This window comes from Nelumbo lutea, chromosome 4 (assembly GCF_056320005.1).
Source record: "Nelumbo lutea isolate HS-2025 chromosome 4, American lotus-T2T, whole genome shotgun sequence".
In the NCBI taxonomy this organism is placed as follows: domain Eukaryota; kingdom Viridiplantae; phylum Streptophyta; class Magnoliopsida; order Proteales; family Nelumbonaceae; genus Nelumbo; species Nelumbo lutea.
Genome location: NC_142687.1, coordinates 1,493,493 through 1,614,351, shown reverse-complemented (window position 1 = coordinate 1,614,351; position 120,859 = coordinate 1,493,493). Strand labels below are relative to the sequence as shown.

The following is a 120,859-nucleotide window of genomic DNA, read 5'->3' as shown; positions in this document are numbered from 1 at the left end:
CAAGTCTTACTTAAGCCTGAGGCCTCTGGTCAGTTGACGAAGTGGGCCGTTGAGCTCAGCGAGTACGACCTCCAATACAAACCACAAACTGCCAATAAGGCCCAAGCCTTAGCAGATTTCATCGCCGAGTGCACATTCAGCTCCGAAGCTCCTAGGTTGGTTGAGCACGAGGTCCCCAGTTCGGGTGAGCTCGAAGCTCCCAGGCCGGTTCAGTTCGAGCCCCGTGAGGTAGCAGCCAGTGTGGCATCTCTCCTAGCTAGGCCAAGCGCGAACTGGGATGAGGAGCCATGGATCCTTCATGTAGATGGCTCCTTGAACCAACAGGGCAGCGGTGCTGGAATAGTTTTGCACGGCCCAAGCGGTACAAATTTGGAATACGCGCTACGCTTCGAGTTCGCGATGTCTAACAATGAAGCAAAGTACGAGGCATTGATAGTTGGACTAGCCTTAGCCAGAGAAGTAAAAGCCAAGCACATCGTTATCTACAGCGACTCTCAGCTCGTGATCAACCAGGTCATTGGCGAGTACGAAGCTCGCGAGTCGACCATGGTCGCCTACTTAGCAAAGTCAGAGAGGCCCTGCTCAACTTCCAGTCACACTTCATCAGACAAATCCCTAGGTCGGAGAATACTGAGGCCGACGCCCTGTCCAGGTTAGCCAGCACCAGCGACATCACCATGAGAATCGTGTACATAGATGACCTATCTCGGCCTAGCATTATCAGGAAGGTAGAGGAGGTCGCTCCTGTCGTTCAAGCAGAGTCGAGCTGGATTGACCCGCTCGCGAGCTTCTTACTACACGGGGCCCTCCCTGCAGATCGCAATGCAGCTAGAAGGGTGCAGTGCCAGGCAACCAAATATGTCATGATAGACGAACGGCTATACCGGAGATCTTACACGCTACCCTACCTACGATGCTTGTGACCTACTAAAGCCGAGCTCATACTCTGCGACATTCATGAGGGTCTGTGAGACGGGCACTTGGGGGGCAGGGCCCTCACTCAAAGGGCACTTCGACAAGGGTATTATTGGCCAACAATGAAGGCAGATGCTATTGAGCTCATCAAAAAATGTGACAAATGCCAGAGACATGCCAATATTCACCACCAACCCGCTGCCGAACTCAAGTATCTCACCAGCCCGTGGCCCTTTGCACAGTGGGGCATCGACCTACTCGGGCCATTCCCACTAGCAACGGGTGGAAGGAAGTTCTTAGTAGTAGCAGTGGATTATTTTACCAAGTGGGTAGAAGTTGAACCCCTCGTGACAATCACAACCCGAAATGTTCAAAACTTCTTTTGGAAGAACATCGTGTGCCGCTTCAGATTACCTCGGGTGTTGATTTCCGACAATGGCAAGTAGTTCGAGAACATCAAATTTCAATACTGGTGCCGAGACATGGGAATCCAATAGAACTTTACTTCAGTCGCACACCCTCAAGCAAACGGTCAGGCAGAAGTCACAAATAAAGTCATCCTCCGCGGATTAAAGGCACGGTTGGACCTGGCTAAATGATTGTGGGCAGATGAACTACCTAGTGTTCTATGGGCACACCAGACCACGGAGAAGACCGCCACGAGATAAACACCCTTCAATCTCACCTACGACACCGAAGTAGTGATTCCCGTAGAGATCGAAGTGCCTACGCTATGATTAGAGGCATACAGTGATCAAACAAACAAAGATGAGTTATGTACCAACCTCGATCTACTCGACGAAGTAAGGGACCTCACGTACATTAGGACAACAGCCTACTAGGAGAGAGTAGCTCGGTACTATAACGCTAGGGTCAAGAAGCGGAAACTCCGCGTTGGCGACTTGGTCCTTCGTAAAGTTATGGTGCCTGAGCCTGGCACTGGCAAGCTCGGGTCCAACTGGGAAGGCCCTTACCGAGTGAAACGAGTGCTCGGGGAAGGAACATATGAGCTCGAGACCCTCGAAGGGAAACAAGTACTTCGGGCATGGAATATTGTCAACCTAAGACAATACTATCTGTAAGAATCGAGTAGGCCACGAGCCACACCCAAATCCTAAGGGCCAGGATACCGAGCTAATATGACCTCAGCACAATAGGACCCAGTCGCCTCTATGGCATGGGCAGACTCCGAGAGTGAGCCACGAGCCACTCCTCCAGCCTAAGAGCTGAAATGCCGAGCTAATGAAGAAACCCCAACAGCATACAAAATTAAGTTACCCCATCATCATGAACTAAGTACTTGCAACGCCTGAGGTGCAGGCGGCTCGGGCACGAACCTTACAACAAATAGCCTGCCCTGGCATGCAAAGAGTTGGACCCATTAAGGATAATAGATGGCAACCTACCTCGGGTGTAGACAGGTTGGGCATGTGCCCTACTATGTCCCTCACCCCGACGTACACGAGGCTACCCCTACTAAACAGTTTGGGGCCACAATGGCCGTTAAGGAACACCCACTTCGAAAGTCCAGCTCGACAGGTTAACAACTTGGGGTGAGATAACCGTTTTCGACAAAAATGAATTGCGCAAACTTTTGACAAAAGAAAAAAATTTCTTCATTACATAAATTCCATTAAGAATGTCTTGATTACAAGAAAGAAAAAGGGAGAAGATTAAGTTACAAATATAAAGAGCAAACTACTTTGGGAGCTCGTCGCCTCTATCAGGGACAGCATCTGGACCAACATCCTCTGCTTCATCTTCGGCGCCCTCATTTTCGGAATCGGGGTTATCTTTTGATTGACGCACGGTGTCGTCAGTGATCCACGAAGTAGTGATGGCGCTCGTGTCCAGCTCGGGGTAGAGGTGCCTGATCAGCCACTGACTAAGCTTGATGCCCTTACAGTAAGCCTCCGTCATCACGTCGTCATACCTTGAAGAGTTGACGTAGTCAATGACGGCCTGAGTCTTGGCATCCTCAAGAGCACCCTCGAAGATTGCAGTCTTCTCTCTTATGTCTTCCTGGAGGTACCCCACTTCATGTTCCAGCTTCCCCTTCGCCTCCTTGAAGCCTTGCACTTCAAGCTTCAAGGCATCCCGCTCAGCCTTGAGGCTGTTCACCTCGAGCCCTAAGGCCTCTTGACCGACCCTGAGGCCGTTCACCTCGGCCCTCAGCTTGTCTTTGTCTCGGGCCAGCTCCCCCTTCTCTGCCATTAACACCTCGATGAAGCTCTTTTGAGCCGAGGCATCACTCTCCAGGTGGTGGACCTGACAGCGAGCTGCCCTCAACTCAGTATGGGCTGCGCGAGATGACTTCTCAGCCTCCGGAGACCCCCTCAGGTGCCGATCTGATTGAAGGGTCAAGGCGCGAATGGCGGTGTTCACCTGCAAAAGAGGAACCGGTCAAGAGGGAAGTCAAGAAAAAAAAAGAAACAGAAGAGGCGGGGGCGAAAAGAGAAGAAATACTCACCACCATAGTATGAGTGGCAGCTTGGGCGCCGAGCTGACCAGGAGTGAGTTCGGCCCACTCGCTGACCTCCCCCAGGTATGCAGTCAGCTTGCTCTTCTTCAGGCTACACTGGGGGTTCATGACGGTTTGGCTCCCTTGACCCTCTGAGCTAGAAGCCATCATCTCCACATCATGAGTGGAACTCTCAGAGGACTCGGCGGAAGCTTCGGCAGGATGAGCCCCGGCAGCAGCAACATTAGCCTCGGCAATGCTTTCACCAGCAGGTCTGGTGGGCTTGGTAGCAGGCTCGGTGGGCCTAACAGTAGGTTCCTCCATCACCTCGGGCCCCTTAGGCATGGCCCCTTCTTCCATGTCGACGACAGGCGCGGCTACCACCTCGGGCCCTGAGGTAGAAGTCTGCGGAGGTTGGGGTTCGACTGAAGCTCACGGGGACTCAACGCGCGCCTTCTTGGCTACGTGTTTCTTTCTCTTCATATGGCGGAAGAGTTTTTGGTTGTCTATTCTCTCCGCCACCATGGGACCTGCAGCGAAACATGACATCAGCAACCCGAAGTAAACATATGAACAAAAAGTTGAAGTGGAGGAAAACCTACCTGGGCTCAAGCTCGCCTGGATGAGCTTCTCCTCAGAAGTGAAGTCTTTGTAATTTAACCCCAAGCTGAGCCAGTGACTGGATCACCTTCTTGGTTTTCCCATCTAAGACGACACCGGGGTCTTGAACGGCTATCCTCCAATCGATCGGGAAGGGCCACCCCGTACTGCTCTGGACTACGAAGTAGTCCCACTTCCAAGCTGGAACTTTGCTCGGGAGTTTATGCATGAGTTTGAAACCCGAGCAAGGGGACAGGTAGTAGGATCGCCTGTGCCCGGGGAGAGTGCTCGAAGCACTCTTCTTTATAGCCAAAATTGTACTAAGAACATCTAAATCTATGGAGAGGGAACGATCAAAGCAAAGAGAGATGGACCCCACCACATTCTGTATGGAGTTTGGGTGGAGTTGGTCCAGGGTGATGTTAAAGTGTACCAACACCTCAACGATCAAAGGGTGAAGAGGAAGTCGGAGCCCGACTATCAGTTGCTCCCTGAAGATCACGATCTCGTCAGGACCGTGCTCCCATGGGAAGTTGCCGGTGGGAAGGCTATATGAGTATTCCTTAGGGAGGCGGGGTATGAGATCCTGAAGCCTTTCCGAAGTCATTATGGAAGGCCCGAACTGATCTGGCTCCCGACCTCGGTGGGAGGTGGACGCCAGATGACCCGAAGCCACCTGTACTTCGGATGGCTGGGCAGCAGAGGAGTCACCCCGAGCCGAGGTACCCACCTCGGGCTCGTCAATAAGACTGTCTACACTAGACGACATAGCGAACTAAAGGGAAGAAACAAATTGAAAAGGGGAAGGAAGCTCGGGGGGACTCACCAAAAGAAACGCAACCAGACTGGGAGAACAGGACGAACTGGAAGACCCGAGCTAAGAGACCTCTGACGCGAGCTCAAACGCTAATGACGAGAGCTTTGTGGTGAAGAAAATGGCCAAGGGTCCCCCTATTTATAGCCACAGCTATGGGTTCCTCGAGGCGAAAACAGTTTAGCGCGTTTTTGACGTCCGCGAAGTCCAAATTGCGTGAGATCCGCGAGTAATCCAGACACGACTCGAGTCTTTTTTTATTAAACCGGGCGCTAGACCGGTCCAGCTGGACGGAGCGCGCGACAAAACGGCATGAATACCAATGCCAAATCCACCCGGTGTGTCATGACCTCCCTGCGCTGGGTCATCGCCGCCAGCGCAGGGAGTGGGGGGCAATTGATGGAGGGTGATTTGGCCCAACCTCGCAGCACGGGTACACATGGGCGTGACCTTGCTCAAACAGTGACTCAGCATGACAGCGCAACGGACGTGACCACAACTCGGAGGGAAAGTCCCACCGAGCTCAGCTCGGCAACTGGGTGGGTAAGCCGCTCGCCGGAAGCCGTCTTACTTGCACCTCCTCCCCGGGGTTAAGGCACTTTGGGAGGTCCCGAGTTCAGGGCACCCTGACCTCTCTTAAGGCCTGAGCTCCCCCCAGTGGACCTCGGGCCACTCCCAGGCAGGAACACATCGATCCATCCCTAGACACCCCGAGGCATGGACACCTCGGGTCAGCCAGCTCGGCATAACTTGCTACGGGTAGCTTGTCACTCGAGACAGCCCGACTCAGGGTAATTCGTGGAAGGGTAGCTCGGCATACCGTAGGAAGGCTTCCTGCTCGACCGTCATATCCGACAAATCTGTGGACAGCATACATGTCCCTCGTCAGAAAGCGCTGCGCCTGTCACCTTCAGAAAGGCGTCTCGCACCTGACAGCCTGCAACGACGGCCCCGCATGTGCCATCTCAGCCTTGCCAGTAACGGTTGTGGCAGACTGGCAGTGGCGGTTATACCTGCCCTGTCAGAAGCGGAGGGCCTGAAGCAACGAAATTCAGTTATAAGGGGCTCTCAAGGAACAAGGTATCTTCGAATCACTTGCGCAATCCTCACTCTTAGCCTTCGTTTTCCCTTCGCTTCTTGCACAAAATACTGAATTAATCGTCGGAGTGTTCCTGCCGGGCAAACCCCCGGGAGTTCTTCTTCTTCTCTCTCGTCCCAGGTACTTCTCAGGAGCCACGCGAATGCCAGTTAGGAGTGACCGGATCGCGCTACATCAACATCCATTACAACTAAAAATTAATTTGATAAAAAGATAAATTTGTCAATGCAAAACTAACTAGTAATGTAAATCATCTTAATGATCACTTGAGGACGTTAATGAGGGTGATGGTTTCACCCTCATTGCACGCCTCCCCCTGTCAATTTCGTCAGGCTTCTAACTCTGTACGACAGCTTCGCTGTGATAGGAAGCATAGCGTTGCTAGTCTTCTGAAACGAGACATAATAAGAGATGGTGAAAACGATAATGATCAGATAAACTACAAGCTAAAGAAGTCCAAGAAGAGCAACAATTAAGTTTTTAAAGAAGATGAAAAATCCTGTTCTTGTTCTTGCAGTAGGGTTTTATTTTGAAAATTTGAAAAATAATAAAGAATAAATTTGATATTTTATTTTTTTATTAGGATTTAACAATAACGACAATTGCCAGAAACAGTATGGGTATTTTAAAACAATATTGAAACAATAGGATATAGCTAATCAATTTCCTAAATCTTAAACAATATTGAAACCCCAAACCCTATGCGATGGGCTTTCTTTGGTCCCACTCCCACCAGGCACCAGTTCTACTTCTACGTCTTCTACCCGCCTGCGCTGCCACCTTTCTTCTTCATTTCGGGTTCGACTATGATTCCAGGAAAACTTGTAAGTTGTAACCAAATAAACCAGTCAGCCCCAAGTGAAGCAACTAAACGGATCTGTACGATGTGGGTTTTATTCCATGGTTTTCAAAATCGGATCAGACAAACTGGATTTTTGTCAAGAAAACATTGATTTGGTTAGTAAACTGTTGATCCAAGCGGTTCAACCGTTTAAACCATTCAACGGTTTTAACTGTTTTTATTTTTCTAAATTTTTTATCTTTTTGTCAGAAGGGGATGTCTGTTCGGTTCGAACGGTCGAACCGTTTGACCTGGGAACTGGATCCCTAACCGGTTCATTGTTCGAATCGGTTTTAAAAACCTTGCTTTATTTTGTGAGAGTGAAGCAAACGGAACCTCGTCTTAATGAGCCACATTTAATCAATGATTTTTATTACGTTTATTATTTTAAATGGATCTTTAATGATTAATGGGTATAATTTTTCATTAAATTTTAAATAAATGACTTTTTTAATATTTATTAATTTTATTACTTTCAAATTGATTGAAAATCTTAATTAGAAATTAAAATTAGACTAAATCACATTTTAAAATTGAATTATTATTATTATTATTATTATTTCAAGTGGAATAATTATGATTGAATTTAAAATATTGTAATTAATTAATGAATACAATATTAAATAATTTTTCTTATTATTTATTATTGGTACTTTTCTTGAGTTTTGTGTGGTTTAAATTAAATCCATTTTATATTATGTTATTGTTTTGTTTGTTAGTGGAGTATCTTGAGTCCCACATGAATTAAGGTCCCGTTTGGTTCATAGGAATAGGTGGTTTAGAATCAGAATCAAAATGGGCTAGTTCAATTCCAACTGTTTGGTTGGACAGAATTGGAATTCCATTCCCATTTCTGTTGGAATAGAATTCTTTCATTTGAAAGAATGGCCATTCACTGCCCCTCCCTTGGGAATAAAATTTCATTAATGCCGATTCCAATTTTTACCCCCATTCTTACCAAACATACTATGAAAATAGACCATTCTGATTCCAATTCCGATTACGGACCAAACCAACCATAAGAATAAAACTCCTCTTATGTTTATCTATTGTTTTGTATACTTAATTTACGTCTTGTATGGCTTGTAGAGAGTGCATTTGGACTCCAGCACGTATGCATTGTACCAAGCTAGGTCTAGCAGACATGCCTTTTCGCCTATCATGCCATGCGTGTGGGTCCAAGGTTCTTATTTATTTATATTTTTAAGGTATTTAATGTTTTAATTCCTTGGAGTCCACTTTCTAACATTCTTTTTTGTAAATCCACACTCTCTTAATTGTGGAAGAACCCCCAAAATTAGTGGGAGATGTTTTGTCTTTATAGTAAAAACAATTGCAAATTTCCATCTTTACAACTAGCTTCTAGTCTTCGAGTTATGCTCTGGGCTGTGGGCATATATATAGCACATTGGTTCGTTGGTTTGGGCTGTGGGTGTACATACGCCAAAGCTAAAAAACTGTTATATTATGGAGGCGGACTGTCAGAAACCTTCTATATGTACAAAAATACTTCGAAAGGTTGCTAAATTGGTTTCAAAGAGAGTATACTAGTTGAGATGTTATTGATGAATTATCCACCCACTCATTATTATTTTGTTATATATAATTCCTTGCAGTTTGAATCTATTCTTGATTGAAAACCTGATTTAACTGTTATAGCCATATTTCTTAAGATTTTTTCAACATTTATAAATTAAAAATGGAACCTATATGAATATCAAATCAATAGATAATATAAAAATGAACCCCATTTTAAAGGTTTTGTTTGTAAGATGTAAGAAACATGGTATTGCAAATCAGCAAAAAAGAAGGGTAAGACCCACTCTATGTGAAACAGCCCAAATAATTAAATAAATAACATAGGTGAAGGTAATAGTGTAACAATGGATGATTTGGGCGGTATTTGGCATCGATGCCGTTGCTTCAGAAAATGAAAATGGTAATACATTTGGAATCGTTTTTTTTTTTTTATAAAAAATGGTGTTCTAAATCATACATTGGAAATTGAAAAGGCATGGTCTAGGGAGACTCCGGATCTTTGCCCATGCCTACCCACAATACACCACCCCCCGTGAATTGGGAACATCTCCCCTGCATAATACTATGCAGAGGATGAGATGTTCTCCATGTGTGGTTGCGATAAACGTGGGCAGGAGATCCATACTCATCTAGGGAAATGTCAAATTTGACGTTTTCTCAATTTGGAGCTCATTCCTGCCAACGAAGACATGATGTGACAGTGGCATAGACTTCCTATAATGGTACCAATACTAAAAACAAATATGAAGCACTGGTACCAAACAGAAAGTGTTGTTGTTGCCTCAAAAACTGTCTTACTAGGCAGCAACATTTCCAAACAAAAAAAATAGACACCATTTTCTCAGAAAACAATACTTCCAACCCACACATATACAATACTGTTTTATGAAAAAATAGTGTTGTATATGTAGCATCGATGCCAAACATATGTTTAGAGATTCAAGTGCTAAACCACGCATAAGGATGCAAGTATCGTCGAGTTCAAACCTTGGCTGCAAGTATCCTCAAGGTTCAAACCTTCCAAATCCAATTTTGCCCAAGCCACCTTAATATGAACGTTCTAGAACCTTACTGTTTATAATAAACCAGAGTTTGTATCTATTTTCTTATAGAGAGCAATTTCAAATAGATTAGTAGTTTTATTCATGGTTCTCAAAACCGGACCGGAAAAGCCAGATGGTTCCGTTTTCCCCCAAAACCATTGATTTTGGTCAGCAATCCGCTGAACCTTCCGGTTAACCGTTCGAACCATTCAAATGGTTTTAACCATTTTCCTTTTTTTTTTGTTGTCAAAATGGGCCAGCCGTTTGGGTCAAACGGTCGAACCATTCGAACCAATAATGGACCCCTCACCGGTTCGGTCACCGATTTGTTTTTAAGAACCATGATTTTATTCACTCATTTTAACAAACATTTTCCGTTAATTACATGCACCAATTGTCCAATTATCCCAAGTAAATTAATGTCGTATTTGATACTAGGGGTGGATTCGAGTCAAGCCGAATAGTATTAGGCTCGAGCTCGGCTCGAGACTATTCTATAAGGCTTGAGCTCAAGCTCGGTTCGAGCCAAAACCTTGAGCTCGAGCTCGGCTCGAGTCAAGAGTTCATAAGCTCAAGCTCGACTCGGCTCGACTCGTTTTATATTTTATAAAAATAAAAATTATATATATTTTTTATATTTAAAAAATTAAGAACTATGATAATTAATATTTATAATATTTTATTATATATATATTGTATATATTAAATATCAATTATATATATATATATATTCGAGTCAGCTCGCGAGCCTCACGAGCCGAGCTCTAGTAGGCTTGAGCTCAGCTCGTTTAATAATCGAGCCATTGAATTGGGCTCGAACTCGGCAGAAAGCGAGCTGAGCCGAGCTTTTCACGAGCCAAGCTCGAGCAGCTCGTGGAAAGATCGGCTCATTGCCACTCCTGTTTGAAACGTTTTGGAGTTGATCAATAGAAACTGAGGAAAAAGATGAATTGCCACATCACACAAGGGAATCACTTCAACTGGAAAATGCATGTGGGAAGGATCATTGTTGTTTAGTGTTGAAACACAAATTGATGTTTCAACTTTCAAGTAACAACTTATATTTTTAGCACCAATTTCTATAGATAAACCCCAAATGTTTCGTGAAGAAGCAGCACCAATACCAAACGCAACCTAAACACTGTTATCACAACAGCCCATGGATTCAACCAATGTTTTTAAAACCAGATCGGACCAGATAGTCAAATCGAAACAACTGGGAACCAGTCATCTAATCGGTTCCATTCTAGCTCGTTGATCTGGTCAGTGAAACACTGATCTGGGTGGGTCAAACCATCAAATAATTTGACCTAGGAATGCTTTTTGACCGTAATTTGTTTTTTTCTAAGATTTAAATTTTTTTTTTCAGAATGGGCCATCCATTTGAACCGAATGATTGGACCATTCGACCTAGGAACCGGATCCATAATGCAAGGTTCAAAGTATCGACACGTATCAGCCTGTATTGGCCAATACGTATCGTTCTGAGACCCCTCCGATATGCCTCTATAGTGGGTATATCGGGGGTCTAACCGGTTCAGGGGGTGGAGGAGCCCTAAACCGGCCCCTGAACTGGTTTCAAAAATAAAAAATAAAAAATAAAAAAAGTAAAAAATAGAACCGATTCGCCTGATACGCCTCTATCGGCATATCGGGCGTATCGATATTTTGAACCTTGCCAGAATGGTTCCCTGTCTGGTTTGGTTTTAAAAACCTTTTGTTCAACACAAAATGCTTTAACTAAAAACTCTATATGAATAATGTGAGAAAACAGAGACCAAATCAGCCCCTCACAAGATTGCCCCCCACAACATTCCCGTCGTGTGTTGGGAACATCTCCCGATGATAATCTCAAAAATGATGATGTTATCATCGGGAGGTTCTCAATACAGGGCGGAGATGTGCTGTGGGACGTTGTAGGGGGCAATCTCGTGGGGGGCTGATTTGTACTCGAGAAAACATTACTTGCAACCAGGGTTGCAGAACAACTCAATGACCTCAAATTGGTTAATCCTTGAAATGTTTTGGGATCCTAATTGGCTAATCGCATGCAGGAAAGGAGTCCTCACCAGCCACAGTTGAACCTGAAACTGCTATGAGCCACCATCAACATTTTAGTTTGGGGAAGACAATTGTAACAACTAACCAGACAACCACACACCCACGCACACAAACAATAGGATGACCGAGATTTCAATTCACATCAACAAAATAAAACAAATTAAGGAAAATGACCGTTCAACCTAGGGTTAGAATTCTTAGGCACAAAGCACAGTTGGGGTAGGTGTCAGCTCGGAATTGATACTAATTCATGGATGGGTATAGGTGCATAGAGTGTGATTTTTTGACATTTTAAATATTTATAAATTTGCGGTCAAAATCAGAATTCTGCATTAGGCCTGTCTATACTTTTCTGAACAAAATTAAAAGTCTCACATTTCCTTTGCCTAAAACGATTTGCCTTCCCTTTACATTGGTATTTGGTAAACTCCCTTGTTACATGGGGTTTGCTTTTACAAGTTTACCGATTGCAAGTGCAGAGAGAGAGAGAGAGAGTCCTATAACTATCAAGTAAAAATGCATCCATCAATCGCCTTGACTACTAAAACAAACATCTTTTAACACATCTTTTGCTGTGACTACAAGTAAAGTTGCTACGCAATACTGCTTAAGTTACAGCATGTTTGGCTTGATAATAAATAAGAGAGAAGCAGAGTCGAGAGGAAGTTCTTAAGAATTTTTAGAAGTCTTAACTTTTTCTCTCTCTTATTTTCCATCAAGCCGAACATAATCTAAATAGCTGTTTGATGAATTTGGAATAGAAATGTGACACAAATTGAATAGAAGTGCTGCGAAACAAATCCCACGTCTCCAGCTGAAATGGAAGACCGAAAACTGGGTTGATAAATGACACTGTAGGGGTACTCAAGTAATTGTCATATAGTTCAGAGGCATTTTTAGTAATTTATTTACAATTTTTTTAACTTAATAAATAGGGAAAATTTCAGATTAGTACCCTGTACTTTGGGTCTAATGCCACTTTAGTTTTTGAATTTTAAAGCGCAATAATTTAATACTCAAACTTTTAAAACGTGCTAATCTAATACTTGCCATTGACCTATCTGTAAATCAGCTGTTAAGTGCCATTTGAAAAGATAAAAATACCTTTCAAGTGTCATCTAATTCTTTTTATCATCCATCCAAACGTTGACAAAAAATGAACAGTCCCAAATCCTTGCCTCTTCTATTCAAGAAAGTTGGGATTATGCCTCAGTGGACATTCTGGTGACCCCAACTTTCTTGAATATGAGAGGTAAGGATTTGGGATTGTTCATTTTTTGTCAACATTTAGATGGTTGTTAAAGAGAATTAGATGATAGTTGAAGGGTATTTATGTCTTTTCAAATAGCACTTAATGATTGATTAACGGACTGATTAATGGTAAGTACTAGATTAACACTTTTTGAAAGTTTGAATACTAAATTGTTGCATTTTCAAGTTAAGTGACCAAAGTGGCATTAAACCCAAAGCACATAATACTAATATGGAATTTTCTAATAAATATTCAATTCAACTACCATACTCCATTTGTTATCAAATTATATTTTAACGATGCGGTCCTTTATACCTGACTCCCGTCGTTGATAATTTCTGAGGTGTAATTTGTTGACGTTAAATGAAATCTAGTTTTTTGGCTTCCAAAAAAAGAAATTACAAAAGAAAAAGGAAAAAGGATGTATCATTAATTATTAGTTATTCAAATATTATTAAACTCATAATTTTAGCATCTGGTGGACGTGCCGGAGTGGTTATCGGGCATGACTAGAAATCATGTGGGCTCTGCCCGCGCAGGTTCGAATCCTGCCGTCCACGCTATTTTAAGGATTTCATTTTAATAGAATCTTTTGGTGCACTGCGAAAATTGCCTGTCCTACTATGGCAGTGCTATGACCGTTCTTTTAAGCCTAATTTTAATTAGGGTGGATGACTGTTCAATCCACCTCAGAATTCTTAGCTGGTGGGATGAATCTTGATGTAGCAGGATGCGATTTGAGGGGGCGCGGGATAGACTATGGAAGACTGTAATTTCAGAATGGGTTGCAGTGTATTCATTTTATTTAAGGCTTTTAAAACAATGAAGATATTCTCCAAGGGCGGAGCTATGTATATTGGTGGGGTCCTGGACAGTTGGCCCCCCAAACTTTTTGTTAGTTAAAAGTATAGTAAAGTGAGTCTTTAGTGCCCCAAGATTTGATTATTTGAACTAAAATGTTAAGGATTACTCTCTAAAACTCCAATTCTCAAAATTTAAAATTTTTTGTTTATTTATTCTTTAAAAAATATTTATAAATCCAAACCTTCTCACCCCATTTCTCTCCAAACCCTACATCTTCTATTCCCTATTTCATTTTCTTGATTAACTAACCCCCTAAAACAAAATTCCTGACTCCGCCACTAGTATTTTCAAAAGAAAAAAAAAAAGAAAAGAAAACACTAAAGTAATACTACAAGCGGTTGAATTGATAGGATTATTACTGTCTTTTAATGAATAAATTTTTGATGAGATTACGCACTCTTTAATGTGTGAATTTGAAATTGAGTTGGATCATTATACTTTGAATATTTTGTTATTTAATTATTCTATTTTAAGTCTCTTAATTCAGCCATTTCAGCTGTTACAAACAGCTCCTAACATACATTTTGGTTTTCTTGAATTGGGAAGCAAGTCAAACAGAGTTGGGATCTACCGACAACAGGACGCTGGCTACATGCAGGACCTAGCTGCACATTGGGAACATTTTTTGTGCATATTATTGTCATTCATGGAGAGCTGTTCCTGATGTACGGTTTGTGGCATCTTCTGCACAGGATGTGGCACAGCATTTTGTATGGTAAACAGATTTGAACTCAGTCAAACAACTCACTTTGAGAGCTAGAGTAGGATCACCTCCACGCACCACGCAACATATTTTTCTGAATTAAATTTTGCAAATTTTTGAAAAATACTGAAGAGCAATATATCCATCTCCATACTATAATATATAGTATAAAGGGTGATCCAAGTTCAATCTATTTATAATCGGATCTCCTTCCAGCAAAATAACTGTTATGGATCCCAGTCTTATGGTAAATCTCATTAAAACTTAATTGATTTTTCTCTCTCTCTTTCTTTTTATTTTTGATCATTTTTTGGATAGGCAAGAAATTGAGTATCAAGCCACTATCCATGATACTTATCAATATATACAATACATTACTGATGTTGTAGCACTGTTTCTATGTGCTACCATGTGAGGACTTAATGCGAATTATGTGCTTTATTTCGAATTTAATGTGACTTAAGTTGCTTGTTTTAAAAAAAGGAATAAACCGTGTCCCAATCATATGAAGTCGTTTATTTAAGGTTATGTTTGGGAATACTTAAAAATAATTACTTATTTGGGCTGGGATCACACCATTAAACACTTGTTGGTGTTTGGGAAATAAGTCCAAAATAAGTGTTTATTTTAAAAATAAGCGCTTATTTTTAAGTCCAAATTTCTACACTTTTCTTAAGTGCTTATACAATATTCAATTTTTTCTTCCAAAACTATTCCTAGTTGAATTTTAAAATACCACTTATAAAATTATCCATAGTTGAATTTTATAAAAGTACTTCCATAACTTTTACAAAAGTACTTCCATAAAAGTGCTTTTATAAAAGTACTTTTGAAAAATAATTTTATAGAAGTGCTTTTATTAAATTGCTTTCATAAAAGTACTTTCCTAAAAGTGCTTTTACAAAAGTACTTTTATAGAAGTGCTTTCATAAAAGTGCTTTCACAAAAATACTTTTGTAAAAGTGCTTTCATAAAAGTGTTTTTATAAAAATAATTTAATAAAGGTACTTTCATAAGGGTATATTTTAAAATTTTGAAAGAAAATGAAGGACAAAATAGTCACAAATGCTTATATAAGTGTTTATTGGAGAAAAAATCTACCAAACACCCAATATGAAACAAGTGCTTATTTTTTAAAACAAGTACTTGAAGACATTGGATACCAAATAAAAATAAGTGCTTATTCAAATAAGCACTTGTTTTAAGCACTTATTTAATAAGCACTCCCAAAGCATGGCCTAAATCCTATTGTGCCTTTCCGTGTTCAATACCGTATCCATCTTTAAATTATGGATGCTTATATCCTTTTCACCCAGGGCCTTTTTTGTTGGTTTCTATCTCTTCTAGCTCCTTTAACTTGTAAAAAATGCATTTTTTTTTCGAACAAAAACTGATCTTCTATAAACATTAGCAAGCCATTTTTTTCTTTTTTCTTTTTTTTTTTTTCATTAGCAAGCCACCTTAATAATCATTTTATCACCTATTGGAGATACTCTCGGGTTCCTTTGTTCAAACCTTTTGATATTCTGTCAAGGCTCTTTTAGCCAAAGTGATATTTTTCCTTATTACATGATGCCCCACTCTCTATTTTGTTATGAATTATTAACACGAAGATGATGGAAGAATTCACATTGAATTATCTCTTAGTCTCCAATCCTATATACCCTAGTTTGTACTCCTATTATTATTATTATTATTATTATTATTAAAATTTTCAGTCCATTCTGTTTTAGTCCTACTTATTGCCTTGCTCTCAATTCCTATAGACAAAAAAAGTTGGGGACTTCTGAATAAGGCTTTCATGCAAAACTTCTGGCTTTGTAAGGTGGGCCCCACATGGAAAGCCTAGAAACTATGTTTGGTGAAAACCCCATAAAGCCTAAATATGCTTTCATTCAACCAAGAAACTTTAGTGAAGCTAGTTTTAGATACTCTAGCCATCTAGCGAGGAGAGGCATTTCCATTAGAACTGGCATGTCTTGGTCTTGTAAGGCCTTGTTCAGCATGTCATGGTCATCAAAGAGAGAGAGAGAGAGAGGTAAGATCTTGAGAAGGGATCCTTTTTGCATCTAGGGCTGTGTCCCACTAACTGCACTTGAATTTTTCATGAAGTCATTTGTTACTACTGATCAGTATTACCTAATCGTCGTTGACACAACCAGTTGGACTATTTGGCCTAGAAACCATCCAGGCAACTGATCGGATCCCATTTCATCCAAGGTTTAAAGTATTAAAAACGTAAAATGTATCGGAAAGATAACTTTGAGAGACATATCGGGATACACTTTGGATACATATAGAAACGGACGAAAATCAAGATATGCATAAATATGCTAAAAAATGCAAATAAATCCTAAAAAATATATTAGTAACGATAAATAAGTTATTTAAAAGTAAAAACTGTAATTTAATGGTCTATATAAATTTCGAGATATCAAGACACACTTAGTAACTATTGACAAATGATGGAATAACTAAAATGTTTATTGATATGCATTAGTTTTAAAATAATCAATATAATTTATCTTAATATTTATTAATACAAAAATTTTAATAATTAATTCTAACATTTATTCATAAGCATATACTAAGAAGAAGAGAAAATTTACTTAAAAATAAGAATGCATAAACTTATACTAAGCAAATGGGCATGGCTTAGTGGTGATTGGTTTACCTCTAGTTCTTAAAGTCTAAAGGTTAGGGTTCGAACCTTGCTATTGCTAATTTGTAGTTTTATACTAACAAAACAAATTTAATGAGAAAGAGGGTTATTAATTAACGAAATTAATGAGAAGAGAATTTCAATTAGGCGCTAAAATTGAAATTCAAATTTAAAATTATGCTTTAATTATAAAAGTAATTAATTAATTAATGAGAGAGAAATTCATTTAAATATAGGAGTAAATGTAAAATTAATGAGATAATTCGGCCTTAAATATAATTTAATGAAATTAATGAGAGAGAAAGGAACTTGTATGAGGCTGTATTGGACTGTTTCGGAACCGTATTGGCCAATACAGACCCGAAACAGTTCAATACAGGGCCTGAAACGGTCCAATTCAGACTGAGACATACGAAAAGAAACACTACAGATAATTTCTATGCATTCCATGTATCGGACTTGTACTGGAACAATACGTATCGGCTGATACAGTCCGATACTTTGCGAAACTTTGAACCTTGATTTCACCCTTTACCCATTTCTAGGCCAAAAACCCTTGATTTGGTCAGCGACCCATTGACTCAGGCAATTGAATTGCCGCCCTGAACAACAGTTTTAGGCTGTTTTTATTTTAATTATTTTTTATTTTTAATTGGAACAGGCCATCGGTTCAACTTGCTGCCCCAAAAACTGGTGGCCAAAGCGATTCTGATTCCGGATCGGTTTTTAAAACATTAATATTGAGTATTGACTTCACGTGATGTAAAAAAAGCAGAAAAAAGGAACGAGGGTTGATCGATGCGATCACTATGGCTTTGGCCGTTTAGACTTGGAATGTGGAAGATCGAAGACCATAGAGTAAGTCACCCGAACTGGGACTATCCAATGGCATCTGGAACTTCATCAAGCTAAGTGAGAATTACATTTATCACATTTGTTTTTGGATGCTGTTATATTTGTTTTCTAGTGGTTGACTTCGCTGTACGGTGGTTCGATCCCTCAACATCCCGTTTGGGAATGCTTCAGCTTTGCTTGAGCTACTTTCACTGGGCTGCTTCGCTAGATGGCTAGGGTTGCACAGGAGATGCTAATTACAAGATGGGTAGACTTCCTAAAAGATAATAGGCTCAAAACCAGAGCAACTCTAAAATGTGTATACTACCCCTTTAAATATCATGAAGACAAGGTAACGTGAACCCATGCATTACCAACCAAAACCCCATTACTTCAATTAATCTAAACCTATGATACCATTTGGGACCAAGTTGCAGGAAAGCCGGCTGCTTAGTGAAGCAGTTCTACAGAGGCGAGCGGAACCAGATGCCCATGCAATTTTACCAGACACTTGCAAAATGCAAAAGGCTGTATTCCTTCTAGTATCTCTGCTCATAATAATTACTCCAACATCATGCAGAAAGCCCAAAATGTGCCGCAAAGTCTCTCCTCAATATCAACTTTGTGGTCAAGTTGGCGGAAGCTGGAAATCCCAACCATTTTCTGTTCAAACAAGGTGGAAAAGGTAATACGTCTTGTTGACTTTTTTCAATTCTTCCTAGTTTTACACTTCTACACACTGAAGCTTGTTCCAATGGTTTCTTCTCCTGCAGAGCCTTCAGATACCAGAACTTCAATGGCAGGAATGCTGGTAAAGATGCTATTTGATGAAAACATGGAAAAACTACATAATAAACAATTAATATCTACTCGAGCTGCTCTTATCTATCCCTCCAGCATACTTATCTGCTTGGTTGTCTTTTTTTTTTTTTTTTTTTTTTTTTTCTGGCAGAGGTAGTCCTCCGGCATGCTTACCTCATTTATAAGGTCTGCCACAGTGGAAACAGGAAGCAATGAAAATCTTCACTTAGCTGATCAAAGCAGAATAATGGCTGTAACCCGTTAAAGATGCTATTTGATGAAAACAGCATGAAAAAAAACTCAATAATAAACAATTTGCATCTACTCAAGACGCTTTTATCCAACCCCGCAAGATGCTTATCTGCTTGGTGGTGTATCAATAATCTATTGACCTTTCTGAAGATGGTAAACACAGTAGAGTGACACAGAAAGCAATGGAAATCTTCACTTTGCTGATCAAAGCAAGTCAGCTCTCCAATTTCTAGAAAGATCCAGGCCTGAAGAAGCTTCAATCCCATTATAGCGCCAGTCTCTTCTTGCAACTGGCAACCACTTCCAATTCTCAAACCACGGTTCAGTTCTTACAACTGCTGGTTGTCTTCGGATAAACATCCAAGATGGCTCAAAACCTGATACAATTGGATAATGGTGAAGTGCCACACTCTTTTCTTTCCTCAATTGCAGCCAGTCTGACGTAACACAAGACCCACAAAGCTTATATACTGGCATTTCAAAAGACCATCCTACTGGAATTCCACAATTCCTGGTAAAGGAGTATGCAATCAACACCCTAGTAGCCATTCTCACCAGTTCACCGCAGGTTATAAAGATCGACTGCTAATCATTAACCTCCTTCCTACTAAGGATATCATCATTGATGAGATGCTCTGCAAACCTTATGCTCTAAAAGCCACTCAAGAAATGACCATCACTGCCAACAATGAGGATGGCACAATTAAGGCATCAGTTGACCAGGTCCCTACACAGAACCTACCAAGCCTGAGTTTCAGATGCAAGTAAGCCAGCTTGAACTATAACCAGTATTGGTACCTCTCACCTCTAAGCCTAAGGGCAACTCAATCACAAACAGACTTCAATTATACTTGCTCATCTATGGCAACCAACCAACCTGTCAATCAATGATGCTCCCGTCATGGCTAAACAGGAAATGACATTCATGCTAATGCTATGAGTAACTGATGTTTTTAGTGGTGCTTAGTCTTAGCACTACAAAATAGCCTATGCTACATCCATGGTTTTACCTGTTTTGGCTGCTAAAGACGTGATGCAGTAACAATTGGTGTAAAAACTGACACAGTGGTGCAGTAGAGGCAGCTCTAATGACAATCACGATCTTTCTACAGTACAAACACATGCAGATGCTGCCTTAGTGGATGGCCAAAAGCTGGTGACAATTCTAGATGTGCTTGAGAGGGTTTTCTTTATCTGCATAAGAAAAAGCATTCGACCTGTTCGAGTATATTTTAGAGCATAATGAGATCACATATCCAATACCCCAGAGGTCCACAAGCATCCTTGTCCACCTTCTATCTGACAACAAACTCAAGAAGAAAGCTGCTTTGGTGCTCAGACAGATGAATCTCATCTCAGAACAATCCTCCTACTTCTTAACTGGTTGTACTTGGTAAAGGAAAAAAGATCATGACAATTATGGATTTAAGAGACTAGAACATGACAAGGGTTCTTAGAAAGCATCCAATTGACACTGCCCAAAATTTGAAGGCTGTTATAATTATCTGAATTCTTCCTACCTCTAAAATATTAGGTCTGTATCCAGTCCACCCCTCCCAAGACCCCAGATAGCTGGGACCAACATTGGGTAATGGCCTTTTTATATATAACAACATTTACTTGATTGGTTATTCTACTAAAAGATTTGTTATTTTTCAAATCAAAGAAGCTGAAAAAACTTGAACATCATGGGAAAGAATTTACAAGAGAGCTTTAGTTCAGTAGAAAATTAAATACATCTCTCAATGAGATAATGCCTTGCACGCGCTTGCTACCAGCTTCAATGACAATGAGCCGCCGCACCGCTGAAAGAGAGCACAAAGATGTTAGTTCCAAGACAACAAAAAAGACCACTCTAAAAGCATATGTCAAATACCTGCATGGACATCACATACAGATATTACAAACTTAAAGGTGCACCTGGATCCGAGAGATGTTCCATAACATCATGAAGAGAATCAGAACGTAAACATGTTTGGCATCGTTTGTGGGCATAAGTGGCATCAGTTGCTTTGTATACCAGTTCCAGAGCCTGAAATCAAATTAAATTGCTAATTCAAAACCTTCCATAGGATTTAGATGGATAGAAAATTTTGGTTCTTTAGATTTTAGGCAGCAACCTAAAAATTTTAGCTTTTTTTCCTGATCAGTAACTTGAACTTTATATTGCTTGTAACAATATGTTACAAAAGAAGTGTACAATGATTTATCATATGATATTATACAATGGAATGGCTCACATAGTTTTCAAGGTGCCAAGGCAAGGATAGACAACAGGGGAGGCGCCTTGTTGCCTAGTTGTCTAGCCACCCGCCTAGGCGATGGGTTTTCTTTTTAAGTAAAAACAACATATCCTAGGGTAGTTCCCTAGGTTCCATATCCATCTTTCATTAATAACTATCCATGATTTTCATAGGAAAATTATAAACTTCATGTTTAAGTCTAGAAAATCATCATATTTATGAGAAGAAAAAGAAAGAAAAGAAAATTCAAAAAATATAGGGGCTGAACCACTATTTTTGTTATAGGAAAAGAAGAAAAGAAAAGGTGGAAGAAGAAGTCCTCAAGGGTTCAGTTTTTGAAGTCTTTGAGGGCTCAGTACAGAACTTAGCAACATTTGTATTGATTAAACCCTAACAAATAAGAAAATAATAAGAAGAAATTAGTTTATAAACCCAAAAAATGAATATTTTTGTTTAATAATGTCTACTTTATAATTATAATCTCAAAATAATAATAATAATAATAATAATAATATACAAGTATTTTATAAGATAGTATACAAAACTGTTTTGCGACTGGGCAAGGTGAGCCTCCAAGGGCACGTTTATTACGGTCTGACACAGGCTTAGCCTTGCCTACGCTTGGCAGGCTTACGTTAAGGGACATCACCGTCATTTTCGCCTGTAAGATTTTTGGGAGAATTGATGTTATCTTCAGGCAGACCACCAAAAGCTTAACGTACTCTTTGAGGAGGGGTGATCGACCTCCTTGGGTGCCTAACCTTGGCACTCCTAGACCAACTTCCCTTGTGGGGCGGCCCTGGTTAATGGCTAGCATGGCTACCAGGGTTCCTCATGGGCGCACACTTGCTCATGGGGATAGTGCATGGACCGGCACTGCGCTACTGACACTCAAGGGAGGCTCGGCATGCGGGCTTGGCTCAAGCATGACCCTTCACCACGCCAGCCCCTTGCCCAAGCTGATCGAGCTATCCGTTGCCCCTACCACACGGGTGTGTTCTGGCCCAAGCGGTTGCCTCTCATCATGGCACATAGGTGCCCGCATCATCAGCGTACAGGAGACCCTTCACATCGGTGCCAAGTCATCTCTCTTCGGCGCACAAACGCCTCACATCATGGCCGTCCCCCCTTAGCACGTAAGTGGCGCCTCCCATGGACTGGCTAGAGCCAACTGAGTGCCCCGGCCATGCGACTTGAGGTCATGATCCAGTGCTACTGACCTTGGTGGAGCCATCTTATCGGGCAACTCCTAGCCTCCAAGCACACAAAGGCTTGTCTTGGCCTGTCTTGGCTTGCCTTGGCCTAGACGCCGCACGGGTTTCTTCCGTTGAAGAACTACCCCCGTGACACCTTGCTGCCTAGGAGTCGCCTTGACAATTATGTGCCTCAGCACCCCAAACTTGATAGATCAAACTATCTACCATGCCCACAAAACCACACACACACACACACACAATCCCCTAAAAGACAGAATCCCAAAATAGTTGCCTTATGTGAGCACCTTGCCTAGCTAGAGCATCTGCAGGGCTCTATGCAGATTGCTTCACCCACTTAAAGTTTACTTCCAAATGCCTTATCAATTGCTGCAACTCTCTCAAAGTATTCTTGTATCTCCAAGGGACCATCTTTTTCTTTCTTTTAATCATCTCACTATCACCTTGGGAATGGCTTCAGTAACCATGTTATCCAAATTGAGTATTTTAGCCAATTCCATTCCCAGAGAGATGCTATCAGTTCTGTCCAAATATATGTATAATATATGCCCTTCACAGTCTCTAAGAACTTCCCCAATTCTAGACTACCTTGGGATAACCAAGCTGCAACCATCAGAGTTCATCTTTACAAAGCCTTGTAGGGGTGTGGTTCATTCCATGCAAATATTGTTCCTTAACAAAGATGCATTAGCCACTGCATATCCACTTCTGATAACATCAATAGCTGCAAAATGTGTGAATATATCCATAGTCTTCCCCAATGAGAGAAATGAACAGATCGTTTCATCTCCAAGCCTTGTAGCAAGCTTTGTACCATCTTTCCAGCTGCATATTTTTGAGTGTGCTGGTTCTTTAATGAATTTATTGGAACCTGATGGAGCGCAATCCGGCCGGTCCTAGCTGCCAACGACCTTGCCTCTGACTGGTGCAATAGGTGCCTGAAACGGAGAAGGTGAGGAATCTCCGGGGAGGAACTCGGTGAGATTGCTCCGAAGCTCAAGTTAGTATTCTCTCAAAGCCAAGATCAAAACCAGATAGCGCAAAGTTATCACGTACCTCATTCTTGGGGGGAAGAGAGCCTTTTATAACCACTTCGCGCACTCACTCCCAAGCTCCTGTCAGGTCGGGTATCATTACCTCTGCACTTCTGCCAGTTGTCATCACCTCTACTGGGGCAGGCAACCACCACTGCTCTCTTTGTCGGAGCCGTCTCTGTGACTGGAGGTGGCGGTGGCAGGTGGCCGTTAAAGTGCAGCTGTCATGCGTCAGATCCTAAGTCAGTCAGGTGCGCCGCCTCAGGGTATGGACTCCTTTAGTGTCAGGTATGGTTGTTCAATTCGGCGGCCTGGAGACAGTGCTGGAGTGGTGTGCGAGGTGAAGTCTTGAGTTCGGATAGGGTGTGGCCCGAACTGCCTTGGAGCGGGCCAGTTCGGGTTGTTGCCCTTTGTGCTCGTAAGGCCCGGGGTCAAAGGGAGAGTGGCTCCTTGTGGGGAGTTCAGACCGTTGGTTCCTCCTTTCGGAGCTCGCGCCTTGGGCGTACTGTCGTGCTGAGTTGTTGCCTTTGCCACGTGTTGAGTGGTTACAAGGTCGGGCCAAATCTTCCTTCATCAGAACCTCACCCTTTGAATTCCATAGAATCCAAAGACAGCTCTTATCCTTATGATACAACAGTTTAGGACATCTAAATCCCTCGACCATGACGCCTGAAGGGCTTCACTCCCTTATTACCCAGTTCAACTTGCCTAGGGAGCACACTTTATAACCTCGGGCAATTTCCCTTGGGAACACAGTCCCGATGAGATCGTGATATTCTGGGAGCAGCTCGTCGCTAGGTTGCGCCTGCCTTTCCACCCCCTCATTGTCGAGGTTATAAACCACTTCAGCGTTACTGTCGGCCAGCTTCACCCGAATTCTATTCGTAACTTGGTGGGGACTATCTCCCTATTTTGCGAACAAATCTTGCTTTTAGACCTGGAGATCTTTTCTTCCATTCTAATGCTTACGAAGCAAGCGGGTCCCCTTCCCGGGCGTAGGCGGGTGTATTACCTGTCTCCTCGCCCGGGGTTTAAGCTTTTATACTATCTTCCCAACAAGGTCCCGGCGTGGAAACGGGACTACTTCGAGGTGCGAAGTGCATTGGGGTGGCCGTTCCAAACCGGGTGGGGGATGGCTGCCCCTGATGCCGGTGTTACGCTTGATAAGGAGACGGCAAAGGGCCTCCGGTAATGGGCACGGCTTGGGCTAAAATGCCACCATTATCTGACGGAGGCCAAGCTCATCGAGGCCGGTCTGAGTTCGGGTAGGTTCCTTAGAGGCTTGCCTTTTGTTTTGCTATGTTCTTTCGTTTTCCTGATGCTGAACTCTATTTGCAGGTGCAATGGACGCAGAGAAGACTCGTGGCGGGAACCTGTTTCACGTCATGAAGAGGAAGCGACTCGCCAAACGAACTCGTGTTGAGCTGCCCTGAGATGCGGAGCCCGAGGTACCGGGCTACCCGCCGGTGGATCCTCCTAGGGAGCCTGAGATGGCCCCTCCAGTACAAGAAGCGGCAGGGGCCCCTTATGCCGAGTCTGCTTATACGGGGGCTCCTTACACTGAGTCTGCTTATATGCGAGTTGGGCCTTCAGGCTCGGGAGGCCAAGGCGAGTTCAGGAGACCAAGGAGCTCTTCAAAAATGTAGGGAGGCCGTTTACCCTGAGGAGGTCGCGGCATGGACCGAGCTTCCTTTGAACCAGGTAGCTTGTCGTGTTGCCACTCATGCCATGGTGGTAAGTCAACGATTTCTTGTCAGGCTCTTTGCCATCATCTTTCTTGCTATTGCTCTTTTGAACATTTGTTGTTTTTCCTTTTGGTAGGTGAATTCTTCTATCCATGCCTTGGCGGCCCAAGCGGAAAGGAGCTCGAGGCAGGCACGGGCTGCCGAAGAGGCTTCCTGCACTGCCGAGGCGGCTTCTCGAGCTACTGAGGTGGCTTCTCGCGCTGCATAGGCCAGGCTGGCGAGGTCTCAGAGAGATACCGAGGCCATGGGTGTGGTGGTGAAGCATATGGCAGACCTGAGGCTGGACTTGCAGCATCAGGTTGAATACCTTCAACAGGATATTAGGGAGAGGACAAAGATCTTTTCTTAGGGCATCAAGGATGCCAAGAAGGCCGTCGATGAATATATCGCCTCGTCGCGCTTTGACGACCTGATGGTGGGCTCGTACAGAAGGGGCTTTAAACTGAGCTCGATATTAGCGCCATAACCACTTCGCGCATTACTCAGGAGATGGCCAACGCTGCTGACGGTGAGCCGGATTCTGAGGACGAGGCAGGACCTTCGGGTATCGTTGAAGTGCCTTCCGATGGTGAAGAAGTACCTCCCGGCCTGTGAGCTCGCTTCTGGTTTTTTTTTTTTAGAAATGTACAAAAAGTATTTTTCAATGGAATGATTTTCTTTTGGTTAAGTGTTGGTCACTCTTTCTTCCGAACTGGAAGTATTGCCGAACTGACCATATACCGATGGCCCGATTAGTTCATTGTTAGCACTTTGCTTGAGCTTTTGGTTGGCATTTTTTGCCTTTGCTTGCCCTTGCCAAGGTCCTTGTCAGCTTGGCATCCTAGCCCTTAGGCTCTGGTAGCGACTTAGTCCACTTCGCTTGGTGATCTATAGGTAGTATCGTCTCAAGTTAACTACGTTCCACGCTCGGGGTACTTGTTTGCCCTCTAAAGTTTCGAGCTCGTATGCTCCCCCGAGTGCTCTCTTTACTCGGTAGGGCCCTTCCCAATTTGGTCCAAGTTTGCCCACGCCGGGCTCAGGTGCCATGATCTTACGGAGGACCAGGTCGCCGACACAGAAGTTCCGCTTTTTTACTCTGGCGTTGTAGTACCGAGCTACTCTTTGCTGGTAAGCTGCGATCCAGATGTACGCGGGGTCTCTTACCTTGTCCAGTAGGTTGAGGTTGGTACGTAACTCATCTCCGTTTGTCTGATCGTCGTATACTTCTAGTTGCAGTGTAGGTATTTCGATCTCCGTCGGGATTACCGCTTCAGTGCTGTAGGTGAGGTTAAAGGGGGTCTCTCCCGTGGTGGTTTTTTCCGTAGTTCGGTGAGCCCATAGAACACTTGGTAGCTCGTCCGCCCACAACCCTTTAGCTCGGTCTAGTCGCGCTTTCAGTCCGCGGAGGATAGCTTTGTTCATTACTTCTGTTTGACCATTTGCCTGCGGGTGCGCGACCGATGTGAAGTTCTGCCGAATCCCCATATCTTGGCACCATTCCTGAAACTTGATATCCTCGAACTGCTTGCCATTGTCGGAGATCAGTACCCGAGGTAACCCGAAGCGACATACTATGTTCTTCCAAAAGAAGTTCTATACATTTCGAGCTATAACTGTTGCAAGAGGTTCAGCTTCTATCCACTTTGTGAAGTAATCTACCGCCACCACTAGGAACTTCCTCCCACCTGTTGCTGGCGGGAATGGCCCCAGGAGGTCGATGCCCCATTGCGCAAAGGGCCATGAGCTGGTGAGATACTTGAGGTCGGCGGCAGACTGATGGTGGATATTGGCATGCTTCTGACATTTGTCGCATTTTCTGACGAGCTTAACGGACTCTGACTTCATCGTTGGCCAGTAGTACCCTTGTCGAAGTGCTTTTTGGGCGAGGGCTCTGCCCCCCAAGTGTCCGCCGCACAGCCCTTCATGAGTGTCGTAGAGTACGAGCTCGGATTTGGCATGTCGCAAGCAACGCAGGTAGGGGAGCGTGTAGGACCGTCGGTACAACCATTCGTCTATTATGACATATTTGGCTGCCTGGCGCTGCACCCTCCTGGCTGCAATTGCGGTCCGCAAGGAGGGTTCCATCTAGCAAGAAGCTCGTGAGTGGGTCGATCCAACTCGGCTCTGCTTCAAGGACGGGAGCGACCTCCTCTGCCCCACCGAGAATGCTAGGCCGAGGTAAGTCCTCTTATGTACACGGTTCTCATGGCGGTGTGACTGATGCTGGCTAACTGGGACAGAGCGTCGGCCTCAGTGTTCTCTGACCTCGGAATTTGCTTGATGAAGTGTGACTGGAAGTTGAGCAGAGCCTCCTTTACTTTTGCCAAGTAGGCGGTCATAGTTAGCTCGCGTGCTTCGTATTCGCCCGTAACTTGGTTGACCACAAGCTGGGAATCGATGCAGATAACTATGTTTTGCTCTTACCATTTGCGCTAGGTTCAGCTTGGCTATCAATGCCTCATACTCTGCCTCGTTGTTGGAAGTTGCGAATTCGAAGCGTAGTGCGTATTCCAATTTCGTGCCACCCGAGCCGCGCAGGACTATTCCAACCCCGCTGCCCTGTTGGTTCGAGGAGCCATCTACGTGAAGGATCCAAGGCTCCTCATCCCAGTTCGCGTTTGGCCTAACTAGGAGAGATGCCACCCTGGCTACTACTTCACAGGGTTCAGACTCTATTGGCTTGGAAGCTCCGAGCTCACCCGAACTGGGGATCTCGGGCTCAATCAAACTAGGGACTTCAAGGCTGAACGTGCACTCAGCGATGAAATCTGCTAGGGCTTGGGCCTTAATAGCAGTTCATGGCTTATACTGGAGGTCGTACTCGCTGAGCTCGATGGCCCACTTTGTCAGCCGACTGGAAACCTCGGGCTTGAGAAAGACTTGCCTCAGAGGTTTGTCAGTCAAGACGATGACAGTGTGAGCCTGAAAATATGGGCGGAGTTTCCGAGCTGCAATTATTAGTGCGTATGCCAGCTTTTCTATCTGCGGGTATCTCGTCTCTGCTCCCTGCAGAATTTTACTAACATAATAGATGGGTCGTTGGACCCGATCTACTTTTATTAGTACCGAACTGACCACCTCGTTGCTTGCCGAGAGGTACAGTTCTAAGACCTCGCCCTCCTCGGGCCTGGTTAAGATTGGCACACTAGCGAGGTAGTTTTTTAGCTCGTCGAACGCGAGCTGACAGTCTCGGGTCCATTCGAACCCTTTGCCTTTGATTGCTTTAAAGAAAGGCAGACAACGGTCTGCCGACTTGGACAGGAAGCGGCTCAGAGTGGCTATGCAGCCGTTTAGCCTCTAAACCTCTTTTACTTTTCAGGGCGGTCTCATATCTAGGATGGCCTTTGTCTTGTCCGGGTTGGCCTCAATACCGCGCCGGTTGACGATGTACCCTAGGAACTTACCCGAGGTGACACCGAAGACACACTTGTTTGGGTTCAGTTTCATGCTAAATTGACGCAGAATTTGAAAGACACAATCTAAGTCTTGTATTAATTCCTGTGAAAACTGTGTCTTGACGACCATGTCGTCTACATGACATTCTATTTTCGTGCCAATTAAGGGCTGAAACAGCTTATTCACAAGTCTTTGGAAGGTCGCCCCAGCATTCTTCAATCCGAAGGGCATAACCTTGTAGCAGTACAGGCAGAACTCGGTTATGAAGGTGGTTTTTTCCTCATCGGACTGGTCCATCCTGATTTGGTTGTAGCCTCAGAAGCTTAGCAACTCATGTCCCGAGGTCGCATCCACTAGGCGGTCAATTCTAGGGAGGGGGAAGCAATCTTTTAGGCAAGCTCGGTTCATGTCGGTGTAGTCGACGCACATGCGCCACTTGCCGTTTGCCTTTTTTACCAGTACTGGGTTGGCTACCCAGCTCGGGTAATGAACTTCCCTTATGAAGTCTGCTGCGATGAGCTTTTTGACCTCGTTGACCGCCCTCCAGCGCTCTGGGGCTAAGTTGCATTTCTTCTGTCTAATGGGTCTGACTATAGGGTCAGTATTAAGTTTGTGAGTTATAAGGTTGGGGTCAATGCTGGGCATATCGGCCGCAGACCATGCAAAAATATCTAAATTTTGAAGTAAGAAACTTACCAGTTCGGTCGTAGAGGTTCCTGGACGGAAGCATTGATTTGTAGCGTCCGTGCTGGGTCCGCAGTTGAAGTTGGGATCGCGACCGTTTCTTCTGTGGGCACAGCTCGTTCTTCGCCTTGCTCTGTAGGCCGCTCTAGTTCAAGGTCGTCGGCCACCTTGGTTTTTCCCTTCAGGGCGGCAACATAACACTTGCGGGACTCAAGTTGGTCGCCTCGCGCTACCCCCACACCGAAGTCTGTAGGGAACTTCATTGCCAAGTAGTAGGTGGAGACCACTGCCCGCAGGACATGCGTGATTGGCCGCCCTATTATGGCATTGTATGGGGAGGGGTTCGCGACCAACAGGAAATCGTGGTTGAGTCTGACCGCACAAGGCCATGTGTTGACTTCCACAGGTACTGTTATTTTCCCGAGGGGCTTAACTTCTCCGCTGAAGCCCACCAGAGGAGTGTTCGCGGGCTTCAACTCGTTTCTCTGCAACTGAAGCTGGTCAAACGCCGACTTGAAGAGAATGTCCGCCGAGCTGCTCGAATCGACAAGTATGTGCCTGACTTTGAAGTCGTTGATTCCTTAGTTTTATGACAAGTGCATCATCGTGAGGATAGTGGACCCCTCGCGCATCGTCTTCTGTGAAGAAAATCAGCTCCTCCGTCTTCAGCCTCTTCGGAGGGTTTTGTTCTTCTCGGGCAGCTTCGCGAACTAACGCCCGGGCCGCCGTCGAAGTACAACCTGCTACCATCGAACCTCCCACTATCATGTGGATGGTTCCCCGAACTGGCCTCTCTACCAGAGGCTGTCTTTGCGACGGTTTGGCCGGCCTGCTGCTGGATTCAGGGGCGTCCCTACCATGCTCCCTTTGCCGACCTGTCTTATTATTATTATTATTATGCTGTACAAAATTTCTCAAGTACCTGCGACAGATGAGTCCCTCTATCTTGTCCCGGAGATTATTACACTGTTCGGTACTATGACCGTGATCTCTATGGAAACTGCAATACAAGTTTGTCTTTCGTTTGGGTTCCCTTTTAGACGAGGTGGCCATTTTACGTATGGGGCGTCTTTGATCGTCATCAAGATCTCGACCCGCCTCGTGTTTAAGGGTGTGTAGTCCGTCCGAGCTGCTAAGGGAGCTCGCCTTCCCTCTTCCTTTTCTCGATCCCGCTTTCGGTCCTTTGGTTGATCTCTTCCTCTGTTCTCATGAACTTATCCGCGAGCTTGAGGAATTCAGCTACGGTCGCGAGCTGGCTAGCTACCATGTGCCATTTGAACTTCTTGTGTGTTACTCCTCTCTTGGCTATCGTGAGCTGCACCGTGGGCTCTAGTCGCGATATCTGCAAGCACGCGTCATTGAACCACTTGATGTAGCCCCGGATGGACTCTCCTTCCCTCTGGACTACTCCGAAGATGCTTTCCTTGGTTCTGGGGCACCGCTTGCTGGTAACGAAGTGTGCGGTGAAGACCTGCACGAACTGGGTCCAGCTTCTTATTGACCCGGGGGCCAAGTTCCTGTACCAGGTGCGAGCCACCCCCCTGAAGGTGGTGGTGAAGGCCACGCACATGCACGATTCACTGGCCCTTGCCAGGTGCATTTTGGACTGGAAGGCATTGACGTAGTCGTTGGGGTCGAAGGACCCATCATACTTGTCTAAAGGGGGGAGTTTGAAGTCTCTGGGCATGGGGACTGCAAGGAGTTTTGATGAGAGGGGGGAAGGAACTGAGAGAATAGGGGCAGCTTTTACCTCGTCCGAGCTTGTCTCTTCTTTACCTCTGAGCTTGGGTAGGACACGGGTGGCAGTTCGGCGACTTCGCCAGCGTCTTCGTTGCTGAGTGGGCCTAATACTAGCGCTGCTGGCCTCTGTGTTGCCGAGCTCGATGGGCTCGGAATGTTGGTAGTCCGCCGCTAGGACGCTGAATCAGTTCTCTGTGGGTGGGAGCTCAGACTTGGAGTGCCGAGGTACTGACTTGGCGGGCGAGGTTCCCGATCCGCCGGCGAGCTGCGAGGCGGGGGTGGTTTTTCTTTCCCCTCGGCCCGGGGATGAGGCCTAGCTCTTGGGGGGGGGTTCTGAAGTTGGGAGGCTTCTCCTCGGTGAAGGCGTCCACCCTGAGGGGAGGGCTTAACCGGCTTTGGAGCAGGGTGCCGAGGTGGAAGCTGTGGTTGGTTCAGAGAAGGCAGTTGGGGGAACTGCTACTGATAGTGATACTGAGAGAGGTGGTGTAGTACTTGGTGCTACTGGAGTTGATGCTGTTGGAACTGCTGCATTTGGGCTTGCATTGCCCGCATGAACTGCATCAGGTCGTCAAACTGGCTTTGGCTAATCGCCAGGGGGACAACAGTTGGTTCGGTAAAGGTTATCTCGACAGGTAGAGGAAGGGGGACATTCACGGCGGGAAGGTTCACTGGCGCCACTGTTCGTGCCGAGCTGTTGCCTTTGCCACGTGTTGAGTGGTTACGAGGTCAGTGCCAAATCTTCCTTCATCAGAACCTCACCCTTTGAATTCCATAGAATCCAAAGACAACTCTTATCCTTATGATACAACAGTTTAGGACATCTAAATGCTCAACGGGGAGACAAGAGTTGGTTAGTTGCCATATAAGAGTTGCAGAGATTTATTTATTTAGAATTCTGTGACACCATACTCTTAAGACATTGCCCTTTAACCTATGACCAAACATTTGATGTCAGACCTAGTTGCATGACCAATAATAACTTCTAATACCATAATTTATGAAAGTAAAACAAAAGTTTCATATGGAGATTCAAAGAGTCATATGGCAGGTTCATCATCCAAATCTAGAAAAGCATCTTATCCAATATTCCTCCTTATGTTACCACCAACCATTTCCTATAATGCAGCTATGTTAATTCAGAGAAAACTATGGAAAAATCAGCAATTGCATGCCCAATAGCTAAATACAGCTACAGGAATATCAAAATAACAAACTAATAACTGAGTCGACGATATGCACTCACTTCACGCAAACTTGTTTGATCCAGGCGGATATGAGCATACACACTGTTGTTAGCCAATGAGGTAATATCACTGCACATCCAAGTTTTTGTCAACCCAAACTTGATATCTGAACAAAATGATAAGACTAGATGCAAACTAATGAGAAAATACCTCCGAGTGTATACATCGATAAGAGACCCCTTTTCATCAACAACGGGTATGGAACTTATTTGGCCTGGAAAAGAAATATATAGGGTGTGAAGTTGATGTATTGTAATTAAACTACAATATAAAAAAATGCTTATCTTAATTGTTGAAATATAGACTCAGTTTGGAAAGAGTACAAATGCAAATATGTACATGCAAATACATACAAGACAATACAAAACATAAGATTTTGCACTCTACATGTTTGCATTTGTACTCCTTCCAAACTGAGCCATAATGAAAAACTTACTGATGCTGACAATAAAAGAATTCAATAAACAAAATGTAAAGCAAAATCTGGATTCCTCTCATAATCCCAAGTGAGGGATGTACATTAAAAACAAGGTAAAGTCGAGAAATTATAAGATTCCAAACACCTAACATGCTAAATCCTTCAGAGTGGCACGGTAAAAGACTCAACAGGACAAAGACTTGGAGTAATTGGTGAGTTTTCGAAAAGATGGGAGTACCAAATATGCATGTAAGACTAATAAAGGGCGTGTACTAGAGTGTAAAAACCAATGTTAGAACACCTAGGGGAGAGACATCAGAATTTCCAATACACTCCTCATTTATTTGCACTAGTCATGGATGAATTCATTAAACTATGCAAGAGTAGGAGTAGCTCCAATAGGTGATAAAGTAGGAGAAAGTAACCCCAATAAGTGATAAAATGAGAGCAAATAAGACTCTTATGGCAACCTGTGACAGACAGAATAGATCAAAGGCTGATGGGTTGGAAAGGAAAATTTCTCTCCTTTGCTGGGAAAATTACCTTGATAAAAAGTGTTCTTTCTAACTTGCCGATCTACTACCTATCCTTGTTGAAGGCTCCAGCGGCAGTGGTGGGGGAGATAGAAAGAATCCAAAAGGAGATTTTGTGGAGTGTGAGGGCTGAAAGAAAGAAAATACATTTGGTTAAGTGGGAGGTGGTATGCAAGCCTAAAAAAGAAGGGGGTCTTGGGGTGAGAAGGGTGGGGGTCTTTAACAAAGCTTTGTTCAGAAAGTGGGTGTGGAGATTTGGAAGAGAGAGGGAGGCACTGTGGAGGAGAGTAGTGGCTGGTAAATAAGGGGTGGTGAATTTCAGGTGGGATTCAAAGGAAGTAAGACACTCTTATGGGGTCTGTGTATGGAAAGGGATGATGAGTTTCAATTCTTTGATGGGTCCCCATTATTCTTGGAGAGTGGGGAGTGGGTCTAGCATTAGGTTCTGGGAGGATGATTGGTCTGGAATAGGGTACTTTTGTGAGATCTATCCAAGGTTGTACAGGTTGGGTCAGAAGGGAGTACCTATTTCTGAATGTGATGAAGTTTCAAATGGTTCAGTGGGGTGGACTCCAAACTTCAGAAGGCCACTCCTCAACAGAGAGCTGGAGGAATGTGTGGATCTGCTATCAAAATTGCAATCTTTGGAAACCAGTGCCCCCAAGAGTTGAAACCTTTGCATGGCTGATAGCTAGGGGGAGGGGGGGTGTATTCTGACTCAGGACATCCTAAAGAGTTGAGATTTTCAATTTCCAAGCAGATGTGCCCTGTGTTTATCTGGACAAGAAAATATTATGCATTTGTTCTACCGTTGCAGTTTCATTTCCCCAATATGGTTTTACTTCAAGCTGCTTAAAATGGATATGTGGTCGATTTCAGATCAATCTGAAATTTTTGGACATTGGCCAAGAATTCAGGGTGCTTCTAAGGTCAGGCTGATGTGGAGTTGCATTCCATTTGTGGTGTGCTGGGAAGTTTGTAAGGAAAGAAAAAGAAGAGAAGTTTGGAAGAGGTGGTGGCTCGGATCAGAGCTCATCAGTAATTGGTTGGGTGTTGATCCTGCCAGAATTTCAAGGCTTAAAGAAAGAAGACTTTGGGGCAGACTTCTGGAGTTCTTTGAATTCTTAAAATTCCGGGTTTCTGTTGTATCTTTGCTTTAAAGTTTGTTATCTGCTTTTTCTGGTTCCTTTTGGTTTGGCGGTGACCTATTGTCACCTTTTTTTATGATATCATCCACGTACAACTATCCACACAGCCACTTGTTTCTAACATATCTTCACAAAGAGAGTGTGATCAGATTGCCATTGTTTGAACTCTACTTGCTGAACTGCCATATGAAATTTACTGAACCATGCTCTAAGAAATTGTTTCAAGCCATAGAGGGACTTTCTTAGCTTGCACACCTTATTTTCACTTCCTTTGGCATAGAAACCTGGGGGTTGAACCATGTACACCTCCTCCTCTAGATCACCATTTAAAAAGACATTCTTTATATCGAGTTGATGCAATTCCTTGTCAAGGTTTGCAGCTAATGATAAAAGAACTCGAATTGATTTCATCTTAACCACTGGAGCAAACATCTCATCATAGTCAACACCATAGACTTGAGTGTATCCTTTAACTACCAGCCTTGGTTTGTACCTTTCAACTGTCCCGTCAGCCTTGTATTTCATTGTAAACACCCACTTACACCCCACTTGGTCTTTCCCTTTTGGAAGATCCATCAACTCCCATGTTTGATTCTTACGGAGCGCATTAATCTCTTCCTTCACAGCATCTGTCCATTTAGGATATTATAAAGCCTCTTCCACATTTCTGGGTATGAGGATGCTATCAACTACAAATAGGAAGGCACGGTGAGAGGTGTAAATGTGGTCATAGGAAACATACTGGGTAATGGGGTGTTTGGTAGTGCATGACCTGACTCCCTTTCTATGAGCAATAGGAATGTCAAGGTCATCCACAACCAAAATGGGAGCTAGGGTATCAACAGGTGAAATAAAAGGTGTGGAACTTACCTCTTGGGAATCTGACGGTGTTGGTTGCTTGGTGTTTGGTGGCTCCACATCTTTGTCACATTGCTAATCTCTACGACGTTTACATTGGAAGACACGAAAAGGAGTAGGATCCGGAATAGAAGGTAGAGCCACAGAGAGACTTGACGGACCTGGACACGGACTTGCTTCTCCTCTTCCACATTACTCTCCTCCTGAGGAGAAGCAAGGAAGAAGGTTCAGACTCAAAGAACGAGACATCCATGGAGACAAAGAACTTATGACCCACGGGATCAAAGCACCGATAACCCTTTTGTGAGGAGGGATACCCCAAAAATATACAAGGAATAGGTTGAGGATCCAACTTACCACGGGACGGAGATAAATCATGGACAAAAGCATGAAAACCGAACACCCTCATGGAAATGGAAAATAAAGAAGACTGAGGGAACAATAACTGATGAGGGGCCTTACAGTTTAATAATCTGGAGGGCATGTGGTTTTATGACATAAGCAGCAACAAGTATTTGGGAATATTCATATGTAGCATCATCCCTTGGGCTACCTCAAGGAGGTGTCTATTCTTTCTTTCTGCAACACCGTTTTGTTGAGGTGTTTTGGCACATGAGCTCCTATGAATGGATCCATGAGAAGCAAAGAAATCATTGAGCTTCCCATGGAAATATTCCTTCTCATTGTTTGATTGAAAGATTTGAATTTCAACATGAAATTGTGTAAGCACCATCCTCTGGAAATCTCTCACGATCTTTGGTACTTTGTCTCTACTATGCATGGGAAATACCAATGTATAACAGGAGAAATCATCAATCAATGTGATAAAGTATTTATACCCACCCTCTGAAGTTATTGTAATAGGCTCCCACACATTAGAATACACAATATAGAAAGGAAAACTGGATCTTTTATTACTTGAATGAAATATTGTTTTACATTGCTTACTCAACTGACACATTTGACAATGGAAATCTGACACTGAATAGAACTTAAATAAAAAAGGAAACAAGAACTTCACTATTTCAAAAGACACGTGACCTAACCGATTATGCCATAAAAAAATTTGACTCTTATTTAACTGAATATGCGACTCTAAGGATGACACTGAGAAACCAGCCTTGTTGTTGAGAGTGTAGAGACCATCCACTAAGCATCCTCGTCTTCCCAAAAGTTAGATCTTGGAAAACACATGAATCAGGTAAAAAGGTCACAGTATAGTTTAATGAGTTTGTGATGCTACCAACACAAAGAAGATTGATGGGAAGCTGAGGAACATGCAAAACATTATTTAGGTTAAGTCCATGAGGGAGGGATATTGATCCTTGGCCTGCAATGGAGGAGAATGATCCATCTGCAAGTCTCACCTTATCCCTTCCTGACAAAAGGTTATAAGACTGGAATATGTTTAGCTTACCGGTCATGTGATTAGATGCCCCTAAGTCAATGATCCAGGGGGAGCTGGTGGCAGTGGAGACATGAAAGGCAGAGGCTGCATTACTTGATGTAGACATAAATGAAGTAGAAGGGTTATCAGTAGCTAAACTGTCCATTTGGCGCAAGGCCCCACCATATGATTCCAAATGACTATGAAAGGAGTTCATGGTATCTTCCTTGGGGTCAGAACTAGTGAAGTGCTCCCGAGTAGTATTTGTTGACACCCTAGTAGACTGAGTTTCTTGGGTTGCCACATTTGCTGTATTGTGTGCTATATTAGACTTCTTCTCACCCTGTGCCTTACCCTGTTCTTGGTTCTTTACAGCTCACTTTGGCATCCCATGGATCTCCCAACATGTGTCATGTGTATGTCTTGAACGCCGGAAATGCGTACAGCATAACTTTTTTTTATTGAAAACAATAACTTCCATTAATTCTTTAAGAAACTTACCCCTCCACAGATTACAAACAGGCCCAAAAAAGGTTCTGCCTACTAACTCCTTGCTTTGCTAAAGTATCAGCCATTGCATTGGCTGATCTCCTACTCCATTTAAACCTGACTTCAAGCTTTCTTGTTAGTTGCATAATCTCCCTTATAGGTTGTCTAAGGGACTAGGCGCCTAGGCTGTTTGTTTGCATCCAGCCTATTACCAGTGTTTTGGAGTAGCTATAGTAGTCCGAACCAGTGAAGAAGGAAGAAGAAGATGAGGAAGAAGACAAGAGAAAGAGAGAACAGGAGGGTTTAGTCGAACTGATTAGTCTCCCATTCAGTCGACCCCCTTGTGTTTATTAGGTTCTAATTACACTTACAAAGACTAAACTGCCCTCACTTAAGTGTGGGGCAGAGTACTCTAATAAAACAGCCACATAAGCAAAGTACTTAACTGACATAAGATTACTAAATTACCCTTATTCGGCTCACTCTAACACTCCCCCTCAATCTGGAGAATATATGTCATATAATCCCAGCTTGTTACATAGATGATTCACTTTCCCTGAGTTTAGAGCTTTTGTAAACAAATCTGCCCATTGATCATTCGAGCCCACATGTTCTGTGTTTATCTCTCCAGCAAGGACCTTCTCCCTCACAAAGTGGCAATCAACCTCTATGTGCTTTGTTCTCTCATGAAATACAGGATTGGATGAGATATGGAGTGCAGCTTGGTTGTCACAATACAGTCTCATAGGTTTATCCATGTGAAACCCAATTTCTTGTAGAAGATTCCTCAACCACACTAACTCACAGGTAGTATGTGCCATGGCCCTATACTCAGCTTCAGCACTACTTCTGGCCACAACCGTCTGCTTTTTACTCTTCCACGTCACAAGATTTCCTCCAAGAAATGTGCAATAGCCCGTAGTAGATCTTCTATCATTCACTGAGCCTGCCCAGTCTGCATCTGTATACCCCACTACTTCAAGTTTTCCTCCTGGTTTATACAATAGTCCACGGCCTGGAGCTCCTTTTAGATACCTCACAATTCTAAGAATTGCATCCCAGTGAGGTATACGAGGGTCCTGCATGAATTGGCTCACCACACTGACTGCAAAGGATATGTCGGGTCTCGTGATAGTTAGATAGTTCAGCTTCCCCACTAGTCGTCTATACCTTCCAGGATCTTCAAATACTTCTCCTGTATCACTGCTCAACTTAACATTTGGTTCCATAGGGGTCTCAGCCGGTTTTGCACCTAACAGTCCTGTTTCTTCCAATAGATCAAGAACATATTTTCTTTGGCACAGATTTACACCTTGTTTTGACCTGGCAACCTCTATTCCCAAGAAATATTTCAATGTTCCAAGATCTTTTGTTTGGAAATGGTTTTGCAAAAATACCTTTAATTTGCCAATCCCCAATTTATCACTGCCAGTAATGACAATATCATCCACATAGACCACTAATAGAATCTTCCCAGCTTCTGAGTCATAGCTGAACACTGAGTGATCTACCTGGCACTGCTTCATTCCAAAACTCTTCACCACTTCACTGAACTTCCCAAACCAAGCACGCGGCGATTGTTTCAACCCATAAATTGCCTTTTTCAATCTGCATACCTTACCATCCTCCCCCTGAGCAACAAACCCAGGTGGTTGCTCCATATATACCTCCTCCACAAGATCACCATGGAGAAAGGCATTCTTGATATCAAGCTGAAACAGAGGCCAATCATACATAACTGCCAGGGAAATTAATACACGAACAGAACCAATCTTAGCCACTGGAGAGAATGTCTCCATGTAGTCTACTCCATACAACTGGGAGTAACCTTTAGCAACAAGTCTAGCCTTCAGACGCTCTACACTACCATCTGGCAAGTATTTCACAGTATACACCCATTTACATCCCACAGCATGCTTACTAGGTGGGAGAGTAGTAAGTTCCCACGTTTGAGTATGTTGAAGAGCAGAAAGTTCCTCCTCCATTGCCTGCCGCCAATCAGGTGAACTGAGAGCTTCTTGGACATTGTTAGGTATGGAAATAGAGGATAAAAGGGAAACAAACTGGCGATGTGATGTAGAAAGACGAGATAATGAAACGAAATTGGAAATGGGATGGATAGAACTGCGTTTACCTTTCCGTAAGGCAATGGGTAGATCAAGGTTTGAGGGTTCAACAATAGGAGCCATGAGAGGATCCGCAGATGAGGTAGAAGCTGGAGGAGGGGCCTGTGCCGTTCGACGTGTATATACTTGCCGGATTGGTGGACGTTCGGTGGTGATCTGCATGGGATGAGGTGATGAGTCTACTCCAACAACAACATCTGGAACTGGATCACTGACAGGGAGAGGAAGAGGAAGTGCGGGTGGAGACGAGGGTGCTTCAGGACTTGAGAAGAAGGGGACTGACTCAAAAAAGGTGACATCAGGACAGACATAGCACTTCCGGGTAATGGGATTATAATACTTGTACCCTTTCTGAGTCCGTGAGTAGCCAAGGAAGACACATTTAATTGAGCGTGCATCTAGCTTGTCTATTCCAGGGCTCAGATTGTGGACAAAGCACACACAACCAAAGACACGAGGAATTAATGGGAATGGAGATAAAGTGGGAAACAAGATAGAGAAGGGGGACCGACCATGAAGACTGAAGGAGGGCATCCGATTAATGAGAAACATGCAGTGAGTACAGCATCACTCCAAAAACGTTTAGGAACATTCATGTGGTGAAGAATAGACCGAGCAATTTCAAGAAGCTGACGGTTCTTCCATTCAGCAACCCCATTTTGTTGAGGGGTGTATGCACATGATGTCTGATGAATAATGCCATGTTGTTCTAAATACTGTTGAAATGAAGTAAGGAAGTATTCACGACCATTATCTGAACGGAGAATTTTGATTGGAACACCAAATTGTGTGCGTATTTCAGCATGGAATTTTTGAAAAATAGAAAACAATTCACTTCTTTCTTTCATTAAGTAAATCCATGTCATTCTTGAACAATCATCAATAAAGGAGACAAAATACTTGTACCCATTATAAGACTCTATTTTGATTGGACCCCAAACATCTGAATGAACCAAAGAAAAAGGACTCAACATACGACTCTCAACTCTTGGACTGAAGGACACACGACGATGTTTCCCAAACTGACATGACTCACATTGCAAAACTGACAAATGACTCAATGACGGGACCAAAATCTTGAGAGCCTTGAGAGATGGATGTCCCAGTCGGCAATGCCATTGTAGAGGAGTAAGCGAAGTCTGAAGAGCAATTGAAGATCCACCACCGTCAAGATAGTACAGTCCACCAGCTTCATGCCCCCCACCAATCTTCTTCCCCGTCTTGAGATCCTGAAAAACACAGGTGGAAGGAAAGAAGGTAACGGAACAGTTAAGAGCTTTGGTTATTTTACTAACAGATATAAGATTGAATGGAAACTTAGGGACATATAAAACAGATGATAAGGGCACAGGAGCCATGTCAATATTACCAACACCACATATGGGAGATGAGGACCCATTGGCAAGTGTAACAGTTTGTGATGTGGAGGTTTCAGAGAGAGAAGAGAACACACCTGGAGTCCCGGTCATATGATCTGAGGCTCCAGAGTTAATAATCCAGGGAGAGGTTTTAGATGACATGCAAGCAATACCTGATTGGGCAAGTGTGGCAATGGTATGCTGTGAAGTAGTTTGAAGGAACCGTTCATACTCATCACGCGGTACGCTCACCATTTCCCTCCCAGAGGTAGATGTAGATGTGGGAAGAGTTCGGTCTGCCGGTTTACTGTCACTGATATCAACCTCACTCGCTACAGCATGATTAGCCCATTTAGAGGGAGGGCCATGTAGATCATAACAGAAATTCACTGTGTGTCCCTCTCTACCACAATGAGTGCATTTCCTTGTAGAGTTATTCTTCCCTCTGCCACGACCTCCCCCTGAGTCACGACCACCCCGACTAATCATGGAACTGCCACGGCCTCCTCGGGGAGCATGACCTCCCCCTCTTGTACTATATCCAACCCCTCGAGCTGTCACAAGTGCTGATCTATCAGACTGTGTGGAGTTCTCTGTCTGTCCCAAAGAGATTCTACGAAGCCTTAAGAATACTTCCTCAAGTGTAGGAAGAGTAGAGCCCCCCAATATTTGGGCTCTAACTGGTTCATATTCCGACTTCAGCCCCACTAAAAATTTTGTAACATCTAGTTGCTCCCTTTGCTGTTGCTGAACTTTAATATCTGGAGTAAGGGGGTGATAGACATTGAGTTCATTCCTTATATTCTTCATGTTGGCATAGTACTCTTCTAGTGTTTTGGTTCCTTGTTGTAAATCAAAATACTCCTGATAAAGCTGATACACTCTTGTTGTGTTATCTTGTCCAGAATATAGCTTCTTAGCATGCTCCCATATATCCTTAGCCGTATCAAGAAACATGAAGTTGGCACTAATTTTAGGTTCCATACTATTCCACAGCCAAGTCATGATTTGAGCATCTTCTTGCTCCCAATCATCAAACCCTGGAGAGTCCTCCGATGGCTTTTCATCTCTTACATGCTTTACTTTATTCTTTGCCTTGAGAAACACTTCCACTGATTTGGCCCATGGAACATAGTTTTCCCCATTCAGCTTAATTGAGGTCATTTGTACCCCTAGGTAGTCGGAGGAAATTACCACATTAGGTTTCTGATCATTGTAGCCATCTCCTATTGCTGCCATTGTACTCTTTCACAGTTACCTCTAACCTTACTTCTCAGCTACAAGCTGATTGATGTTGTTCACAGTTTGATACTTCAACACCTATTGCAGCCCCTAAACACAACAGTGGGAGCACACACTTGTTCTTCTTTACACTACTGCTGACTTCACACACCTACGACCCACATAAGCATCACAAGCACCACAACACAACAGTAGGCCCTCTTACAACCACTCAATAAAAAAAATTGCGCATCACAAGCACCACAACACAGTCAAACTGCTACACCCAGTTCAGATTTGTTTAACACACTTAAGAGGGCATTACACGACCACAAGGAGCTTGGCAATGTCACTGCATTCCACCTTACACCACTCGGCCACCTACAGCAGCCCTAACACCACTCAACAACTCACAGCAGCCCTACACCATTCGGCTACTGCACACACAGCCCTTTTTAGGGCAACAATGAACCTAGTTCTCTAGGTTCTAATCAGTACTAACTGATTCTTGAAGGGTTCCTACCCAGAAATACCAGCAACACAAGAGGACTAAATAACCAACCTTCCTTTGAGAGTATCAGCCAACCATTCACTGCTGAAATCACCTTCCTTGATGAAGAAAACTGTGCGCAGCAGAGAGCAACGAACTGTGATGTCTCAGACCTAGGGCGAACCAACTCTCTCCATTAACCAACTAGAAACGAAGAGGAGGGTGTCACGAACACAGCTGAGATGCTTTGCAAGCGGAAGCAGGTCAGAAACCTTGCTCTGATACCATGTTTTGGAGCAGCTACAGTAGTCCGAACCAGTGAAGAAGGAAGAAGAAGATGAGGAAGAAGACAAGAGAAAGAGAGAATAGGAGGGTTTAGTCGAACTGATTAGTCTCCCATTCAGTCGACCCCTTTGTGTTTATTAGGTTCTAATTACACTTACAAAGACTAAACTGCCCTCACTTAAGTGTGGGGCAGAGTACTCTAATAAAACAGCCACATAAGCAAAGTACTTAACTGACATAAGATTACTAAATTACCCTTATTCGGCTCACTCTAACAACCAGTTTCAAATTTCCCTCCACTTCCAACTACTGAAAACCCAGTTGTTTTGCCAGCTTGAGCCCTTGTAGGAGTGCCAAAACTTCTGCCCTAAGAGAGTCCCCCAGTCCTATCGGGGCAGAATAAAGGGCTAGGACATTTCCTCCCCCATCTCTAAAGACAACCCCAATACCAGAGGGGCCTGGATTACTTATAGAACTGCCATCAAAGTTTAACTTAACATCCAAAGATAACGGGGGCTACCAGTCCTCTTGAATAGCTAAAGAGGGGCAGGAAGTTGCTACCGTGCTCCACCCTCTAATTAAGTCATCTGCGGAGAAGTCCTTGAACAGATCCAACGATTTCATCCAATGTATGATCTTGATGGTGATCCCTTCTATGACTTCATGTGCTGATTTTTCTTTCCCTTGGAAGATTCTGTTATTTCTCTCTTCCCACACTGCCCAAATAACTGCTGCCCTTGTTGCTCTCTACATTACCCTTCATCTTTTCTTTGACTGACGAAAAAAGCTAGATTCAAAAAGATCCACCACGCTTGTAGGAGGAACACACCTACACCCAAAGAGAGAGGAAAGCCAATCCCAAATAAGAGTAACAAAAGGACAAGATATTATAGATGATTTACCATCTCACCACTCTTCAAGTAAAGGCTACAAACATGAGGAGATAAGAACCAATTCAGTCTTTTTTTCTGAAGCAAGTCCAAAGTGTTGATTTTTTGGAGAACCACTTCCCAACAAAAAGCCCTCACCTTTGGAGGTACAGGAGCACTCCACACTTCTTTTATAGGAAAAGAGTAAACTAAATTGGAAGAGTGCACTAAAGCATTGAAGAAAGAAGAGCATGAAAAACAACCAGAGGACTCTTTAGACCAAATTCTATTATCAGGACAAGAATAATCCAAAAACACTGAATTTAGAAGGGAGAAAAGATCATCTGCCAACCCTATTTTTTACTCCCTCAACCCTCTCCTGAACCCTAAATCCCACGCCTCATTAGAAACATGAAAGGTAGAGATGACTTTAAATTTGTTCAAGGACAAGGAGTAGAGGACCAGGTACCTATCCTTCAGAGGCTGGTCCCCAACTCAAACGCCCTCCCAAAAAAGGACCTTATTACCCGAACAAGTGTCATACCTGATGAAAGGAGAAAAGGCAAGCAAGATACCAACAATGTCTTTCCACAAAGAGGAACGAGAAGCCCTTGGGTTGATACCAGCATCCCATCTATTTGCTGCCAATCCATGTATGCTTTTTCTATCACTCTATGCCACAAACTTTCTTGCTCCTTGGGAAACCTCCACAACCACTTACCTAAGAGTGCTATGTTTCTTAGACGGATATTTCCAATCCCTAAACCCCCTTTGTCTTTTGTCCTAGAGACCATTTCCCACTTCACTGGGTGATCCTTTTTTGACTCCCCAGGTTCCCAAAGGAAATCTCTCATTACTTTTTCCAACTTATTTGCCACCTTGACAAGCACTTTGAAGGTAGACAGGAAGTACACTAGCAAATTTGCTAAAGTTGACTTAATTAAAGTGATCCTACCTCCTAAAGAGATGTAATTCCTCTTCCACCCTGCTAGTCTCTTTGTGAATCTTTCCAAGACTGGGTACCAGAAACTTTCTGACCTTGGATTTCCCCCCAGGGATAAACCCAAGTATTTTATAGGCCAATCACTTCACTCACAACCTAACAACCTAGCCAAGGAAGACACCTCCTCATCTGATCTATTAACCCCAACTACACAACTTTTATTCCAATTCACTCTCAAATTAGAGACCTTTTCAAAACCTTCTATCAACAATTTCAGATTGATCATCTCATCAGGCTCTCCCTCACAAAAGAGAATTATATCATCTGCAAATTGTAAATGAGTAACTACTACTTCTTGCCTCCCTACTCTCCACCCATGAAAAATACTTCTGGAGTCATCTCTAGAGATCATAACACTCAAAACATCCACTATTAAGGTAAAAAGTAAGGGGGAAAGAGGGTCCCCTTGTCTTAGACCTCTCTTTGCAGGGAAAAAATCCCTAGCTACCCCAATTCACCAAAATAGAGTAGTGGCATGAGGTCACGCAACCTTTTACCCAACTACACCACCTTTCTCCAAAACCTCAGTTTCTTAAAACTTCTAATAAAAAATCCCAATCTACCAAGTCATAAGCCACCTTTAATCAAGTTATCACCAAAGAAAACTTGGGAGGGTTTCATTGGAGCATCTGTTATAACTATGATCTCTGCATTTGAAGTGGGTATCATCTGTTCCTTGTTATTAGTAATCTTTTAGGTAGTCCTAAATATGAAGTGATTGAATATGAAACTTGTTGTATGCATACATGCAAAAGTTACATTTTCTTTTATAATCAAATTTTATCTTAAGAGTTTGAGGGTTTTGGTTATTACCGGCTTCAAAAAAAGTGAGTGAAGTAGAGAGTGAAAAAACTGTGGATTCACAAGAGATGGAGAACAGGTTTGTAGAAGCTGCAAAATGGAGGAAAGAAATAAAGATTGAAGCAAAAGTTTTCATTCTTGAAGAGATAAGGATTAGAGGCCAGCAGACTTTGAAGATTAGGGAGGCAAAGAGAGCTACAATATTGCTGGAAGGTCTTGAAGTAATAGAATGGATGTAGAAGTTTGTTTCAAAAGCAAGTTATAAAGGTAAACAAACGAACTTTACGAAGTTCAACCTTGATGGAAGGAAGAGGTATGAGTTGGAAAGAAATCAACTCAAATCTTATCTGAAATCAATCGGCATGCACAGTACCAGGCAGCCTGTCAGTCTGACATGCTATTTTCTGAAATCACTACTGTGGGGCCCACTGCTGCGAGAGCAAAATTAGGGTTTCAACTGTAGGTCTGAAATAAGTGCTCAGCTGCACTCTTCAAGCAGTCCGCACAAGTGGGACTTGTCGTAGGGCAATATGAAACCCTAAAACTGATCACCTCTGAGGGGGGGTTTGGCTCAACAGTCAAACCCTAGAAACAAACTTAAAAACAGTCCGGCCTCTGCCTTCCAGGGTTACCTGAACCCTAACCTTCGCTGCTTCTTCCTGATTACCAACTCTCTGCAAGCCGCGGCAAGTCTTCAACTGCTGCAAACCTCACCTGGTAATCTCCAAGATTCAGCCACCGAATACTTCTTCATAAGCTTCCAGCCCTAGCTAGTCCTCATGTGGTCGGCTGGACTAGACACACATGAGAAGCCCTAGATAGGCTTTGAAACCAGGTAGAAGATCAAGACTGTAATCAGTCTTGAATCCTAATAGGTTTTAGGTTTACAAAACAGAAGAAAAGTGAGAGAAAGGAGAAGGAAAAGAAGAGAAACAAGAGAACACAAGGGGTTGAAAGGAGGGACAGATTCTAACAGATCTGCTGCCGCCACTCTCTTATTATTTATAGGTTATGTTCAGTACATAATGGAAAGGACACATCTGCCCTTAGTACTTACATGATAAATAAAGTAAATAAAAACTGAATAAATAACAATTGAATTAACAAACTGACACTACTATAACTGAAACAAATAACTACGCATGCTGTCCTACGAACACAGTGGGGACCACTGCTGTGGGGCCCACATCAGTGTTCTCTACAATGCACAACCACGACTAAGCCTTCACAGCATCAGCCAAAAAGGAGAAAGGAAGCTTCACAACATCGGCCTCCTCCTACTAGGGTTACCTTGGCGCTACGACCAAGGAAGAACCCAGAAAAAAAAAACAAGTAGTTCTTATTAGACGATTAGGGTTTCTTGTCCTCACTGTTCAGGAAATCAGAAATCTGGGTTGAATGGATATGATTCAGAAGAGAAAATGACTCCTATTGCCCAGATTTGTGCTCTGATACCATGTTTTCTCACAAGAATAGAGAGAGAGAAGAGAAAGGAGAAGAGAAGGGGAAGAAAGAAGTGTGAGTCAAAAAATTAGGCTGGTGGTGCCCAACTTCTCTTTTATAATAATATGATGTAACAAATAAAGAAAAGAAATTACAAGTAAAGAGAGAGGGGAGGTAGAAAGCCTAGCTAGATTGTTGGGTTGTGAGGTAGGAGATTGGCCTTTACAATATTATGACCAATTACTATGAAAAAGTCAAATAGTTCTTTAGGAGTTGTATCTTTTTATGACAAGTGCTTTTAGGAGCTTTATTCCACTTAGGTATGTTTTGAAAAAGTTAACTTTATTATTGATAAAAAAAACAGTTCGCTTTATTTTACTTACGGATACCTTTAGGCAGTTACTTGATAGTAAAACATCATCTAGGATCAGAATCTAAATCTGCCAATAAATAAGGAGAAGTTTGTGTTTTTTAATCTGAAGTGTACAGCTATTCATATCCACATTTATACAGGGTCTTCATTGTATTTTGTCTTTATGATTTTAATGAAATACTTTACCTTACAGTTAAAAAAAAAATACATCTGCATTTGTCTTCTTTGATTAAGTATGTACCTTCTATTAACAAATTAAGGGCAGCACTTAGAGGACTATCCAGTCGTAATGTTGTTAATTGGCACCCATTTGCTCTTCCCGTTTCTGACACCCATGCACCCAAAGGAAGCCTGCCAATAGGTTTTTGCAGAAGAGGAAGAACTCCACGAGAGTATCTCAAATGCCTGCAAATATCTGGAATTTTGAGGGAAAACATAAGCCATAAAAAAGAGCATAAATGATAGTGACAGAATAAGCCAGGATAAGCTGGAAATATGGCGCACATTTTAATATTCCCGATAGGCATGCAAGGTGTAGTAACTGTGATGATGACCCATCTTGTGATGAATGGATGATGGGAATAACTGATATCTTATTCCGAATAATCTTCAAAGCTACATCTTGTAGAGACTCATGTGGACCAGCCTGTAGATATCAGGATACTGGCATAAGTCGTAAAGATCTAAGATTGATATAGAGATTCTTTTATTTCCTTTTCTTCCTTTTTTTGGTGATCAGTAAGATGATAAGAAGATTGTTGATTAGAGATGATCAGGTAAGAACAATAATATCCTCAAATCAGTAGTTGCATAGACACCAGAAGATAAGTTAAAAGATTTGTAGTTCAATCTTTTTTTTTTTTTTGATAGATAACAACAAAATTTTATTAATGTAAACAGAATAATATATAGAAAAATTAGCCTCCCAATGGGAGGTGGATAAACCTACCCCACCCAAAAGCGATTAATTACAACTGAGCCCAAAACAAGTACCCCTATTAACCCCTTGTTTGGCTAGTGTATCAGCCAACCTATCTGTATCTCTTGGTAACCATTGCATTTTAAAAAGTCCTTGTTACCGGGTTTTGGAAATAAGCAGGATAAGTCCTGATTATCTCCCCTTGCATCATATTTCAGCTTCATATTAGTAGAGGGTGAAGTCTCCCCCTGCATTACCCTTTTTAGTCAGGCATATAACATCACATCATATTGATAGAATCAGTTTAGCAGAGGTTAATGTTGAGATGAATAGACAAAAAGACTAGAAGCAATACACTAGAAACCTATGCTAGGCAGTATAGTTGAAAGCACAGAAAGCCATACAAAAGCTAATGAAAGTGAAGCAAATGCCTCTTCGAAAAAGCATAAATACAAGAGGCGTGCACCTCAATTCATTCAGTTGTTACTGAAGTTAAATATGATTGATATCTATTAATGGGGCACTTATTCATAACATTACATAGAATATACTTACCATGCCATCGGGTACATGTTTATAACTGTATATTGCAAACGAATCATCGCTTTTTGGAGCATCTACATATGAAAAGCTGGAGGAAAAACCTGATGCGACCCACTTGAGTACTAGACAAATAGAACTTACAGTGATTATTCTTTTCAAGAATGGTTACAGTCAATAAAATTTTACTCCAGATTTTTCCTCTCAACACTTTTGAACCAAGTAAGAAACAAATCTCAGAAATGCCTAGCTTCTACGTTGCTCAGTTATAGCAAAAGAACACCCTGCAAAGCTACCACCAGGGGTTTGCTATCCTCCTATGCTTCCATCTTCCAAATTTTCCTTATTCTTGTTATTAAGGCCTTTGTGCAAGACAAAGCAGCCATTAGCTACTAATCTAAATGAGAATGAAGCTGCAATATGTTCTTATAGTCCATTGAAAACCACTCAGTTTCCTTTTCTATGATGTTCTTTATATTTGGGACTAATAAAATTATCTGAATTATTTCCACCATGAACCTAAATTTTGCTAGATTGTTGAATAAAGCTAATAGGTCATTTAAATATTTTATGCATTTTTGAAGTTCTGTTTTTTTATATTTTTCTAAAAGTTGGGTAATTAAGTGAGGTGCAGAGGTCACTTGAGTGACCATGCTCTTCATTTTGTCCTTCAAGCCTCAAAAGACAAAAGACACTACAATCTGAATGCTTTTTCCACTATAACTGAACTGGTTGGCAACAAATGGAAACCCCTTATTAGGGTGGAGTTACCCTTGGTTCTTTTTTTTTTGTTTCTGCACTCCACTGGGGCTTGTACTTACCCCATTACTCTTTTACAATTTCTATTGATTATTTCCTCTTCATATAACAAACATATTTCTGTTTCCAATCATAGTTGTCAAGGTGATGCCTAGGCGACTAGGCGGTTTTCCATGGTCGCCTCGTCCAAACGCCCTGGATTTTGTATACTAGGTGCCCGCCCAGAGACTTAAGCAGGCGCCTACATACATCTAAGAAATTTTTTTTTAAATTTATTTAGATGTTTTATTCTTTTAAAATAAAACCGGTTACATGCTATCATTTTATTATTAAGACAACAATACAAAGACTTTTTCTTTTATTTATGCATAACATAAGGGTATTTTCGGAGAGGGAGGAGAACCGAAGACTTCTTCTCAGTCGCTAGTCCTAGTCTCATTCCCTTTTTTTTGAAAAAACAGGGGCTCCGCTCCTATACTCCTCTCCGCCCCTGACTGTTATCAGTCGATAGTCTCAGTCCCTTTTTTTATTTGAAAAAACAGGGGCCTATACTCCTCCCTGCCCCTAATCCCCTATACTTCTTCCTCTTCTTCTTCCGCCCATATACTCCTCTCCTCCCTTCTTAGTTCCTGCACTTTTTTTTTTCAGTTAATAGTTAGTGTACATGCTTGCTAGTTGGCACACAAAACCAATAAAATAGCTTAGAAAAGTATAGATAAAGTAAAAACTCAAGAAAAATAACATTTTAAAATTCCAACACCTAGGCGCCAGGGTGCCCTGTGGTCGCCTTGGCGCCTTGAAAACTATGTTTCCAATCAAGAGAAAACAAAATTGGCAATGAAGCTAACTAAATTGAGACACTGTAACAAAGATACAAAGGTCAAATGCACTACTAAGGAATGCATAGTGAACCCGCCTGAACTCGGTCTTAATCCCAACAATTTGGGGTTCAGCTATACAAATCCTACCCAGTCATTGTGCTCTATCAAGAACCATGTTTCCTGTCAGATTTTAAATCTTTAAGGGTCTATTTGGTTCACAGTTGGAAATGGAATCAGAATCCCTGTTAGGGAAGTGGTTGTGGAGATGGCCTTTGGAGCGGGATAGACTCTGACACGAAGTAGTGAAGAGTATTCATGGATGTTCAGAGAGTGGTTGGGATACTGGTGCATCAAAGAGGGCTAACCTAGCCACACCTTGGAAAGCAATTCACAAAGTTCTTCCGCAGTTCCTTAGCTGTGTCAGGTATGAAGCTTGTTTAGGTAATTCTATTCGGTTTTGGGAGGACATTTGGGTTGGAGATCTCCCTTTGAAAGACCTTTTTCCTTCATTGTACTCTGTTTCCTTGTATAAAAATGAGGTGATCTCAAAATTCCTTCCGTCGAATTTATCCTTACCAACTTTGTCTTGGGATTTTGGTTTCCGTAGAGGATTAAGGGATGAGGAAATTGAGTGTTTGTCTACTCTTCTATATCTCCTTGATAAGGTTTGGTTGGATCCCTCGAAACCTAATAAAAGGATTTGGGCCATTCACCCCAAAGGGTCTTTTTCTTGTGGTTCCTTTTTCAAGTTCCTCTGCCAATCTCCCTCTCATCAGGATTTCCCTTTCAAAGAAGTCTGGTGTAAGCCGGTCCCCCCCAAGGTTATGGCTTTGTGTTGGGAAGTGTGGCATGGTAAAGTAAACACGATAGACAACCTACAAAAGAGAAGACCCGACCTTTGTATTTCACCAAACCGGTGCATTCTTTGCAGATCTCATGGTGAGGATAGTAATCATCTATTTTTATCTTGTAGTGTCACTGCAGAGCTCTAGGCTTGGCTTCTATCTTTGTTTGGGTCTAGTTGGGATATTCCAACAGAAAGTAAGCACAATCTTTAACCCTTCTTTCTTCTCTTGGTCCCATAAAAGAGGAAGGAAAATGTGGAGATGCTCACGAGCAGCATTGTTATGGACAGTATGGGAGAAAGGAATGCCAGAATCTTCCAAGAAAAAGGAAGAAGCAGTCAAACCTTAAAGGACTGCATTTTGTCCAGGTCTTTGCATTGGTTAAAGACTCTAGAATTATTTAACCATTTTACTTTTACTGATTGTTGGAAGGATTGGAAGTTGGTAGCAAGCTGTTCCTCCTACAAGGGAAGGGCAGTGACTAGCTGGGTCCCCCCTCCTCTTGGTTCTTTGAAGCTGAACTTTGATGGGAGTAGCCAGGGTAACCCGGGTCCCTCTGGGATGGGAGGTGTACTGAGGAATGAGGCTGGAGAGGTTGTCTTAATCTACTCTGGCCCTTTAGGATTTGGGAACTCTATCCGGGCAGAACTGCTAGCTGCAATACAAGGAATACTTCTCGCAAAAGAAGTGGGCATGGAGCAGCTTCTGATTGAAGGAGACTCTAAGACAGTGGTGGACTGGTTAAATAATCCGGAGGATGTCACTTGGGGCTACAAAAATGAGTTGAAGAAATTCAAATGGCTGACAAGAAATATGTCTATAACAGTACAATGGGTTGGGAGACCAGCTAATGCTTTTGCGGATGTCTTGGCAAAACAAGGGATAAATAGGGAAACATTGTTCTGAGCACAATTGTAACTATTGTTGTAATTTCAACATTCATGTTTTCTCTGTTGTAGTTTGTGTATTTGCTGTTTGGAGAGGCTGCTCCTCGCGCCTCTAAGGGGACCTTCTTGTATCTATTCATTATTTTAATGGAATTGATGTTATTTATCAAAAAAATGGAATCAGAATCCCTTGGAATGGCCTATTACCATAGTCTGTTTGGTTCAGACAGGAATCGGAATCGGAATTGAAATCAGCTGGAGTGGGATTTCATTCCCAAAGGAGGGGGAGAGAATGGCCATTCCCTCAAATGGGGAAATGCCATGCCACTGGGAATGGGAATGGGATACCAATTCTACCCAACCAAACAGTTGGAATCAGAATGGCCCATTCCAATTCTGATTCCAGACCCCTATTCCCGCGAACTAAACAGGACCTAAATCATTGTTTTTACCACTTCAGATTATGTTGCCTTTTAAGAAACTTCTATTTGAACCAATTACTCCTTGCTGCAGCCATCGACCATCTGTGCACATGAACAACCACCTCAGCTGTTTTCCCTTATATTGGGACTACTCGTAAGAACCCTCTAATGCACTCATTCCTGCTTCTGTCCTTTCTAGTCTTGCCAATTGCATCTTAACATACTCATCTCAGATATACTCATTATTTGACAATGTTCTTTCTTTATTGCCCAGAACTCTGAAGGGATATCATGAGGGCCAAAAAGAAAATGGATTCAGGAAGTAGAAAAGGTTTACTGAATCATTCCTTAACCAAAGACATGGACAATGTCAGTTGAACATAGGAATAAAATCCTTGAAACTGAACTTACAAGGTGAAAGGGATTGTGGCACATAATGATAACGAGGATGATGATGAATTCATTTTTTTTCTACTCATGAACCTCTAATATAAAAACTTTTTGCAAGAACAGATATAATCCAGTCTACTGATTATTTACCTTAAATATTATATATAGGCACTTCAGACCATGAGTTTATCGACTAGTAGCAATGACATAAATAAATATGATCCAAATAAATAATGGAATGGATGTTGATAATCTACCAAAAGGACACAGGGAATATCTTATCACAGAGAGTGCTTACTTGGACCAAAGGCCTCCTAATTGGTGATTGCACAGGAACATCAGATGCTCTACGAATTTGAAGCTTCCCTTCTTTCCAAGCCGAAATTGAATGCATTTCACGTTCTTCATTAGTCAGCATTGTAACATTATTATGAAGCTGCACATGAAATGAACCAGAAGTAATTTCCTTATAAACAAAACATAGAAAGTCAAATAAACAAGACCAATAACAGCATGCAGACAAGCACATAAGAGGAGCTAAGTGTAAACAGAGAAGCCTGCAATTGGATAGTTAGCTTGTTAAAACCTTTTTACCACAATAATCAGTTCAGTTCATCAATAACATTTTCATAATTTTCCTCAGCAAACTATACCATCAAATGGAAGCAAAACTTGCTATAATTATAGTCACCATACAGCAGAGTCATTAGGTAGATCAGACAACTTAAATAAGTTGTGAATTCTTTAGTACTGAGAGTAGTAAGATAAAATCTACCATTGAACTGCCCCAGAAATAGAGATACTAATGAAAATTATGGATTGGTGGTGATCAAACCACTGAAAATTGACTGGCGCAACTCCATCCTTGGAAGCTTCTAAGTCCATCTTCAGCCAGTCCACAAAATTGAATCCTGTTTTACCATTCCATTTGTTTAATAGCATATCCTTTCTAACACTATTAGTATGACCAATCTCTCCTCTGATAGTGCCCCTCTACATGATCTAATCTTGATTTTCTTTAATATTATTAGATATGGTGTGGTGGGGGCTTAGTTTCATTGGTCAATGGGTCTACTTATATTGGATTTAATTTCAAAATATGACTAATTTGGAAAGTTTTAATCACATATTTTTTTGTTATTATTCTTTTTTGATAAATAACTCAATTTTTTTTGAAACTTTAGGTATTATATTTATAGTATTATATTTATTGATTTTCTATCTATCTATCTATCAAGTAAGCTTTATAGCTTGATTAGAAAACCAAGCAAATTACAAGGAAAAAGAGAGATAAACTCTCTTATCTCTCCCCTAGAAAATCAAACAAAACCAAAACAAACAAAATGTTACAATTGAACCCAGAAAATAGAGGCTTTATTCATCCCTTGCTTTGCTAGCCCATCACTGAAGAAATTGGCACTTCTTTTTATCCAAGACACCTTGACTATATACATATATATACCATGTCCCTGAGATTTGATAAAAGAAAGGTACATTAGCGGTTAATACATTGTAATTGGATAATTTATTAGGAATACGATGGAATGAAAGACCAAGGAAAGGAAGAAGAATGCACCAAAATGCAGGTGCTGCACCAAACGCTGGTGGTTGACTCTTGTTGTAAGTGAATGCAACGAAAAGACCCAGAAATAACAAATAATGAGACAAGTCATTTATTGGCATTTCATGCTCATTTCAAAATTTCTGCTTTCCCATCATCCGGTAACCACAGGATGATCCACAATCAAGGTGGCAGGATTCGAACCTATGGCCAGCCCGCCCACGATAGGCGAAGGCCCCCATTTCATAGCACCTGGGAAGAGCAAGTTTGATCGAGGATTGGAGAGGAGAGTGGAAGAAAAGGCTCCAGTAGAAGATCAAGACTGTAATCAGTCTTGAATCCTAATAGGTTTTAGGTTTGCAAAACAGAAGAAAAAGAGGGAGAAAGGAGAGAGAATAGAAGAGAAACAAAGAGAACACAAGTTGTTGAAAGGAGGGACAAATTCTTACTGACCTGCCGCCGCCACTCTCTTAATATTTATAGGTTATGTTTAATACATAATGGAAATGACACATCTGCCCTTGGTACTTACATAATAAATAAAGTAAATAAAAGCTGAAATAAATAACAAACTGACTCAAACTGACACTACTATAACTGAAACAAATAACTACACTGCTGTCCTACGAACACAGTGGGGACCACTGCAGTGGGGCCCACATCAGTGTTCTCTACAGCTCCGAATGGATTTAGGAGTCTTTGTGTGAGCCGTATGCGGTGAGAGTCGCACGTATGGTAACGAGGGGGGTTCGCATTTATACGTGTAGTGTGGTAGTTGGGACTACCCACCCTATTTGTTCCATGATCTATGGGTCTACTGAAGCTACCCACTTCAATCAATTAGCCAAGATTTTGACCGGATACGAAATAGGGGCTTTGCCACTTAGACTTTTCTTAGAATTAACATAGGCTCTCCTTCTCTTTTTATATCTTTCTCTTATAATATGAAATTGTCCCCTTTTTTTCCCATTATTTCATTTATCATATCCCAAACAAAGATATTCTCTTTGTGTCTCCAACTTGATTTACAAAATAAGGCTCCATCCCCCAGGTTATAGACTATGTAATGTTGCATTTATTCTACTCTTAATGTTTACTATTTTTCATGTCATAGTTGCTACTTCAGCTAAGAAACCAAGCTAATTCCAATAAAAATAAATAAAAACTGAGAAACAATCTAATTAAAATTTGCAGTGTTTTCAGTCTGCCTTTGACCCAGGAGACTCTAATAGGGCTGAACTTTTAGCAGCCCTACAAGGTATTCAAATTGCACATCAACTTGGAGTGGAAAATTTAATAATTGAAGGAGATTCTAAAGTTGTTGTAGGTTGGCTGGCTGATTCGGATTCGGGGGTTTGGTGCTACAGGAATCTCTTAAAGAAGGCCAAGTGGTTAACAAGAAACATGAACATTAGTTTATAATGGGTGGGAAGGTCGGCAAATGGCTTGGCTGATTGCCTTGCTAAACAAGGGGTTAACAGGGAAAATTTGTACTGGGATGCACTGTAATCTATTCTCTTTTCTTTAATCTGTAATTTTCTTTGAAGGAGAGGTTGCACCTCGTGCCTCTCCTTGGGATGCCTGTAATAGATTTCTTATCTTGTTAATAAAATCACCATTCAATTATCAAAAAAGAAAAAAAAAATCTGTCTTTGACCAAGGTAGTTCACTAGGTCCTATGTTTTTTATGGTTTTGACTGTTTCACCTCACTAACCATCTGGTTGAACAACCAAACTCACCACCATGCATGCTCTCTCATTAGGCACCTGAATACCAATTAATTGTATTAAAAGTGCTCCCTCTTTTCCTTCCTTAAGCAAACTTAAGCCTTATTTCTTTCAACTCTTTAAAAGCATAGCTTTTCATCATCATCATCATCAAAGTCTTATCCCAACCATATGGCATTGGCTACTAAAAACATGGTTTTTAATTAATGAAAAACACTAATTTCAGTTCTTACTTCCTCAATCCTAGGAGAACAAGACCATACCCTTTGCTACCACTATGTCTGTTGTTGCCCATAATTAAAAACCATTTGGAACCCATGCTTCCAGTCCTGCAAGTGGGTCCCATTTTTCAATGGTTTTCCTTAATATTCCTACAGTATTTTTCTTTGAAAAAACTTCCAAGTTAAAAAGAAATTGACAATCAAAACCATGTAGTCATAAAAGGCATGAAAAATAATGAAACAATATGATAAACATACAAATGAAGTTGGGACCAATACCTCTGTTAAGATCAAAATGAAGTCAGAAGCGGTCAACATGCCACAGAACTGTCTGTTGCAGTCATCCCAAATAGGTACAACGGAAAGTCCCTGCAAAAATTCCAGATAATACTAGATCTTGAAGAAAGAAGATAAAGCCTCATCAGAAAGCAAATAAAAATTAATAAACTTCATGGATGAATCTTGGTTGATTCTTGGCTGTTGTTGCATTGTACTTGAATCTTTCTTGAGTTTTTGCTACTTTTTTTAATATCTATATTCTTGATGCATATCATATATAAGATGGCTAGCTGAGGCTAGCCACTATACTTGTAACAGTTAAAAAAGTCATTACTCAGTGTTGGTTCCAGTTATCTGGGGTCTTGGGAGGGGTAGACTTGATACAAACCTAACCTCTGGCATTATTTTTCACAAAGTGATAGTGCTCAGACTCAAACCTGTTTTCTCACACTTAACAGTTACTGACCAGGAAAAATATTATGTATTGTTGATCATATTCTTGGTTAATCTTCATTCTTGAAAATCCCTTTAACATTATCTGCTTACATAGGCCTAATCAATTACTATAAGAAGAAAGAGTGAACTTTTCATCCCAAGCAAATTTCTTACACTCTAAACAACCCTAAAATTGTATAAAACCAAACCTAGGGCACATTTCACATCCTTACAATATCTATTGGATTAGACATGCATCAGTTGAATATCTACCTTAAATCTTAAGATTTTTCCCAATCATAGACATCCTTTAAACCCTCAATCATTTTTTCCCTCCTCGGGAGCACCTCATGGTTAACCTTCCTATCCTAGGATAACCACAAAATGTCTGTAACCTAATATTTGATTTCTCAAACTTTACATTGCTTTACCATCCAATCTATAGATTTCAGCCCATACCTTCCACTATTATTTAACCTTTGGATACTTCGATTTAGAGCTACCCATAATATAGAGATTTGAGATAAACCATAAGTTAGCCATGAAGGAGAGACTTCTCTCCCAGGCCTAGGAACAGATTGCCTTTGAGAACAGTGCATGAGGGCATATTGTTTCACTATCTTAATCATTTTTTTATAATTATTATAACAGTAGAATTTTATTAATATCACAGTAATGTTCCTAGGCCTAGGAACAGTCTTGTCATTCAGTTTGCACATTATACACTAGTTAGGGGAAATAAACCAGTTGGGTCCTCTTCTTTGTAACAAATCAAAGTATTAATGCTCCTTTGACTGGAACTTGGGGTTTAGGAGGAACCTTAGGGATTCGAGGTTCCCCAGGTCTATAACCTTTTGAATATTCTGGAGGGGGTGATGTTTTGTTTCACTAAAGGGAATGGACATTAGTTAGGGGAAATACATCAGTTGGGCCCTCTTCTTTGTAACATATTAAAAGTATTAATGCTCCTCTGACTGGAGCATGGGGTTAGGAGGAACCTTAGGCTCGGTTTGGAAGGAGTACAAATACAAATATGTACAGTGCAAAACCTTGTATTTTGCATTGTTTTGTGTCTATTTGTACTGCACATATTTGTATTTGTACTCTTTCCAAACTAAGTCTTAGGGATTCAAAGGCTCCCCAGGTCTCTAACCTTTTGAAATATTCTGGAGGGGGTGGTGTTTTATTTCATTAAAGGGGAAGGTAGGGTGTTGGGTCATAACCCTGTTTTTTTATTTCTTGTGCTTCTTTTTTCAATTCTCTAGTGGCTTCCAACCTCCCTCCTTTATCCTTTCCTGTGAAGGAAGTGTGGCGCATCCCTATCCCTCCTAAAGTTGCTGCTTTCCCTCCCAACCCCAAAAGGTTAGAGATAGGTTTACCTTTTAAAGTGGATAAAGTGTACAAAGAAGGGAATGGATTTTTCAGAGGAGCATCCCCTACCCAAATATCTTAACAAAATTTTACTTTATCGCCAAAGGAGAGATCATACCTGATATGATTAAGAAACAAAGGAAGTAGAACAACGAGAGTGGCAGACCTTTTAAACTCTAATTTCTTCCAACAATCAAAGAAGGGAAGGGTGATGTGGAGAACAACGAGAGCAGCTATTGTGTGAGCAGTTTGGGAAGAGAGAAATAACAGGATTTTCCAAGGGCAAGAAAAAACATTGCTTCAGCTTATAGGCGGCATCACCATCAAGGCGATACATTGGTTGAAAACTATGGATTTCTTCAAGGATTTTTCTGTAGATGACTTGCTTAGAGATTGGAACATAGTAGCAGGCTCCTCCATGTTATGTGCTTTAGGAGAACTCACCCCTAAAAGCTAGCGGTTAGAGGGAGGGAACCCAAACACATATATACCCCGTAACAGCATCCCATAACTACCAACATGGGACAAATGAATCGTAACATTCCACCATGCTCTGCAGTCCCGGCGCTCACGCAGACTGGCTTTGCACTAGTCCACCTAGTCCCAGCTGGACACTGCAATACCGACGTCACCACCTGTGCCGCATGATTGCAACTGGGAGGCATAGTGTAGGCTCTGATACCATTTGTTATATGCTTTAGGAGAACTCACCCCTAAAAGCTAGCTGTTAAGAGGGAGGGAACCCAAACACATATATACCCCACAACAGCATCCCATACTACCGATGTGGGATACCAACATTAGCATCCCATACTAACAACATGGGACAAATGGATCGTAACACTACATCCCTCCTATCTTTCATGAGGAGTGGACCCCTCCTTTACAGCTTTCTGTGAAATTGAACTTTGATGCCAGCTCTATGGGCAGCCCTGGTCCATCTGGAATTGGGGGTGTGTTTAGAGATATGGAAGGAAGAGTTTTGGCCCTATTGTCTGGCCCTATAGGGGTGGGTGACTCATTAAGAGCAGAAGTAATGGTGCTCCTTCAAGGGCTCAGATTGGCTAAACAGTTGGGTTTCCAACAGTTAGAAGGGGAGGGGGATTCAAAATTGGTCGTAGGATGGATGCAACAAATAATTTGTGTGCTTGGCCCCTAGACAGCATATAAGGGAAATAATGAACTTGACAAGGGAGATAGGAGTACAATTTAACTGGGTTAGGAGGTCAGCAAACGGGTTGGCTGATGTTTTAGCAAAGCAAGGGGTTAATAGGGAGACTTTGTTTTGGGCATGCTTGTATATTGACTATGTTATGAGGGGTCTCCTTTTTGGAAGGTGGCAGTTGAAATTCTATAATTCTCAAACTTCATGAAGGTTACAGTTTCCTATAAAAAACAAAGGATGTTGTGGATGGCTTTCCAAGGAGAAGCAAGATTGGTTCTTTGCAAGAATCCAACACCCAATCCATTGCCCATAACCCCATGAATACTCTCCACTACTTTGTCCAAAGCTTCTCATGTTCCACTGGAAATTTCCACAACCACATCCCAAGTAGGGCCAATTCCTTATTCCCAAATTTTGTTCCTCTTTCCTTCTACACACTTCCCATTTAACCAGATCGTCCTTACCAATGTTTTAAAAGCGCAAGGGCAATTTGTGCCTGAGGCGCAAGGCAAGGTGCACGCCTTTTTGAAGCAAGGTGCAAAAATACAAAAAATGTCAAAAAAAAAAATATTAAACATAATATTAATAAAAATATAAACTTAAATTTTAAAATAAATGTTTTAAAAAACCTATTATCTAAAATTAAAATGCATAAACATAACATGTAAAGCATATGTCAATTAAAATTTAGAAATAAAATCAAACATATAAAACATTTTCAAGCATGTAAAACCCACGATCTCTTTTTTTTTCAATTGCATTACTTTAAATAGCTAATGTGATGTAAAACAACTTGCATTCTTGATTCTACGAGCTGCCTTTGTACCAAGCCCCTTGAGGCAAGCCCAAAGAAGTCCATGTTAGGGTCTTAAATTCTTAATCCTTACACAAAAAATGATTTTATAATTTTAAATGCCTTTTAAGAAGATATTTTATTAGGATGAATGAATAAACAACACTATGCTCTGGCTAGGTTCAAAAAAGAACAAAAAACGCAAAAAAAAAGGCACACGCCTGGGTTGAAAAACAAGGCACACTAGGCGCTCGCCTTTTGAAAGTGCTGAACCTAGGGCCTAGGCAAGGCGCGCATAACTTAAAATGCACCCCGCTTGGAGTGCCTAGGCATTCTTGAGACATGCCTTTTTAAATCACTGGTCCTTACTCTCCCTAGGGTCCTAAAGGAAGTCTCTCATTATCCTCCCAATCCTATTGATAACTACTTGTGGCATTCTAAACACCAAGAGATAATACATAGGGAGTTTAGCTAAGGTAGACTTAATTAGAGTAATTCTCCCTCCAAAAAGATGTAGTTCCTTTTCCAAACTGCCAATTTCTTTTCAAATTTCTTGATCACTGGAACTTAAATGCTATTAGATCTAGAGTTTGCACCTAATGGGAGACCAAGATACTTCATTGGCCACCCACAAGAAACACATCCTAACAATGCTGCTCTAGACTCTACTTCCTCTTTTCCCAGATTTATCCCTACCACCATGCTCTTGCCCCAATTAACTTTTAGAATTGAGTCATTTGACACATTCTCAAAGAGTCTCACCAATAGCCTTAGGTTTTTCCACCCAACATCTATTCTCCCCACCACAAAAAAATGATTATGTCGTAAGCAAATTTTAAGTGGCTAAGCACCTCCCCTTCTCTTCCCACTCTCCAACCCTTCTTCACCAATTACATCCCATCAGCCCTTGATATTAGTCTCATAAAACATCTGCAATAAGAATAAAGGAAGATAAAGGATTGTTGCCTCAAGCCCCTAATAACCCCAAAGAAGTCTTTCACAGCTCCATTCACAATGATTGAATAATGACAAGTTTGCAATCATCCACGCTATTACCCAACCTTTGCACCCATTGATTATTCACTTGACAATTTCTAGTCAGCCATTTAATCTTCTTGAGTTCATGCCTATAGGATATTAGGACCACAAAGCTTTCTCCTTATTCAGCATCCATCCAATTACAACGTCAGAATCACCTTCACTGAGAAAACGGCCATTACATGTCCCTTCTCATCTCTAAATACTCCTCCCACTCCTGATGATCCAAAAATCCAAGGCTGCAGCCATCAAAGTTAAGTTTTATTAATCCCCACTCTGGTGGTAGCCATTCCTTTTGAATCATCACCCTTTTTAAGGGTACATCCAGCTACAAACCCCAATTCCTTATTATGTCTTCTTTGGAGTAAGATGAGAAACCCTCCAATGGTTTAACCCAATAAGTCTTGTGACATTTTTTATACTACTAGGCTACATTTGAATAATTGCATTCTTTTTAACTCTTAATGATTAAGATAGTGAAATCATTTATCATTAAAAAGAATGCAATTATTCAAAAGTAGCCTACTAGTCTCATGAAATTTTACAACAGTATTAGCATCATACATTGCTAATATGGTATATTTAGCACATCATAATAGTTGATATGCTTGGATGTTATTGTACATATTTGAGACACTTTAGCAACTGAAACCTTGAATACTGCCATTCAGGTCATAGAAGACCCAAGCTGACTTAAGGAGAATAATCTCTGCATGGAAATTTTTGCTCAACTTTAAAAACCAAATGAAATATCAGCTGGAAAATCAAGGGTGCATTGAAATATCTCAATTTCCTTAATCGATACAGAGAGAGAGTAGAAGCTCAAAAAGAGCATGCCTACCTGTTCATACATGATATGAAATGCTTGTTTAACAGGCAATATGAGATCCAAGGCAACAACCTGAAAGTTATCCAGTAATTCTAATCAGAAAAAAACAATGAGCTTCTAAATATAGAAATCACACAGGAATTTTTATAGCTCAAAAAGAAGTTGTGAAGGAATGCAAACCTTGCCCGACATAGGAAGCAATTCATATGTTGTATATCTTGACAATAGTATGGAAAGACGGCGACGGAAAGCATCTATATCACCATCTAAAATCTGTGAGACTGGTTCCTGGTGCATGCCACCTGACAATGAAGCCTGGTTGGTATAACAGGAATAAACAACATGTATGCTATTAAAATGCATGAAAAGGATTAATGAGATGCCTTCAGTAGGAAATAGAAAAAGAAAATAGAAATAAATAATTAGCCATGAAATAATTTATAAACTAACCGGGTGCTGAAAGATGCCATTATCAACATCCATGCCAGATTTAGGAGCCTCATTATGTAAAATTGAAGGGGCAAACTCCAGTTCCTTCACAAATATAATATTATTCACTGCCCCATACTCATCAGTAACGCAAGGCTCCTGCTCATTGAACCGCCATACACCATCAACCAAGAATTTGTACTGCAAAAGGAAATTTATCACCATATAAAATTAAATAATTATCCAGAATATGGAAGTAAATAATTTCTTCATGTTCTCATCATTACATGTTCTCATCATTATCCCCCCTAGGCAATAAATAAATAAATAAAGTTGAATGCACAGAGAAAAGAACTGATAGTATCTCCATATCTGACACTTCATTTTGGTTTAAATGCTGAGAGATTGTTGTACTTAGCTGGTTTTCAGCATAATTGTCCTTATTCTATTTGCACTATTTATGTATTAATTGACTAATCATATTTAGGAGATGTCCCATGGTGCTTGCTGTTTGCTGATTACATAGTATTGAAAGATGAAACTAAGAAGGATTGAATGTAAAATTAGATTTATCAACAAGTGCCCTAAATCAATAGGTTTTACAATAAAAACAAACAGAACATATGCAATGTAAATTTAATAATAATAGGAGTGGAAATTTAGGTACACTTAGGATTGAAGACCAAGAGATGACAAGGTGGAGATTGAGGAGGATGTTACCCATGTCCCATAGAAGTCTTACATAATATGAGAATATCACTTAGGTTAAAAGAAATTTTTCATAAATAGTTACAAGAACAATAATCATAGTTGCTACTCATAAAAAAAATAATAATCATAGTTGTCAGGGCAATGCCTAGGCAACTAAGCAACTTCTTGTCTTTTTTTTTTATCAGCTAGAGAAATTCATTAAATTCCTTGCAGCACCATGTGAAAATTTTATGAGACACGCTTAGGCAACAAGGCAGGACCTAGAACCTGTTATAAATTACAATAGAACCTGTTATTTTTCTATCCTTGCTATATTGGTTCGTTTTACTTGTTACAATAGGACCTGGTATACATAATCATATTTTTTATTTTGCGAGATAACAAAATAGTTGTGAGTTGTCTTGTAGGGTTTTTCATAGCACAATTAAGAGGCAAGACTACAGGAGCTCTTGAGACTTAGAGTTGGTTCATTCCTCACTCTCAGTCTCTCATACCTGCAGCTGCAAGTGCAAGAACTGAACAGACCAGGCCAGGTATGTTTCTTTTTCTCTTTGTGTTGGTTTAAAACAGGAGCTACACTCCAATTTTCCTTCCACTTTTTACTATCTTTTCCCCAAACTTTTTGAATGGTATTATTGGAATGAAACAGGGTCTCCACCCCCTTCTTTTTTTCTGCAGTTTCCTGCAGGGGCTCCACTATACTTGAAGCAGCACTGGACAATGCCTAGTTAGGGTTTATAGAAATTTGTAGGTTTTTATTTTAAAGATTTTTTTTGATAATTGGTTTTTTGCTTTTTTTATTATTTTAAAGATTTCATCTCCTGGGCAATGCCTAGGTGTCCACCTAGGCTTCTGGGCACCCTGTGGAAACTTAGCCTTGTCTAGGCACCTTGAAAACTATGACAGTAATGTTGTATAGAGTAGAGTATTGGGCAGTCAAATAACACTAATGTCCAAAGTGTGGCAAAAATACCAAATGCTAGGATGGATGAGTGGAAAAAATAGAAAGAATAAGATCAGGAATGTACTTACTTGAAAGAACAGAGGAATAACATTAAAAAAAAAAAAAAGAACCTAAAAGTAGCCCCAATAGGAAATAAAATAATGGAAAGTAGATGAAGATGCTTTTGTCATGTGCAATGAAGACCATTTAATAGCACCAGTAAGAAGAAGGGATCTTTAGTTGAAGAGGCTAATAAGATAGCTAGGAGTAGAACAAGATGACATGGGTTGAAGTAGTAGAAATGATTTAATGGTCCATAATTTAACAATGGATATGGCACTGAACAAAAGGCAATGGTGGAACATGATTCATGTAGCCAACACCATATACTTAGGGACAGGACTTGGGTGATAATGATGATGATGCTTTTGGCATAACCATGTAAAATAGCTAAAGGAATAGTTTTCTCATGAACACTGGTGGATTTATAACAATGTCTACTTTATATTTGGTCAAGAAAGCCATAAAAAAGTATTTCAAGCTTCAAAGTTTTGTTATTAGTAAAAATTACTTAAATGTTAATTAGATATTTGGAAAGCTTCTCTGGTAGCATCAAAGCCCATTGGGTATGTTAACATGGAATATATTTCAGCCACAAGGTTGAACAAATATAAATGACCATATTAGCTTCACTGTTTCCAATCATGCTTGAAAGGAGTGGAGTAGGGCAAATGAAACTGTTCTTAGAGCCTTTCCTTCCTGGATAATTTTCACATATGTATCCTATATTTTCTATTTCTTTGGATCTTTGTTTCTGCTTGCTTTGGTGCATATATATCTTTCATCTAGCCTGTCCTTTTCATTAATAAAGTAATAACAGTTTCCAATTTTTAATATAAAAGGCAAATACCCACTTTTGTTATGGGCAACATTAAGATAGATGGTATTAACATATAAAGATACACAGGAGTAAGTACAGATTACCAAGCTATGGACTCAATACAAAAAATAAGATGCCAGGTATATTTAAGGCTCACATGCAGGGTGCCATTCACAAGGAGCTTTACTGTTTTAAAGTATTATATTGAAGGAATTTAAATACACAAACTTTGATGGTTGTAGAATCGGAAAACCAGGCCTATCTGGTATTGAGGGAGACTTTAGAGATGTAGGTAATATACTACACAGCCTACGCCTATACCCAGAACCAATTAGTTATGAGAGTTCAACAAGAGCTGATTTACTGACTGCTCTGCATGGTCTAAGACTAGCAAAAACTATGCAATGGAAAAACTTGGAGGTGGTTTATTCATCAAAAAAAAAACTTGGAGGTGGAAAGTGACTACAAAACAATCAAAGGATGGCTAAGAAAAGAAAGGGAGACTAGCTCATGGATCTATGAAGCATTTTAAGGGAAACAAAACAACTGACAGAAGAATAAGAATCTACTATAAGTGTACAAAAAGGGCTGCCAACAGCTTGACAGATGGTTTGGTCCAACAAAGGACTTTACAACATGTGTATTTTGGGTGACTAGTTGAACTAGGCTAAAATGATGGGGTGTTTCTGACGCCACTATGTACATAACTACATATCATTATTTTAAAGCAATTATTAAATATTTACAGTTGATCGTAAAAATAAAACTTTACTATCTCTAAAAAAATGCTACCCTGGTCCCTAGGACCATTATGAGACCAAGGTATTCATAATGTGATCCAATCTTGAAAAGGGATTATATATCAAAAAATCCAGATTATATGATTGGCCAGGGGCCAGGGCTCAACATAGTCCTAGAGACTGACCCAGTATGACTGATATTTTAAACCAAACACTTTATGTAAATACTGGGTCTATTAAGACAGGACTTAACTTTTAAACAGCATTGTTGACAAATATGGAGCAATTATGTGTGGGTACAAATATTTCCTACTGTCACACTTATTAGCTTATCACATTGTCTGGTTAAAGAAGGAAAGCATAGCTTAAATTCCCTTTTGTTCTGAATATATTGCAGTTCAGACTAAACTCATTAAAGATTTAAAGGTTTAGCAGGGAAAAAGAAGGGAAATATTTAGCATAACAAGGGAGGTGGGTGTTTGTTTTAAGTGGGTAAGGAGATCAGCAAATGGTTTAGCCGATGTGTTTGCAAAACAAGGGACTGTAAGGGAGGGTCTTTACTGGGCAGTGCTGTATATGATGTTTATTGGATCAACCTCTTCTAATAGGGGTTGACTTCTGTATTTCAATTTTAATTTATCTTTAATGAAGTTACCATTTCTGATAAAAAAAAAAGTAGGGAATCCGAGTAAGATGGAAAAGAGGTTTAGAGATTCAAAACCCCAAGTGGCAATATCCCTTATACTGCTTCAGAACCTTGATCTTCCTCAATAACCTATCTTCTCTTAGTGTCCTTTGATTGCTTACTTATACCATGCCCCTGGTGTACAAGCACCTTTAGTTCACTCAAATTGACTACTACCATCTTTTTTTTCTTTTTCCTTTTCGTTTCTTTGTGGGCAAATGATTCAAACCTTCACCTTCATAAACTCTATCACCCTACTTAAGCTATTTATTGGTCATGAAACGCTCATAGTTTATAGGCTCTCCAAAGTAAAATTTTTTTTCATTGGAATCCACGAAAGGTTCCTAATTATGCAATTAATCTAGTAGATTTATTTTACAGATAGTTCAAAGTAATAGTCTATTGTCCATGGAATATTTCCTTATTGTGCACCTAAACTACTAAATCTGTATTGCAAGCGCTTCAAGTTAACTTTTCCTCCGGTTTGTCATACACGGATAGTTTCACCAAAAAATCTCCCTTATCTCGAATGATTCCATGCTCAAGCAAAACTGAGCAGAAGAGAAACGAACAGAGAATTACATTCTACACTGAAATCGGATGCAACATACCTGATGATACCCGGGCGTTAGATCCCAAATTGCCTGGAAAACCGTTCCAGAATTCTCCATGAGAGTCATACGAATATGCTCAGTCCACCTGATCATATAACTGGACGTAGATAACAGAAAGCAACACAACTTTCCAGGCAAAAGAGATCAACGTCTGCTTAAAAATCATCAAACAACATGGGAAAAAAATTACCTTGTGAAAGATCCGGTAAGGAAGACATGTTGACCACCATATGGCCATTCAAATATTGTCAGAACCATCGCTACGAAAATTTAATGCTTCCGATACCAACTAATTACATCGAAAATCCGAAACGGATAAAAAAAAAAAAAAAAAAGATATTGGCAATTCAACGAGGTCGATAGTCGAATCAGGGGACTCTCCCACTGTTGGAGTACCCCACGGTACACAAACCTAACGATTACGGCACCCAAGATCCGAATTGCAGAAACCCAGAACTAACAAACAAGCCTATTGAACTTTGACAAACGGATTAAAAGCCCTAGCAGAAACGACAGCCTCACTCAATTTCACGTTGGACACTACTGGTGGCGAATATGAAAATCCCTGGCGATTGTAAAGGTAAACCCATAAATCCTCTATTTTGCAATGGGAGGAAAAGAAGTTTCCCAGTTGCAGAATGAGATTCTCTTTATAGTCGCTTTACCTCGCCCGCCCTTTTTCCCCCCAAGACAAAAGGCGGATGCGGCGTACGTCAGACGATGCCCGAAAATCCAGCAATGCACCTGAGTTTAAAGTAAATGAGAGCTAGAAGAAGTGAGTGGAGCTGGATATCCGACACCATGGGCGGCGGAGGGAACAACCTCACTCCATTGCTTCTCCCTCCGAAAGATTACCGGAAATTATTAAATATTAACCCGTTTGGGGTTTGGGTGGTTTAGGTACCCTCGCAAATTCTGTTTCTAAATTCGCTTTATTCTCTTTGCCATTTTTGCTCGACCTTTCCTTGGACGAATGCTGCTGCAGCGCTGCTGAGTGCTGGCGTGAAAAGAATTTCTATATGAATTATGAAACGATACTCTTTATTTTATTCTTCGCCGGTTTGCCCTGATACTAATAGACCTTGCCGGACCCATGAAAGATACAATATAACATATGATAAGAGAGCAAGACAAAATTGAATATATGTGGAATAAAGCCAGCGCAACTTTTTCCTAAAAACTTTGTTCTATTTATTTCGCTTTCGCCATTTCTCGCAGCACCTGACATTCAACTTGTTTAATATAGATGCAATAATGTTTCACTCAATTCCAATTATAACGTCAATGTTGGTTTATACATATCACGCTTTTCAAAACCGGATTGGATCAGACGGTCTGACTGGAAAATTTGGGAACTGGTATATTATTTTTCAAACTCGTTTTTTTTCTTAAAATTGTTGATTTTGATCAATAAATCATTGAATCGGCTGTTTTTTTAATTTTTTTGTTAGAATGGGCCGATCGTTCGGATCGAATGGTCAGACCATTCGGATCAAACGGTCAGGTTGTTCGAACCGATAACGAACCCCTGACCAATTTGATCACCGGTTCGATTTTAAAAACCACGCTACATATAACCCTCAAAAAGAAAAAAAAAAGGTTGTTTCATAATTTGTAAGTTACATATATATATATATATATATATATATATATATATATATATATATATATATATATATATATATATATGTGTGTGTGTGTGTATGTATGTATGTCTAAAAATTGAAATTATATATAAAATGACTAAAAGAAATGAATAAGAAATGGCAATAAATATTAATGTCTTTTTATAATTAGATATTACCGGTTTATTGCCTAATTTATCATCATCATCATCCAAATAAATCCTATTTTGCCAAGTGATAAAAGTTTTAAATGCCAAAAAAAACTACAGCTATACGTCTGGATCATCACCATGAATTACAAAATATAAGCAAAGAGGGATGATCTGATGTGCACAACCATAGATCTTTCAGAACCAAACATTCAATGAATTTGGCCTAAAACCCGGAACACATCCCAATATTTTTAATTGAATAGAAGCCCTACCAAGTACCAATAATAGAGTCTAATTTGGGTGTAGTAATTGCAAATATTATAGGATCCAGTAATTTAGAATTTAGAATATTTAATTTACATTGGCGGATTGGATTGGATCCATTAATAAACATCCAATCCAATTTCAACCTTTAACTCACACTCTAGTAACTTATGTTTTGGAGGAGAGAGCTAGCATACAGGTGTGATGAGGCCGTCTACTGTGGTGGGGGATGAACGCTGAAAGATGTCCTCAACGATATGGAGGATAGCTTTGACATCAACCTCCCGACCATCGTGAGCATGGGTGGCCAGAATTTGCTTCATCATCACATTGTCGTTCGATGCCGAGACCGAGAACATTCTGTCGCCACTCATCATGTGTTGTTGGTGTGTCGTCTTTGGAGCTTCCTGGACAGTTGACATTTTTCTCTCCCTTCAAAAAACAAATCTAAGAACAATGGAAAGAGAGAACGAGAAGGAGGAACGATTAATTTGCCTATGATTAATTCCAACTGAACTAGTTATACAACCCATTAATGGATTTGGAATAAAGGCAATGAATCAGCTTCTTTGCTTCCAAGGTGGTCTACCCCTTAGAATAGAATCTACTGGTTTGTATCCCGTTGCCTTTTACAGTTCAAAAGCATTCTTTTGGAGATTTTTGGCCCAACAAATCCTGGTTGAATTGGTATGAATGTAACAGGTGCATTTATAGGAATTGGGATTTGCTCCTCATAGGATGATCTTCACACCAATTTCACATCACATCAATCCCACAGTGCATTATTAGAACATCTTCCCGTTAATTAGATATAATTACAAGAGATCGATAGTGAGGAGCAGATCAGGCCTCCAAATCTCATTGCAATTTTTGCTTTTTTAGGTTTTATATATTATTTTTTTACCAATGTCTATATTTTTTCTTGCAATTTCTGCTATATTTTTTTTATCAACTTCTGTATTTTCTATAAGTTCTGCTATTTCAGTTGAAATAATATATGTCTTCACGTTTCCACCAATTTTCTGTATTTTCTACTTTTTTTTTTTTTTTTTGCATTGGTCCAATATCCATACCAATTAATGAAACCGATTGAATTGGATTTCCATGAAATGGCATATCTGGAGTGTATTGGATCTGATTAGATTTATTGGATCGGAGATGGATACGTGTATGGAGTCCTTTTCACTTTCAACTTAGGGATCGTTTGATTGCACTTTTCAAAGGTTTGAATCTGATAGTGTTGCTTTTCAAACTTCACCCCTTGTTTGGTTTTACCTCTTAGACATGGTTTGAATCTTATATTTAAATCTAAAAGTAATAGACCTTGGCCCGTCTCTTAACGCGCTCAAATGCATTTCAAAGTCTGTGCAAGGTCGAATCCACCCCTCTATTTTTTTTTAGAAATGGCAAACACTACCATTAATTACCCCTAAATCTAAAAAAAAAACTAATAATTTCGCAGGGAGGAAGAATGCCTCTCTCGCTCTCGCTCAGGGAGGAAGAATGTCTCTCTCTCTCTCTCTCCCTCCCATGTTGCTATCATCACCACCGTCGCTGCAAGTTGCAATGGCGGCTCTCTCTCTCCCCTATATTCTCTCTCACTCTCGCTCCCTCTCTCTCTCTCTCTCTCTCTCTCTCTCTCTCCCCTGTGTTCCCACCACCAACGGCTCTCGCTCTCCCCCTATCTTCTCTCTCTCGCTCTCTCCCTCCCCTGTGTTTTCACCAACGTTGCAGTAGTGGTTCGGTGAGTAAAAATATTTAATTATAAATTATTTTTATTAATTATTAATTATTTTAATATTTTTTATTAAATTTACTTCTGTTATTTATTAATTATTTTTATTAACTGATAATTTTTAATTATTTCATTGATTTTTATTTGTGTAAATTATTAATTATTTTAATATTTTTATAGTCATTAATTATTTTTTTATTTTAATCATTTCATTTATTAATTAGTAATTATTAAATTATTATTTTTTATTTGTATTGTTTCAATATTATTTTGAGGTTCAAAATTATTTTTTATGAGATAATACAAATTGAACTCAACATTTACAAATAGTATGTTCTAGGGGTAAAATAGTAAAATCAATAAATTTCAGATGGTAAAGGGTTGATCCAACACAAACAAATTTATGGATTTAGATCCTCTAAAAAGTAGAAAAACATGTATTCCTATTTTCAGATTTCAGACACTTAATATCATTTTAACTTTTCAGATTTATCAAACGCCACCTTAGGAATTTTGAGCTCGAACGCCAACTTTTGTTTGGTTGATACCATTTTGAGTTAAAAACAACATTTTTACTATAAACATAAACCCGGAGGAGTTGGGAGAACATCAAACTGATATTTCATCCATTACCTACTTGTTGGAAAAAACATTTCAATGATACTGCATTTGGTTGGTGTTTTGCATGGCAATGTAGAAATATATTTTAGTGTATCACATACTTGCAGGTCCCGTTTACTTTTCGGTAAGTTATTTATCCAGGTAAATGCAGTTACCTGGGTAAGTTTTTCATGGGAAACACTTACTCGAGTAAATGCATTTACCCATGTTCTTTTATTTCTCATGTAAATAAGACAATGACCATTTTAGCCATAAAAATTCATTATTAAAATGAGCATTTTTGTCCCATTCAAGTGTTTGCAACTTTCCCCTTAGGTGGGAAAGTTATTTACCCACCTAGGAGACGGGTATCACTTACCCGAGTAAAGTGATACCCAGGAAAATAAACTTTCCTTGGTCCCCACAGAAAAAAGGGATTCTTGGTCAATGGGAACCAAAATCTCATTGACCAACTTTCCCCCCTCTTAAAATACCAAAAAAGAACGCCCCCGCAAAGATATATACACTATGAAATGGCCACCTATCTCCAAAACATTGGTTTTTTTGGATTCTATATACTTTTAACTAAGAACCATTAGATCTGCATCTAGATGTTAGACCCTGTTTGGTTCGCGGGAATAGGGATCTAGAATCAGAATCGAAATGGGTTATTCCGTTTCCAACTGTTTGGTTGGGTGGAATCATAATCTCATCCCCATTCTTGTTGGAATGGCATTCCTCTATTTGAGGGAATGGCCATTCCCAGCCTTTCCCTTAGGAATAAAATCCCATTCATGTTGGCTCTAATTGTCATTCTCATTCCTGTCTAAACCAAACAAACTATGTGAATAAACCGTTCCAATTCCAGATGATTCCGATTCTGATTGCAATCCAAATGGACCCTTAATCTATGTGTAACAACGAGCCAATTGTCATGACATTATTTTTAAAATAGACCATTGAATGAGTTATAATAAGATGGTGTCACATTAAATATAAACATTTCATTTAAACATTAGTTAACAACGCCAATACTAAGCACAATGCTTTTTGGAATATTAGTTCAATATATAGGTTGTATTTGATACCATTACCATTTCAAACTCAAACACTTAGGTTGCATTTGGTATCATTACCATTTGAAGTTCAAATATTTAGAAAAGCAATGACATTTCATATCAAACGCCAAATACAAGCATTTTGACATCAAACTTGTATGGGTGTTTAATACCAAGGTGAGGTGTGTGGTGATACAACAAAAAGTGGAAGTTGCACCCCACACCCCATGCACAGTGTTTTCGTTTCGTTGTAAAATACATTTGGTATGGATAGATGAATGTTCACTGAACATTGTAGTAAAATTTCTACTTGAATCATATCTAATTATCTATAACCCACCATGTAATAAGCCAGTTAAATGCCATATCATAACGCAACAGCTCCAATATCTATTGGAAGAAACATCTGTTTTGTGTTGCGTTATAAGGTATGGCCATTGTAAGTTTGTATCTTCAAATGGTCTAACAAAACACATTTTATTAATGTTTTACTTAAAATAATGGTTTTCAAAATCAGACCAGACTGGAAAAATTGGGACTGGTCAGGTGACCAGTTCTAGTTTTCTCCAAAATTGGAATTTTGTCAAAAAATATTGATTTGGTCAGTAAATCACTGACTCGTGGTTGAATCGTTCGAATCATTCAATGGTTTGACCATTTTTTATTATTTATTTTTTTTATTTTTTTGGTTAGAACAGACCGTCCATTCAGTTCGAACAGTCGGACCGCTTGACCTAGGAACCGGACCCTGACCGGTTCATTGTCCAGATCGGTTCTAAGAACCCTGCTTAAAATGCAGACGTAGCATCAATGCAAATATAGTGGTTTTAAAAATATATTTTTTTTTCTATATCGGTGCATGTTATATATAGATCAAATGATTAACATTTAGATAATATAATGGTTTTAAAAGTACTACAGAAAAAATCTTTATTCTTAACTACAAAAAGTCCCGGATAGCCACCATCAATGAATACCACGGTACCACCTGATATCTATGATACCGGTTGATTGGTGATTAAATCTTCCGGTATCATACATAGTCCTAAAATTGAAAATTTTTATAGGTGACACAAATAGATGAAATAGGACAGGTTCCCGCATAGTGCGCCCCTCAGTTCATTCCCCTTCTGCGTGGTTCATCAAGAACATTTCTCCATGCAATTTGTTGGTGCCCCATATAGCTCGCCCTACAATACGTTTTTACTGTGTATTCGGAACATCTCCCAAATCTCAATGATAATCTGTGGGGCATCAATGTAAACTCTTTTCTAAGTTGATGGAGATTTATAATTAATAAAATGCTTTCAATACTGTATTTATATTTCACTGCATCCGCACATTAAGAATATCTCACTTATCATTTGAGTTTGAATATACTCTTCGCATAGTGGTTCTCACACCGACCTCACATTCTAATTATGCATCGAGAATATTTCCTGTATGTAATTATTCATTGGAAATATTCCCAATACAAGTGGAATGCGGATGTGAGGAGCAAATGTTATCAGTGACTATCACATAATTGACCTGTTGGGACAGTACTACTAGCGTTTGCTGGTGGTACATGATGATGACCCTCTCCTACGCAGATACCAAGGAGCGCACGCCACCGGTGTCCCACAGCCCATCTCATTGGATTCAGCCATGGTGATTATATCGTATTCACAGCCATTTGTCAATCGTGTATTAGGAATATCTTAGTAATTGTATGTTTTTATTCATGAATTGTGGAAGAATTAATTTGTATCGGCCGAAAAGCAAACACGAGAACGACACGTCAACCTAGATGTAAACAAGACCACCGTATGCCAACAGTTGTATGCTGAAGTGTTGATTCTGGAGCGTTCTCAGTCAAACGTGTTTGATAACAATAATTCCACGTTTCCTACAACTTACTTCAATCCTCGTGATGCCACATCCACATGGGCAAGAGAGCACCCTTCATCGTTATATATTTTTCACTCAGAAGTTCAAAGGGAGGAGGACATGTTTGCTTGCCGGTGACGTACTAAGACCGCTATATTCATTCGTTTTCGTTTTTTTTTTGGTTTTCTGAGAGCTTCGACACGGTTGTTCGTCCTCTCCATCCGTCAATCATGGCTTTTAGAGCACTGGTAAGAGCTAATTAGCGGTGATTTGGGATCTGTCTGTCTCTCTTACCCCTTTGAGAACTGATACGCTACAAATGCTGGAAATGCAGGGCGGTTGGAGAGCGAGTGGCATAGCGGCAGGAAGACGGTCATTCACCACGTCAACTACGCCGAAGATGAAATCTTTCACATCAACGTCTGATTCTGCTCAGGCTTATCATCAGACCAAAATAAGGTAGGTAGGCCGGTGGGTATGTTACAGTGTGTTACTCTTGTCGGAGGAGGGAGAGGGGTTATATACTTATATTAGTAAGGGTGATGCTACTAGTACTGGCTATTGAGTACTGGCACTTGGCAGGGCTGCGAAGGGAGAGTTTGTTCCGCTGTACGTGGCGCTGGGGATGATAACATTGTCGGTGGGGCTGGGACTCTACACCGCAAAACAGGAGTTGCTGTACAGTCCAACGGTGTATGTGAGTAAGAAGAAGAGGGAAACGGTGCCAGAGGTGGAAGATCCAGATCATGTGGTGGATGAGGCCGATAAGTTCGTCAATACGTCTTTCTTCAGGAAGGTGTCCCACATACAGGAGTTTGATCGCAATCAAACCATCCCTGATCCAACTCGACGTGACCCATTTGTTCGGTCAGTAATTAAAGCACATGCCACATATATATAATTCCCAGTATATATAGCCCATGTACTCCATGCCATGGCCATCCATGGAATGTAATGTGTGAATTGTGAACTATGAATGCAGCCCTAATAAGAAGGCGGACACCTTGAAGTCGGTTGGAGTGGAACCCAGCACTCAACATTGATTCAGCAGCTGCAGCTCTCGAGCAGCCAACTCTCTCTCTCTGAATTCTGAATTCTGATGAAGCTAATATATTATAGTTCAGTGGTGATACGGGACAAATGCCAGTTTAGTTGTGCACTGTCCCAACTGTTTTTTTTCTTCTTTTTCTTTTATGTTCTCGTGTAAAGCTTTTCTCAGCGGTGGGACTGCTTCTGCCTGTATACGTACGCATACCATCGAGGCATCAACTAAACTTCAGTTTCAAAATAAAATTTGACCACAAACAAGAAGGTAAAAAAATATATATAAGGAAATAAAAAAGGGGTGCAAAGTATCTCTTTATCCGAATTTGATTTTTTCATCCGATTCCATTCCGTTGAATATATATATATATATATGACGCAGCCTGACGCACACACAAGCACCGGACGATCAAGCGTAAAGAAAGCTCTTGTGCGTATTCTATTAACTCAGGATTATTTATAATACATCTTAGTATTACAACTAAAACAACTGGGACTTCTAGACATCTTCGAAATGTTCCTCAGGCTTCGAAATCTTCCTTAGGCAGGCGAACTCGACCCCGAGTCATGATCGGAATATGCAATGTAACTTGTTATGCTTCTCAATGTAATTTGTTATACCTATATTGTCCTGTTAATTGCTTTGTTGAAGTACTAAGGTTGGGTACCCTGTACCTTGGGTAGATTTGCGTTGTTGTAGGCAAATTCTGCTTGCGTTATCGCAAAGTCCCATTCCCTCCCGAGCCTCCATGCAAATCCCCCGAAAGGAGATGCAAGGAATGCATAGTTGGTCTATCATATACTTTGAAATCACTCCCTGATTGTCTTTATTGTCTAATTTTATACATAATTTTGTATGAAAATTTATCAATAAGTAGATGTAGACCACCTTGTATGTAGATTACTCATCAACTGTTTTTGTTTACTTAAATACTTAAGAGTTTGATGGTCGGTGTAGAAGACATTCTTTAGCAATCAAATAATGTTTTCAGGTCTTTAATGCTCTTACGATAACATAAAATTCTTTATCATAAGTGGATCATTTTTTCATGACTTTGCAACTGGTATCTTTTCTTATGATAACACGGCCCCTATGCCGATTCCACTGGCATCACACTTAACCTCAAATAATTTGTCAAAGCTTGACAATGCTAAGATAGGAGTGGTGCACTTTTCTTTGATGAGAGCAAAACTTTGTTCTTGTTCTTTTTCCCATTGAAATTTACCTTTTTTTCAAACACTAAGTGATAAGAGCTACAATACTACTAAAGTGTTTGATAAACCGCCTATAGAAAGTTGCTAACCCATGAAAACGTCATACGTCTGTGACGTTCGTTGGGGTTAGCCACTCCCTAATGGCTCGCACTTTCTCCTCATCCACCTTAATTCCGTCATTGTTTATTATGAAATCCAAGAACAACAAACTATCGCTCATAAAAGTACACTTCTTTAGATTAACATATAGTTTGTTCTCCCTTAATGCACTCAATACTTCTCGGATGTCCTATGTGCTCATCGACAAATTTGTTGTAAATCAAGATATCATCAAAATATACCACAACAAATTTACCAATAAAAGGGCATAATACCTGATTCATCAGTCTCATGAAGGTGCTGGGTGCATTAGTTAGTCCAAAAGGCATGACTAACCATTCGAACAATCAATCTCTGGTCTTGAAAGGTGTCTTCCATTCATCTCCGGGACGGATTCTAATATGATGGTAACCACTCCTGAGATCGATTTTGGAAAAGACCACAATCCCATCAAATTGATCAAGCATGTCATCCAGCCTAGGAATGGGAAACTTGTAGCCAATAGTGATTTTGTTGCTTGCTCTGTTGTCGACACACATCCTCCAATTCCCATCTTTCTTAAGTGTTAATAATGTTGGTACTGCACATGGACTCATGTTGACCTGGATATGACCCTTTCTTAACAATTCTTCTACATTTTCTCGTAAAATCTCGTTATCTTTAGGGCTCATCCTGTAGTGTGGCAGATTAGGTAGACTAGCACCAGGAACAAAATCAATGTGATGCTGGATATCTCGCATGGGTGGGAGCTCATTAGGTAACTCATCAGGAACTACATCATGAAACTCGTCTTGTAATCCCTGCACTTCCACTGGGATTTTGTTCTCCCCTAGTGATTCACACACGCTTTCTCCCTTTACCACCATCAAGTGGACCTCGCGGGTATCCTTACATTCTCTTACAAACTCAGAGTGACGATGGGTTATGGTAAGAAAATTTCTTTCTTCTACCTTTGAAGCCTTGGGTTGATTCTTTTCTACCATGGGTAATAGTGTATAGCGCACATCCTCTTTCTCGAGCTGGTATGCATTCTTCCTACCCAAGTGCTTGGCATCTGCATCAAACTGCCAATGCCTACCAAGCAAAATATGGCAAGCATCCATATCCACAATATCACAATAAACCTCATCAATGTACTTACCCATAGCGAACTGAACCTTGCAGCGTTCCTCCACACGTACACCCCCGACTTCCTTGATCCACCCAATCGTGTAAAGGTTCGGGTGTTTCTCAGGAAGTAGTTGCAATTTCTGTACCACATCCCTACAGATAATATTTTCTTGACTATCGCTATCAATAATTAATTCAAGTAGCTTACCCTGTACAGTACACCTAGTGCGAAACAGCCGGTGTCGTTGTATGGTATCTTTGCTTCTCTAAGATAGCTTTAGCTTCCTCACTACACACGTGTATTCTTCATGCTCATAGGTACCTTCTTCATCCTCCCCATCGGATCCGCAATATACTTCATCGTCACACACTTCTTCCTCATCCCTCTCCAGTATGTTAACTGCCTTTCTTCTAGGACAGCCACTAGACCTATGCCCCACTTCATTGCACTTGAAGCACTTAAAAGGAGTAGGTTTTGCATAGGGATTAATAGCTTTATGAGGGTTGGTAGTTTTACCTCGAGTGTTTCCTCCCGTGGCGGCCTTACTGGCATTGGCTAGACTCGGTGGGTGGGAGGGTTGTACTCCTTGGGTTGGCTTGCCCTTGTCGGTTGCTACCAGCCTGTTGTCGCTCCCACTATACCGTTGATAGTTATCGGCTCGGGTCCTTTCTTGGAACATTAACTCAACCTTCAAACCTAAGTTCCTTGCTTCCTAGACACTCAGAACCATTTGGACGCCAATCTTGTCTCGGATAGCAGGTCTCAGACCACTCGGATAACAGGCTGCCTGTTGATTGTCACTTTCTAATAACTGGTTTCATTCAGCCAATCTCAAAAATTCTGAGGTGTACTCGTTCACGCTTCTTGTTCCCTGCGCACACTGTTGATATGACTCAAACATATACTACTCATAATCAGGAGGTAAAAACCTACCTCGTATTAATTGCTTCAAATGCCTCCATATTCGAACTGAACCTCTTCCTTCTCTGATCCGAGTCTCCCTCATTCGTTCCCACCAGACAGATGCTCCTCCCTTCAATCGAAAAGCTACTAATTTCACCCTTATTTCTTTCATGATCTCCATGTACTCGAAGAAACAGTCAACCTCGGTGATCCAATCTAGAAGGCCCTTTATATCCAGATCTCCACTAAAAGTAGGAATATCCACATTGAGTTTAAATTCATCATTATTCCGACGGTGATTAAAATTGCCGAGATTTCGCCAATTCCTACCGGTTCTGCCATCACCAGGAATAACTGGAGCAACATCGAATTCTAGCTCATCGTCACTATCATCATCAAGAATAGGGTTCCTGGGTATAGGATCGATGATTGGTCTACCGTGGTCGTTTCCTCCGGCTTGGTACAACATGTTATCCCTATTCCTTGGAACATCCTCCCATAACAAAGTCCGTAGTTGTCCACCGATCTCTGCCAACTGCTGCTCAATGTTACGCGTGGTTGTGCGCTGCTCTTTGATTGCTCTCCAAACAGCTTGTAACCCCTGATCTCCGTCACGGGGTGGGTTGCGACTACTACTGTCTTGGTTGGCCATTTGACTGGGCGAACTCCCACTCTAATACCACCTAACGCAGCATGACGCATTCAACCGGACGAGGACACAAGCACCGAACGATCGAGTGGCTTCGTCGTGAAGCCTTACATAAAGACTAGGTGTATGCCTTGGTAGAGAGAGAAAATCCCCCTGGTGAAGTATTTAGCCTTGAAAACATGACAAACAATAACATATGGGTTGGAAAGGATATTCCAACCTTGCTTTGTAAGCATTGCTAAGTTAAAATCTTGCATATCTCTAAACCCCATGCCACCCTCTTCCTTCCTTGCACAAAGCTTTTCCCATCTAAGACATTTAATGCCCCCGACATTAGAGTTGGAATTACCCCACCAAAATGAGTTCATCATTCTCTCCAATTCTTTGCTAAGAGAGACAAAAATCATAAAGGTACTCATGCAGTGGGAGGGGACAGCTTGAGCCATAGATTTAATTAAAATCTCCTTACCCGCACGAAACAAAAGCTTACTCTTCCAACCCTGCAATCTCTGCCATAGACGATCCCTGATAAATCTGAAGACTTCCTTATTCTTCCTACCTATCAGAGAAGGCAAGCCTAAAGTACCTCCATGTGTTAATAGGATTAACAATCCCCAACACGCTAGTCACTCTAGCCTTTACATCCTGAGGCACATTTGAGCTAAAAAACACACCCGACTTCTAAAAAATGATTGTTTGCCCCGATGCTTCTTCATAGACTTTTAGGATATTCTTCATGACATTACATTCCCTTTCCTCTGCCTTGAAGAAGAAAAAAATTATCTGCAAACAAAATGTGAGAAACACTAGGCACACCCCGACAAATACGACAACCAAAAATCAGACATTCTCTTTCAGCTTTATACATCAAAGCAAATAATCCTTCAGCACATAAAATAAATAAATAAGGGGAAAGAAGGTCACCTTGGTTAAGACCTCTACCAAGAATAATAGGCCCAAACTCCATGCCATTGAAAGGAAACTGTAGTGACACAAAACATGATCAACCTAATCCATTTGTCAGAAAAACCCAATTTCTACATCATAAGCTTGAGAAACTGCCAGTCCACCCGATAAGCCTTGCTAATGTTTATTTTGAGAGCAACCTCGCCCACCTTACCCTTCCGCTTACTCCTCATAAAATGAATAAGCTCAAAAGCTACCAAGACATTATCAGTGATAGCTCTCCCAAGCATGAAAGCAAATTGAGCATTCGAAATAATGTTAGGAAGAAGAACCTTAAGACGATTAATAAGCACTTTTGAGATGATCTTGTACAACACATTACAAAGAAAAATAAGTCTCAAATCTTTCATAGTTTTCGAGGACTCACACTTCGGAATAAGCACTATAGTAGTGTCATTTAGTGAAGCTGGAAACTCTTATCTGGAAAGCCAAGACACAACAGCTTGAAAAATATCTTTACCAATTAAGGGCTAGAATTTCTGATAGAAAGCTGGATTTAGGCCATCCGGACCTGGGGACTTGTCTGGATGCATTTGGAAAACAACTTCCTTAAACTCCTCAAAAGAAAATAGAGATGGAAACTTCTCATTGTCTGAGTCTAAAACTTTACAATCAACAAAATCGAAACCATCAATAGCTTGACAAGAAGACAAGAAAAACAACTTAAGAAAATAATCCTGGACCACTTGACAAAGACTACTCAGATCATCATGCCAATAACCCTCATCATCCATCAATCTCGAAGTTCTATTGGTCCTTTTCCTCGTGGATGTTGCCGCCTGAAAATATTTAGTGTTGGCATCACCATCGCGAAGCCAAAAACTCTTGCTATGCTGACGCCAATAATCTTCCTCTTGCCCTAAAAACTTTAAAAGTTCAATTTTCTTTTCTTTAACAATCTCAATATTTGAAGGAATATTGTTGTCCCTGAGCCTCTCAATATCCCTGGTGAATTTCTAATTCAGACTCGAACCCTATTTAGTCAGAGCTTTGCCACACTAATCCAAACGAGAAGAAACATCACCCATCCTCGACAAACTCCACGCATCCTCCACTGTTTTATTCAAACCTGGCTCCCGTAACCACCCATTTTCAAAGCGAAAGCGCAACTGACGATGAACATAAGAAACACTCACTATTTCTAATAGGATTGGATTATGGTATGAAACAGGAGCAACCAAATTTTAAAGCTTTGTGTCCGAAAATAACCCCAACCACTCTCCTGAAGCAAAAGCCCTATCAATTCTTTCCTGGACCCATACCTCAGTCCCTCTACCTCTCTCCCATGTGAAGTAAGAGCCAATAATAAAAATCTCGTGAAGGTGACAATCTGAAATAGTCTCACGAAACCCAGCCAGAAGCCGGTTAGGATGATCTAATCTACCCTGATTATCCTTAAGAGAAAGCATGTCATTAAAGTCTCCAATGCAGCACCATGACAACCTAGAAGAAGTACAAATAGCATGAAAAAGATTCCATGAGTCCCTCCTACAACTTCTATCCGAATAACCCTAAAAGCTTGTTAATCTCCAAGGACCCTTATCATCATCACATGCCTTCACATTAATATGATTATTCGATTAATCTAACAGAGAACACATATTAGGAGCTTTCCAAAGAAAAGCAATACCACCACCCCTCCCTTCCCTATCCACCGCAAAAGCACCAACAAAACCAATCTGAATTCGAATTTCTTCAATTTTATTGACATGAACAAGAGTTTCAATTAAAAAGATAACATCTGGCTTACGAGAACGAATAAGTTCTCTAAGAGTACGAACTGCACGAGGATTGCCAAGTCCTCGGTAGTTCCAGCTTAAACATATCATGGTTCTTGGCAGGCCTAAGAACCAGGTCCTATTGTTAAAAAATGACCAGCTAGAATATCCTCACTGTGTAACTGAACACTACTATTCCCAACTTCACCATTTTTGTCTTCACTCTCCATGACCATATGGTCCGTTTTTAGTTCTAAATATGAAGTCTCCACTGCTCTTCGTTTTTTCCTATCTTCTTGCAAAGTCAGCCCATTATCTTCACGGTACATGCCCATATCACTTTCTTTATCTGATTGCACGTGCTCCTTACCAACTTCATGATCTTTCTAATTAATTATAGAAGCATGCAGACACGTTGCCAAAGTCTTCGACATATTGCTTCTTTTACTAGAGCTTCCAAATTCGACGGTGTAAGCCTTTCCACAACCGTTATTCATATTAGCCATGCACGATCCCATATTTTCCGCCCTAACCTCGTGCAACTTACCATCCTCACCCTGTATTCCCGTATCATTATCCCGTAACCACCATTCCCCACCATGCACGATTGTTCGTTTGTCCGGCGCTCGCAGCCATTGCCCCCATTCATTCTTGACTTCTTCGTCGTTTGCAAAGAATAACTTGTCACAAAATCGATCTGTATGCCCCAATAAGCCACAAATGAAACAAAAGTGGCTCAGCCTTTCAAACTTAAATTTCACCAACGACCATTCTCCACCCATCCTTCTGATCTTCTTCCATCACTTCGGGGGATTCCTCACGTCCAACCGAACCTTTATTCTCATAAAGTTCCTCCACAGCCCCGAGTTGTTGTTGTCATCATATTCTACAAACTCCCCAATGAAATTACCTAATTGTTTTTCCATGTTTACAGACATAAAGCCTACTGGTAGGTCGTAAACTTGCACCCAATAATCAACATGAAACAAAGGTATTTGATTAGGGATCTCTCCAGGTTTCAGATGGTGCAGCAATAGGACATGATTATCATAAGTCCACGGAACACCCTCCAAGACACATTTTAAATCCACACTATGAAAGACTTGGAATAAAAAACGTTGACTGGATATATCTTTAATACATACCCCCTTCCCTGGACGCCAAATACTCACTATTCCGTGCTTCATGACGTTGAAGTTGATACTTCTGTCAGTGAGGAAATGACCAACTAGGCACATGTTGTATCTCACCAGACTTTTGCTCTCGGTCCCCTGTTCCAGGATCAGTTCTTCCTCCTCTTCATCCATCAAAGATAACACTACCATAAGTTGATTCATCACAAGCAAGAGAAAACAGTAGGACAAAGAGTATTCCACACGTGAAATCAGTCGAAAAAAGATGAATACCAACGCTCAAAAACACGAGCAAGACAAATAGACAAGGGCACAAACTCTTATAGATGGAGAGAGGACAAAACTCTCAAAAGAGGGAGAGAGGACAAAACTCTCGCAGACAGTTCAATATAGAGGAACTCCAGGCCATAGTAGTTATGAAATGCTAAAAGGAAAACACCTTGAGCATTTCTAACAATATTTTTATGATGCTAGAATGGTATGATAGCAGAAGAATTTTGACTTGCCAAATTAGACACAACCAATGTTTAAAAAAAACGACTCAGAACAGAATTATTTGACCATCAGTTTTTTGGGTCAACGATTCTGTCCAGCAGTTATAATTTTAAAAAGAGAACGGTTCAACCGCCGAGTCAGGTTAAGGATGAAACAGAACTATTTGCCTGTATGGTTTCTAAGGGACCGACCACCCGTGAGTCGCGACAGTTGGAAAACATTGCACACAACACAAGTAAATATAAACACACGGATGGTGATGAAGTAAGGGAGAAAAAAAACCTTGGAAAACTTTCATAAAAAACAGGACTTGAGCAAACCACTACTAGCACTAGGCTTGTCCAGCAAGACAATTCCAATTTCTTCCTTCACCGATCAACCTCGAGACTTCTAGAATCTAGACAACCCAACCTCGAATGACTTTAACAAGCAAGGCAAGCGTTTTAAAATGTGGACGAAGTGAGGCGAGCAGGGAATAGGGTCTTCAGATGAGTGATGTAGAAACAACTATAAGGGATCTTCAACTAGGTTTTGTGATTAGAAACATGATTTTCAAAATCAGACCGGAAAAACCGGGAACCAAACCGAACTTTTAAAAACCGGTTAGTATTTTTGAAAACTGAACCGAAATCAAACTTATTAAAAACTGAACAAACCGAACCAAATTTTGTTTCGGTTATTTCGGTTGGTTCGGCTGTAACCAAAACACATTGACACCGTGTGCTGACTTAGTGACTTCCTGAAAAAATACTGTTATCTATTCGGGATCTGGGGTGGGGATTCCATCATGCCAATATAGGGATCAATGCTGTTGTTAGTTCAATTGAAATCGAACTGTATAATAAAAAAGAAAAAAAAGGGGAAAAAGAACTACCAATCTACCAGACCGAAGAGAGGAAGAAGAGAAGGGGAAAAAGGAAAAAAGAGCTACAATCTACCAACCAGACCGAAGAGAAGACGGAACTATATAAAAAATTAAAAACAACAAGGGGGTTGTTCAAGGGGGATTGGTTAAGGACGAATAAAAGGGGAAAAAGAAAAATAACAAAAGAAAAATATTGTACCTTAGTTGCAAAGTCGTCGCTGCCCGCCGCCCGTCGAAGTATCACTTGCCGATGTTGCCGGCTTGCCACTCTTGCTGCCTTGCTGGTGAGTGGTGCGGTGGTGCCAAACTGAAACTGCCAGTGCCAGACCGAGAGGACGAAGAAACAAAGAGTGAGACAGTTCAGATTCAGAGGAAAACCGAAAACGTAGGGATTAATTTAAAAAAGAGAATAGGATTAGAGGAAGGAAGACAAAGATTAGAGAAGACTCATGATGAACTGACGAAGAGAAGTCAAGAAGACAAGAACAAAAAAAACCAAATTTCGGTTTTTAAAACCGAAATTTAAAAACCAAACCGAACCGTTTACCCGAACTAACCAAACCGATCAAGCCAAAACCGAAATTTTGGTTTGGTTATTCGGTTTCAACCAAACTATGTTCATCCCTAATTTTAGAGGAGAGTTATTGTGTTGCTATACAATTTCAAAAAAAGAAAAAAGAAAAAGAATTACATCCTCTATGGGATATGAGAGGGAGAAAATTGGTCAATGAGATTTTGATTCTCATTGATAAAAAAAATCTTATATTCCTTTTTCAGATTTATGTGGGGACTTCGGAAAGTTTATTTTCCTGAGTATTCATCTCCTAAGTGGGTAAATAACATTCCCACCTTGGGGGAAAGTTGTCAACACTTGAATGGGACAAAAATGCCCCTTGTAATAATGAATTTTTATAGCTAAAATGGTCATTGTCTTGTTTGCATGGGAAAATAAAAGAACATGGGTAAATGCACTTACCCAGGTAAGTGTTTCTCAAAAAAAACTTACGTGGGTAACTTACTAAAGAGCAAACGGGACCTCAGGTGTACGACTAAATGCCCAAAAAAAATTGAGAACGAAACCACATACCTAAACATTCATTAGTTTTCACAACATCAGAGCTATACACAGACACAACATAATGATAATCATCCTGGTTCTGAGCAACCTGATTCAAACATCAATGTGAATACACATGCATAAGAGCTAGAGTCAACCTATTGACTCTTAGAATCACCCCATCATTAGTTTTGTTTCTACTATAAATCACAAAGAAACCTAGTGCAAGACCCATAAGGAGACGTGCAACCTTGCAAAAACTGCAACCACCCATCAGCTTTAAATGCTATCACCACCTACAAATCCTTGTCCTAATGCCACATGGTTACCACTACAAATCCCTGTCTTATTTTAGTCAGGATAAGAATTCACTTCTCCCTGTCATAGAGTATAACTCATTTTTCCACCAAACCGCTCTATATGCAATCCACATCCATTACTACAACTGAAGCCACCTGCAGATCTCTTAACTAAAACACAATGCAGATCTGTGGGAAAAAATAACAGAGAGAGAATGGAAAAAATAAAACAAAAACAGAAAAAAAAAAACATCAATTACAAGGTTTGGCAAAACCACCTACATCTATGGGAGAGATAACTACTGTATTGTTGTATTCCATTGTGAAGGGAAATGCGGACAAGCACAAGCACAAGCACAACCATTCCACTTCTCCTAAAATCCTAGGCTCAAGACCTTAACCCTTGCATACCTCATTCCACCATCAAAAAATTTCACAGAGAACATTCTGAAATTATCAAGCAGCATGAATAAATCTGTAAATTATATGTTGATTCATTGCCATTTCCCTACCTGATCTAGTGCTATTTCATCAAGCTCTTTCAATATCAATGGGCTGTTCCTTCCTCTAACGGCTGCTTTCATCATGGAGAGCTGCTGCCTTCTCTGCTGAAGTGAAACTCCTATGGAATGTTCTCCCTCTTGCTGTTTGTTGGGCAGTTTGGAGGGAAAGAATTTGTAGGGTCTTGGAAGGGAAACCTTTGCTGGTAGAAACCATCATTGGTAAAATACAGTGGTTCCTGATGAGATGGGCAAGGACTACTACTTTTTGTTGGGGTTCAGTTGTCAAATATTAGAGATCAGTAGCATTCTATTATTTTTTCATCCTGTATCTCATTGTCTCTCACCCTCAGTTATAGTAATACAAACACTTCTTTATAATTTATAAAAAAAAATGTCATTCCCTATGCATATTAGTGTTGGAACTTACAAGACATCTATCTCATTGTCAATTTTATATTTTTTATCAATAACAATAATTTGAATAATTCAGAAAATCAATATACCTAGAAGGATACAAAGAAACTGCACAAGCAACATGAAACTGACAAGCCAAGGAAAGAGTTTGCATTTAGGCAGCTCTTTTGTTGGAAACATATTTACCCATGTCCCCTTGTCAAAAAATGCTAGCTAGATAAGTGGTATTCCCCCCTCCTGTGGTGTAAAAGGAGGCCTTAATTCAGATTTACAGCAATGCCAGGACCTGGTATTCCCCATTGAAACTGTTTCCTAGTCAATCCAATCTTAGGCAAAGTATCAGCTATTGAATTAGCTGATCAAGGAGCCTACCTGAATAAGCAATTCAGATTGAATGCCGAAGCAATGACTTCTCTGATCAGCTGCCAAAGTCTCCAAGAACCCTCATTTTTGTTCTCCAGCCATCCCAAAACTACCTTATAGTCTCCTTCACTAGTCAGATTAGCCACCCTAGTGATTGGGCTAATTTTAGTCCTTGTAGAAGTGCATGATATATCCCAGCCTTTTACGACCCACCAAATAACTTGTTCATTTACAGACAAAGCAAATGTCATTCAGTTTGGCCACTTCAGCTGTTATCAAATGCCCCCTTAAGGTTTTGGCTTACAGGCTTAATAGTTCACTCAGGTAAACTCAGGTAAGGTTTTGGCCAATGACAGCTGATTCACTAGAAAGGAAAAAAGAGTGAGAAGAGCAGCTTTAAAATTGGGGGCACCAGACCAGAGATGCTTTCTTGAGTTATAGTTTGTTCTTTGCATTATTATGCACCAGCTTCATGCAGTCGGACCAGTTGATTGTATGTTATTATGAATCAACAGAACTTCTTTGATCCTTGTCAAAGATTAAATAAATACCTCCTAACATGCTCAAAAATACTCAACTCCCATATTTGTATTCATGCAACATTACAACTACTCAAGTTCATCTTATTCTCAACTACTAGCACTTGTGGACAACTTTCCTGCAAAGTACAAAAGCACCACCAGTGATATTTTTTTTTTTTCATAAGTAGCACCACCAGTGATATTTTTTTTTTTCATAAGTAGCACCACCAATGAAATTTATCAAATTGGGTTCTAAAATTGAAGAATTGGAAGAGTAACAGATGGCTAGCATTCAAAAATATAAGAAAACTCCAATGGTAATATTCCAATAAGCCAAGGCTCTTTCATAATGGAGATATGACTAAATCATATCTTTTTGTATTAATTATCTATAAATTTACCAGGCATTTAAAAGAAAGAGGCCAGTAGATTAAGAATATAAATTTACCAGGCAAAGCTAGAGTGACAGAGAGATGCTTTAGAAAAAAAAAATGTGGTAAAGATAAGCCACACTAAGAATATATGTATTTCAATTCTAATACAAATAGTAGGAGCAGTGCCTGTGCAGTTAGGAAAGAGGACTAAGAAATATTCCAAATAGCTATTTCGATTACCTTGACTCAACCATTCCAATGAAAATAGGGTGGTTGAAGTTGAAATGCAAAGGTTCATCTGGCATATTATAAGGATGTTTAGATAAGATGCATTCAACAACTGATTGTTTCACCATGAATCAGGAATATAGAACCCCTGATTATGCATTATTACTGCATGAATCATATTGGTTGAAAGATCAAACACAAACTAATCAAGAATTTAAGATGTGACATCTTAGACCAACTTATGAGGGTGTTTAGACAAGATGCATTCAACAACTGACTGTTTTACCATGAATCAGGAATATAAAACCCCTGATTATGCATTATTTCCGCATGAATCATATTATTTAAGATGTGGCATCTTGGATAAGTTTTCTGCTTTTCCGTCTTTCAATGTGCCACATCAGAATGGTGACTTGAGATAAACACCTTCTGCTTAGACGGCTAGAATGTGTTTCAACAACTGATTATTGTTGAAACACCTAATTATGCATTATTTCTGAATGGTGTTCTTGGACCAGTCTTCGTTGAAAGTTGAAGCACCAGATTTTTTTTTTCTGTAGTATGTGTTTCAACAACTGATTGTTTCACCATGAATCAAGAATGCAAAACACCTGACTATGAATTATTTCTGCATGAATCATATTGGTTGAAAGTTGAAAAACATACTGATTAAGCATTTAAGATGTGACATCTTAGGTAAGTTTTCTGCTTTTCCATTTTTCAATACTTTCTCTACTTGATCAGTCTTGTTTGGATAACAGAATTTAGCCAGTTTCCCCTTCTATCTTTTGTACTTGTTCTTCCTACCTTGCTCTTCTTCAAACTTCCAACCTGGTAGGATCTTTTCTTTTGTTTTTTGATCAGCAAAAAGATTTCATTAATATATTAAGAACTTCATACAGTTAATAAAGCAATCCACCATCCCAAATTACATCAGGTTACAATGTTGCCAAAACAAAAGAGGTCTCTCAACCCCTTGTTTTGCTAACACATCTGTCATCCCATTCGTAGTCCTTCTTACGCATCTAAAATTAGAACTAAATCTCATTGCTAGGAGATCAATTTCCCTGAAAGCATGTCCGTATTTCCAAGGGGCTGAATTGACTTTCTTAGTCCATGATATAACTAATTGTGTCCTCTAACTTCCAATTATCTAACTCCAAGCTGTACTGCAAGTCTCATTCCTTGTAAGAGAGCCAATGTTACAGCCTGAACTGAGTCTCCATAGCCAATCGGTCCTGAAAACAAGGCCACTACCATTCCTTGGTTATTTCTAAATACTCGCCCTATAACCTGCTCATCCTAGATTGCCCAACGAGAACCTGGTAGGATCATTAACAACAAAGGAAGTTTGATGTAGCTTTGTACTCCCCCCCTAAAATAAAAGGGCATTTTGCTGAGAGGTGGTGCTCCATGAAATCAATAGCTTGGACATTGAAATTGTTTTTAGAGATAGCCATGGAGCTATATCAGTGATGGTGCACAATCCGGCTAGTCCTAGCTGTCAATGACCTTGCCTCTAACTGGAGCAACGGGGAGCCTGAAACGGAGAAGATGAGGGAACTCCAGGGGGAACCCGGTGAGATTGCTCCGAAGCTCAAGTTAGTATTCTCTCAAGGGCAAGATAAAACCAGATGGCGCAAAGTTTGCATACCTTGTTGTTGGGGGTAGGGGCCTTTTATAACCACTTCGCGCACTCACTCCGAGGCTTCTGTCAGGTCGGATATGATCACTTCTGTGCTTCTACCAGTTCGGGTGTCATCCCTTATGCTGGGACAGAACCACCACTGCTCCTTGTCGGAGCCGTCTCTGTAGCTGGAGATGGCGGTGGCAAGTGGCCGTTTGAAGTGCGGCTGTCAAGCGTCGGATCCCAAGTCAGTCAGGTGCACCGCCCCTGGATACGAACTTTCTCAATGTCAGGCATGGTACGGTTGTTCAGTTTGGCGTCTTGGAGGCGAAATGCTGGAGTGGTGAGCGAGGTGAAGTCTTGAGTTCAGAGGTGTGTCCCGAACTGCAATAGGGTAGGCCGGTTCGGAGAGGTGTGTCCCGAACTGCCATAGGGTAGGCCAGTTCGGAGATGTGTGTCCCGAACTGCAATAGGGCAGGCCGGTTCGGAGAGGTGTGTCCCGAGCTGCCATAGGGTAGGCCAGTTCGGAGATGTGTGTCCCGAACTGCCATAGGGCAGGCCAGTTCGGAGATGTGTGTCCCGAACTGTCATAGGGCAGGCCAGTTCGGGCTACTGCCCTTCGGGTTTGACTCGGGGCCTAAGGGAGAGTTCGGGCTCCTAATTGAGAGTTCGAGCTCCTAGTAGGGAGTTCGGACTGCTGGTAGGGAGTTCGGACCGCTGGTTCCTCCCTTTGGTGCTCGCGCCTGGCGTGCTGTTGTGTCGAGCTGTTGCCTTTGCCACGTGTTGCGTAATTATGATGTCGGGCCAAATCTTCCTTCACCAATTAGCATTATTTCCAGGACCATTGATGTATGGGATTCTACAAGAGCTAAGCTGCAAGTAGTTTTTTATGGATTGGGAATGCAAAGGAAGCTGAATATGAAGAATATAGTGGTAGAAGAAGATTCAAAGACGGTAATTGGTTGGCTAAATATAAAACTCAAAGAACATGGCCACAGAGTTCGGATTGGGTTTGAATTGGGATTCAACTCTCATCCGTTGTGGCTTTCTATTGGTTGTTACGGAGTCCAGTGAGGTTTTTTTTGGGGGTTGGTCAAGTGGTTTGTTAGATGAGTTCAGAGGTGGTGTTTTGTGTATTTTTTTTCTTTTGATAAAATTGTTTATTTTACTTTCAAAAAAAAACAAATGAAAAATATTTGTAAGCAGCAATGTAAAGCAAAAGGAGGGTTAGGTGGTGAAATGCCAGCCTAACCAAAAACTACATGTTTTCTATATAACATTCTCTCTTCATGATCAATGAAGACTATTTGTTAACAATCCAAAAAAAAAAATGACAAGGACGATGTAAAATAAATGTGTAGCAAGACTAGGAAACATATAATTAGAAATTGGCTGGGGAGAGGCAGAAGTATCCATAATACAGATCAAGCAGTGAGAAGAAGCTTCCTGAAATGCTTTAATTTTGTGAATGGATGACCAATGAATACAGAAGCAGAAAAGGAGTTTCTTGATGCTAGTCTAAGGCTCTAAAAGATGAAGGACAAGTCCAAAGATGTGTGGTTTTGCAACCAGGCAGAATATATAGCACTTGATGGAGTGCTCTACTAGTTAGTAGAGCTAAGGTTCGTATAGTGATGATTCAGTGTCGGTCATGTCTCTGACTTTTCCATGTTCTGACTTGATTATTATACCATAAGGGAAAGGAAATATATGAGTGTATATACCATTATCTAAATGCATTGCTGGACCTAATTCATATTCCACTAAAGACAAAATCTGGTTCTGTCATAGTTAGATTAAGATATTTTCCAGTGAGTAAAGATTTAAAAGAGGCACAAAAAAAAACAAATGTTAACAAGTCCTATAACTTTAGTTTGTGTAATAACACAAGATTTTCTATATTCTTGCAATTCAAACTTCAAAAGGAGCTAATACTAGACAAAGAACCATGATAATGTATGGGATGAAATTAGTCACAAACCAAACAAAGAATCAAGTTATTCTAAAGTGATGGGTATAAAAGGATCACTGGAATTTTAAATCTAGACAAACCATAAAAAACAGTATATAACAAGTAAAAAACGTTTAACTTCCAATCAAAATCAGCAAAAGCAAAAAGAGAGAACTGCCCAAGTGAAAGAAAAAAAAAACAAAATAACTGGTTACAATACACAGTAAATGACATCTGACTAGGTTATATGGATCACTGCAACAGGAAATGTTCTTCATCAGAAGAAAACAAAAAAAAAACACTAAACTTTTCTTTTGAAGAAACAATGTACCTTCAGATCTCATAATTTCACACCCTGGATACCTATCTTCCCATCAAAAAGCAAATTTTTTTTCCTGATTATGTAACAGTAATCAGAATAGGCATCATCAAGTCCAAGCAAGTAAAATGGGATCAAATACAGCATTCTAGGCTGGGCCATCAACAAGAAGAGTCTTCTAAAACCCAAAACCCTCAATGAGCAAAAACAGTGTCATTCCGTCTAGGTGGTCTGTCAGGAATTGTTCCTGGCTTAAATTTTGAAGCCTCATGTCTTGCTAGCTCAGGAGGAACAGGGCTGTTGCTCTGAATAAGCATCTGCTTCAGATCATAGAACACATCAGTGTCATGCAGTGTCAGGAATGTTGTCGCCACACCAGTCTTCCCTGCACGCCCTGTCCGTCCAATGCGATGTGTGTACATTTCAATGTTCCCTGGCATATCATAATTTATAACATGAGCCACATCAGGTATATCAATTCCACGCCCTGCTACATCTGTGGCAACAAGAACATTAAACCGCTTTGTCCTAAATCCTTCAAGGCTGATCTCACGCTGTTCTTGTGATTTCCCTCCATGCAATGTGGTTACACGATAACCCTCCTTATCCAAAGTCTTGGCAAGTGTATCAGCAGATTTCTTAGTATTAATGAACACAATTGCTGTCTTATCTCCAAGGTCATTTAATAACTTACGCAACCTTGACATTTTTTCCGATTCCTTCAGCATGATCACATGCTGAGTAATGAGCTCAGTAGCCTTTCCAGCAGTACCAATGGTGACCACAACAGGGTTCCTTAAGTACTTCCTTGCAAGACGCTCCACAGCCGGGGGCATTGTCGCACTGAACATGTACGTAGTCCGGTAAATTCGCTTCTCATCTAGTTCTTCATCTTCATTCTCCGGTTTTAGGTTGCTAGAAGGCATTGCATCCAAGACGCCCACAACTTGTGGCTCAAAACCCATATCGATCATTCTGTCAGCCTCATCAAGGACTACGTAGTTACACTGGTTAAGAACAGCATATCGCCTCTCCAAACAGTCAATCAGACGCCCCGGTGTTGCAATTACAACCTCACATCCCTGCCTGATTTTAAAACCCTGCTCTTCAATTGACTGTCCACCAACAATAGAGACCACTTTAATACCCAAGTAATGCGCAAATTTCACAGTTTCATCTTCAATCTGTTGCGCAAGTTCCCTAGTGGGTGCCATGACAACAGCATAGGGCCCTTCGGCCTCATTCTCTTCGTTCATAGGGGGAAGTCTAGAAATGTAAGTCAACATAGGAAGAACAAATGCAGCAGTCTTACCCGAACCTGTCTCTGCAATGCCAATAACATCGCGCTGTTGCAGACCAAGCGGAATGGCAGCCATCTGAATCGGAGATGGCATCTTGTAGCCTGCCTTCTTCACCGCCTTCAAGAGTTCGAGAGTCAATCCGCTCTCTTCCCAATTCCGCATGGGACGAGGTAACTTTGACCCCTTATACGAAATATTGAAATCTTCCCTGAAAATTCTCCAATCCCTCTCGGTCATCTCGTCGAGCTTCTTCTCCGACCAGTGCCGATCGACCCTCATATCAAAAGTATCATATAGATCTGCGGCCTCTTCTTTTAGACGCTGCGCAGCGGCCTCCTCCGGTTTCTCCTCCAGACCCTCTTTTCTTCGTATTTCATCTCGCATTTCTTTCTCATTCTTCGCAGCAAGCTTTTTCTGCTCACGACGGTCCATGCCGGCGCGAAACCCTCTGCCAAACAATAGCTGAGCCTCGTGAGGGTTTTGGTAAAGAATATTCATGTCGCGGGAGGTGTCCTCGGTGTTCTCCCAATCGAATGAAAATCGAAACTTCTCGCTTGGCTTGATAACCCGCTTCTTAGGTTTTTTGGTGCCCAGATACTGTTCTTTAATAGATTCGAGTTCCTTCTCTCGTTCTCTTTCAGCCTGCTTTTCCATTCGCGCTCGTTCACGGGATTTGTTATCTTCCTCGCGTTCACGCTCGCGGTTGCGACGCTCCGACTCCCGTTCGCGTTCACGTTCACGTTCGCGGTCACGATCTCGGTTGCGGTCGCGGGAGCGGTGTTGGCGGCTGTCGCGGCTAGGAGAGTGGTCGGAAGATTTCCTAGAGCGGTTCTGTTGTTGCTGCTGCTGCTGCTGCTGTTGGAGTAGTTGTTCGGCCCGTCGCTTTTGCTCGGTTATTTCTTCCTCGCGGCGTTGAAGGGCTAATTGTTCGCGTTGAGCTTTGGTGAGGAAGACGGGTTTTTTGATATTGGTTGCGGCAGTAACGCCGAGGTCGTCGACCGAGCGTTTCATGGTGTCGTCGACCGAGCGTTTCATGGTGTCGTCGCCGTCGAACGTGGGAGAAGATCGCTTGGCTGCTTGCAGGAGGGGAAAAGCAGATGATGGAAGGGTCCGGAAAATTTGGGGATACCGCCTATAACTTTTACTAGAGCCCCCCCCTCGCTATCTTTGTTCATTTTAGAGTCATTTACTTAAAACACCTCTAGTTTAACATAACTACTGAACACCCCCAATAGTTTGTGCATCACTGAAACACCCCTCATAGTTTAGCCACCCATGGTTTTCAAAACCGGACCGGGAAACCGGTAACGGTCAGCCATTTGGGTTCGGTTTTACTATAAACCGGAAAATTGAAAAAAAATGTTGAGAAGTAAAAAAAACCGCTGACCTGGGTGCTCAGACCGCTAAATCGTTCGACCCGAGCAATGATTCACGGGTTAATATTTTTATTTTTAATGTTTTAAATAAAAAACAAAGGATAAAATGCCAATTATATCCCACGATTTTCGAATCCCAATCCCTAGTCCCTTATTCGATTTAGCCTTTAGGGTTCCCGAGTTCCCTCCTCACTCCTCAGTCCTCTCAAGTCTCAACCCTCACACCCTACCACCTGTGGCGGCCATCAACTCCAACATCCAACGACAACACACACTGATGGTGACGGGTGAACTTGTAGCGAGAAGAGTCGCCAAGCACTTGCAGCGGCAAACGATGAGCGACTTGCAACAGTGGCAACTTGTAGCGGCAGATGTCAAGCAACTTGCAGCAGCTATGACTTGCAACGGTAGACTACCCGAGCCCATTGGCGACGAATCCCTGAAGGTATAATTTTTTATGATATTTTTTTGTGATTTAATTGATTTTTTTAATTCTTTGGACATGCTAGAATGGTAATACATATGCTTGTTTAGTAAGCATGAATTAAAATTTCTAGAGATTTTTTTCTTTGGTAGGATTTCTAGAGACAACTTGAGATTGAAAGAAAATGACTCTAAATTGGACACTTAACTCCTTAATCCTTATTTTTATTGATTGATGAGGGAGCTCTTGATTCAACTAAATCAATCAATTTTCTTTCTTTTTTTCCTTCACAAAATATGTTTTGACATGAAATTTACGTTTTCTTCTCAAAATATGTTTAGATAATTTTTTCTAAATTGATATTCTTTTTTCTTCTAAAAAAAACAGGTGCTCATTACATATTTTTTCTATAATTTTTGGAACATTTTCTATATTTTTTGGAAAATTTTCCTATTTTTGTATTTTTTGTATTTTATTATATTTATACTTAGATATTTTTATTTTTTTCATATGTTGTTATTTTTCCTATATTTTTCTGTGTATTTTTTGTATTTTATTTAAATTTCTATGTTATTTTTTATTATATATAAGTATTTTTTGTTTTTTATTTATTTATGATGTCACGGGTCAAACTGCTCGACTCAGATGATTGAACCGTCGAACTGGAAAATGGTGCCTTGACCGATTCGGTTTTAAAAACCATGTACCCACCATCTCCAATTCCGTCTAAAAATGATCATCTTACCTCTTGGGGCCTGTTCATTTCCTCTTAATTCTTATCTCTTAAGAAGAGTCTTTTAATTTTAAGAGAAAATTGGTTGTTTGTTTTCAATTATTTCTTACCTCTTATCTTTTAAAATGCAATCATATAATTTTTTGTTTTTCAATGAACCCCAAAAAGATAAACATCATATATAAGATCAAAATAAATATTTAATAATTTTCAGAATTCAAAACAATATTCTATACATTCAAAGTTTAAGGGAATAAAAATTCAGAAGGGCATTGTACATTATTTTTATTCCAAAAACACCCTAACAATGAACTAAAATAATAGGTTCTTGTATAATCCTGATATTAATGAATTCATATTTCGAAAGCCATCTCAAGTAAATGGGTTATCAAAAAAAGGGCCAATAGAAGAAAGGGTACTTGTCTCTACAAGAGGATGTCGTCAAGAAAGTTTGGACCTTTGTTGATGAACGGTTTTTGGGTTCTCACTCTTGAGTTGGGCCCCCACAGCAGGTGAGATCAATCCATGGATACGAATTCTACGGAGCTCTTGCTGAAGGTTGAAGATGATAGATCGAAACCTGGTATACCATCTTCGTCTTATAGAGGCCTTCAGTAATGTGATGAATGAGTTGGGCCCAAGCTAACCTACCACTAGACCTGTTTATGGGCCGGGCTGGGCTTGGGCCGGGTTACTCTGTATTAACAGAATTTTCTAAGGCCCGAGTTCAAGTCCAACCAGATTATTGGGCCTACAACTTGGGCCTGAGCCCGGCCCTCATAACAAGCCCGAAGTTCGGGCTTGGGCCCGAACTCGAAATTTAGCCCATACAGAGAGAGATTATAAAGAAAAGAATAAAAAATGTATATATATTAAATTATAAATATATATTTTAATAAATATTATATTATTTATATATTTTATATAATATATAAAATATATATTGTATATTTTTATAAAATATATAATGCTGAGTCGGGCCAGGCTTTTTTGACAAATCCCGAGCCCAGCCCAAAATACAGTCGGGCTTACTGTGTTAGGCCCAAGGTCAAGCCCGCAGGCCTAATTATATGACCAAGCTCGACCAGGGTGCAGGCCGGGCCATCGGGCTACTTGGCCTATGAACAGGTCTACCTGCCACGTATTGGCCGTCAAGCTACGATTGCCCAATTTATTATGGACAAATTTGGTATTTTGGTTAGTCATTTTCTTTTAATTAAAGAGGTTTTTATGATTCGGTCCACTCCAAGGTGGAGCTAGGATTTTTAGGAGGATTAAATCTTGTCGGTGGATTGATACCAAATTTACAGGATGTGGTTTACAAGGGAGGGCATAGCAGTAGACTAGGGGGAGATGCAAATCAGAATTCTGAGGTAGAGTGCAGGCTAAAAATCCCTTTATTTAAAATGGCCAAACTAATGTTTGGTTAAAATGCATTTTATTTCTCTGTTTAAGAAAACAGTAATAAATTAATACTGTTGCATACTAAAGGGGGCGTCTTGGTAATATGAACATTAAATGGGGTGTTTTAGTAGTTATGCAAATTTAGGGTATCTAAGTAAATGACCTTCATTTTATCATTACAATTACATATCCCATGTTTTGGCGGCGAGATCGAGAATCTGCTAATGCCCCAATAGAGATTAATTAAACCGAACCAAACCGCAAGGACCGGACCCGGTCGACCAAAGCGTAGACAGACATCTACGCTTGCTTAAACTTCCTAGGTACTTTGGCTTTGCATTGCTTTTCATGTCATTCTTACATGCTTAAACTTCAATCTCATGTTCCGTGGAATTTCTTTTTGGTTTCTTTGTTGTTCTATGAAATTTGTTTGGGATTATAATATATAAGGACAATTTTTAGGCCCTAATATAATAAATTTAACAAAATTTTAAAAAGAAATTAACTTTTTTAAAATAATATAAAAAAGGGGAAAAGTTACAACAGGCGGCATAGAGGAGGCAGCAGAAATATTTCAATCAAATAAGATTACAGAGAAGGATTTCAAGAAGAATGGTCCACAGGGTGTTGGATCCAGGGGCATAGGGCTGAAAATTAAAGGAGAGTCATAAGGGGAATTTTGAAACCCATCACCATGACGCGAACACTTCTGCTCAGTTAGTCAATACGGAGCCAAATAAACCAGAAGAACCAAAAAAAGGTGAAGTATCAAAACAGAGGGCCAACGTCGAACGACCGAATGATAAAAGTTCTGCACTTGGTGAGGAGAAAGAAGGTATCAATTGCTTGCATGATCTGTTGTTTACGTGATATAACTTCTTAAAATGACCAGCGCCGCTGCTGCCCACTTCCAGAAGTGGAGGTGGGCGGAGGCATGCCATAGGCGGTGATGAGCGATTCTGATGAATAACTTATAAGAAGAAAATGATGAACAGTAACTTTGTCCCTCTTAAGGCAAAAATCAAGATACAAATGTGCCCAATACAACTAGTCCCTAGCTAACCATTGCTTGGCTAGATGGTCAGCCATAGCATTGGTTAACCTCCCAACCCATTGCACCCTTATTATCATATCCCTTAATAACCATTTGAAACTCTTGGCTTCATTCTTATAACACCACATTGTGGACTCTGGATTCTGTAGCCAGGAATATCCTTCAATTAACAGTTGTATCACTCCTAATTGAATAGTAAATTATACACCTTGAATTGCAACTAACAACTCTGCCCTAGTGGAGTCCTTAATACCTAGGGGTCCAAGAAAAGAAGTACAACATTTCCATCCTCACCCCTTATAACCCCTCCCAATCCGAAGGACTTGGGTTGCCTTGACTACTTCCATCAAAATTGTTTCAAAACCTTACAGGAGGAGTTATCCGTCTTACACTTGCTCTAGCCTTTAGGGAAGAATTACTTGCCACTGCATCCCAAATTCTCCACAAAGTCATAAAAGGAGAAATTAAAGAATAGTTTCAAGGATTTCAACCATTGGATAGTCCTATTCAAGATTCATTCCATTGGATATTGTAAATTCCTCTCCTATTGAAAAACTCTAGCATTTCTCTCTCCCCAAACAATCCAAATCAATGCTACTCTTGTACACCTTACTTTAACCTTCCTCTTTTGGCAAGGATCAAAAGCATGCTTACTTCAGCAGCTTGTTCCACCTACATTCCAAACAATAAAAAGAGCCAATTCCACAACTCTATAGTGATAGAACGAGAAATTAGTAAATAGTAGCAATTTCACCATGGGACCTACAAATGATGCACTAGTTAGGGGAGAGACAAAGGAAGGGTCTTCTCTTCTGTAAATTATCCAAGGTGTTTATTTTTCCTAAAACACTTCCCAACAAAATGCCAAAACCTTAGGGGGAGTAGGCCGGCACCAAACATCCTTGATAGGAAAAAGACCCTTTAGGCTGTGGTGTCCAAACCTGTTTATCTGGTCTAGAGTGATATAAGCAAACTGTTATAAGAAGATTCAACAACTTAGTAAGACACTCAATTTTCCCGTCCCTTACTTCTACAAAAGCCAAAATCCCAATTTGGTGACAAGGGATTTTCCGAAGAGGAGTAGAAAAAATAAATAACATCTCTCTTGTATTTAGAGGTAGAGAACAAAGAAGTGAAAAAGGTCTTTCAAAAGTAAGTCACCAACCCAAAGGTCCTCACATAAAAGAAATGACTCTCCAATGCAAACATCATACCTAACAAAGTTGAGAAACTAAGGGAGTACACTATGAATAACCTTCCAAGGAGTTGCCAAGGTTGTTTGCTGAGATACACCCGCATCCCACCCAGTCTCTAAACAACCAAAATGCTTGCTACATGCCATAACACTTTTCACTCTAGAGGCCACCTCTAGAGCCACTTCCCCAACAAAGTTGTATTCTTTTGAATTAAGTTCCCCAAGTCCAAACCCCCTCCCTTTGCTCTGACAAACCACTTTCCACCTGATTAGATGATCTTTCTTATTCTCCCCTATTTCCCAAAGAAAATCTCTCATTAGCTTCTCCAACTTCTTTGCTTTCCTAGGTGGGATCCTAAGGACTGACAAGAAATAGGTTGGTAAGCTAGCAAATGTAGCTCTAATCAAGGACCCCCAAGGAAATGTAATTCTTTCAATTTTCCAATTTGTTCTCAAACTTCTTTACAATTAGACACCAAAAATTACTCTTTCAGATTTGACCCCACAAGAAGCCCCAAGTAAGTCAAAGGCCAAGTAGAAATGGGAACACTAAACACTCTACAATAATCTTGAACTTCTCTTGATTCCAAATTAACACCTATTACTTGGATCTTATCAAGATTGTTTTGTAAGTTGGAGATTCTCTCAAAATTTGTTGCCAACAACTTGATGTTTGTCACATTTTCAACATCAAATCATCACAAACAAAAGTAGGTCATTTGCAAATTGAAGATGGTAACTAGGACTTCCTCTCTTCCTGTTCTCCACCCTCTAATTACACCTTCCATGTCAGCCTTTGAAATCAATCTACTTCCATGTTCCATGGAATTGTTTCTTAAGGGGTGTTCATTTTTTGGATTTTGATAGGAGGGAAAGTTGTTCAATGGGATTTTGGTTCCCATTAACTAACAAGTAACAAACCCATGTTCTTTTTTTTTTTCAGACTTATGTGGGGACAAGAGAAAATTTATTTTCTCAGGTATCACTTATCCGGCTAAGTGATACCCATCTTCCAAAGTGGGTAACTAACTTTCCCACTTAGGACAAAATTACCCCTTTTAATAATGGATTTTTAGGGTTAAAATCGTCATTGTCTAATTTACCTAGGAAAATAGGTAAATACAATTACATGGATAAGTGTTTCATAGGAACCACTTACCTGGGTAAGTGCATTTACTCAAATAACTTACCGAAATGCGAACATGGCCTTAGTAGAATATATTTTTAGCGGGTTATACTAACATGTGAAAATCCCATGGGTTATACCCTCATTGTATGAGAAATGAGATCATCAATCGAACCTAGGGTCATAAAGTGGCATGCATTCCAATATAAGAGGTTGTGTGCTCACAATTTGTTATCATATCATAAAATTTACATTGGTTTTCATATACTAGCATTTGCTATTTTTAACTTGTAAGACATCCAGCCTAGCCATGCATAAAATGGTTCAAAGATAGTTTCAAGATCATTGCTAAATATTGAGGGATGGGGCTTTTACTAGTTTTCTATTGAATTTCATAGGCTTCAAGTTTAAACATTAATACTTATCCCTATATGTTTATGGGTAAATTATAGAAACCTCCTTTGACTATTCTAACAATCCTATAAACCTCTTTTCTTGAGTCTTGACCCTAAAAAAACTGTCTCCCAAGGTTTTAAGAAAGGGTACAAGTACTTCCCTTTTGTTATTTTTTATGGAAAATATAGATTTAATGTTCTAATGTTTTTTAAATGCCATATCTACCCATTATTTAAATGCATATTTACTTAAGGCCCTATTCGCTTTTCGACAAGTTACTTACCCAAGTAAATGCAGTTACCTGTGTAAGTTTTTCTTGGGAAACACTTACTCAGATAAGTGCATTTACTCATATTCTTTTATTTCTCATGTAAATAAAGTAGTGACCATTTTAGCCATAAAAATCCATTATTAAAAGGGACATTTTTGTCCCGTTCAAGTATTGACAACTTTCCTCCTAGGTGGGAAAGTTATTTACCCACCTAGGAGATGGGTATCACTTACCCAGGTAAGTGGTACCCAGAAAAATAAACTTTCCCTAATCCCCTCATAAATCTGAAAAAAGAACAAGGGGTTCTTGATCAATGGAAACCAAAATCCCATTGACCAACTTTCCCCCCTCAAAATCCCAAAAAAAAAAATGCCCCCTAAATATAGTTTGATCACTTGATGAGGGATAATCTTTTCCTTCAATTAAACCCTGACATGTGGTGATATAGATGCTTTATGGCACCTCGTGATACATGTGGTAGGACCTCACTTAATAGCACCTTGTCAACTCGACTTACGGGGCCTGAGTAAAATCCAACCTCTGACCTAAAATGGATCCGGAGAGTGCATCCAATCTGGTCACACAATGGTTTCAACCTGCCCATCTAACTTGGCCTGTCTGCAACCTAAGAGACCCCTCCAGCCTCAATACACCTCCAACCATGCATGAAGAACTCTCCCTTATCTTCATCTAACTTTACGTGAACATGGGGTCACCTGGTGCTATTAGAAGCCCACTTTTCCACATTTGGGAACATGCCACATGGGCATGTCCTGTGAACATTGGATGTGCCACCATGCACCATCAATTGCCCAGATGTGCCCACTTAGGCCAGCTGCCTAACTTGCCCTTCTCACCACGTCTAAGCTGAGCCTCGAGGCCTATATAAGGTTAAATTACCACCATCCGAAGGTATGCACACTCTACCCTTTCATTCTCTTGCTTTTCTTAGCACCTCGGAAAGCTTTGCATCCATTGACTTGACTGTCAAGTCCACTACTCGGGACATTCCCTAGGCTCTCAAAACATTATTTTCACAGATCTTGCCACCAGAGTCTACACACGAACTCCAAAACAACATTGCCAAAGAGATTGGGGTTTTTGATATTTCATCATACAAATGTGCCAATACATGAGCCAACTAAACAAATATGAGAGTTGCCCTCTTAGGCAACCTTAAAATGGGATCGAAGGCCATGCCTTATTTTTTGTGCAAAAGCCGTCAAGTCAAATTTAGCTTGGACTTGTGTAATATATTTTTCATATATTATATATTATTTAATTTATGGTTTTTAAATAATTAAATATTTATCATTAGATATCATGGGCCCAAAGTTCTATCTAGACCAGACCATGATTCCTTAGCTATACTTTCATTAAGCCTAGAAAGCCTATAAGCCTGGCCTGGGATGCGAGTTGAACTGGGCCTGGACTTAGGCTAAAGATTTTATCATTGATACTAAACACGACAAGGCCTATCCCATGATCACCCCTACTCCCAATGTACTGCTGGATGCCCATGCTTGTAAAGTTTTTACACAGTTTTTTTGCTTTCAAGAAATCCTGTTGCAAACAAATTAGAAGCAATGGAAAACCAAAGCTGCCACTATAAAGGGAAAAGAAAGGAAGGGAAGGGAAAGGAGAGAGAGATTTTTACAATCCAATATTTAGTTAACCTATGGAAAAGGTGGGGAAAACTACTTTCCCTTGATTATCCAGGCAAGGAAACAGAAAAAAATTAATATCTTTTATTTATTTTTAGATGATTGTGATATTATAAGCTTAGTCACAAGGGGCCCACATTGTTGCAAAAGAGGCATCTATATCATATTTCCAAATCTTACGTGCAGGGCCCATATTCAAAATATCAATGTGGGGCCTACAACATTCACCAATCAAATTTTGATGATAAATAATAAGACTTGTATATATACACCACTAGATGATAAATGCATAGTAGTAGCACATGGGACCCATACAAATGAAGCAAAAATTGACCATATGGGACCACAATAATAACACAATATGAAAAATATGCCCATCTTTAGTCATTTCTTCAATGCTTTTTCTTGCTGGATAAGTAAGCTAACGAAATAACCCAAAGAAAGAGTTCACAAGATTAATCAAGCTAATCTCCATTCCAAGCAGACATGGAGAAGCGGCCTTTTACCTTCTAAGATACAGTATGAGCAACCCTATTCATATTTCTATTTACATAATGCAAACTCAACAAAACTAAAGATAGAAACAAATGTGTGATATTATCCAAAAGAGCCCAATACTCCCATAATAAAGTTAAATTTGACCTATTTAAAGCTAAAGCAGACACAAGAGAATCTGAACACGGTAGTAGAAGAAATTCCCCTGCTATTAGCACAAAAAAGGGCCTCCAACATAGCTCTTAACTCTGCCTCTAGTACTCTCCTATTCATATGAAAAGAAAAACCTGCAGCAGCAATGAATTTACCTTCATCACTTAATACAAACCCTTAGAAGTTAGAACAACGGCCAAAGCACAAAGAAATAAGAAAAAGTGACACAAAGTTCTACCTCTCCTACCACCAAATCCATAAAATCAAATTTATGAACGCATGCTCCGAAATTTCTATCAAAGATGTATACCAAGATACATATATGAAATGTATAAGCATACCATTGGAGGCAATGGTCATACAAAGATAGGAACAACATAACATGCAATTTTCTTATCAGCAATAACATGGGAATCTCAGAGCTCATGAAGCTTATTTCCAAGTCCAAAGCTTATCAGAAATAACATGCATCTGAACAGTTTATTTATTTTTTATAACTATTCATAAAAAAGAAACAGTTTTTTTTTTTTTTTTTTTTTTTTTTTTTTTTTTTTTTATAACGCTATAATATTCTAGTATCATATCATTTACTAGCATCTGAACTGTTTTTCATTTAGTGGATTCATGTAATGATGATAAATTGTGAAGGGTAATACCATAACCAAGTTGAACAAGGAAGAAAGAAGCAGCAATGGATAGAGGCTTAGTGGAAGGAGGCTTTGTGGAGAAAGCAAAATGGAGGTCAGCTTTGAGGGTGGAGGCCAAAGATTTTCTCTTTGAAGAAATACGGATCAAATGAAGAATGGGACCAAAAATAAGAGAACAGAAGAAGGCTACGGTTCTTGTCGAAGGCTCAGACATGATTGTCTGGGTGAAGGAATATGTCTTTGATACAACAACTAAAGGGAAACAGACAAAATGGAAAGAAAAGTCCTCAGAGTCAAGTAGGAGGTATGTGATGGAGAACAAGGGGAATGCAAAGGGTGCATTCATATCTCTCACTGAATATTTTTCTAAAGGAAGGAAGCAGATGGTTTGCTTCCCTCAAGGGAAGAATGGCAAAGGATGGATAAAGATAGATGGAATACTAACAAAGTTCCTAAATAGAAGGGAATTGGAAAAAAAAAGAACTATCGGAAATTGATGAAAGGGAACTAAGACTAGAAACTAGAAAACAGGTCATGTATAAGGAAGAGGTACCAGAAAAGAAATTTTTAACCATGGAAAACAGTAGGAGGGATCCTTCCTAGATAGCAGATGGAACAATATGAAAATGAGAAAGAACGCTAGTGGTTGAAGCTGGAGGATTGGTGACAAATTGGTGGAAAGTTGCAGAACTATTGAAGCTCAAATTGGAGCTAAGAAGCACCTTCATCTTAACTCCGTTTGATTCTGCTAAGGCAGTATTGGACCCTCTAAAAAACCAGGTAAATGTTAGAGCATGTTGTATCCAAGATATTCTGGGGACCTTTTTAGTCTATAAATGGTCTTTTTCTTCAAAGTCAAAAGTGTTCTTAATGGAAGATAATGTTACTGTCCGAGTGGTTGGGCTTCCATTCCATCTCTGGAATCAATAAATTGCAAACTCAATTGTTTTGCTGTGTGGAGCTCGCCTTGATGGTGTCTTCTGGGGAGATCTGCGAAGTGCAGCCATTCTACTGGGTGGAGTAAAACCAGAAGATATACGGAGGAAGGTGACTGTAATTGTGGATGAACTGTTCTTACCAGTTTGGTTAGTTTCCTCCATTGAAGCTAACCTTTGGAGAAGGGAAGGCAAGAGGAAGACGAAAAGGTGGAGGAAATGGAGTTACATGGCAGCTTGAAGTTGGTTGGAAAAAAGAGACAATGAAGTTTCACTAAAATGGAAACTCTACCTTTAGGCAGTCCAAAAGATTTGGGTTAGGAGACTATTAGGAGATGTGTGACACAACACACAAGGTAGAGGTTTGATAACCAATAGAACCTTTGCTCAGGTAGCTGCTTGTGGCACCAAACAAAATATTTTGAATGATTCAAATGAAGGAAGGGCAAAGGTATTGGTAGCCTCAGGAATATGCACGGGAGTCCAACCAGCAGGCCCATCTCTAAATTGTAATTTTGGGCCCAGTAGGCCCGAAAAGTTAAGTGGGCTATGCTTAAAAGACCCAAGAGTGAGGGGGGGGGGGGGGGCGTGACAACTTAAAGGAGCACTTGACAAGGTTGGCTCCTCAGGCAGATAGTAAAATCTGTCTACCATCATCCTCCTCAAGCTCTTTCTCTCATTCGAACAGTTCAGCGAAGGTCTCCATCTCGTTAGAGTAGAGACCCTCGAAGAAGATGCCGCATAAGGAACAGGATCGTCATAACCCTAGGAGTGTGAAGAGTAGTGAGGTTTTCTACTCTGATTTGGAAAGATTGACAGACGATGAAGAACTTTCTGATTCCAATTCAGATTTGGAAGAAACCGTTAGCTTGGGAAGTATCGACCTCCAAAAGCCAAGAGATATACTGGAAGTGGGTAGCCTAAACACTGAACTGTTATTCCTAGAGGAGGAGACGAATTCGCAAGATTATGGTAATATCAAAACACAAAGAAGAGTGAGCCTTAGCAGCGGAGAACAGATCTTTCCCAAACAGGGTATGCTATACAAAAGACAGGTGGAGTTGGGAACACTGAAAGAGGTAAGGCAGAGTGCATCCCGGCCAAAAAACGAGTCCATTCCATTTGTGCAACCTACAGCCTAGTTAGGACATCAAGCCAGAGAGACAGGAATCGAACTTGGAGCCTTACCTAAGGAGTCACGCAGAGGGAAAGAGAAGTGAAGTTTCTTTGACTGTAAAGGGTGAGGAAGTATTGGTTGTACCTAGTCCGCTTCCACTATTGAGTCCAGAAAAGGGGAACGGCCTAGTCCTAACTCTCCAAAAATTGATACCCAGTAGCCGGTCCACATGCAACCATCTATGCTAATTCCAGGTAAGCCTGTCCATTTGGTTTTAGATACTAACTTGGGTTCTCTGCTTGTAACAGATGTCCTAGAATCCCGACCAGACCAACCAACTAATAGCAGGGGAGTGGCGATTGATAATGATGGAGTCTGATCAGAGAAGGGAGTTGGGTTGTTAGAAAGGAAACAAGAGGAGTTAGAATGGATTTGGGAGAAGATTTGTGCCATGCTGGAGGAATATAAACAGAAGGAGGAAATGATAGAGGTTGCTCTAAAAAACCCTGAATCAGAGGCAAGAACCAATAGATTGGGGGCATGAATTAGGAAATAAAGGGCAGAATAGGAAGTCGATGGGAAACAAGGGTAGGAAAAAGAAGAAAAAGTCTGAAGTAGAGAGACTAATAATGGACATTGAAGGGGATATCAAGTTCAGTGGTAGAGGGGAAAGAAAGAAGGGTTCTAAATGAAGGATCACTATATTGGAGGGCTAAATTCTTGAGAGGTAATGAAGATAATAAGCTGGAATGTAAGGGGTTTGGGTAGTGCTAGAAAAAGGAGATCGACTAAGGAGCTACTCAGGAGAGAAAGACTTGATGTTGTGATATTGCAGGAGACAAAATTAGCTGAACTGGATAGAAGGTGGGTCAGGGAGATCTAGAAAATAAAAGGAGTAAGATGGTGCTCAGCTCCGTCGTGGGGAGCCTCAGGGGGAATAGTAACTTTGTGGAGGGAGGACTTCGAAGAACCAGTAGAGGAGCTAATAGGAAATTTCACTGTATCCCTAAAATTCAGAATGGTGGAAGATGGATTTACTTGGGTGCTAACAAATGTGTATGGTCCAAATAATCACAAAGAGAGGAATGAGTTATGGTAGGAGCTTCATGGAATTCAAGGTTTGTGGGAAGGTTCTTGGTGTTTGGGGGGTGATTTTAATGCAATAAGATTCACAAATGAGTCAAATAATCCCAGGCAGACCATTACAGCTAGTATAGGGAAGTTCAATGACTTCATAAATTCCTGTGAGTTACGGGAGTTTCCTTTACTACAAGCTACCTACACTTGGTCCAACTTCAAAGAAAATCCAACCTGCTCAAAGCTTGACAGATTCCTATTTAATGAGGGTTGGGAGAGCCACTGGAGATGTTTGGTGGCTAAGGCCCTACCTAGGATAACCTTTGATCACTACCCTATAGAAGTAGGACAAGAACCTCTTGGTAATGGACCTAGACCATTCAAGTTTGAAAATATGTGGCTGACACACTCGGACTTCTTGACTAAGGTTAAAGAATGGTGGAGTGAAGAGATGAGAAAAGTGAAATGGGATGGGGTTATATTCCACAAAAAAATTAAAAAGGTTGAGAGGCAAAATAAAAGAGTGGAATAAGGTTCAATTTGGAAGAGTGGAGGAGGTAAAAGCTAGATTATTGGTTTAGATTGAGGAGTTAGATGCAAAAGAATCCCAAGGGATGATGGATGAGCAAGACAGAGAAATGAGGAGGAAACTAAAAAATGAGTTAGAGGAGACTTTGTTAAGGGAGGAGATCTCTTGGAGAAAAAAATCTAGACATAAGTGGATCAAGGAAGGGGATGAGAATACCAATTTTTTTCATGCTTTGGCTAATGGGAGAAGGAGGAAAAATTTGATATTAAAGCTTGAGGTTGATGGTGTGGAGATAACCTCTCAAGAGGAGATTGCCAATAGGATTGTGGATCACTTCAAATCCATATTTCAAAGACCCTTAGAGAATCGGTTAATAGTAGGGGAGGATAATTGACCAACTTTGAACCAAATAGATAAGGGATGGATGGAAAGAATGATTGAGGAAGAGAAAATTAAACAAGTTGTTTTTTCTATGGATAGGGCTAAGGCATGGGTTCTGACGGATTTACAACGGCATTTTATCAGGACTATTGGGACATAGTCAAAGAAGATTTACTTGGAGTATTTAGAGAAATTGAGGATAAAAATTTTGTGAGTCCTAGAATCAATGCCACCTTTATAGCCTTAATTCCCAATAAGAATGATGCCAGACACCCCAAGGATTTTTGGCCAATTAGCCTGGTGACAAGCGTCTATAAGATTCTGGCAAAAATGCTCTCTAGGAGGATCAAAGTAGTTCTCCCCTCTCTTGTTAGCCAAGCACAAGGAGCCTTTATACAGGATAGACAAATTACAGATCAGATCCTTATTGCAAACGAGAGTGAAAGAGATAAAGAGATCGGGTAAGAAATGATTTATTTGCAAGCTGGACTTGGAGAAAGCCTCTAACTTAGTGGATTGGAATTTCCTGCTAGAGATGTTGAGAAGACATGGATTTGGGGATAAATGGTGTAATTGGATAAGAGGATGCTTAAACTCTTGTCGTTATTTAGCATTGGTGAATGTGGTGGTTAAGGACTTTTTTCTAACCAATAGAGGCTTAAGACAAGGGGATCCACTCTCCCCTTTCCTCTTTATACTTGTTGCTGATGTCTTTAGTAGGATGATCTCCAAAGCATATGAGGAGGGCCAAATAAAGGGATGGAGAATAGGGAGCAGAGGCATTCCAGTAACTCACATTTAATTTGCTAATGATATTGTTATTTTTTGTGAAGGGAATGACTTGAGCAAAGTGAAGAACCTTAAGATTTTAATAAGTACTTTTGAGAGGGTCTCTAACTTGAAGGTAAAAGTTGTGTGGATGGAGTAAACTTGGAGAATAGGGAGATTAAATCCATTGAAGAATGCTTAGGCTGCAATATTTCTTCTTGGCCTTTGACATACTTAGGGCTACCCTTAGGAGCCAACCCTAAAGAAAGTAACTTTTGAGCCCCTATTGTGGAGAAATTTGACAAGTGCTTGGCGGCTTGGAAAAAGAATTACATTTCAATAGGGTGTAGGCCGACTTTAATTAAGGCTACACTTGCCAACCTTCCAACCTACTTCCTTTCAGTGTTCATGATTCCTCCAAGGGAGGCTAAGAAACTAGAGAAGAGAATGATGGACTTTCTATGGGAACCAGGAGAGGTGAAAAATGATCACTTAATCAAATGGGAGATAGTTAACAAACCAAAGGAAGAAGGGGGTTTAGGGATAGGGAACATAGTGTTGAAGAATGTAGCCTTTCTAGAGAAGTGGCTATGGAGATGGCCCCGGGAGAGAGAGATTATGGCATGAAGTGGTGGCAAGCATTCATGGTTGTGCAGGAAATGGTTGGGATTCTGGGATATTTCGTCAAGATACCCTTACTACACCTTGGAAGGCTATACATGGCATTCTCCTTCGCTTCCTCAGATTCATCAGGTATGATGCTTGTTTTGATAATGTTATTCTGTCCTGGGAGGATATTTGGGTGGGTGTTCAACCCCTCAAAGATTGTTTCCCCTCGCTCTATTCCATTTCCCTTCACAAACTTGAGCCAATTACAACTTTACTCCCGAGCTTGTTAAACCCCTTATCTTTAAACTGGGACTTTGGGTTTCGTAGAGGGTCAAGGGATGGTGAGTCGAATTGTGTCATTGAGTTAATTCATTTACTAGAATCCGTTTGCTTGGACCCCACTTCTTCTGATCAAAGGGTTTGGACTCCTCTTCCAAAAGGTACTTTTACTTGCTTTTCTTTTCTAAAATCCTTCAGTTCTAACCCCATTTCCCAAGGATTCCCTATCAAAGAAGTCTGGGCACAACCTATTTCCCCAAAATTTGTTGTATTTTGCTGGGAAGTCTTCTATGGGAAAATCAATACTTTAGAAAACTTACAGAAAAAGAGACTCTCACTTTGTCTTTCCCCAAATTGGTGTTCCTTGTGTAAGGCCAAGAATGAGGACTGTGCCCATTTGTTGATCTCCTATTCTTTTGCTACAACTATATGGAGGTGGAGCCTTTATTTATTTGGAGGTAGGTGGTCTATGCCTTCTGATTTAAGCTTGTTATTCAACTCATTTGTCTTTGTTTGGCACACTAGAAGAGGTAAGGTCATGTGCAAATGTGTCAGGACAGTCACTCTGTGGACTCATTAGGAGGAAATGAATGCAAAAATTTTCTTAGAGAAGGAAAGAGAGTTAGATGAAATGAAGGATTGTATCCTAACAAGAGCAATCCATTGGCTGAAAACTGTGGACATCTTTGATGACTCGTGGAGGAATTGGCTAGCAATAGCTAACACTTCAATAAAGAATGATAGAATTCTGTCAGAATGGATTCCGCCTTTGGAAGGTGTCATCAAGCTAAACTTTGATGGAAGCAGCCAAGGCAACCCCAGGACTTCAGGTATAGGGGGTATCCTGAGAAATAAGGACAGCAACATAATTTCCCTATTCTCAAGACCGGTGGGAGTGGGGGGTTCCACAAGGGTAGAAATCCTTATTGCAGTACAAGGAATTCAGATCGCCAATCAACTTGGGGTGGAGCATCTCATAGTTGAAGGGGACTCTCAGGTGGTAACAAAGTGGCTCCTAAACTTGGATACCACCATTTGGGGCTACAAAGATCTCATAAAAAAAGTAAAGTGGTTAACCATCAATATGAGAGTTGAGGTAAAATGGGTTAGTAGGTCTATTAATTCTTTGGCTGATGCTTTAGCCAAACAGATGATTTATAGGAATGATCTTTTTTGTGTTTCTATGTAAGTTGTTATTAATTTGGAAATCTGTACTTAATAGCCCAGAGAGGTTGCAACTCGTGCCTTTCCTTGGGGACTTTGTACTATTGTCTATTGCTGATTAATAAAATTATTTCAATTAAAAAAAAACTGTTTTTCATTTGGTTACATAAAAGCTTATTTAAAAAAATCTGTTTTTTATTAAGTTCAGAAAGTGAAATAACTAGCCTTGATGTTGTACATTTTCCTGGACTAAAATTGACATTTTCTCCAATTTTTTTCAAAGCTTATTTAAAAAAAAAATCTGTTTTTTATTAAGTTCAGAAAGTGAAATAACTAGCCTTGATGTTGTACATTTTCCTGGACTAAAATTGACATTTTCTCCAATTTTTTTCAAAGCTTATTTAAAAAAATCTGTTTTTTATTAAGTTCAGAAAGCGAAATAACTAGCCTTGATGTTGTACATTTTCCTGGACTAAGATTGACATTTTCTCCAATTTTTTTCATCAGAGTCGCATAGCTCTTCAGTATATATGGAACAATTTCAAGAAGAGACTGATCCCCCGTGTTATCTTCAGTATATATGTTTAGTTGCACTTTTCATTGCATGAGCACACAGAGCACGTCCGTTGTTGCACACTTGCACTGTTTAGTTGAAACAGAAGTTGTAGAATAACGTTTGCTACATTGGTAAGATGGGCTACTGACTTTTTGAGTTCCCATCATAGGTCCACAATCTAGTGCACTGATGGATCTGAGGATTCAGATCTGATGGTCCACAATCTGAGGGTTCACATCTGATGGATCCCAAGAGAAAGAAACAGCTTGGTAGACAGGCTAGAAAAGTAAAACATGATAAACTGATAATTTTTTTTTTGCCTACACCTAAAAACACCATGCTCAAACTTGCAAATGAAGGATACCCCTAAACTTGCTACCATAGTTCTCAAGGCGCCAAGACAAAGGTAGGCGGTAATTTTTTTTTTTTTTTTAAGTAAAACCATATATCCTAGGGTAGTTCCATAGGTTTCATAACCATCTTTCCTTAATAATTATTCATAATTTTCATAAGGAAAGTATAAATTTGATGTTTAAGTCTAGAAAATCAACATTTTATGAGAAGAAAAAGAACAAAGGAAAGAAAGTTAAAAAAATATAGGGGCTGAACCCCTACTTTTGTTATAGGAAAGAAGAAATGAAAATGTGGAAGAAGAAAATCTGTTGATTAGACAAAATTTTAAGTTCTTCCCTTGCTTATTAGTTCAGGTTTTGAAAATTTTGAGGGTTTAACCAAGGATCAAAATTTTGATACGATATGCCCCGTATCAGGTGTATTGTATTGTATCTTTGGGGTCCCGATACCTGTTTACAAGTGTTTTCAGGGACCCATTTTTTAAAATCATATATATATATATAATTGAATTTGAAAATCAAAGAAATAAAAAAATAGGGGGGACTATCGTTATAAGTACTGATACACCTCTGCCAATACACAGAGGTGTATCGATACTTTGAACCATGGGTTCAATACAGCCGTTAGCAATGTTTGTGTTGATTAAACCCTAACAAAATAAGAAATTAATATATATAAACACATAAAATGAATATTCTAGTTTAATAATGTCTATTTTATAATTATAATGTTAAAAAATTAAAAAATATAAAAGCATTTTATAACCCAATGCACAAAACTGCTTGGCGACTGGGCAAGGCGAGCCTCCAAGGGCGCGCTGTCGCCTAGGCGTTGCCTTGACAACTATGCTTGGTACCTGATCCTGTTCAATTTCTCAAATTTCATTGATGGTATCCCTTATCATTGATGGGAATTCTGACTGGATCTTGAAAAACAAATCATTTCATGCCTCACAGATTTACCATGAGAAGAAAACATGCTTTCCTGTTCTATGTCTTACTTTTATGTGGACCCAATAGTCAAAAGAGATCTACTCAATAATTGTAACAGAAGGTTGGGACCAGATGACATTTGAGGGGGATACAGGTATTGGACTAGGAGATGAGAAGTGATACTTTTCACCCCTGAAGCAAGTGCAGCAGTAGTCAAAATAATATTGTCTCTATTAGAACATGAAGATCCTTGACGGAAGAGTTAAGTCAAGAATTCAATGCACATATAGGGTCAAATGTGTTAATTAATGTCTAATTCCACACCCTAATTCTATAAACAACTTGTAGAAGTAGGGGAAACAGCCTGATGTGTTGATCACTGTGCACAAATTTATAGCAATCATGTGTGTTCTTCACTTATGATTTTTGAACTTCTAAGAAAGGTTTTATTTTCTTCCATCTTGTTAGCTCAAGAGCTTGCATTCCAATGTTGCTGGCATTGGACAGGTTAATCCTGTCTCCAATTTTTATTCCGGTTCTGCTTTTGGCACTATTTCTAAGGTGTGCTGATCATAGCAACTTGGCTTGTATTTTTCTTTCTACGTTTCATCTGTCAAATATAGAAATAAGAACTATAATGGGCTCTATAATGGGTTCATGTGTCCATATAGGTAGTGGTACATAAATAAAAAATATTGCAGCTGAAAGTGGAATAGTGGATACATTCTGATATGTTGCCTTTAAAATGTTATTGAAGATTACCAACTCAATACTCACTGCTAACATGGTTTCCAAATGAAAACATTATAGAGCCCTTAATACTACCTGAACAGAACATTATACCCCTTAATACTACCAATGAGTTGAATAAACAAAAGTTGATACTTCAATTTCAGTGGCCTTGAAATCCCCTTGCAAAACTGATTGCAGAGCGGAAATTGCAGTCTGAAATATGGGAAAGTGGCAATACTAGATGTTTGAATAAAACTAAATAGGAGCCTGATCTTAACCTCAGAGAAGATCAGCCTTTTTGTTCTTTGTTACCAGGAAAATGGGATTCATCTGTTTTTTACTTTGCAAATTCAGCACCTTTTCATGGGCTTTGAGTTCAAATGATAACTACAGATCATGTTACTGGAAACTTTTTCAAAAAATATACAAGTATGGTCCTCTGTGCAAAAAGTTTCTGTAGAACATTCCTTTAAGGACCCCAAAAAATCTATATTCAAAAAGGAGGAAGAAAAGCCATCACCACTGAAACATGTATAAGTAGACAACCGAGCTCTTAACATGTCAACTTCACAATTGATTACCACCTCCTCTGGATTAGACTTTTGCTAAAAATTCTCCCATTCCTTTCAGACCAGAGTGCTCACAAGACTGCTAGAGGCACCACATCCCAGCAAGCTCTCCCTTTCTTGGACATCCCTTGCACCCGCCACCTAGATAGCAAGGACTTCGCTGAAGCAGGAAAGCAACCATAAACTGGAACAACTTTTCTAAAATGATTCCAGACTAGTAGCAGGTAAATAATACTAATTCTAACTTTTTCTTAAACAACCTATAACAAATATAACTTAAACAACAGGTTAAAGAGACCCAGAACTCCTGTAACAAACCTATGATAAATCACAGAGAAACAGAGCAAATCTAACTTAAAACAACCTTAACAAATTTTCATCATATAACTGAATATTCTACTAGCTTACACCAAGAAAAGAAAGTTATTAGCTACCCGAAACTCCTAAAATCCTCAACCCATTAGAACTCCAAAATTTCTCAAGTGTGCCCAACATCAGAAATTACCTACCAAAAACAAAATATTAATATATGCACTCCATTTTGAAACTTATTGGCTTTAAGTAGAATGGATTGGTGAAACAGGATTCATGTGACCAACCCCATATAGCTGGGATAAGACATGGATGATGATGATGATTTTGAAACTTATTAATAGAAGTATCTTCTTCAACATTTTTATAAAACAAAAGCAAAATTCCTTTTCAATCTTCACTATTGTGGTTGTTTCTGTGGTCAACAGAGAAGCACTTCATTCAGAACACAGTGAAGCAATGATGCAGAATTTTGAGCCCTAATAAAAGGTCTGCAATCTGCAAGATTCAGTGCTTCAACAGAGTTATCATCTAATCAGATGCACAGCAGTTGATTGAAATGGTGAATGGAAGAAAATTACCAGCAACCGGGCGGTACTTCAATGCCAGAACTAACCACCCTTCCTCCTCTGCTTCGAGTTATCGAATACAGAGAAATGTTAAATTGAAGGTTACTAGAGCAAGCACCTTGTCACGGAAAAGTAAAGCAACTTGATGAGCCAGGATCTAATGAAAACTTGGTCTTGACCACAACTGGCAAAAGAAAGAAAAAAAGATGGAATCAGGTTGCAGAGATTGATTATAACCTACTTGCAATTGTCTTCTCGCTGGTCACCATGGTAGTCACCATTAGTGCAGTCCACCATTGTTGCAGAAAGTAGAAGACTCAATTGAACAAAGAGCCTCTCGCTTTTTTCCCCTCAGCTTTACTTTCCTTTGGCTAATCCAAGGCTAAGCTCCAAATGGAACCAAAAACTACTGTGACTTTTGATGATGCTAAAGTCAATGAGCCAAAGCAGGATTTCATGGAAGTAGTGGAGGTCCTGAAGAAATCAAAGAGATTTACTGCAGTTGGTGCACGTAGAACTGGAATGACTTCTTGCTAAGGAAATTGTTGGGGAAGCAGGTATTCCATTCTTCTCCATCTCTGGATCTGAGTTCGTTGGCCAAGGAGAAAGCTCCTTGCATTATATTTGTGAATGATAAAATTGGTGTTACAGAAATGAAACCAAAAGGTTTAATTGGATATCAAGGCTATACAAATAGGAATTCAGTGGGTACAAAGATTAGCAAATGGCTTGGCTGCTGGTTTAGTGAAGCAAGGGATTACTAGACATCAGCTGTATTGGGTTCATTTGTAAGATCTGTATTGGGGTGGGATAGCAGGGGCTATGCTCATACTCTATATTTGTAATGAAAAGCTACAACCTCTTGTCGTGCTGCTATATCTATAATAAAATTCTGTTTTCTGTTGCTAATAAAAAAATACTGTTGTTGGGCTTCAATGAGGAACTGGAATTGGAGGAGGGAAGGTTAAGAGGAAAAAGATCCTTAACCAGCTTCTCATACTGCATATCAAAATCCAAGAAGAAAGAATTTATCTCATTTCTCATGCCAGCTTTTGCTCTTTATTCTACATTTTAATAAAAATAAATATTAAAATGCCATTGTTTAGTGTTTACCATCATTTTTTATTCTATGTTCTCTAGACAAGCCTCGATGACAAGTACATAGCAAACCTCTTGCCTTGAGTCCTGCTTTCCATCGCAATGACAGGTTTAATGTCTTGAAATTTCTTAAAGGAACTCTTTGTTTCACAAAGTTTGTAGAGAAAAAGGACACCAAATGAGTGAATTGCCAAGCGGAAATACCTGATGTAGTGATCATTGAGCGTCTTCCATTAAGTTGCAGAAATAATTTTCATTACTTGGGAAGAATCTTATCCAATGAAGATACCAATCCTCCTGACTTAAGATGTGGATAAATTGATGGCAATGAATCCATACAGTTTATAAAACAAGCACATTTCATGCACAGATGATAGAACATAGTTGATTTAGATTCCAATATGCTTCAACTTTCTCCTCACATGTTGACATAATATGAAAGATCGGGCATGTATCCCTCAGATCGTAAAAGTTGATCCATTCCAATAACCATCTTATAGATTATATTGGTTTCAGGGTGTGAAGTATCAGCAATAGAGAACTCATGAACAACACCATTTATTTCAATAAAAGAGCAAGCTGGCTGCTTTTGAATCCCATGAACATTCATAATTTTTCTAATTCTTTCCGCATCACTCCACCTTGAAACCGAAGCATAAATATTGGACAACAAAATATGAGTTCCACACTTTCTTGGTTCCAACTGCAGAATCTGTTTTGCTGCAAATTCTGCCATTTCTATATTCCTGTTATTCCTGCATGCAAAAAGCAGTGCTCGCCAAATAATTGCATCAGGTTCAATGGGCATTTCCATGAGAAACTTCTTAGCCTCAGCCAAAAGACTGGCACGTCCTAGAAGATCAACCATACATCCATAGTGCTCAATACGAGGGGTGAGATTATAAGTTCTTGTCATAGAATCAAAATAATAAAACCCCTTTTCCACCATTCCACCATGGCTACAAGCAGATAATAGTCCAAGGAAGGTGACTTCGTTTGGTCTGACTTCACTTGACATCTCCATTTGTGAAAAGAAGTCTACTGCTTTCTCAGATTTACCATTCACTGCAAGCCCAGAAATCATAACTGTCCATGAAAACACATCTGGTTGAATCAACTCATGGAAAATTTCAAGAGCTTTATCAATATTTCCACACTTTGAATACATATCAATCAATGCATTCTTCACTGGGAGGTTCATCTTGATGCCATTCCTTTCACCATAAGCATGTACCCAACTTCCCTGATCAAGAGCACCCAGATGTCCACAAGCAGAAATTACACAAGCAAGTGTTGCTTCATATATCATCACACCTGCAACCTGCATCTCCCTAAATAAGTCAATTGCTTCCCTAAATAGACCACAATGGGTATAGCCTGCTATCATAGAAGTCCAAGAGACTACATTTCTGTGTGGCAGTCCGTCAAAAACCTTCCGAGCATCCTCTGTTTGCCCACATTTTACATACATGTCAATCAAAGAGGAGCCCAGAAAGACATCAAAGACAATCCCACTTGCCATAAGAAATCCGTGAATCTTCTTACCCAAATCAAGGTCTCCAATCCTTCCACAAGCAGTCAGTACACTTGCCACAGTCAACTCATTTGGCCTCTCCCATCTACCATCCAACATTTTACCAAACACCTTCAATGCTTCTTCACAAAGGCCCTTCTGCAAGTACCCCGAGATAATACTATTCCAAGAGACCACATCTCTGACACAGACTGGAACCAAATCAAAAACCCTCCTAGCAGGTTCAACCAAACCACACACTGAGTACATCGAAATAAGTGAATTCTGCACAAATACGTCAAACTCAAATCCCAATTTCAGACTTACCGAGTGAATCTCTTCCCCTTTCTCAATAACTGATAATCGTCCACAGGCTTTGAGAACAAAAGGTAATGTATAGTTATCGGGCAAGACGCCTTCACGTCGCATGGCATTGTAAAGAGTGATGGATTCTTCGGGAGAAGAACCATTGGCGTAAGCTCTGAACATGGAATTCCACGCAAAGAGATTTGGATTCCTGATTTGAGAAAAAAGGACAGGAGCAAGTGGAAGATTGGGGGATGAAAGACAGAGGAAGAGGAGTTTGTTTGCTATAAAAGAGTTGTTGAAGAGTCCTGTGGTGATAGCATAAGAGAGAATTTGGTTGAACTGGTTGGCGTTAGCGAGTTTGTCTAAGGAAGTTAAAGGGAAGTTATGGTTGTAATGGCGAGCGATGATTGTCCATACCAGATTAGAGCCGTCGGAGGGATTAGAAAGGGAGGTTGGAAATCTGAGAAAGCTCCTAGTGGCACGTAGGAGGTGCATCAATTACCGTGAACGTGAATTGACAGACACAAATCAAGGAAAGCATCAAGATACAATATTGAAAAATGAGAGAATATATTGCGAAAAAAAGATCAAAAACAAAAACGTACAAACCTGTAAACGTAAAAGGATTTTATTGAGTAATACGGAGTAGAGGTTTTTTACGGAGTGAAAGAGTGAGAGTGGAGAGACGGTATGGGATAACCTACATATTTGAAAACTGGACAAGGTTTCCAAGAGATTAAACACAACTGGGGCAAAGATACAATTTACAGATAATTAGATTGAACACAACTTGCTGACGCTTGGCTCAACTCCAAATGTCGCCTCTCTTCAGATGGTTCCATAGTTGACAGTGCGCCTGTTCCTCGCGAAAGAAACCTTGAAACAATAAACCCTTCGCTCTTAGCAAATAGAAATGCTCCTTTTGGGAAGAGTGCAAATATAAATTTATGCGGTTTGGCTGGGAGAGAGCAATCTAGCGGCATCTGTTTGCAGGTGTTTGCAGGCGAAATCTCCCTTTCTAGTCAGCAGTGAAGTTGCACAGAGGAGAAAGACAGCATACCAGATGTTCTAAAGTGGCCAGTATTGATTTCAATTTTCGGATCCATCGAAGGTGGAAACTGATGGTAAGGCTCCTAGCTGTAGGGCACTTCGGATGCCTGTCGTTAATTGGGTTTTTTGAATTGTAAAGAAAGGGAGGAATCAAAGAAGTAGGATAACTACTTCTAAGTAATTCGGCGAAGTTACTTGGATGCTCAAGTACTGAAGTGGCTCCATGTCCTTTAGTTATTAGGTTGGGCCAAATCATTCATCAGAAACAGCACACCAGATCCGGTTGTTCTAAGTTAGCCGTTGATCGATCTCGATTTCAAATATCGGCGTATGTCGATGGAAATTCATATTAATCGTTCATGCCACTCAATGTAGAGTTCCACCGAGAAGAAAGATGCAGGAAAAGAGCAAAGTAGTGTTCTTTTTCTATTGATGCAAAAGCAAAACGGGTGTTTTTGTACCTTGAGAGAGTTTGAATGATAGAGGTTATGTGAGCTTGGCTTCAACCAATGAAAATGTGTATATCGTCTCACTCCTTCATTTTCTATTTTGTTTGATGATATATTTTGATAGAAAGGGGAGATGCATTACATTACAAAGTGAAGTCTGCTTGTGATAGTGCATTTTGGCGTCTACGTACACCCATCCAAGGATCCTACTTTTCTTGTGGAAGTTGGACTTTGCACAGTGGGACAAACTATCCTTTAATATTTGTGAACGCTATTGTCTGTCCCTTTGGTTGTCAAGTGACGGAATTAATAAACACCTGAACATCTATTCTATTGTGCAACTGTCCCTTTGTTCATGCTAAATGGTTTGGCTCACATCTTTCTTGGCGGCCAGACTCAATTAATTCGTCAATGATAATTGATAACTAATAAAGTGGGGAGTGTCAAGCGTTGAAGACTTTAGGAGTAGAGAAGTAGTGCGCATTCTTTTAAATTTTAGGTTATTACGAAGGTTTAAAGTATAGTTTTGGTCGTATCGCATCCATACTTAGAAATTGTGGATGCATAATTTTTTATTATTAAAGAAAATTGGGGGACTGTATCTTTTTCAAAAGATATGATATGATATGCCCTGTATTGAACATATTTTATCGATACTTTGAACTATGGTTATTACTTTTTTGACAAGAAAATTTGAAAAAATTTACCCCTAAAATGGAGATTGCATCAAAGGCGCCACAGTAAACCCCCTAAAAGTGGTGTATAGAGATCAGTGGTTGTAACCTCATCCGATCTACTACTACAATCCACCTCAGAAGTCTGAAATTGCAACCCCTTCTATCTATTAATAACCCCCTATAAATGGCCCTGTAAATTTAACATTAATCCACGGTCAAGATTCAATACACTCCTAAAAATCTTAGTTCCACCCTAAGGGTGGACTGACTATAAAAACCCCTTTTATTTATTATTAGCTTCATGAGGCTAAACAGCGGAGTAAGCTTGTTTCATAGTCTGATATTCATAAATCCGTAACAGAATTTGATCTCAAGTTTCTTCTTCAACTAATCCAGAATACTTATTAATTAAGCCACCATCAATTAGGGGGAGATTTGGTTGGGCTTTAGAGTTTAGATTTTTTTTTTAGAAAAAACCTTATTTTATGTAATTTAAAGAAAAATGTTGACTGAGTTCATGCAATTCTCGGATTTCTTCACCCTACAAGGTAGGATATTGGGCCCCATTAAAGTGTTTGCCTAATTGTTTGTAGTACTCAATATTTTCACGAGACCACAATGTTTTATAACGTTAGTTACCAAAAATCATATAACTCA

General features: G+C 40.3%; 3 protein-coding genes, 1 non-coding gene and 2 pseudogenes across 13 annotated transcripts; 3 read left to right on the top strand and 3 right to left on the bottom strand.

The window, feature by feature from the left end:
• The first annotated feature begins 13,103 nt into the window (after positions 1 to 13,103).
• On the top strand, positions 13,104 to 13,185 carry TRNAS-AGA (transfer RNA serine (anticodon AGA)). Its single transcript has one exon. It is a non-coding gene; the product is annotated as a tRNA-Ser (tRNA).
• A 4,913-nt stretch (positions 13,186 to 18,098) lies between these two features.
• On the top strand, positions 18,099 to 19,681 carry LOC148853322 (uncharacterized; annotated as a pseudogene).
• A 528-nt stretch (positions 19,682 to 20,209) lies between these two features.
• Positions 20,210 to 67,941, bottom strand: LOC148853321 (sucrose nonfermenting 4-like protein). Of its 4 annotated transcripts, none has more exons than XM_088983386.1 (13): positions 67,732 to 67,941; positions 66,825 to 66,978; positions 62,276 to 62,455; positions 62,006 to 62,140; positions 61,838 to 61,897; positions 56,195 to 56,284; positions 52,704 to 52,841; positions 47,327 to 47,468; positions 47,064 to 47,237; positions 32,171 to 32,234; positions 32,020 to 32,089; positions 20,662 to 20,773; positions 20,210 to 20,546 (listed from the first exon to the last, which is right to left on the bottom strand). In XM_088983386.1, exons 2-13 carry the CDS (start codon positions 66,918 to 66,920, stop codon positions 20,455 to 20,457), a joined length of 1,353 nt encoding a protein of 450 aa, XP_088839512.1. In that variant the 5' UTR covers positions 66,921 to 66,978; positions 67,732 to 67,941; the 3' UTR covers positions 20,210 to 20,454. The 4 variants fall into 4 exon arrangements, with proteins under 4 accessions (XP_088839512.1, XP_088839509.1, XP_088839510.1 ...); XM_088983383.1 differs by having other exon boundaries at positions 66,825 to 66,912; positions 67,018 to 67,848; XM_088983384.1 differs by having other exon boundaries at positions 67,493 to 67,848.
• Positions 67,942 to 74,130: 6,189 nt separating this feature from the next.
• Positions 74,131 to 75,423, top strand: LOC148853320 (NFU1 iron-sulfur cluster protein). The gene is made up of 4 exons (XM_088985916.1): positions 74,131 to 74,378; positions 74,465 to 74,589; positions 74,713 to 74,997; positions 75,113 to 75,423. The coding sequence occupies exons 1-4, from the start codon at positions 74,361 to 74,363 to the stop codon at positions 75,171 to 75,173; spliced, it is 489 nt and encodes a 162-aa protein (XP_088842042.1). The 5' UTR covers positions 74,131 to 74,360; the 3' UTR covers positions 75,174 to 75,423.
• Positions 75,424 to 91,782: 16,359 nt separating this feature from the next.
• On the bottom strand, positions 91,783 to 94,436 carry LOC148853319 (P-loop containing nucleoside triphosphate hydrolases superfamily protein). Its single transcript, XM_088983381.1, has one exon. The coding sequence runs from the start codon at positions 94,318 to 94,320 to the stop codon at positions 92,179 to 92,181; it is 2,142 nt and encodes a 713-aa protein (XP_088839507.1). The 5' UTR covers positions 94,321 to 94,436; the 3' UTR covers positions 91,783 to 92,178.
• A 19,515-nt stretch (positions 94,437 to 113,951) lies between these two features.
• On the bottom strand, positions 113,952 to 119,611 carry LOC148853318 (pentatricopeptide repeat-containing protein At1g08070, chloroplastic pseudogene; annotated as a pseudogene). 6 transcript variants are annotated; one of them, XR_016112680.1, is made up of 5 exons: positions 116,409 to 116,545; positions 116,220 to 116,291; positions 115,348 to 116,105; positions 115,119 to 115,224; positions 113,952 to 114,385 (listed from the first exon to the last, which is right to left on the bottom strand). The product of XR_016112680.1 is annotated as a pentatricopeptide repeat-containing protein At1g08070, chloroplastic pseudogene, transcript variant X6 (transcript). The 6 variants fall into 6 exon arrangements; XR_016112674.1 differs by having other exon boundaries at positions 113,979 to 114,366; positions 116,409 to 119,611; XR_016112677.1 differs by lacking the exons at positions 115,348 to 116,105; positions 116,220 to 116,291 and having other exon boundaries at positions 113,979 to 114,385; positions 115,119 to 115,290; positions 116,409 to 119,611.
• Positions 119,612 to 120,859: the final 1,248 nt, after the last annotated feature.

What these genes read in the sequence shown, in the direction of transcription:
- LOC148853319 (XM_088983381.1), bottom strand. Translation starts at nt 94,320, where the DNA reads ATGAAACGCTCGGTCGACGACACCATGAAACGCTCGGTCGACGACCTC.
- LOC148853320 (XM_088985916.1), top strand. An exon ending in TATCATCAGACCAAAATAAG is followed by an intron (nt 74,590 to 74,712) that starts GTAGGTAGGCCG and finishes GGCACTTGGCAG; the next exon opens with GGCTGCGAAGGGAGAGTTTG. An exon ending in CGACGTGACCCATTTGTTCG is followed by an intron (nt 74,998 to 75,112) that starts GTCAGTAATTAA and finishes CTATGAATGCAG; the next exon opens with CCCTAATAAGAAGGCGGACA.
- LOC148853321 (XM_088983382.1), bottom strand. Translation starts at nt 67,085, where the DNA reads ATGGTTCTGACAATATTTGAATGGCCATATGGTGGTCAACATGTCTTC. An exon ending in ATCGATGTATACACTCGGAG is followed by an intron (nt 32,090 to 32,170) that starts GTATTTTCTCAT and finishes TTGGATGTGCAG; the next exon opens with TGATATTACCTCATTGGCTA. An exon ending in GGAACATCTCTCGGATCCAG is followed by an intron (nt 20,547 to 20,661) that starts GTGCACCTTTAA and finishes GCTCTCTTTCAG; the next exon opens with CGGTGCGGCGGCTCATTGTC.